General features: G+C 40.6%; 1 protein-coding gene across 1 annotated transcript; it reads right to left on the bottom strand.

The window, feature by feature from the left end:
• Positions 1-3601: 3601 nt before the first annotated feature.
• Positions 3602-103805, bottom strand: LCLAT1 (lysocardiolipin acyltransferase 1). The gene is made up of 6 exons (XM_088520561.1): positions 103650-103805; positions 71079-71247; positions 68241-68439; positions 57623-57769; positions 51120-51236; positions 3602-4823 (listed from the first exon to the last, which is right to left on the bottom strand). Exons 2-6 carry the CDS (start codon positions 71241-71243, stop codon positions 4315-4317), a joined length of 1137 nt encoding a protein of 378 aa, XP_088376687.1. The 5' UTR covers positions 71244-71247; positions 103650-103805; the 3' UTR covers positions 3602-4314.
• Positions 103806-144179: the final 40374 nt, after the last annotated feature.

Here is a 144179-nt window from a genome sequence, read left to right on the forward strand (position 1 = left end):
ATGCTCCGAGCATACAGAGAAATCCCGAATATCACCTCCCACTGGAAGAATAGCTAGCAGGATCTCTCTCTCGTTATCTTTCCAGGTAAGCGGGTGTTTTGCAATGGTTGCTCAGGTGCGCAGCAGTTACTGCAAGGATTGTACCTGTCACGTAATGAGGACCACACCATCTCCTGAGAGACCCAGCTCTTACTCTTCCCATGCTGAATTAGTTTTCAGGCACTGGATAGATAAATCAATGAGCCTATAAATTGAAGTTACCCTAAAAATGGGTCCTTTAAGAAAGTGAACCTTGCCAAAGACCATTTTTGTGTCAGTAATTACTCTGGTGGGAAGAGGACATGTCTGAAATGGAATCAATACTTAACATGCTCTTTCAGGGGACAGCTTATTCTCAAGAAATAGCTGCCAAAAAGCAAAGCAGAACTGAAATTGAACTGTATTTCTTGTGTGCTCAAAGGTTTCTGCATCTCTTTACAAAAATAGGCCAGAAGAGAGCTTGTAGACAACCACCTCTTTCCAACTTCTTCTGAGCAGAACACGAAGATATCATTCCAACAACCACATACTTTCCATTGAGTGCCTGAACGGACACCAACCTGTTCGAGTAAGTCAGGATGACTGAAGAAAAGGTTTGTTTCTTGTGGACGGATGCAGAGTATTTCACACAATAAAAAGAAAACAGTAAAATGGAGCACAGGTCTTTATGCATCAGGTCTTTATTGTTGCTGTAGGGTAATTGATACATGGTTAAAACATTCTAACATAATCAGAGAACTTTGAAAACTAAGGCTATTTCATAGATTTGTTATATCCTGGTGTTTCTTTTCGTACAACGTACATATAAAATCAAGTTATAAAAACAGGGATCTTGTTCAAATATCTGAGATGATGTAATGCACAGAACGAGGGACTACATGTAGTATGATCAGCACAACACCTTATAACCGGCCTGGGGCCCTGCAGTTCTCAACACAAGAGAGAAATGTCTCGGTCTGATGTTCTGTTCCCCAAACCCATGCTCTTTTAGGACAAACACAGATGATGGGATTTCAGCCTTCTGTTCTGAGCAAAGCAACCCATGATTGTGATAAGGAAACATTTGATTGAGCAAATGAACAGTATACTTAAAGGCAAGAAAAATATGCCATTTATCTCCAATAGCATCAGCTAACTTAACCAACGTGTAGGTCCAGTAGAGCAAGTATTACCACTACTACTAAACATTCATAACTACTAGGACTACAAGAGAGCATGGGCTTTGAGAAGATGTCCTAACGAAGCGAGACATGTCTTGGTGTCAAAATGTTCTCCAGGAAGGATCACTGCGTTTGATTCCTGGAGTACAAGCACCTTTAATCTAACAGCATTTTGAAGTGATTTACCTGACATATCTTAGTGTAGTTTGAATAAGGAAACAGGATAAATGAGAACAAGATAGTCTCCCAAAAATCTGTGTATTAGAATCTTTTGAATAAAAAGTTACACTTTGACCAAAGAGGGGGGGAGGAAATCACAAAAAGATTTTGTTCTAGCTCCTTAATCACTTTTTAAACAAAACAGCTTCCATATTCACTTTTTTTCCTTTGAATTCAGATATTTTTCTGTTTAGCATTTCTAATCGAGCTGCAAAGTGATGCCCATAATCTGAAAAATTACATCTGTCTCGAAAGTCAACACCCTTCCTTGTGAGAGGATTCTTCATTTAACATGTGCTACCCTGCATTATGGAGTCAGTGTAAATGTGACATTTACAGCTGACAAGAGTATTATTTCTGTTCTGTCTAAACATATGAGAGAAGAGGAAGAATTACAAATTTGCAGAATGTTTACCACATTACACTATGTTACATGTTTGGCTCCAGCTGGATAGAAAACCCTTTGTAAGGGTCAATTATTGGCTGTATTTTATTTCATGTTAAGAGCCAACTCTAATAAAACACAGATGTAAAACATATTAGAAATCTTCCATTACTTCATGACCAAGACTCACACTGATGTTCCTGATTTTTTTTTTTTTGATATCACAAAGTTCTTCTAAGGACTGAAAAAAGTAGAGCTGGTATTTATGTAACCGATGTACAAGCTGTCCTCTGCACTTCTCAAGACTGCTTTAAGGCTACACGTGTAGGGTGGCCATGGTTACTCCTGGTCTGAAAGCACAACCATGACTTCGGACAGATGAGAAGCCTTTTAGGGCACTTTCTTGAATTTTTCCCCTTGCTATAAGAGTTACCTGATAAGTGCAGGAAACTGAATCAAAGCAAAGTATCATGCTAAGAAAACCCATGCTATGTACATGTAAGCTGCAACCAGGCCTTTCCTATCACTGGAACTAGGTTTAAAAAAGCCATCCTAGTGCAGAAAGAACCTCCCTCCACTCATGACAACAAAACACCAGTTATCAGTCTTTAGGAACTCAAATACAAACATGAAAAACATTGTTATGAAACATAATCCAAAATATAAACCTATTTTTATTCATCTTTAAGAAAAAAGGGAATTAAAAAAATAGAGTAAAACAGATGGCTTCAAGTACTTTCTGAATAAGAAACAATTATATATTATACGCATAGATTAAAAAATAGCTGTCACCTTACAAGGGACAGGTAAATAATAGGCTGGTGATTCCTTCCAAAAATGGCCTTTAATCCAGACGTATCAAATGACATGCTTAGTGTCCTAACTCAGAAGAAAGCAGAGGTGCCTCAATGCTGGGATGGTACCTGGGAGCTGCAGCATGGCCCCGGGTACAGGGGCCGCCCTCCGCACACTCACGTTTCACCGCAATGCACCCCGAGTTGGGCCCCCGTGAGCGAGCTCAAACAAGCCTCCTGCAATAACCACAGATTCAGCAACTTCAGGGAAGCTCTGTGGCAATACAGTCAACCAAGCAGTCTGACGTTGTCTGAGACTGAACAACAAATCGAAACTGAAGCATCCCCTAAGAGCTGGCAATGTTTATCCCATTTACTATGTGACCGCGAGCATTATTTGCATTACGCATGATAGGGAACACGACTGCCAGGCGTCTTGTCAGAACTGAAACCTCAGACTTTCTGCATGTCATGAAAAGAAGGGAAAGTGATTTAGGAGGAGTCCAAAAGGGAAAACAAATTGCAAGAGGGTGTGGAAAAGAAAGGACGCAATCAGTCGGTCACAGAGAACATTGCGAAGGGAAGAGGTAACTCAATTTGCCTGTGCTGTGCTAGTCTGAAACACATTTCTTCTCGTACCTATGCGGAGACAACCTTTGCATGAGATGCTTTTCAACAGGTCTGGCTGACACTCAGAGAAAGCGGTTTTTGTACTTACAAAATGGGCACCTGAAATGTCTAAGGAAGCATTTTGAAAATGAAAATAAATGCTTCAAATAAAAAGTACCTTGCCATCTTTGACAAATTAAAAAACATTTTCACACAAATAATGTCTACAAGATGACCCTTTAAAATACATTTGCCAGCTAGTCATACACATTTAGACATCTATTTTTGCTTCTATCAGAAAAAAAAAAAAAAAACATACTACTAAAACAAAAGACAGTCCTCCCCCTCACCCCACTCTAAATACTATAGTAGGAACACATCTTCCAAAACTAACAGGAAGACCAGGACAATACAAAACAGTGAGAAATCAATCCAGCTGCACAGGTCTAGTAATACTCAGATAAGACTTAAACAGAGGCAGCGCCAGCACAGTTTTCTGTACTACAGCACAAGACAGCAGGGCTTATAAATTCTTCTAAATTCTGATTTACTGAGCCAAAACAGATTGAATAATAATAAGCTCAGTAGTGTTTGGGAAAGCTTATGAGAAAGTATTTTAAATTACGTTTCCAACATTTGACATAGCAAAAAAAGAAACTTAACAGCTATCATCAAACCATCATTAAATTTCCTAGCTTTTTCAGTCTGGTGCTCACTTTATGACAATGTGATTATACAGAAATCCTGTATCTGTCTCTCATAGCTGGACAGTTTGGATTTTTACATTAAAGTTCAGCACATATCACATTTATTAACATCCTTATGATTGTTCAATAATCCAGCAGTTTGTTTGATAATTACAGCAGAATGCAGGTTACTAGCTGCTTGCAAGAGCAATGTTGAAATTACATTCAGAGATAAAAACTATCATTTTCATGTGTAGCAGTAACTAATGTTTTTCCTTTCCTTTCACAGAATTAAGTGCAAATGTCTAACAAATAATGTCGATAGTAAGAAAAGACAATTCTCATGCAAAAATTCTTCCCCATTTACAAAGTCTGCAGTATGTCTCAAAAACATCCATTCTTACCCTTTCTTTACCCAAGAACTAAGTGCTTTTCACTTTTGTGTCACATATCTGCTCTTGCCCTTTAAAATACTGATGACAAGCAAGTTCAATTAGTTCCAGCCCACCAAATATTTTTTGCTGGACAACAAAAAAGACAATCACGGCCACAAAATACCACCGTGCGAAGCTGCACGTGTACAGTAGCACGAACATACCCAGTGTGAACACTGTCCAGTAGAGGAGCGAGGCGCACTTAACCACTAGGACCCTGAGCTCAGATTTGCACGGTGGGATAACGCTTCGCCCCGTCGCATCGAAGCACCTTGCACCTTCGTAGAACTGCCGGAGTCTCTCCTCCTTCTCTTCCCAACGCTTCTGGCACCAAAGCTGCAGCTCCTCCTTAGCAGTGGGCACCGTCTCTATTGGGTACCTCTGGACGTGAAAGTGAATCTCCTTGGGGAAGTTTCCATTCAAAAGGTGCTTCTCTGTCTGAGGAATGTTCTGGGGGTATGCCACAGTTATGTCATGGATAGCATCGAGATTGTTACCTGGAATAAATATTTTTGAGAAGATCATAAATACAGATGACGAACGGTCAGAAACACCCATTAGCTTCAAGACATGACTGAGAACTGTGGCAAATCTCAAAGGTATGTTAGCTAAGTAGAGTCTACTTTCTCTTCTGAAATCCAAAAGGCTGAGAAGTCAAATATTTCCCTATCATTACCTGTTCTGAATGTAAGCAAAACTTTTTAGAAACAAAATGATATTCATTTATACAAGCTAAAGCAGAACTACAACACAATGAGTAAGAGAATAAAGTTGAATTGGAAGGAGAAAAGATGCACGTCTGGTCTTGGAAAAAGAACGGAGTATGTGAGCCTAATCTTCTATTACAATTTACCAAACATTCATCCCTGTACTGCCAGCTGAAATTACCTTTACTTAGTCCAATACAACTTAGTATATATTCCTGTGAACACTGAAAAAAAATCCAGTGTGAACTCTGATTTGGAGCAAGCAGCATACACAGTCCTAATGGAAAACACACATGAAAAATACCCCAAAATAATTATCAGAAGTTCATTAAATTTAGTGCATCTTATAGAGGATAAGGAATATCTCTGTAGCTCAGCTGCCTTTCCAGAGTACTCTGATTGAAACGATTTCTGTACATCTGACCAGCCAGTCCTCTAATGAAGTAAACTGCTGTATACTGCATGCCAGGGCTGGTAAATTCAAAGCACCCTGTAAATGAGGGAGAAGCCAAGCTTGAAGTGAGCTGAGCATACTGAGCTATTTGGTTCAAGTGAGGATAGTTAGCTACTTTAAAAGCAACCACAGATTGGAAATTAAAGGAAATACTACTGAAAAAATACACTGCCAGTATTGCCAATGTTGCCAATGCCAGTATTGCCAGGCAATTTGCAATTGCCTCTCTATACAGACTAAGTTTACACACATGCGTTTTCTACGCTTCCTCTTTATCCTCCAGCAACATGTCTGACCAGACAACATTCTCTATAAATTTCATAAAGTAAATTCTGCTAGTGTAAAACTGAGCTAAAAATAAGTGCATGATATACTGGATGTTGCATAACTGTTAAGTTCTGCCAGCAGTGATTTATCCTGTGTTGCTGTTTCTATTTTGCTTGCTATCTCAGGGCAAAAGGGAATTGCAGACTAAATGCCGTCTACGGTCGCAGCAACGGAAGACTTTGGCTCTCATGGACAATGTCACTTTTTGCAGAGACAACAACCTGCTCTTCAGTCCTCCCCCTTTTTCATCTGCTCCCCTTCCCAAACTTTTCTGCCTTTCTCACAGATCTAAAAAATGGCAGAAACAGTTTGAAAATGTTACTTTTAAAAGGCCAGTGTTAAAAATGGTATATCTAAAGCTCAAATATCACAAGAGCAGGGAAAAACCTCCTTGGCTCTTTAGATTGCTTTACAAACATAATGGTCTCTCTTGGAGAGTTTTGTGGCAGGTTACTTGTACTTTCAAAGGGCTGTAACTGGCTCCTAGCATCCTTACTAGAACAAAATTCAATACTCCTGCCAAGCTACAGGACCATACGCTACCTGGGCAGAGAACCACTACCTTCTGCATAGATAAAACCTTTCAGGTATTTTTTTTCAAGAGATGCCGAATGCATCTTGGTAACCAGTTTTTACTAAAGGAAGCTACAGCCAGTCTGCTTCACCTTTGTGCAAAGCATGTTCCTTTTTCTTCCAAACAGCTGGAATCTCACTCCTTGCCCTCTCTAAACATTTACACCATCACAAGGATTACCATCTATCTGCAGGATATCCCCCCTGGGTTCCTGGCACAGCTGGGGAAGGGCTGCCTCATGTGATATGCAGCCCTTAAACTCTGTCTTCCTTCTGATTCTCCATAGTTTCACAGGTTCTTATGGCACACAAAAACCTACCCGCTTTTAATTCAAGAGAGAGGACAGGGAAGCTCAGTCTTTGTGAGGTTCTTACATTAAAAAAAGAAACGCACAAAAACACACAAGAGTTTTGGGCTGAACAAGTTTCTCACTCAAGTTGCAGTCCTTAGTCTTTGCAGCTAACAGTCTGCTTGCCATTACTCTAAGGAACATGCACGTGTTCTTGGAAATAAGGCTTTACACATACTGTCCTCACTCACCATGACAACTGTGCTGAGTGCTAAACACCTTAATATGCTATGCTGTGTATTAGATGACTATGATACGAAAGCATTTACTCATGTCCTACCAATGTCCACTCTATTGTTTCTGTCTAGAGGCTGTCAAATAATAACAGAGAACAAGACTTTTTTCCCTGATATTTTTAATATACTTCTAACTGGGGCTACTATGCATGCAAGTTTCCTTTAACATGTTGTCTTTCCTTGCTTGAAAACTCACTTGGCATTGGTCTGAGATATATGGATGCCCCTGGATCAGAAATCCCTAGGACACATACAAAGAGCACTAGCATACAGACCCCAGGCAATACATCAGAAAGCCATTTTTTGGGCACGTGTGAGTTACTACTAAAGGTCTTGCACATAAAATCTCGTTCCCAAACATACTACACACATCTTACGGTGGTGTATCTTGCTAAACGTGGCTACACGATTGCAACCAACTTGGCACACTGAAGATGCCAGGGCTCACCGCACACATGCAGCTGGTTGCATCCCCTCATCAAGCACACATATTTCAGTCTGGGAACTCCTGATCAGAAACAGGAAGTCTCTGCTCCTTTCCTAGACAGGTATGTTCCAGGAAAGCTTCACTCCGGACTGTAAAGGCTTTGAGGAGTTAGGCTTTCTAAATTATCCAGAGATAACTCAAAGAGCTCTGTGTGGTAAGGTGAATGTTTCTGTTTCTGCACCACAAATGGGGAAACTGAGGCAATGGTTGATGAATCACTCAGCATGGCCAGCTTGAACCAGCAGCTCCTAACTCCGAGCTGCAAGGTTTATCCATTAAAGTATATTTTACACAAGAAGAAATTAAAGTTACTTCAAAGGTTTGTTTAGCATATCTAAAAGCACAGAAACATCAGAAAGAGAAAAGACTATAACAACAGATTTCATCTACCAGAGGATTAGAGCTGTTTGCAATAGGTCCCTTGTTTGGGTCATACATATTTAAAAACTCCACACAAATGGCAGCCTGAAGCTTTAATTCCCTGGCAGGGCAAGCATGTGGAAAGGGTCAGCTTCAAACAGTTTTCTACAGCTGCCGAAAGAAGTGTGTCCCTGCTATCATTGTGCAGTAGGCTGCTAGATCAACAATGCAAACTTGTACAGAAAAGGTCTTATGTATTCGCTGCTGATCTGTCAATGGTATCTTTTAATATGAAAAGGGTAAATACATCATTGCTAAACTGCTACAAGGGAACCTGCTTTAAAAGGAAAAAAAAAAACAAGCAACCCCCTCAAAACTTACTGCTGCAGAGGAAACACGAGCACTCCTGAAGGACGAGGGAATACCCCTTAGTCTGAGTGTAATCTGTTTCTCAGGAAAATTTTAACCTGGATCCTTGGCTTGACCAGCATTACTGTCTTTGCCTCCCTCTGAAGGGAGGCACCTGAATCTACATGCCTGCTTAAAGCACTTGCTTTTGCACATTTTAAGGAGAAATTGCTCCAAGGAAAGTCTCATCACTCCACTACTCTAGGGAGTCAATAATCAAGCAGAGTGGGTGCGTTTGCTTGTTGTCCAGAGAAGCTGCCCATGACTTTCTGAAAGCTTTTAGTGACAGCAGCAGGACCTTCTTCATCATACATGGTTCCACAAACCACTGGAAAGGAATGAAGGAAAGAGGAAATCAATTAATGTTCACAATTTGGCATTTGGAATCTAATTAAACTTAGAAAACTCCATTATGGCAAAAAATTCAGACCAGTAGCCCAGGTATTCAGGACAAAAGACACCCACTTCAGTAGCTTTATATTCTCATGACTTTCCTCATGCAGTAGTAGAACTACACCTCCTTCATACCTATGAATAATACTCTGTCCTACACTCCAGAAAAATACCTCGGAAAAAGAACGTTGCACTACAGTGCTGAGGAGGGGTTACAAAGTTTTTCTGCAACTACTGTTACATAGCTTTAAACATGAGCTAGGTGATTAAGAAATGCTGCAGCCTCCATTCCGGGATGGCAATACACCTCAAAGGCACTTTGCTCCATCTAAACTTCCTGCGTTCCAGTCAAAGCTATTTATATTTCAGGATCTGTTATTACATGACATGGCTTCGGGTAATTACAATGCGGAGCTGGTTGCTTTGGACACTGCTCTTGCAGAACAAGCCATCCTCACCAGGCCTTCAGCCGAAATAACAGCGCCAACAGCAAAGGAAGCCTTGGGTGCCCCCCTCCCCTGGCCCTTGGGAATGGGGGCTCCCCTGTGACAGCATCACGAGGGCTCAGGGACAGGCTTTGTCTCTCTGCCTGGGTTAACAGCAGCAGTTTAAGCGCTTAATGCACCTCCAAAGAGAACACTGCAAGCCAGCTGCAAACCTGCAGAAGCAACACGGGCTGAGGGGGCTGTTTCTGCAGGCTCCCCACGTGCCCGTGGCCGCCTGCGGGAGCCGTAGCACTACCCTCCTCCAGGCAGGGCTCAAGCGGGGAGCAAGGACTCCTCCTCGCGCGCCGCTGGGACTGAGCCACGCCGGGCAGCTCGCTGCTGCGCAGGAGGACCCGCACAGGCAGCGCCCGGGGGCCAACGCGATCAGCCCAAGCAGAAGCTTTTCAGGCCAAAATGACCAATGATGAGCCAAAAATGAGGAGAGGCCCCAGGCAAGGTGGCCTAATGGAAGTGCTCAGATCGCCAGCAGCACGGGCGGGCACCCCAGTCCCTCCTCACGCATCAGCAGGACTGCAGCTTTTGCCCGTTTGCCTCCTGGGTGAGAAGCATCGCAGCTCTGATTTGCCCTGCTTTACTTACTGTTGACACTACCTTAAATCACACAAGGATTGTACAGGCTCTTCCCCTGCACGGATCCAGTAGAGAAGGCCCTATGCACAACTGCAGTACACTGCAGAATGGGGAGCTCACAGGGATCAATACTATAGGCACAATAACCTTGAAATAAACAGTTCTGCAAAGAGTGGGACTTACATCTATGGCCCTTGTCCCTTCTACCTGCCACCATGATACAACTGCATCTCCTTCTCTCCATAGAGCACCATGCATTCCCTCCATCATACAGCTCCACATGCTCCATACCTCTCCAGGCTTCCATAAAACACCACTTGTGGCTTCCCTATTCCTGCTACAAATCTTCAACTTTAGGTACACTTCCTTAAGAAACTACATAGAAAATGGCTTAGCCTTTCCTTAAATACACTGATCAGCATCACCGTCAAGCAGAGATGGGAACCACTTTAGCAAAAGTAGTTATGGCTTACAATATCCAATTATTGTATGATAGCTTTGACAGAAAGATACATTTTGGTGCATTAAAAACAAAAGCCATCTAAAACTGGGAAATAATGCTATCGTGGCTCCTGAGAAAAGATTTAAGTCATTTTTCTCTGAGAACAGTATAAGAAGGGAGCAGCATCAAAGATTTACAGCCCCTCCTGGGAAGTATCATCCTTGTGAAGATTTAGAACTTGAGGCAGCCCTCTTCAAAGTGGCAGCATCAGCCAGGGTTAAATCACTCTCGTCTCAGCAGTTATTGGAAATCTTTTTGGGCTAAGTGTAGCAATCAAACAAGCAAATAAACAAACAAAAAAAAAACGGAATGATCATGCCAGCCTTGATTAAGGGCGATCCTGCATTTCGATTCTCTCTCAAGCTAAGTAGCCTTCCGCTGGCACGGTGATACACAGAGACATGACAGCGCTTTACCTGCCGACATGAAGGAGTTAAAGAAATAGTGCTGGAAGCCCTGGGGAGGGAAAGTGCTGGCTCTTTTTTGCTCTGCAGAAGGAAGCGGCTGTGCTCTAGGTGCTACACTTGGGAATACAGGACTACCAGGAATGGCTACGATGGACCTCCAGCCTGGCTGGTGAAAAGAACGAGATATAAGGACTTCCTCATAGCTGTCGGCATATGTTACTTGCGCTTAATTCTTTCACTAAATATCTGCAGCTCTCACAGTTTTTCAGTTTGATGCTACAACTTAATGCGTAAAACAATAGCTCTAACTGAAGTGGGGAGGAAGCGGGATCTGCACCGACTTTGAAATCTACTGTAAATACCTCAATTGCTTTAAGGCTGAGAGGGAACATTAGGTGCCTCTAAGTTTATCTCCTGCATGACACTGGCTACAGGACCTTATGCAGAATGTTATTTATTTTTGCCATGGGATAGTGTAAGACATTGACATCCTGTGTTGTCCTAATACCTTTTAGAAGAGATGGCCATTCTTCTAATTAATAATCCTGAGGGCGGAGGGGAGCAAGGGTAAGAGAAAAGCACTACCTTCTTTCTATACAGGATGTATCTTGCTTTACCTCCCAAACTCTTTTTCCTCTTACAGCTCCGCTAAATTAAAGAGCTGCCTGTGGTCACGTAGATAAGTGCAGGCCTCATCTACCAACCTCTTAACTTGCTCTTTAATAAACCCGACATACTGATCTTCCTAAATCTCAGTATGAAGTGTGCTTTTTAAATGCTCAAATCCCTCTGCCAAGTCTCTGAATCATTTCAAATATTTCAACATACTTTTCGAAGTGTGGGAACTGGAACCAGACAGGCTTCTCCAAAGTGGCCACCTCAGGTCTACAGACCAAGAATTAATATCAACTCCTACTTGTTATTTTTCTCCGTGCACTCAAAAGCAATGTCCTTTCTCATAGCTAAAACTCTGCTTTGGGATCTGATTTTTCACCCTGTTTATTGACCATCAAGTCCTTTGTGTTATCTTAGAGGGAAGTGGAGTCAGCAACCTACCAGAAAGCTGACACCTGACAGGATTTACAGCGAGAAGCAAAAACCATGGGATCCTCCACACGTGCTCCTCTGTGCTCCAACCCTGCAGGGCAGCTGCCTTGTGCGGGCACGAGAAGCAGCTCAAAGGGTAACGGGGACCTCGTGGGTTTCTCCCTGGTTTCTGCGGCATTTCTAGCAGAAAAGAAAAACACAGTCTGGAACACGATCCCTGAAAGCTTGGTGACCCTGGAGTTGAGGCAAGGGCACGCAAACAGGCTACGTCAGAGATTTTCCACTCTCCCCTAGCCCAGGACATGAGCTCCTCACATGCCCATCTGGTGGTTGCTAATCAGCTTTAACGGGTCTCTCCCTCATCCTCACTGTAACTCAAAAGATAAGGAGGACTGCACTTCAGCAAAAGGTAATTTATCCCCATTTCTCACTATTAATTTATTAGCATTATTACACTGAACTTAGAATACCAATAAGGACTAACTGACTACAACTCTCACAGACTTGGTGATGGTTTGTAAAGGCTATTTCTCTTTAAGTGGAAGAGATGTTGTCTTCTTCCATCTGGCAAATTCACTCCTTCAAAACCAAACCTAAACTAACACAAGAAAGAAAACATGATAAAAATCAGCTACAGTGAGAAAACTCAGTCCTATGGGAAGACTAGGGAAATATAAGAGTCGATCAAGAAGTATAATAACCTGGTTTGCAAAAGAAAAGATGTACCAAGCACTAAACTAATTCTAGGTTCAAGGATCAAACCATACAAAAATGCTGAGGCACATGTCAGGCTGAAGTGAAACACAGATTTAGCTCTTTTAGCTGCAGGCACTTTTGCTCAGGTCCCTTTTACCAGAGAAATACAAGGCAGGGTCCTGGTCCTGGATTTCACCTGTTTAACACTTCTCAAACTCTAACATTTTCAAAATTCAACTCCATCCTTCCATCTCCTCAGACCTGGGCCCCTGACTATTACCAAAGTTGGAGGTCGCTTGGCTAAAATGCTGTGCACCGTTTGTGAGTAGTGCTGTCAACACATAATGACTAAAGGCTTCAGGCATCAACCTTGCTACGTGAAACGGCAAACGAGGCAGAGGTGTCCGGCAGGGAAGAGCCAGACCCAGCTGCTGCGACAGGGAACGTGTTGGCGTCGCGGCTGCAGTGACGAGCTGCCAAACGGCAGCTGCCCCTGGGTCTTCTCTCCCATGCTCTGAAGGGTTGTTTTACAAAACTGCAAAGCAAAAGCTGATCGAGCTAAAAATAAAGTACAAAATATGCGGAGAGGAGGGAGTGAAGGGATAAAAGGGTTGAAATAACAAGTTATTTTCAGTCACTAGGGATGACCAGGCATAACTGACTCACCACTCTTTATCATTCCTGAACGATATTTACCAAACCCAGATAATAAAAAATATCATGTTTACTCCTCCCTACGCATAGTTTCTCTCTTCCAGTCTTCCAGACTGCATGGGAATATACATGCAATTTAGTTTTCACAGGCATATCAAGTTAGAAAGGAGAGAACGTGTCATTTTAAAACTTAGAGTACACTACTACTTATCCATACGAAAAGGTATATTTCATATAATAGCTGGTATGCATCTCTTCAACTCTAATATGCTTTAACAGAAATTTTTGGCAAACAGCCAGTAAATTCACAGTTATGCTTCAGAAAAAGATGATTTACCATACTGCAGTGAAAACCTTTTAAAAAGCATCACAGATAGTCTACTTTGCGTTAACAGGGTACATTTATAGAAAGGCAAATGTATATAAATTAGGAAACTGCTGAATTTAAAAAAAGTCATCCAGGTATTTCTGGAAAAGCAAATATGATAACTAAGCAAAAATAAGATACCAGTTCAAATATATGCACTTAATGTATACTAAATATATACACACACATAATGCATGTACAAAGAACCCAAGCTTATTCTTATCTTTTAACATAACAGCTTATTCACCTTATTCTTATGTTATTTGATGGCACTGAGATCTGAAAAAAAAAGAAGTCATCCAGCTATATATATATTTTCCTCTCTACTTGGACCAACAATATCTTGTCTGGATGGAATTAACCATCCAATCTCTAAAACTAAAAAAAAAAAAGAAAAAAAAAAGAAAAAGAAAAAGTAGTTCTTAGAGGTTCCAGTTGCAGCTGAAATTCCCACTCTCAGTTCTGACCAGTCTCATGAGTTAACAGTAAAGCAAGCACCACAACACTTACATATACAACTGCCCTATCAATTACGTTCAGAACTACAGTATGTTCCCACTGGATAATCAAGGCAGCTGTCTTAAAATCTGGAATTCCTGGAAAATAAAAATGCTCCTTTTAAAAGATGCCAGGAGTAGTAGTACATATGAACTGTCATGTTGTAGCACAAAAGCATATGCTAGCTTTCAGCATTCCAGTTAAAATATAAACATTAAATGGACTAGCCTTTCAAATTACCCTGCTCATTCCATTAGATGTTATTTATTTCCCCTAATTCTTCTAAAGCCACTGTTTATACTCATTTCAAATACAGCTATTTTTATAGTTCTAGGTTTCACCAGGATGCAGGGTAGGAATTTTTTGATCATTTTACACTGAGGAACATTATCACACCATCCTGAAGACACCATCCCCAGACAGACCTGCAACTTATTTTGAAATTTGTCTTTTGCGAAGGCACCACAAAACCAGAGTGAGACAGAGACTAAGGAGGAGAGCCAAATAATTCACCACAGATATTCAGAAGAAAACAGTCATGGCAGTTGTTTCTCAGTGATCTACATTAACCAATGAATATCTGAATATTTTCAGAAAGGTGATAGAGTTTTAACTTTTTATCAGGTCCTTGGTTAATGTCAATGTAAGGATGCTGGTAAGAGTAGCACAGCGCCATTCAACACTATACTGCAATAGTAGGAGTAAGCAAGTAAATACTGACTATAAAATAACTTAAAAAAATTTTTTTGGCTTCTACATCCATTCTCATCTGAAACTCTGATAAGAAGTACAACTGACTTTCTTTATCTTACTCTATTTTGCACTTTTCCTTCTTTTCTTTGGGGGAAAGGGGGGTTCTGGTTCCAGTCAAGCAACCTTCTGTTAGTTCAGTGCAGTTTGCTATTTATTTTTATCACTACTCAAAGTCAACCACTAGAGAGTACTCTTTAGCTGCTAGTGACCTTACACGGTTTTTTAACCCTACCCTCCGAACTGTCCCACACATCACTCATGGGTAACACAGCCTTCGGAAGCAAGCCAGAATTAGTAGCAACCTCCCCTGCCCCACAGGGCAATAGTATTATTGACGGGCTAGATGATATACCCGGTACCATAATCTTTTGGACACATAACAAAAGAGAAAATACATTCAGACTTCGAAATACAGTATTAAAAATATTGCCCATACCACACCAAAATACTAGATGAAAATGTACCCTGAAACAAAAATAGAATATAAACCAGATGTTGAAAGAGCACCTGCTAGCAGCCACCTCAAATATTTGGACTGAGTGCTTCCACATGCATCCGGAGCCAATCTCTTATATTTCATGCCTCGCTGATTTGTTCTATTGCCATTCTTGGTCACAGCGGTTTGTTTTCCTTTCGGGGTACAAAGCAAGAGGAATGCAGAACAGCACCAGCAGTCTGACAAGAAGGCATAATTTCAGCAGGCAGACAACTGTTAGGTTTTAACTTCTCTCAGATTAATATATATACTAAAGTCACATTATCCTCTTGTTCCAACTTTTTTTTTTTTTAAATCTAGGACAAGGATTTGGTTTCTGAAAACATTTCATACTCTACTGTTAGAAGAGACTCTGGGCAGAAATGTCTTGTTTATTATGTGAACTCACAGCTGAGGTATATTTACACACAAGCAAATTCATCTATATGTTTCAGTGAGCAAAATCACTTTGGGGAAGAGAAGTGCTTGAGTTTCAATTAAGCAGCAAAGCCCTAGTCCTGAATTAGCCAAAAATCAGGGCTACTAACATTCTTTAATATTCAATATTTAATCTTTCTCTCTAGATGTAATGTAATTCTTTAATTTTTTTACATATTTTTCTTCACCTGACTGGCTATGTAAATCATACAGCTAACTGATACAAGAGCACAGAGCACTGCAAATAACAGGCATTCTGAGCCATGGTTAGATGCACCGAGATATGAACTTATTGTTCCCAGTCTCCTAGTGCTAAAACGGTTTCCACCAGACCATGATACACAAGTGGACAAATCTTATTAAATTTAATCAGCCCAGTACTTGGGGGAGCCATATTAATCAGAAAGGGATTTAATGAAAAGCTTCAACACCAATGAATACTCTTTAATTACGGCTGACTAATATTTACCCACAAAGAAGAATTTGTTTCAGGATTAGTGGGAGACCTGGAAGAAGCCAAAGACATCAATTTAATAATGCAATGCCTAATTAAAGTATAATGGAATCCTAATTGTGATATAGGGCTCTCTAGCACACATGATTTATTCAGAACAATTGCTTTTCATTGGGCTCATTAGGGAAAGTTAAACAAAACACAATAGTAAAAAAGAGAAGGGGAAAATGGGCAGACCGGAACCTCCAAGTTGATAAAAGACAGGGATGTATTTGTCAGCCTGAGCACCGCCATCCCTTCACAGTAAAATCCTGCAGTAAAATCCTTAGCGCTTTTCCTCCTCCTTGACATAGGATCAGCCCCAAGCCATGCACTGCAGCTACTTCATGGAGTTCCAGTAGTAGAAAGGTGCCCAAAGCCGCAAGGTCCGACAGCCTTCGGGCTCTCTCGGGACCCCATATCATGTAACCTCGTGGCAAGAGGGCAGAGGCCACTGGCGGCCCAGTACCATAGCTCTGGCCCACTGCAAGGTCAAGCACTGACACTGGCACCTACCCTGAGAAGAGTTGCTGGAAGGGGGCACCTCTTTACTGAGCACACGTGCTGAAATCCCTGTGTGCACACCCTTCTGCTCAGAGCCTGCTGCAGCTCTTTGCTACGTCTCGTTCTTCTCTGCACAACAAGCAAACACCTACAAAAGCTGCTGGTTTCACTTCTAGGCAGTAGTTAGACATTTTAATGAAAATGTAAATTAAAAGTCAAGCGTCACCTCAATTTCACCATTTTCACTGGGCTTAAAAAAACAATATGTTTCCCTTGTTGCCTGGCAGCAGAGTCTGGAACGCGGACTTTTCCTGTCTTGTGATAACGCTTATGAAGAAAAGGCTTTCATGCAATGTGCTGGTAATTAGCAGAATCTGCACAACTACAGATTTGAGGGAGCATATCTATTTATTCGTATAACTCATTGCATTTGACCAGGAGGCATTTCTTTAAGAGTGCATGGCCCCACAGGTTAGCCATGGCATGTCCCCAAGTAGCTCAATAGCTCCTTTTTTTTTTTTTTTCACTCCCTTCAAAAAGCTGTTAAAATAATTCTTATTGCAAAACCAAACACCTTCTCCTGATGGCACCCTGATGAGACCGGTTCTCTGGCCCCCTTGTTCTCTCTCATTCATTCGAACCCAGGTGAGGCACATGCACATTTTGTCTTGTGTCAAACTTCTACAAAGCATCAATGCAAAGAGCACTGAGCTGACCCTGCACACTTTTCTTCCATTCACTGGCAAAGCACCAGGAAACAAGAAGAATAGAGAGAGCTGTTCCTGCTGCTTCTCTGCTCTGCACTGTCCTGTGGATAGAAAACAGACACAGGGAGCTCTAGTAGGAAATTATCTTCAACTAGAACTGCAGATCAGCGCTTCAGCTGGGGCTCCGTGATGGTTAATGAGCGATGCAGGAACTAGCTGCTCCAACAGAAAATGCCCTGAGATTGCCATGGAAAAGAAAGAAGGGATGCTGAAGCCTGTGAAATCCATTAATACACAGCATCATGGCCTCATAGGCATTTAGGCCATTGCAGACATTTTAAATGGCCAACAGCAGAAAAATCTGTTTTTATAGAAATAAGCAGATCTACTAATGATTTTGTTCTAACTAGTGCTGTTCATAAGGATGCTTAGAGAAAGTTACAGGCAAAGCAGTTCTTTGAATGAAAACGAGCAAAAACTGCCGAGTGTCTGAGCATGTAATTCCCGTGCCCAGATGGGAACTAAACTCTGAGCATTCACCTTCTCACTTGGGCAACACTGCCATCCTGCCAACCTCAAACGCAAAGCCTGAGCCTCGTCCCAGGGACAGCAAAAGAGGAGGAGCCTGTGTGCTACTGCTTCATCCTCAGCCCTGGTCTCAGGATCACCAGAGAACTACTTATCCCAGGTGAGAATGGCATAGCCTTGAGCCCAGTGGGTCACTTCGCTCCAGGCAGGGCAGCTAGGAAAAGCAGGCTGATGTTCCTGATCTGCATATGGTGTTAAAGATGTGGGTTGCAATGGTCTGCTGCTTTTTTATACACATCAGAAGACAATCCCACGCTGGCAACTGAAGTCAGGAAAATTACAAATCTCTGTGCTACAGGCCCCTTTCAACAGAAGGCTAAAAAGGCTGATTTCCTGAAAATACCTGCTGTAAACTTACATCTCTGAACTCGGATGTATCAACATCTGAACTCACATATTAACATTGCCCTCGCATAGCAATGCACATCTATAGTCATACATTTAAGTGACTAACACAAAAGTAACTATACGGTCTTATTGTAGAAACAGCCTTCCAAACATTAAGACTGACAACAAAATTGATTCAGCAGACTAACAACTTGCGCTAACACATGTGTAAGTGGACTACACACCCAAGTGACAAATTCTTTGATTAGTTTCTAAGATATATTGTATGTCAAATCAAAATACAGTGTTAGAAGAATGAATATGCCGCTACTATAGCAAATGTCTCAAAGAGATTACATAATGGGATATTTTTCTAGCATAGCAATCTATGATCTGAGAAGTCTTCAGAGTATCGCTTTCACCAACTGTAGACATGAATGAGTAATTCTATCCATAAAGTAAAACCCTGGCACACTTTGGCGTTTTAAACTGACAAGTACATTGAGTTACGGTGCTGCCTCTGATGAAATAACTTTGTAGGCAATAAACCCAAAATAGAAGTGAATTGGCAAGTGTCCATTTATCTGCACTAACTTTCAAAAAAAAAAAAAAAAAAGACAAAGAAATACAGCTTCTTCCTTGATACTAAGAGCACCAAACTAGGTTCTGAGGTTTTTTAAACTCATCTATTCCAAAATGGAAAACTGTTGGAGGTTGGAAAGGTTGTCTAATTTTACCATACTCAAGTCTTGTTTAAGGTCATGTTGACAACTTTGCAGAGTTACAATGACAAGACACATCTCCACTTCGCTCCCTGAGCCACGCTCTCTCAAGGGAACTAGCAGAGATGCACATGGCAGTAGACGGTACTGCTCCCCCAACAGGCCGAGACCAGGTTTGAGGCTAAGGAAACTACCTCTTCATGGTTACTTACCTGTACGATCATCTTTGTAGGACTAGTTGTGGGAAATCTTTGCTGGGATTGCCAGGGGGAAAACTTCAGTTGTGTCTAGCATGCAAAAAAAAAAAAAAGCAAACCTCTTCTTTGCTGCACTGGCACTTGGTGGTCCTCGTCACCTTCAGTAATGCTAACATCATGCAGGACTCCTGATCTTCCAGGATCCTCCATAGAACAACCTTGATGCCACCTCAAAGTGCCTCTTTAGAAGGGCATGGGAGGCTTCATATAAAGCCTGTAGTGACATTACCTGCTGGCGCAGCGTGGAGAGCCCAGCACTGAGCCCTGCCAGCAGCCTGGAAGTGAGCGCGTTGCCAGAGCCACGCGGCCAAGCACGGCCAGCCTGACTCAGGCCACTGAACCACTGATGGCCTCTGAGAAGTTAAGACCCTACATCTTGTTTTGCCATCTCTAATAGGTGTATAATTATATCTACCTACATTACCGACTATTGACATCCATTAAAATGGATTTACAGTTTATAAAGCACTTCAAAGAATATGTAATAGTACTCAACATCTTCTAAAAAAGGGAATATGCTGAAAGCGCAAAAGAATAAATGGACAATTTCCTTCTTTTGTTCTCTACTACCAAAGATACACTTCTATTACAAATAATCAAGCTGGACCTATGAGGTATAATATTGAAATATGCTATAAAAACAGAAGTCCATGCCCTAAACCAAAAAGAAGATGGAGATTAAATGCTGACAAAATACATATTATCAAGGAGAGACACAAAACTGATGAAAAGTCCATCACTCTGTCCTGAAATCAACAGGACCTGAGAACCAAGAACATCAATGCTATGGCCCATCTATATAGCTGCTTCTGATTTACTATATAATGTTCTTCTCCCTTCATGGTCTGGAACTGTTGGCCACTACCAATACCTGTCTCATTTCTGCATACTGAAAAAGGGAATAGCACAACTAAGTATCACTAAATGCATGATGCTCTGAATTCTTGATTCTTAAGTCTACATTCTCAAAGTATACTGTTTTAAGAAAATATTTACTTTTTTGGTTGTTATGGTGATCATCTTTTCACAGTGGTATGTAAAAATAGGAAAGGCTAAAAATAAAAACCCAAGGAAACCTAAGGGACTAAAAAAGGAATATGTCATGCAGATTTGTCTGTCTTGGAATAAATCTGCATATAGTGTCCTGCAACAGCACGTTTTACAAAGGGAATTAAAGCCATGAAATTAACATTTTAATGAAGTAGAGAGACCATTGACGTCAGGACTACTCACTGATTGCTGCTTCCAGGTGGCCTAATGAGATGAAAATGAAGTTTATATCTTTAGCTAGTCTAAGCCAGGCTTGTTTTGTGACTGTGATTGAATTTAAATGAGAAGATACTGCTGTGTGCAAACATGTCTAGGCTGGTAAGTAGCCTTATCAAATCTAGGCATAATAAATGGTTGATTTTTAAATATTTTATGTTAAGAGAAGGGATTTCAGCCTTCCTTTCATGATTCAATAGAAGTGCAAAGCCAAAGTTTTATATTTAATTCTACAGTATGTCACAGCATTTGTACTGGTTGCTCCAGGAATCCCCATAGAAAATTTTTACTTCCATTTGCTCATTTATCTACCATCATACAGAAAACCTTCTGGATTACAAAGGCGAAGTAGAAAATCATAAATCGAGTGTAGCCTGTGGATAACTCATGCTGCGAGTTTTTGGCACTAAAGGCATGTGAGACATTAAGGTCAACTGATGGAAATGCAAGACCATCACACACTGCAAAACACATAACTTCAAAGGAACTACAGCACATCATAAATTCCATGTTTCTAAATGCCACTTCAGGAGTCGCATTTCACTATTAACTATAAACAGTGAACAGACATGTATAGATATTCTTCATTATTCCCTATTAGAAAAATAAATCAACAGTAGTTTTGTTTTAAATACTGCACTTCAAATTACAGAATGAGACAACCATGGAGGTAGGGATATATCCTCAGAATGCCAGAAAACTCAGAATTCAGGGAATAAATTTCATATTATTTGACTTTTTATCCTTGTTACAATCTTAAAACAAACTAAGCTCTTCACTTCCAAAAATCAGACTTAGTTACTAAAAGTTACTTCACTGTACCTATTATTTAAGCATATTTCTCATTCTACTCCTGGATTCACACATCTGTTAAGTAGTCTTTGACAGGCCTAATTTTTCACTTCATAAGATGTCCTGAAATGCAATCTGCTACTGATGTTACCAAGTCAGTACTAGAGAATGACACAGGGCAGGAGAAATATATACATAACAAAAAAAAAAAATGCCTGACTCCCCAATTCAGCTCTTCTCCTGAATCCATAAAAGACATTGAAGAACAGCAATGAGACCCCTAATAGAAGAGTTTCTATTTTGTCCATTGAACCATATCTGGTTCTATATTCATAACATGAACAAAGGTAATCAAAAATGAGTCTTTGTCCTTTGTCCTTTGTCCAGGAAAACACTTTGCACATTACCACCACTGCTCTGCAAGTTAGGATTACTATCATTTACTGTTGTTATCAGACTGCTTGGAAACCTTTTATAGACACCAGCCTTCCAAACAAAATACATCCCTAGATACAGTATGTATGTAAGTATTGCCCACCCCCCCCCTTTTTTTTTGGTCCCTGTGAAACAAGGGCTATCTCATAAGGACAGTATTTCAGAATTCAGTTACTAGGTTTAAAAGATGTCTCCAGATGATAATGAAATATCCATACCACAATTGAAGCTACTTCTGGGTCCTCTGCCGCAGATCAGGGCAATCTTCCCGTCTGTAGAGGTGGAGATTTCCAGAAATCTCTTTGTTTGAGATCTTATTAGACTGAAGCAGACTGAAAATGCTTGGAAGGACTTCATGAAATTCATGCTATGCCCTGACCTGGGGACTTAAGAAGCCAGGAGAGTGACTGAAGCAAGTTTGCCAAGAGAAAAAAATGTCAGAAATGCATCTGTGATGTTCTTGTATCATCAGAACTACCAGCGTTCCCACAGGCAAATAAAAGTGTATCTGAGCTCAGGACCAGGACTTGAATATGGAGACCTCCAATCCAACTTTTCCTCGAGCAGCTGAGCCCAAATTCTGGATAGAGGGTTGGATCTCCATGTGCCTGTTTAGAGTGCTATGAGGATAAAAATGAAGCCTTTTCAGTATGACAGAAGACACATTTCTCTTCAAATAAATATTTTAAACAACTTTTGGGATGCAAATGATACAGCTAAATCAATCCTATATTAAGGTTGCCTACAAAAGGAGCGATCTGGCCCCTTCTGCCCATGAGCAGATGCTCCTTCTGCTCCCCAGTAGCTGGCTCTGGTACCCCAATCCTGCAGGGAGTCCTTTCAGCACAGGCAGCTGGCTGAAGCTAACCTTGCAAAAGAGCTATGTGGGTCCTGGGGCTCCCAAGCATAGCGTATTTTCACATTAGAAGACTCTTCCTTTATCCACCAAGGAGGATTAGCACTGCTCTTCAAGATGTGAGTGCAGGCATATGCTCTTATGGCAGGAGACCCAACCTGCAGCTCACATCTGTTGGGTGGGTAAGATGCAAAACCAAGATTACACAGAACACAGCGTCCTCCTGTAATTCATATCAATTCTGGGCCAAGGGCTGAAACATTTTTTCTTCATTATTCTACTGTTGCCTAAAGTAGCATTTTCCTTTATTAGTTGCTATTGCCTAGAACTGCATCTGGAACAAGTTAGGTAGCCAAAGGAGGGTAACAGACATGAGCTCAGTGTGTTCCTAAGATCTGATTTTCAGAGATAGAGCACACCTGCCGCTTCTGGCATATTCAGTAGATAGGTCAAGCCTTCTGAAAAAAAATCGTGATCTGATGGTGATAAAGCCACTCAGGAAGGATGCCACTGCTTTCCACGCACCACTTCAGTGCTCTGGAGGCTCATGACCATTTACTCCAAGCACAGATCACAGCATTTCAGCCCGGGAGGTGACGAAGACATGAATAACCTCAGCAAGATCCACATCCGAGAAAGATCTTCACAAATTCCTGGCTAGCAACGTATGGAAAAAACAAAGGCACTGAACTACAGCTGTTACTTTTCTGAAATGGCCGAAGACTCAAAGAGAACCTCCATGCTACAAATTCCTGTAGAAGCGAGCAGCACTGCTCCGCTCTCCCGATGGTGCAGGCACTTAGGCCATTCTTCTAGATGAAGGCCCTGTGTCCACTAGTTGGACATGCTGCTGTCGTTCCGATCCAAATCTCTACTGCTGACAAAACACACACAAAAAATAAGAGCCCTACCTGGATCAAAAGCGAAGAACTGTATCACAGCTAAGCAGTGATAAAATTCTGGTATTCACACTTTCCGATCCCTCCACCCAATATCCTTAAACATACATTTATCTTAAGTAGGAACAATCCCAGCACATTCCTATATTTGAAAGCTTCCAGGGCAGACGAAAAGCACCCCATCTGACATCTGCACACACAAAATGCTCCCTGTAGGCTACAGGAGACACTCAAGGAACAGAGTGGGGCCAGGGACAAGAGAGGAAAAACGGGTTACCTGCCTCCTCCAAGCTTGTGGAGCTTATCTTTTGAGAAACAAACAAAAAATATCAGGGGTGGAATAGCCCCTTAGGTTTTTCATTCCTCACTCAGTACGAAAAATATTTGTAATATTTTGAGTTTTGAGTTGTTGCATATTAAAATTACAAAGCTGTACTTCAGTATAGCATCGTCTAATTTCTACAAGAATTTCTACCCATTACCCCATTCTTTATGGATGCTCTTAAGTGATGAAGACCTAACAAAATTCTTCTTACTACAATATAAAATATAAAAAACTACTTGAAAGACATACTAACCAAATCGTGTCTTCAGTAAACAGTACATTTCAGGGTTCCGGTGCTTTTCAGTTTCAAAATAAGAATTTCTTCTGAATGCTAAATACATACATTTGTAAGCTGACAGATCAAGCATTTGATGCAACATTGCTAACAACAAATACTAACATTTGATGCAATGTAATTATATCCATTTACAGAAAATATTGTTGAAAAGCAGCAAACATTTTCTCGAGGAAAACAAAACAACCACAGTACATCAGATATTATACCTAAAAAAAATACACTCTTTTGCCAGGTCTTTCAAGCATTGGCTCCTTGATTTTATACTGCCTTACAAATGGCAAAGTATTTGACCAAAGAATTAGTCACAGTGGTAGAAACAGTGGTTCTGAACGTAGCATTGATCATAATGAACCGTGTGAGGCACATACCTGTTCTGTAATAAAACTCTGAGTAAAGGTGCCTATAAAGAATCTGCTTCAGTCAAAGAGAAAGAAAGTCTCATAATCACCATGGCATGAAAACGACAGCCTTGAACTAGGCACAGGCATTCTCTTCTATGACTTCTGCTACAGCTACGAAGAAGTATTTTTAAATGATAGCTAACTCATTTTATACGTCCAATATCTGGAAGATACAGGTTTTTATTTTGTTGTTTTTTGTATTTTTTTAAAGGAGAAAGAAGAAATATTTTCCCTGTACATAATGAGTGCAAAACACCATGCATGCTTAAACCTGCCTAATTATCTTTTTGCCTTTATGAATGCATCTAGAATTTCCATCCTAAATTACACATAAGATCCTTTACTATAGATGATGTGACTCACCCGTGTAAATGTAAATTGCCAAGAATGGCTCACTGTAGTCAACTGCATGGCGGGCGCATTACTGGCAACCCTGCACATAAATCAGCTCAGGCCTCCTCTCCCACCTCACAGTCCAGTCTCCAAAGTGTGGAAACTAAAAGACATTTTTTTGCTGCATTTTGGGAATATTCCTACCATGAGCAAAATAAGCAAAGTTCAGTGTGGAAACAGATTTCTTCTTGGCAAGATTAGTATCTTTTGGCGTGTTTGCCACGTAGCTACTATATATGGCAGACAGGAATTGAACATCTTAGACCTGGTGGGAACCTGCAGAAGGTTATTAGGATACAAGGCTTTATAACAACTGCCAGTTTTACAGACGGATCCCAAAACAGCACAAACTGATTCCAGGGAGGTTTCTACTAGGACAGATCACATGATTCACTTTTACAAATATCCCAAACTGCTCAGCTCAGATTTGTAAAGAATTTCTCTCATACTTCATTGATTGCTTCTGAAAATTCACTTCCAAGAATAGTGAATCCATTTCTTTTTATGCTTTAGCTGAAGTTACCAACACTTAAAGGTGTCTTATTGCCATCCAGTCAGTTCCTTAATGTGTAGCTCTCGTTTCATCCAAAGAAACACTATCACACAACTAAGAGAGAATTTTGTGTTAGAGAGAAAAGTAGTCAAATACAACATACTCTGCCATTCTGAACATATTTTTTCCATACATCAAAGCCTACTAAATTAGAGCTTAGAAAGGAATGTAACTTGAGTTTAAAGAAAATAACTATTAAAAATACCAGCTTCAGATCTTAATAATTTCACATATATAAATATATACTTAGCTATATATCTTAGAAAGGCAAGCTGAAGATTTTTGTTATCGTTGTTCTAAAATAAAAATTAATTCAAATTAGAACAGCTACTGACAGTATTCTATTAATTGTGCAAAATACAGCTGGTGATGAAATATGATAAAACAAAAATTAAGCATTATTTTTATTTGAGAGAATAGCTAATAAAATATATTGTGTATAAACATGTTTCAATGAAAGAAGATGCTTGCAAAAAATGAATTACATAGCGAATGTTGCTTGGATTTTATATAAATTGCTTTATTTTTGTTTTCAGGAACCTAATGTACTTAACAGTCCTGAAATGAGATGAGCATAGCTGGCTCTGTGTATTGGTGCAATCCCTTGACCACAAATGTAATTTCTAGATGGTGATCTATAATTTAAAGAAACTCTTTTAACCTCTCATACCTGTGTATTTATATGCACAGTCACCAAAGCCTCGATCGGCTTACAAGCCTCCTGTGCACGCTTATTAACTTCCACCGTGCAAGCCGTCTCTCTTGTGTCTCCAGAGTTCCTGCCATCCACAAACCCTACTCCGTGCAAGCAGAGGAAGCCATGAACTTGCCAAATATGATTGTTGAGACGGTAAGTGAATAACAGAAGGGCTACCTTACGCAACACTACATTATAACATTACTCTCTCTTCACAAATAATATTCCATTTGACAGCTGCTGAAGGAAGAACGCGAGCACTGCGGAGCTTTTCACAAGCAGCCGCTGAGGCAGGTGAGTGCGCGCACAAGGTGACATTTTGAAAGCCGCACCTGTGGACACCTGCAGAGTTTGCTATAACCGCATGTATCTTCAGTGCTGTAATTTTTAAAACCAACACTAAAGGTTATTTTGATGGATTTGACTTATCTCATGATTAAAAGCATTACCTCTGACATTTACCAGAAGGAACTCCTAAATCTTTGTTTTTAAAATCCACCAGCAATTGTAGGAGAACCTTAGCTTTTTTACAGTTCTGAAAAGATTTTTTTTTTACAATACTACTTTCAAAGTTGTTTCCTGAAAACTCTTAGTTATCACAAAAATGTTGACATAACATTTCCAAACTATTCTATGTTGATATACAGAGTTTGAATTTTATTAACAGAATTTAATGTGACCAAAACCCCAGTAGGGTATGCTGACATTACCCTCCCTCCAGCTGGTCTTCTCTTTCTGAAGTGTCTTCCAGTCATAAACAGGACTCCATAAACAGGAAAAACTACTGAAAAGCCTACAGGATCATGCACTACAGACACACGCATCCTTGCAAATTTGTAGCTTACATTACCAACAGCTGGATAAAAAACACAAAGGAACATTTCATAACAAGATACAAAAACAAACAAAAAAAACCTTTAGCAATTAAACAGTGTTTGGTTGAGAAACTGAAGCTTATACATCCAGACTTAAAACCAATAGATTGTGCAGTTGCAGACACAAAGATTCTACAGAAAGACAGCTGTCATACTGATAATCATGTTGCATATAAAAATAATAAAGAAACAATCATTTTCATGTCTCCTGAAACACAGCTGAGCCTGTGGAGGAGGAGGTAGAATACTTTTGCCAAATGGACAGAGGAAAAAAAATTTCAGCATGGGATGCGTCCAGAGATAGAGGTCAGAGAGAAGAGAAAGGAGAAAAGGTCACATTCAAGCTTTTAATAGGCAATAACATTTTCTGGAGAATATAATTCCAAAACTATTTGGCAAAACTTCTAGACATCCATCAGCATGAGCAAAATGAGGGTCAGTTGGCTATTCTGTGAAATATTGAGCATTTTATGAGTCATAAATCTAATAAAATGTGGATGTGCTGAATTTACCCCACTCCCAAGTCACACCCTTTTTTGGTAACCTCAGTCCATGATATTCTTCAATGCATCAATAATGGGAACCCTCCAAAAAACTAAACTCACAGGAATTAAGACTGAATGAAAACAGACAATACATGAATACCAAGTCCCATTTAAGGTAACAAAAGAATAGAGCAAAAACGGCAGACAAAAGGAAAAAGCAGATATGTAATTTTTGCTGCAGGGTTGTAAATAGTGATGGGAGAACCAACTTTACGAGGCTCCCACAGCTAAAGGATCAATTTAGCAGCTGTTTTCCTGAATATCTCTGTTGTGAAGCTGAGCTGATTCCCCCCCAGTCCCCACATAACACTATGGCTTGGCAGAGCAGCCCGCGTCCCTCCAGCCGTCTGCCCGTGACATGGCTGCCAGCACCTACCAGCCATCTGGCTACAGTGAAAGCAGGGAAGATCTACAGGTTTCTTGTATGCAAGACCTGAACAGGCTACTGTGATTATCTAGTCTGCATATGGCAGATCGTAAGCGTCCTCTGAATTACATTCGAGGTGTAAGATGACATCTCACAAAGACTTACAGCACTTACTTATTTGGGAGATCCCTAGTTGGGCTTCCTAGTTGCTATTTCTTTTTTTAAAACATCTTTGTCTAAAGCAGATGGTTAAAGACCATATTAGGAGTCTGAACAGTGGATCCACACTGAATTTGTTGCATACTTTGCCTTAGCAGTTACAAAGCACTTTCCTGTAAGAGGCCCTCAGCTACTACCCTCACACACCTTCTTCTTTGGAGGATTCACTCCTTTGCTAAGATTTCCAAACACACTTGCAACCACAATTTTAGCAGCTATTGCTCTGTTTCCTGAAGCCTTCAGACAGAGAACACTGCCACACCTACACAGACAGACACACACACAGACAGACAGACAGACAGACACACACACACACACACACACAAACACACAAAATCCTGAAAGAAGGAGTCGGACTTTTTGTGAGCTGGTAAGATGTGGAGTGGGAAGATCTTACCACAACTCAGAAACAGCTTTGCAGATACTTTCCATTACATTTTTAAGCCAGACCTGGAAGAATCTGCAGATTATACTTTTACTATTTAAAAGTTAGAATGAGTCACAAAAATAAAAGTTGGGTGGGGCTTTAGGAGAGAAGGGGAAGCAAGACCTAATTCCGCAAACCACCAAATATAAGCTTTAAATAGGTTCCCTTTTCAGGAAAATAAGGCAGAGAAAAGAGGAAGGGAGACTGAGCAGAACCAACACTGGCAAAATGTTGGTTTCCTAAACAAAAGCTTTACATAAGAAAGCATATAAAAACCTGTGATGGATCAATGGACTTTTAAAGACGTTTTAAGGAAAAAGCTCCCAGACTGAGGCTTTGAATATCAAGTTCCAGACAAGAACAAAAAATAAGGTTATTTTTTGTTTTTTTGGGGTTTTTTTTTTTGAAAATGAGATAAGAAAGGCTATCACTATTTTAGAAGCATGACTTAGCCTCTCTTTTGAGGCCCTTCAAAAACACATTTGTTTTTATATTTACTTATTACAACAGCCTTTTGTGTCTTATTTTCTCAAGGGTTTTCATTCATCAGATGTTCTCAGAGAAGTTACACGGGTCAGCACAAAATAAACTGATTTCTGCAATTCCCAACAATCACCATAAATGATTTGGTATTGTGGGTACAAATAATTAATCTTCAGATCTTCAGGTGAGCTTCCATCATGTCTACGAAGTTTTCTGTGTACAGAGACTCAGCTCTTACAGCCCTGTTTAAAGTGTCCATGTGCTAAATTGCTATTATGTAATCTTGCTCATAAACACTACAGAAAATGCAAGGCTGGTAACTCTACCAAGCAATTTCATTAGAGTATAAGTTATTTCATTTTTCTCTCTGAGGATTTTGTTTGTCTGAGGTAAGGCTGATATTTGATACAAATATCCTGTTTGGCAGTAGATGCAACACAGCATAAACTATGCAATGATTTTATCATTTTTTTTTTATTATGGTCATTCTAACACATGCGCTTTGGCTGACATTTAAAGTTAAGTAGTTTTAAGTACAGGATAGTAGTCACAAAAAGTGGAAACATATGAGCTCTTTTGTGCTTACACCTGATTATTTCTGTTGCTTAATAAATCTCATAAGAATTAAATAATATAAAATCTGTATATATAGAGAACAGCATATATATATTAACATATACATATATATATACACACACATGTGTATATATATAAAACAGCATATATAGTGATGAATCTCTATAACGTATGTATCTTTTAGCATTACCAGCACACATAGCTTCAACAAGATAGGGATACTGGCCCAATGTCCTGCTCCTTGGGTTAAGCTGTAGCACGGCCACTGCAGTACACATTAAATGGCTTCAAGATCTCCCTTGTTCCCTGTTGCTTTAGAGGAAAGATCTGCTCCCTCCCCTCATGACCACTGCTATGACAAGTATTTGCAGGCCAAATGGTTAATCATATCAAAAACGAATTCATTCAAAAAACAGTCTTTTTCAGGTGTTTTTCACTAGTGGCTCTGCTGGTTTAGCTGCACATAAAAAGTGGCATGGGTTACAAATGCTGGAGGTGGAATCATATTCCTTTCTCCCACCCTGAAGGTGTAGGATTTGTTTTAGAAACAAACTTGACTTAGGAACTGCTTCCCCAACTGTTTTGCTAAGCTTCAGCCGGAAAACAAAAATCTGAACTCTGGCAGCGCAAACCTGAACATTCAAGTTAAAAGCAACGTATTTGGACATACTAGGAAATACTTGACCAGTGTAAACCTGCAAAGCTCTATGCATTTCAGCAAAGCTGGACTAAACCTGGAAAGACTGGGCAAGGAGAAAAGCAGCAGAGTTGTCCTGGGGTCAGTGAGAGCCGCCTTCATTCTGGAAAGGAGCAAAGGATCTTTACTCATAAAGGGCAACACATTATTAGTAATTAAATTCTTCGTATTCTTTTCAAGAAAAGAGATTTCATATTGCAGGGCGGTATCCTGACAAACTGGCCTTAGATGGCTGGATCGAGTCTCCACGCTGCAATGGCAACAGATTGCACATTTTTCTATCAAGCAAAAATGGAACTAGGGCAAGATGTACAGGCCAGATTGGCTATTTGATCTGAAATAAAGTTCCTAAAGACCACTGGTATGGTAGTATGAGACAGCTCAGATGTCAAAAGCTCATTTCTTTTCCATAAAGCAGGGCTAGTACCTCCACATTACAACTTTCTCATTCTTTCCTTGCAAGACCTTGCTGCAATTCATTTGCGAGCACCAAGTTCAGATCACTTGGATGAAAATGGTTTAAATCTCCAGGCCTTTTCAGCCTCAGACTATTTTTTCCAAAAGGAATCAGGGGTACCACAATTTCAGCCAAAGCAATTCAGCTATATCAAAGACTTGAGGCTATGGAAAAGTTGTTGTTCTTAAAAAGTCACCAAAAAAAAAATCTGATGGTTTCTTCTTTGGAGAGACCTATCATCTGCAAGCCTTGGAACAGGGACTTGAAGTTTGGCAGGAGACGGTTATTTGTGTAGACTTTTTGCCAACTTCCAAGAAAACATCCCAAATTTGGCCAACAACTATGAGCCTTTGAAGAATCTTAAGTCTGCACATGTTCAGCAAACATTTTATAGAGTTTAGAACTAAGATTTAAGACAAATTCGTCCTTAGAGAGTGTTGCCAGCTGCTGGTGTGCAGCCCGTGCACCATTCCCCGTGCGTAGCCAGTCACACGGCTGCCCTCACCGCTCCTGCACGGGAGCACTCGTGCAGCACGGGGAAGGCAGCAGTCTGCCTCCGATGCAACAGGGACAACTATTTGGTAGTTCTGGAAGGAAATCTGAGAAACAGAGCAGAAACATGGGTAGAGGGGGGGTAGCAGCAGCATCTACTGCATGATGGGACTGTTGATTTAACATTTAAAAAACATTTTAAAATAACATAAAAAAATCAAGGGCAAAGAACATTAGTTAGTAAAGTTAAACACCCTAAAGCAGGAAAATGCCAGATCTAAGGTCATCACTGCCTATGTAACAGATACTGCCTGCAGTTCTGGGATGATGTATTACTTTGCCCCAGGACCTGAACTTGCAGTGAATTGGGGCTATGTCACCAAGGAAGATTGCAGGAGTTCTGCTTCATTTGCTGCAGGAGCAGAAAGGCCTGTGGTGAACAAACTGCAGAAGTGGAGGGGGGACAGGACAAACACAGCTTCAGGGAGTCGAGCCTCACCCCAATCCCAGTGCTAAAGGGAACCCAGGAGAAATTAATGCTCTTTTTGCCTATTGCACCAATAGCCTTTAATTTCCCATCTTCTGGCTTGATTGGCTGGAGCATTCCCAGATGCAGCCAGGGAAGCCGTGCTTTGCTCATAGAAAGTGCCGAAGAATACTGAGAAGTCAGCCCACAGGTGACTAAAAAAAGGAAGCTTCAGTTCCCCACACGTACATGAATGAAGACACAGGGAAAATAAAGCGTGAAACATTACAGCAGCAAGCAGTAGAGATGCTTATAAGGAAATTCTGTTTTAGCAGAAGAGTTTGAAGAGTGCAGGCTACGCCCTGGGGGCCACACACTGAATGATGAGCAGAATATTTCAGAGTGGCTCCTTCAGTGAGCACTCAGTGAGGCAGAGGATGTGTGTGGGGAGAATGGCACGTGATCAGTTAGTTAAAAAACAGATCATCTCAAGCCAAATTAAGGTTCCACAAACAGCCCTGTGTCGTTAGCTGACTTTGCAGTGTCCAGTTTTCCAAGCATTAGAATGTTGTTCATTCCTTTGTTTTTTAAAATTATTTCTTTGATGGTTTGTCTCATTGGAATAAAATTACTATTCCCTCAAGAAATCGAGGGAAAAGAAGTCCTTTAAGATTTAATGATAAAGCCTGCAGAAAGGTGATAAGGAAATGAAATCTGGCTTTATCTTTTAAGGATAGAAATACATTCTTTCATTAGCTTTTAAATTCAAAGCCCAAACCTGGTCTGCGAAGGAAGACTCAAATTTTGTAATGGCAATGTCCCACTCTTAGAGCTTACCTTTTTTTAAGGCAGTGCTCAGTAGCAACTATAAAGTTGATGCACAATATAATTTTTCTGATCTTGTTCCACAGACATTTATAAAAACAAAATTATTCACTCATTCTAGACTTACACTCCATGAGAAAGATGCAGATCTTAAAATAATTACGGTTTGACCATGTGAACTTGCAGCATAAATGTTAAAGCCCCATCTACAACCTTCGTACATGCACACTGCTGGTGACACAAGCAGTCTTACTTGGGGCCTTAGGGTATGCATTCAGTTAATGCTTCTAATTTTTAAGCAGTTGTTTGCACTTAGGCAAATCAAAGAGCCCCAAAGCTTTGCAATGCACAGGCCTGTGCCATGCACAGGAAAGGGCCGTGTCCTGCGCACGGCTGGCATGCACGTCCCACCACGCAGAGGAAGGGGCAGTGGCTCACGGCCAGCTGGGCAGCCGGGAGGACGAGGAGCGCATTTGCGGTGCCAAGCTGAAGCCCCTGTCATGACAAAGAGTTTGACAGGCACCGGGCTAAGTGCTTTGGGATTTGTATTTCAGAATTAAATATCCATATGCTCACCACTGAAACATGGCAAAGGCATCTGTTCTTTATCAGTTTCTGAAGTTTGTTTACTAGTGCATATTAATATACGTTTAATAACTGCTTGAAGACACTCCACCACTCATCAAGAAATAATGGCTCCAGGACTTTTAAAAACTCCATAAATAATCTATGTCTGCAATTTTTTTTAACAATTTTCCTGGGCAATGTTGAAAGAAATACAGAGTACACAAAAAGTACATAAAGAGACCAGACGGTCACTGCCCTCTGTCTAATAGTTAGCAACAGAAAGCCATGGATAAATGCATCTTCGTGAACTTTTCCTTCTCCTTGCTCCTCCTCAGTGTTTTTCTCCTCCATTCAATCATGAGCAATGAGTTTCTTTCGTGCAGGTGACAGGCTGCCCCTTGCCTGAATCCCTGGGGAGCTGCTCCTCGGAGGAACCACTCCATTAACCTTGCATGTACAACAGCGTCACCTCTGCCCGTCCATCCACAGACATGCACAACTATGAGGTAAAGCTCATTTTTCCCTTCTTTCCTAGTGGATGCCAAAACCTTCCTTACTCCCTCCTAGGGAGCACCCGTTTGCCATCTCAGCACACTCTGGCAAACAAACTAGACCCTCTGCAGGCATCATCTGTGGCTGCTGATCACACTGACTCAACACCAGGGCCTTTAATTTTGAAAAGTCATTATGTGGAAATGACACCCACCAAAGAATTAGCTTAGCTTCCAAAAGACTCTCTTGTCTACGCAACACTCTCTAGACCTAGGACTACAGTATTACGGGATATAAAACATGTGTTAAAATATCTATCCAAGAAAAGACAATGGAAGAATACAGGCACTATTTCAAATGTGAATTTGCTGCTTTGTTCTATTCAAATGCAAAAGTTTGTTGTTGCTTATTATATTGCCACTTTAAACCTTGCTTAATTTACATAAAAAATAACTAGACCGTTCTTTTGCATGTACCAAGTACTAATGGTTAGCTATCTATGTATATTTAATATATTTCCATGTCACCATCCATTGCTAGATAATTAGTCCCTGGAACTCTTACTGTGTTTCAAATAGTGACACATAAGAAGATACATCCAGTTTCCATTCAGCAGACGAGTAGCAATTTCCCACCCATCTTCACCTCTTCTCTGTCTTGATATATATATATATTTTTTTTTTTCTGAAGTCTTATATCTACAGGGGATGTGCAACAAGTTGCGTCTCATTTGCTGAAGGGAGGCCTCATCTGCATCTAATCTAATCAAGGGAAATGAGTATTTTGCACAGGCAACTAAATGCTGCCCTTCACTCACCAGGTCATCCTACCTGTCCCAATATACATGACTGTTACACAGAGTGAGCCTCACTAACATTTAGAATAAATACTCAATGCTATTTTGGAACATCAGGATTTTAAACTTTATAATGTATAAACTTTATACAAATGTTTGTATTGCACAATAACACATCCAGTTACCTTATCCAGTACAATCAGTATGAAATTTTCCATTAACTTCAGCATGTGAGGGATTCTCAGAGATCTGAAGGCTAAGATGGGCACTTAAAATAATCTTAACGTAACTCTGTACCAAAGGCAACAAGAATTCCTTCAAAGGGCTCCTACATCTCCTTGTGGTAAGATATAACTGCTGTTTTTAGATGAAACTGTAGATGTTTCCACTAAGCTGAAGTGGTAATAGCTGAGGCACAGATTCTACAGCAACGACTTTGCCATCTCCCATGTTGTTAAAGGTACTTCAGACAATGTACAGCTTTGGCCTTATGTTCCATTCACAACTGCTAATCTTGGGCTAGACATCAAACAGACCAAATCTTGGCTCAGGAGGAAGACCCCCTCTTTATTTGTTCTTCCTTTACAGAGCTGAGCGGGTGTTACAGTCACTTTGAAGCCCAGGGGAGGAGGAAAAAAAAAAAAAAAGGCTACAGTTAACTGCACAGTTAGGATAAATACTAGTTTTCTGTAAACTGCCAAGTGCCCCATGCATTGCTCTAATAGGGACCTGCCTATCCCTCACTAAGAAGCACTCACACATCCTCCAGCAGCTTTAATGCAATATGGATCTTGCCTTCAAATCAAATAGATAGGACCATTCAAGCACATAACCCATTCCAAGCGAATCGCTTTGAGAGCCACCAGTGGGCCAGCTGTCACCCAGAATGAGAGTTTGGCAGGGGGGACCTTACTATTCATATCTGTTTATAAAATGGAGTAGAGCAACCCAGAGTGGCCCCTACTGAAGAATCCCAGCCCATCTCTATCTGTTAGTAAATAATGGAAAACAACTGAACTGAACCTCACTTGTATTCCTATAAATTCCATTTCACTCAACATATCAGTCGCACTTTAAATATGGTAGTGAGTTCTACTGACAAATGAAAGGACAAAAGGCTGCATCAAATACACCTGGTACAACAGTAAACTACAGCACAAACAGCTGGGTAAGAAGGCAGGCAAAAATGTTGAGATGGAAATGATAGTCCTATCACAAGTGTCCACCATGTGGCAAGAAATCTTGTCCATGCTGGACAACTTCCAGGCACCAGGACAGCAAAGACCACTTGAGGAGGAACTTAACACAGCAAAAACCTCACAGTGGCTCCATAAGGGACTTTTTGACCCTTTTTTTGATGTGGAGTGACTTTATCAGGGAAGTTAGCAAAACATCACATTCTTTATACTTATGAGGGACCCAAGCAAATTTTGGCTTCTTTTAAGAGGAAGAAGCAAGCTGAATGCAGTGCTGCCAAAGGATTAGTAACTGCAATGGCACCACAACAATTCAAGGCTCTATGAGAGCTTGCCAGAGCAAGACTGTGGTTGAGAGCACACAGAAAACTGAAGAAGAAATATCCAAAAGGACAAAGGCACCAAAAGCCTGAGCTTCCTCACCTCTCAAACTTTAGAATTGTTCCTCTCCTCCTTCTGCTCTCTAAAAAAGAAATAAGGATGTAGCGGCAAAAATAGAGAAGGAAACTTAAGGAATTAACTCTCTCATGGAGAAGTGGTGAAGACATCAATGACACTTTCAGGCCCACTTCAGGCACAGACATCAGGGTATGCAGTGGACAAAAAGATAGTGAAGAAGGATTAGAAGGATTACCTGGAAGGCTATTGACTGAGTGTTGACCCAGCAGGGAGGCGCACCAGGAGATCCTTCAAAAAATCCTAACAGTGTCTTAATCAAATTTGTGGAGAAGACTAAGAATTTACATGGTCTTTTACATGCTGTAGTAGCATGCATAGTAACTCACCTAGAAGGTACTTTTAGCTGATAAAGATATAGCTAGGTATCAAGTTGAAATTTAAGCACATGACTAAGGGTGGGGTACAAGAATAAAGGCATCAAATTCCAAAATTGCTCTAGGCTGCCAGATGGTCATCTCCACTCAGCAGAACTGAGCACTCCGTCTTGAAATTTGCACTAATTTGACTGTTCTGACATCAGAAATGCTCTCTTGCCTGTAGTGACAACAACTGTAAAAAGGCAAACTGCTTCCTAGTCTACCCATTAATTGTCATCAACTTGCATGGGATGAATCCAATTAATCTCTCTTAGTTGATGAGCATCAGCTCTTCCAGACCACCTTGTCTTCGTCTCATTTTACCTTCGATGATAAATCAGAAAGCCTGTGATCTTCATCTGAATTTGCCCACAAATGTAAAAATATTTTACATTTGTTATTGCTCTTTGTTTTTGACTGAAGTAGACTATTATGGAAAAACAACTGAAAGAATAATTTATCTCATCTATGTCAGCATTTTGTTTCTCTTGTAACTTTAAGCAATTCCTTTGGTTTATTTCTATTTAACCAGGCTCCCTAGTGTATTTATCTGGGTCTGAACATTCTTTTGTATAAAAAACATTGCTGAAAATAACATCTTATGAATTGCAATAACAGCCTGAGATAGATGCTTTAACCCTACATTGTACATAAAAAGTCCCTCATAACAGTCACATTTAGATACTCACTGAAATCAACCAAACACTTTCAAACATCAGAACTACCTCTCCAAACACTTTTCTAATGATCAGGAAAAGTTAGTTCTCAGAATTCATTGTAATGCTAATGAAAACCTTTTTTTCATACTGCCTTAGTTGAAGGATATCCTCTCCTTCTGTTGCATTATTAATACCATCAAACCACTGGAAAACTAAACGCAAATGCCAATTCACTTAGTGCTATCATTCAGCTCTGCAGAATTTTCCATTTTAGCTACAGTATGTGCTGAATAACAGACAAAATATATTTTACATGCACTCTTCAATAGCATTTGTTTACCTTGTGACAAAAGCCTGACCAGCAAATTGCTCACGTTCTTACTTGCTTACAATTGGTATCTCAGAGTGTTTATTATTTTTAAGAGAATTTTTTTTTGCGAAAAGTCATACTTTTGGGATTCAAACTATGCTTGTGTTCCTTTTTAAGATAACTGTTCTTGATATTTGTCTACAGCAGACACACATAGCAAATTCCATGGAGGAAAAAGCAGCATGACATTTCTGCTCCATAAAGTAGAAACACAATTTTGTGACGAAAGTCAGCAAAGAAATATATACCACTTGAGAATTAGAACTTTTTTAAAAAAGAGAATGAAATCTGAGAGACAGAAGATGCTTATTCAATAGCCCAAATAGCCCATTTGATATAGAAGTGTTCTCTCTGGATATTCTCTGGATTACTCATAGATGTAAACCACATCATTGTATTTATAACCTATGATTAAAGAATTGGATTTGTAAATCTATTATCACAGTATACACTTTCAAGCTCCTCATTTCTTTCAGCCATCCCCAGTATTTCCGTCCTTTTGCATTCAACACAATTCTTCTACTAAAATACAGAAAATATTTTAGGAATGTGTTTCTGGATAGCAAAATATCCTGGGAAAACAGCTAAAAGATACAGCTAAAGTGGAGCTTCTATAGAATTCCTGAAAATGAAAGCAACATTTCTAGAGTTATAATCAAATACTCTCAAACTCCATCTTTCTCAAAGCCATGCAGTTAAAAGCTCACTCTTGTTAAAACTTTTCTTACGTTTAAAATGAAAAGGCAGAAAATATATTGTTAAATGTTAAATATATTGTTAAATGTCCCAAGATAACATCAGACTGGCAGGTCCATCATTCGTTCTCTCACCCAAATGCATACACCACAAGAAGGCTACATTCAATCTTTTTGAATTTCCTACTTCTGAACATCTAGTCACCCAATCTGGACGTTTTTCTTATACTTCAGTTTTGAAAAAAAATATAGTACTTTTGGAGGCCACTTATCTTGTAGGGCAAGACGGAGCTCCCAGAGTGGTGGTCCTGGTTATTTCTGTGCACATACCTACCTACTCCGTGGCCCTTCCTTCAGCTAGGACTGGGAATATTCTCCAACCAAGAAGCCCACAATACTCTGAATAACAGTACTGCTACCCTGGCCTAGGCTGCCCTAGGATATTTGCAGGCTGAGTGAACTCACTTTGCTCCTATTCTGGACTAGCTGAAATCCACATTGGCTTCATTATCACAAATGCATTGACCTGGGTGTAAAGCTGTCTTAATGTTTCCATAGCATCGCCAGCCCAGAGGGAGTAAAATCATTTTGCTTCCAAAAAAACACATGGGATGTATCCTTACTCCATAAACTCAAAAAGGCTAAGTAAGATTTGTTTTCTCTAACTGTACTATCAAAGTTTAAAATATGATCCTTCTCCTAGACAGCTTGCCAAGAATGACGGAAATAGGCCACCAAACCCCCATCTGTATAGATAGCTCTATACATACACAATATACTGTACCTTGAAGGAATCACATGAGTCATAGGCTCATTGCATTACATTCTTTCAGCATTTGGCTGTTTGCTTCTAATGAAGTCTGTGCTGTCCACTGCTATCCAAACAAGACGACATGAAAAAGAATACGCTGCCGACTGAATACAATACATGTCAGATAATACTGAAAAGCACGAGACAAAGTCAAGAGAACAAGAGAATTTATCCCTTCAAGGAGGAAAACAATCATCTGGAAGTGTTCTTTACTAATGGACAACTTTGTTATTACAACTCAGAAATTATGTATGCTTTTTAAAATGAAGCGCATGCTTAGTGTGCATCTGAGTGTAATGTCAACTGAGTTCATTAGCACCACAGGTAGCATAAAAGCTGATGGATCACCACAGCTTCTCAGTATGGTTTTCAATGTATTATTAACAGGTTATTAAATATTTGCAGTGCTGTGGACCTGCAGAGCTCACTGTTTGAGACACATCCAGCCTAACTGCTACCTGCTTCAGCAATACCAGTGTGCCTGTGGGAGGGTTGTTTTAGACATTCAATAATAAAATCCATGCCTCAAAAATGCACACTCCTAACAGGGACTATGTGAAGAATGGGAAGATGATCCTCATCGCTGCTGAGCATATGTTTCATTTAATGCTCTGATCCATGATAAAAGAAGAGCAAAGCAACGAATTGATTCAGGAAGCCAGGGAGCTTTCAGGTCTTTTGCAAGCAATGCTTTTTAGGATAAGTGAAGACAGAAATAGGGCTGGTTAAATCACAGTGGTGCTGCTGACACGAAGAAGCTGGAGAACACTTAGGCAAAGCATCCTTTTGAGGGAACATTTTCCAAAAGGATCCAAGTAGACTTAAAGAGTATTAATTCTTATAGGATCTTAAATGGGACTTATGTCCCTTCAGTCTGCCCTCTCTGTGTGTTTGGCTTTTCAACATCAGTACCCATGGCAACTTCCAGGCAACACAAACGTGCCATTGCTCACAAATTCCAAAGTCTCCGAAGTGTCTTCGAAAATGTCTCTCTCCTTTTTGTTTTGCATGTTATGCTTTTCTCCTAATAGATATCCTTATTGTGTGTGCAATGCCAGAAACCATCAGGATGAGCTGGCTCCTTTTCCCAAGAGCACAGTGAAGGACCACTTACTAGAATAAGCCAAGCAGAAGGCTTCTCAGGTCCCTGATTCTGGAACCCTTTTAGAATCACTGAAAGCACTCACTTCAATTGTCATACTGCAGGTCAACAATGATCAGCAACACAAATAACAACAGTTTTACAGATGTCTAAACATAGACAATATACGTTTCACAAATGCCTATTTTAAAATATGAGCATTAGTTTTTAACATTATGAAATGGGACCAGGGAAGAGATACTACAATAGAGAATGTGCATCAAATGCAGTTCTCCAGTTCTTAGCTGGTAGCTATTCTACAGAAAAACAAAGTTATGTGAAAATATTTTCAAAGCTTCTACCCGTAACCTGTGATATACTCTGTTATAATAGTTAATTTATATTGCACAGCACGTCAGGTAACAGTCATAGCACAGGTGCTTATAAACCATTGTCCTATCTACCAACGTTTAGTGAGAATATTGAGAACAAAGACCTTATTTCCTTCCCTCCAAAATCCGCAGTTCAGGAAAAGGTTGACAAAGTCAATCTTAAAGACAGAGGTATTTCAGATGACATATAAGGTGATGAATGAGGTGAAGAGTTGAATTTATGCTGAAGTTTGTGTTTTGATAAAAATCTATTTTAAAAAGCGTTTATATTCCACTACAATTTTTCCCAAGCTCCTCTGCCCTCTATGTTTTTTGGTTTTCAGTATCAGTACCATAGCAACACCCAGGACTTATGAATGTGGCATTACTCTCAGCATCTCTGGAGCAGAGCTTTGCAAGGGATTGCCAAACTCCAGGATCTTAGTCAGCCTGGAAAAGAATGACGCTGGGCTAATTTTTGTATGCTCTGGAAATAAAAGCAGGGGAGGGAGAGGAGGAAATGGAGAGAAGAGCTGAAGCAGCAACAGCAGTAAAGAATGAAAGAAATGATCTGCTTAAGACTTAATGATATATAAAGAGCAAATTTTGTCAAGGATTTTGAAAGCTTTTTTGAAAGTTGAGGATTTTGAAAGTTTTATTACTGTCTTACAGATTTGGGGACCGATATCTACAGTTCGAGGGTTCCAACATTTTCAGTAATTGAAATAATACTCCACGGACCTTCTTCCCCTGCCAGCCATTACTCAAATAGAAAAGCGTTATCAGAAATACATAAAATACTTTTGCAGCAACTTTAATGCAGCTGGAAATGAAAACAGCTAGCATCTGCAAAATGTAAGAGAGTGGGGAATCCATCAAAAACGATTGAGAATTTCTTCCATAACGGAACTCTGATTTGGGATTAGGCTATTCAGCCTCTAGATGCTGCGATTTTTCTAATAGAATACATCAGGAAACGCTATATCCTAACTAAATCTAAAGCAGTGCTTTGTCCTGGAAAAGTATGTTGCAACTTCTCTCTATTCAGGACTGCTTGAAGCAAATGCCTACGTTTCTAATAAGCAGAGCTCAGAAACGAATATATTGTAGCCAGCACTGATAATGTCGTGTGAAATTAATAGATATCAATATGCTACTATCCCTGTCTTTAAAGGAATGAATTTCAACTTCAGCAGTAATTAAATATGCTACCAGCATCATCTGGAAAACATGGATTCCCAGTTCACCAGAAAGAGCAGTAATTAATAAAATGGGACTTCACCTGAGGCTCACCTATTATCTGTCCTGCAGCTGTAAGACTTTAAAAGCAAACACAAAGCTTAACGCCTTGATGTAAAAATGAAAAACAGAATCCCTTTTCTTACTCTATTCCAAATATATTAGTGACATGACCAGCTTGGCCATGGAGGTGTTTTGAAAAAAGCATACAAATGAGATTGCTGTTTTGTGAAGGTTCAGTGGACCCTCAGAAATCTTGCAAGACACTGTGCTGAGCTTACTGTACAGCTGTGAGGGATTCCGCAGGAAGAAACAAATGACTAAAGCAAAAGGTCAGATACCATGGCCAAACTTTCGCAATGATTATCCACAGAGATGGTGACCAAGCTTGGACAAGCAGAGATACTCATTACAGGTTCTTGACCCACCAAATAGCATTAACAACCAGAGTAACTTTAAAAAACTCTTTTGAAAAGAAGACGGCATTAACAAAAAAGGCCGCAACAGCTTTTCAGTTCTGAAGAGAGTGATTTTAGTTTTTATTGAACAAGCATTTTCCTCAGCTCCTCTGCAGCTAATCAAGAGCTTCACTTCCACGAATGAGATGTGATGAGGTAACACTGCTCCACACCTCCAGCTGAAGCAATTAAGAAGCCCACATTCGCCAAACATTACCCCATAGTTACACAGATATTGTGTATTCTGAGCTAAGGGAAAACGGCCGAAATCTCTAATACCACTGTGGGGTAACTGCTGGCAAATGATAACTTTTTAATGTGGTTACCACAGTGACTATTAATCATCTGTAAGAAGGTAAATGGAAAATGATCCACCACATACTCTATCTGCTTGCCACAAGCTATGACTCATACATAAGACTGTGCAAGAGGATTACACTTCAGTAGGTGGATCTTGAGAGGCTCAAGAACATAAACCTGAATATTTCCGATGAGTATCAGGGAAGTGTGGGTGACAAAAACAAAAATGCGTCAATCTGAAAATACTACAGGCAGCAAGTCCAACATGAATCAAAGTGGAATACTCAAATAGTCTGCTGCACTCTGGTCTCAAGAGCAAGGGAGGAGGAACAAGGGATAGGCAGGGAGCACAGAGCAGAGAATGGCCTGGAGAACAACACATCTTCCTAGGTCACTGAAATGACATACTGCTTGCCACAGAGATGAGGCTGATAGAAGGGAATACTTCTTTAATAGTATAAGAAAGAAGAGACAGCAAAGTAACTTCGATTTGTATCAAAGGAACAAAAATCTCCAAGACGAGAGAAGCAAGGCCAACTGAACGCAGGCCGATGCTTGCAAGATGCGGTAATCATCAACAATTAACAGAATTCTGGAAAAAGTCAAGCTGCCCTTTCCCAGACTGCAGATAACAGAGGAGACTGTCCATGTTTGTAATAAAGTCCAACAGCCTGCATGGTATTTTCTGCATTACTGAACTTCATGGATATGCTTAGTGATAAAAATGTGTTTTTGAACAAGGTCTTCAATTTTTATGAACTAATTTGTTATGAGTTTTCTACGAAAACAGAGAAGACATAAAAAGCATGCAAGCTTCAATTTATATGCAGATATTTCTATATCAAAGGCAATGCTATTTACTGCAAGATCCAATTCTCATAAAAGTATCAGTTCAATTATAATAGCAAACAGTAAAGCTCTAAAACTGCATTTTCTGCTAAAATTTGTTCAAAGCTTTTTCCACAATAGCTCTATAATTTCTAAGTATTAGTCTTCCCAGTGAGAGGTCTCTTGGAGGCACACATACATAGAACAAAACAACTCCAGGGAAAGAATTTTCTTGCCTTGAGGAAAGATCCTTGAGAGGAACTGCTTCATTTTTGTAAATACAATGGACAGAGGGGTGAAATTACTTGACTGGTAATGCTCATATGGTCACTTATACTTTCCTATTTTCAGAAATAGTTTCAGTTAGCACATGAGCTGAGAAAAAACCAAGTAGGTTGGGACTATTCTGAGACTACCAGCAGATTGTGCAGGTCAGGGTGCAAATTTAGGGCTGACAGAAACCAGCGGAAGCTTTGGCCTCAGTCCAGGACATTATTTTAGGAGTCAGAAATATGTTCAGTCATAAAAAGTGAAGCCAGCTTTCATTAAAACAACAGATCTAACCCTTGCTGTGATTTGATGTGGGGCCTTTTTACTTCCTGTACCTCTGTTATACAGAAAGCAAGTGGGCACAAACCTAGAAACTGGTCAACTCCTGCTTATTTTGTTCAATCTGAGTCCTTAAATCCTCAGAATATCATTTAGCAGACACTTTCCTTGCTGTGATCTACACGCCTCCATAGTATCTGTTTGAAAAAGGAATAAACTTTGTGCATATAAGTGCAATGCAGTGTATTTAGTATGTTCCTCCATTTATCCATATCCACATACGTACAATCAAGAAAACTATTAATACTACATGAATTTTCCCTTCAAAAACAAATATAATGCATGTTGAAATTAGTATTACTTTGAGCTATATTTGAAGGAATTAAGACATCCATCTTGTAAGCTGTAGATGATCTAGACATAATGATATAGAGTAGAAACATCATCTACCCAGAAAGGAAGCCTTTGGCAGTAACCCGCTTCCTCATTAAGATTTCATCCACTCATGTTTCTCATGTCTCTCTCCCTTTTAAAGGCAGAGAAAGAAGAAAGTTGTGGAAGCTCCTCCAGGCCAGGTATCCTCTGGCTACGTCAGGGTGGAAGGTAACGCTAATGAATCACTAAACTGAGAGGCTCAACTTCGTACACCCCTTACACGAATGCATCAAACCTAAGCGCCTTGGCTCACGTGACAATTGTACAGCTTAAGACAAAACCACTTCCTAAAGACAGGCTATTTAGGGCTTACGCTATAGTTTAAGCTATAGCCACAGCTTAAGGGCTTTAGGGTATGGGAGCTTAGAGTATGCTTTGTGCAGAGCCAGGACAGACTCTGCTTTCAAGGGCCTGCTGTGCAACTGTTTAATTACTTCATGTCCTGATGAAGATGGACAGACGTATATGCGTCAGCTCTCAGGAACAGTTGATAATCTTTCCTATAAATTTTCTTAGATATAAAGGTGTTATATAAACACATAGCACCATAATCTAATGGCTTGCATTAACTGTTCGGTACATAAATATGCAGAACACAATAGGTCCCAGAAAAGCATACAGAATCTACAGAAAAAGGCTGTAAGCATTATAGGATTCTAGTATTTGCACAGAGAGATATGTGCTGGGCTGAACCTCTAAATACAAATTTCTTGGCCTGGCAATGAAACAGACTGGGACATACAAGGACTGAGATGTGGTATCATACTCAGGTGTGGCTGACTTCTGGTTGTTTGTACATGAGCATTTATTTTGGAAAAAGAAAGTATGAATTTTAAATAAGTAAATAGAAAACAAAAAGATAAGATTCACTGCTTCTTTCTCTTAATAATGACGTGGAACAAAAGGACAGCCATGTTAAATTCTACTTTTTTTTTATTTTTGGATGCTGTAGTTGGCATTGTTATTTGCAATATTTTTTGTTGCTTGCTTACAAACTAGAATTAAATGTGAAGTTGAAATACTACACCGCTAATAGCTGATTCCTCATCATACTGTAAATCCAGTAAAATGTAAACCTCATGATAAAAATGTATATCCAGGTATCCTGGCACCAACATAACCAGGTGTCACTGTTGATGGATATACAGAGAGAAACTATCAACAAGAGGTTCATCAAAATGTAATGATGACAGAAAAGATTGGTTCCAAAAGTATGAATGACATTCTAAAGACGATTTAAAACCTTAACTTTATTTTAACACTTCCACTTATTTGGTCCTGCAAAAGTATTTAAAAGGGACAAAGTAATTTTAAGAAACATTTGTAAACAACTATTTTCTCTTGACAGACTATTTTACTACAATTACAGATATTATGTCAGGATAATATATGTAATTCAATGAATCCAGACAATATTGAATCAAATCAACTATTATTATTTTCCATCTCTTTGAAACTGAACATTCAAGCCATGTGAACTGTCAATGTCAGGTGGCACTTCCAAAATACTTCATAAAATACAGCCAGTCTTGCAAACCTATACTCAAGTTCTGTATAACTTCCTAACTTTTCAGAAAAGGATCTTGCAAACCAGATCTTCAAAAGAATTATATAAATCAGAGATGTTTTAATTAACTCTGTTAAAGACATGCTAAAAAAAAAAAAAAAAAGACTTAAAATTCCTGCATATTCCTCTCATTCTCAAAATCCTACATTTTGGGAAGTAAGGTGACTTGCCTTAACCCAAATTCTGCCAAAAATGTGTCAATGAATGACATCCATTCAAAGTTTCAGGCTTATAAAATGATACAAGATGAATTTAGGAGATGAATAGAGGGAAGTACATAATGATAAATCAAAAGATATCTAGATCAATCTTTGTTTTGATGTCTAGAGTTCATTACTTATTGCTCATTCATATCAAAACATACCTGGCCCTGTCCTTTCAAAAATGTTCTCCATTGTTTTAATTTTGTCCCCAAATAAATACAGTATAAAGCTCTAAATATTTTTCAACAGGTGCCAACTCAGAGCAGGACTCATAACAACTGAGGCAAATCAAATAATCTGCTTGACCAAATGACCAGACCTAGACAGAAGTAAATCAACTATTTTATTTCTTTGCGTTCTGCCTACAGCCTGTGACAGAAGCGCTACTATTCTGAATACAGCACATGGGATTGCAATGGTCACTCTGGTCAAGAAATGTCTGGTCTCCCATGGCATCATCTCTCTGGCTTCCATCAGTGATCAAAGCAACCCAGTTTGCTTCAGCAGAGTGTACATATAATTAATTGAGCTTATTCACAAGTATTTTGACAGGTTAAGACCAGCATGTTTGCTGCAGCAAATCTTAAAGCATGATGGCGAAAAAAGTCTATTGCTATTCCCAGTAACACTCATCAGGAAAGACTAATGGAGATTCTAACAAACATGCTTTTTCTGTCGCAGAGAATATCATAACTGACTAGAAATTCAATATTCATTCCAGGAAGAATGAACTTTTTGCAGGGTTGAAAAATGCATATATTTTGTTAATCCATATTTAGACTATCTATATTTAATGCTGTTTGATCTCCATTACTCCTCACCGACATGTTTGCTGCACTCTTACATCCTACAGGTTGAGGTACAGTAGTACAGAGTACACACTGCACTGCCTATCGGGTAGCAAAGTAATTTTGCCATCCAACTGACACGTGATCTTCCATTCTTTGTGTACTTATGTCTATACTATATTTTCTCTTACTGTGCACAAACAATAATATGATATTATATCATTCTATTTAATATTATTATTGAACTAAAGGAACACACTTCTCCGGAAATCAATTCTGAATCAAGTTTATGTCTTCTTCATGCTTAGAAAATGACAACAGCAGTCCTTTTTCTATGGGATGTATGATTAATTATGCATGTAAAGCATGTCCATAGTCTCTGCTTACTCTTGGATGAATCTAATGCTGAAACGAATAAGAAAACCATAATGTAACCCGCTACACGGAAAACTATTTTCATCCTCTTGGCACCTAAGTCAGCTTTTACCTGGATATCTGCTTAAAAGAGTTGCCTTGGCGGCAACAGCCATCGCTGCTGAAGAGCTGCAACATGAACCAGAGACGCACTAAATAAACATTCGCTGCCTGGGTTTCGTGGATGGAAGATATCTAGATTTTTCTTATTAGCTCCCATACTTCTAGCGATGACTTAGAAATCACCATAATCTGCATCTGAATATTAGTCATCACTGGCAAAAATCTATTCATATGGCCCCGAAATGTTTGCTGCTTGCAGAAAGTGGAGAACTGACACCTTCTAGGACTGTGTTGTCAGGGCACAGACAGAGCTTCCCCTAGGAAGAAACGGTCATGCACAGATGCAAGGAACATTTTTCTGAAGGTTATTTTTTCCCCAGATTCCTCATTTCCGATTCAAAAGGGTCACTCAGTTATTTTTATGTCATAACAGGTAATTCTTCCATACTACAGCTTGCAATGCATATTAATCAAGGTTCTTGCCAAATGCAATTAATTTTTCCAGTCTTAGAAAGGCAGTTAAACTCCTAATGACATTTCTCCCCCTCTCTTCATCAACCTATTTTCTGAGCAAAATAATGTACTCAGGCCTGAAGTAAAAGCTCTTCAGCCTCAGGAACAGAAAACAGCCACAAGCCAAAATGTATTCACAGGAGAGCTATAGGGCAAAAAGGTCGTCATCTATGATCAAAAATACTTTCAAAGGCACAAACATGATGTTAAATTCTCTACCACTCCCTCCTCCAAGTTAAAGTCACACACACTTCTTTGTGTTTGTGGTTACAAGTACTAAAAGGAAGCAAGTTTATTTTTATTATTATTGTTACTAGTGCGGCATTACGATAGTCCAGAAATAGAGACTCAATTTTAGCACCCAATCCTCAAGAAAACAGGTTCCTTTTATTAACACTAATATCTGGCATTCGTATATAATTGTGTGGAACTGCAATAGGATCGTACAAAAAGCATTTTAGTAATAGGAATAATGAGTCTAACCGAGATGCATGACAAATCTACATATCAACTGTATTATCTGGATATCTATATTTTATGGATGAAAAAGTATACACTGCAGTGTTTACAGTCAAGCAATCACAGGCATTACACATTACAAAATGGTTGATCACAAACCGTCAGTATTTGGAAAACTTACAAACAACAGAAAACTAAGCCTTAAGCTTAAACAATTGATATTTTAAATTTAGACAATTTAGTATTTTTAAATGGTTGAGCTACCTTCTCACCCCTAATGTCCTACATAATAGCATATAGACATAATATTTTGTGCTCACAGTACCTATTGATGTATCAAATGCCCAGTGAATTCGATGTTCAAAAGAGACATTTCACTTTTAAAAAGGACAATGTGGAAAGGGACATAATGCACTTCGCTTAAAATTTATTTATTTATTTATTTATTTATTCATCAATGACCTGGATGAAGGCACAGAGTGCTCCCTCAGCAAGTTTGCTGATGATACCAAACTGGGAGGAGTAGCCGATACCCCAGAGGGCTGTGCTGCCATCCAGGGGGACCTGGACAGACTGGACAACTGGGCGGTGAAAAACCTCATGCATTTCAACAAGGCCAAGTGCAAGGTCCTACACCTGGGGAGGAATAACCCCAGACACCAGTACAGGCTGGGGACCAACCTCCTGCAGAGCAGCTCTGCGGAGAAAGACCTGGGTGTCATGGTGGATGATAAGTTGACCATGAGGCAGCAGTGTGCCCTCGTGGCCAAGAAGGCCAATGGAATCCTGGGGTGCATTAAGAAGAGCGTCTCCAGCAGGTCGAGGGAGGTGATCCTGCCCCTCTACTCAGCCCTGGTGAGGCCACATCTGGAGTATTGTGTCCAGTTCTGGGCTCCACAGTACAAGAGGGATGTGGAGCTGCTGGAGAGAGTCCAGCGCAGGGCTACAAGGATGATCAGGGGCCTGGAACATCTGCCCTATGAGGAGAGGCTGAGGGAGCTGGGCCTGTTCAGCCTGGAGAAGAGAAGGCTGAGAAGAGACCTGATCAGTGTCTATAAGTACCTCAAGGGAGGGAGTGCAGAGGACAGTGCTGGTCTCTTTTCAGTGGTGGCCACCAACAGAACTAGAGGTAATGGCCACAAACTGAAGCACCAAAAGTTCCACAGGAACTTAAGGAAAAATTTTTTAACAGTGAGAGTGACAGAGCGCTGGAACAGGCTGCCCAGAGAGGTTGTGGAGTTTCCTTTTCTGGAGATCTTCAAAACCCGCTTGGATGCAGTCCTGTGCCATGTGCTCTAGGTGACCCTGCATGTGCAGGGGGGTTGGACTAGATGACCTCTAGAGGTCCCACCTTAAGCATTCTATGATTCTATGATATATATATAGGAATGCTTGTGCTTTTCTCCCCTGGTTCTGCGCTGCATAAAATCAGTTAATCTGTTGCAAGTATTTTCCTTTTTAAAATCCAATGTCCTAATTTGCATGGGTCTCTCATACAGCAATGCAACAGAGAAGAATTTTTATATAATTAGAAATTGACTATATAAACACAAAGCTTGCTTCTGAAGCAAATCCAGAGTCTACTTTTAAAGCTGATAATATTTCAAATTGAAAACATTTCTTTAACTGAAAATTTATATTCTAGGCCAGAAACATGATTACAGCACAGATTAATCTAGCGCTGAAAAGCTTTAAGCGAAACAAGATTTTGACATTTTATGTGATAAATCGCTTGCTGCAGCAAACCAAGTAATAAACACTCAAAATACATGAAAACCCAAGATACCTACTGTGAGATTTCAGATAAAATAGGGTCAGTTAGATGCATCATCCTTTACTAGGTTTGTCCAGCTGGACAAAATATTAATGCATTTAATGGGACTTTTGTACATCTGCTCAGTAGGAATTAGGAAAAATGTTAGTTGGCTCTACTTTTAAAATCCAAGTAAGGTTTCTAGCAAGGGAAAAAAAAGAAAAAAAACCCTACCATCAGGCTTTTATCCTTTTTAATAATCTCAGACTGCTCCCTTTGGCAGACAGTATCTAAGATGTGTCAAAGCTCTAGTATTGCTTTTCCCAGAAGAACTAGCCTATAAATAAGTCACTTTATATCTACTGTACATGTTTATTTTCTTCAAACATATATTCACTTATCCTGCATTTCACTGGCTAAACATTTGCTCATCGGCTTTTGAACCACTGCCACGTAAGTACGACTAAAACGTTTACATGGTTGTGGCCCAAAGCATGGGAGAAATCTCCCCTCGTCAAAACAGCCCTCAGGCGCTTCAGTCCCACCGGCAGTCGTGTCTTTATACATGTGCCCCTGCTAATAGGGTTGGTCTCTACCCCCAGATTAATACAGAGGTAGATGACTATTTCAATGTAAAAACCAAGCGAGATGGGTCCTCTTGTCCACCACTCTCCCGAGCCCACAGCTCTTCTTTACAGACCTTCTCTGCACCAGCATCACTCAAAAAAAGCTGGCCATGAAAAGGCAGCCGACTTGCTGCACCTGCATGTTGCTCTGCATCACCCTGGCCGCTTCACCATGGCCATCTGGCTCTGCTCTTACACGGAAAATCAGAAGCTCTTCAGAGTGGGCAGTCTTGCATGCGCATCGGTGCGGGTTCGCTGTCAACCACCCACGGGGCTTATGCACTTGGAGGGACAATAAAGGTAAACTTCGCTGGGATGAAGCTTTAAACCATTTAAATATTTTTAAAATATGCAAGAATGTAATGGCTTGCTCCATATATTTGCTTTCTGATGATATTATATATCATGTATCAACTCACCTCTCAATAGAAATGTTACAATCACTTTAAGTATGGTTTCAAACAAGCTTTTTTGTGATCAGGACATAAAACGTTTCTAAAATTGCTTCAAGCAGCTTTGTGAACATCAGCTTTCACTTTGAAGAGATTAGTTATCTTAAAAGCAAAAATTATATGCAGATACAAAGAAGGATTACCTTCCCTCAGACGTTCCACCACAAAAGTGAATCCAGTAGTTCGCGGATGCAAGACGTACTCATATTTTCGAAGTCCATTCCTTTCAGCAAATTCATTACTGCGGGCTTTGGTATTGGCTAAAGATAAAGGAGAAAATAAAAGCCACCATTTTCTAGCAGTGTGCATGCAGGCCAAGAATAAAATTTAATTATTACACAACAGGAAGGGTATAACAGCAGTTCACATGGTACCAATGTGCAAAAGCTTCTCAGATGGAAGCAGACCACAAGAGTGCTTTTGGTTAGATATGTTATGGTATGAGGAAAAGCAACATGTGGACTGCAAAAAAGGCCCTTTTCCTCTCATTTCGTCTCAGAAAATAATAGGTTAATCTTTCTCATTTATCAAATGTAATCTGAAACCTACAAATTAAAAAATTTTAATAGTTCTTTGTACACCTCAAAATTAATTTAATAGTAAATCTGTTGATGGGCACTTTTTATTTTTTTTTAGCTGAAAAGACAAACGTGCTGAAAAGACAAAACAAAAGGTGTTTGATATTATTTATAGAAATATCTCGAGTTTGATATTTAACCAAATAAAACTCATTACGGGAAAAAAATGGGGGCAAATAGGTAATCAAATATATTAAAGTAGTAATTTACTTCTTCATTCTGAACTTGATGACACATTTTATTCAAACTCAGCTGCACATATACATACATACACACATATATATATGTGTGTGTGTGTGTGTATATCCTGTTTTAACTTTTTCAATCAACCATGCTGCACAGCAACATGCTTGCTGCTGCAGGCTGCGTATCTGGAAAGCGCTCTGGCTGAGTGCAGCAAGGCACAGACCTCAGCTGAGTGGCAAAAGAAATTCTCTCTAGAGAAAACTGAACCAAGGTTTTAAGAACCAGTTGCTAACAGAGTCCACTAACCAAGACATCAACACTAAAATGAAAACTTCTGGACTCGGGTGGAGGGGAAACACTTTGTTCCTTAGCATGTGCAGGATGTTTCCAACGCAGCTGAAGTTAACAGGCAAATGGACCTTGTGGGCTACGTTTACTCCTTCCCTGTGGGTACCACTGCATCTCATCAAGGGCAAAAGGCAAATAGACACATACCGTGTTCCCATTGCAACACGAAACCAATTAACTTATTAAATATGTTAATAATGGCTCCTACAGGCTTTTAAAAGAGGAAATCCCAGCAAAAAATCTATGGAAGAGATCACTGCTTTGGCAACATGTAACCCCTTTCACAAGGGGTTCTTTATCGAAACAGCCCCAGTCAGCCCATTAACAGGTATGGGAGATGAACTAATGAAAAATACATTGCTGTTTCATAATTTAATGGAATTGATTATTTAATGTTAAATCCTTTCCCTTACAATCATTTTAATTTTTTTCTGTGAAGAATGGATAGCACAAGTGGGCAAACCAACAACAGCATTGTGCATTTTGCACCACTGCAACTTTTTGTACTTTATCCCTACGACATGAACTCTGTTTTATCAGAAAATGTGCATGTCTCTCAAAGGACCATCTACCTACTAGCAAATATCATAGTGTATCAGTGTACCAAGTATTTTTTCATAGTAAATAATTGTGACCTGCATAGAAGAACAATCTTCCATACATGTAACGCTTAAAATTCAGTGCAGTTTTCCCAACCATGTTATTTGGAGAAAAGAAAAAAAAAAAAAAAAAGAGAGAGAAATAGTCAGGCAATGATCCAGCAAAGGAATATAAAAATGTTACATAAAATTTCCATAATTTCCATAATCCAATCTTGATAATGATTTTATAACATTACATTTTCAAAAGAGATCTTAAAATTACAGAATTAGCAGAATTCTAAAATTGCAGTTGGCAATATTTAACACATTATGTTATGTACATAACATTTAGTTGTGTACATAAAACTTACATAACTAAAATTACCTTCTGTTTAACATATACATTATGTAGTTCTTTAATCCCGTGACCAGAATATATATGTTTTTTGTTTTCTTTTCTGTCAGACTACTACTCTATTCAATGCAGAAGATGGCTTACTCTTATCAGGGAAGGAAACTTACCTTCAGGACCATTATTTCTGTTATGGCAGAACTGAAAAGTGAGTCATGAGCAAGATATGGAAGAACTTAAAAAGAAAGAGGACTCCAGTAATTATTACATGCTTCTCTGAAAAGCTGGATTCTACCTCTGAGACATAATTCTGTTGTACTATTAAACTTAAATCCTCCTTTCTGAAAATCTCCTTTCTAAAGGGACAACATCGACTCCTAAGAGTGTTCCCATAAAAGGTGGAGAACTCAAGAACTCCTTTCCAAATTCTGTGGTGGTTCAACTAACGGGCTTTTAAATTTGCTGTGCAATCTTTTAATCTGTTGTTCTTTCCAAAAGCATAGAAATACCTCCCAAATTAGGGTTTCAAGTTGGAATATGTACAGCCTGCAAATCAAGTCAATCAAAACTCTGAGACATGAGTGCCATATAAGTCTACATAATGCTAAGCAGTCTAAAAGAGCTAAGCCTTAAGCATCTCAAACTGCACACACTAAATGTGCACTCAAAACCAATTTCTGTGCATGTCTGCTCACTATGATCTTATTTCAGAAGGGCAACCTGAAAGGAAATCCCTTGGTGTTTGTAAAACACTCCTATTCGCACCACAGAAGAGACAAAGGTTAACTGAGTAGTTCATGGAACAAAATAGGTTTGTTCAGCATTTCCTCCAAAACTAGGCATCTTCAAACACTCTCTTACTATACCTCCTTGGACTTGTAAACATCTCACTATAAACATCTTTGAAGCATCCACCAAATTTCCTTTCATTGCAATGCCTTGTTAAAAAAAAAGAAAGTGTGAACAGCTGGACACTGGCACGCTGGCCAGTGCTATTAATTCCTTCCTGATATTTCATTTGTTTGCATCCTTCCTTATACTTTGAACCATAAATTTTATGTATCAGAGATTGTTCCCTCCCCCTTTTGTTGCGACCCTAGTCAAACAAGATTTAAGAGCAAGAAAAATGCTCCCAGCTAATCCAATGATCACTGTCATCTCCTGGAGGAATCATCTCCCTAATTCCAGCTATTAAACCACAGTTCTTTGTGCAACAAACTATAGTTATTCTAGGAAGTCAGGAAGGCTGATGGGTTTTTGCTGCTGTCCCAAAAGCAAGACCAGGATATGCTTTCACTGCACATAAATGTAAGCAATGATGCTCTTCCTCCTACTATACTCAAAATTTGCAGAAAAGAGTGTATCGTTCTGCTATTCCCTATAAGCAAACTCATTGCCCTCTTATCCTACCTAAGCACCTCTGTACCTAAACGCTGCTTGGGATCCCTGTGTGAAAGAACATCTGTGCCTAAGCCTTTCAGGGAAAATTCAGAGCAGGTCTCCTGCGGAGCACAGGGTTCAGCAAAGCTCAAGAAATGTAGTGATTCATGTTACGCCAACCTAGAGACAACTGCTCCAGGAGAGAAGAAACCCTTTTTTATATCTTCTCCAGCCTGAAGGAATTTGCACAGCAAACACCTCTGAAAATGCCTTAATCAGCAAACCAGGCTACACTGCTAGTGTTGCAAAACTCAGGGAGGTGTCTCATCAGTCTGTGCAATCAAGACTATAATATTCTTAGGTGAAAGAATTAAAAAAAAAAAAAAAAGAGCAAAAGATAGCTTTGTAAGCCTGGTAATGAAAACACTTCCTTAAAAAGAGGAAACATATGTTCTGCTTTTTGCTTCCAACCAATTGTAATGGACATTGCAGAAAGCAGTTCTTGAAGCAGTGCTGGTCTCCCCACAGCCAAAAGGCTGTTTGCATCATTTGGCTAAGGCTAATGCTCCCTTTTGTTCACTCTCCCCAAGAAAGATAATGAAACATTGTTTTCTAGAAGTATTTTCTTTTCTTTCCACTGTAACTAAGCCAAAGTAAATCTACCACACTGACTTTGACTCATTATTTCAACTAGGTATACTATGCATTTTATTTTAACTTCTTGGTTCTGTTTTCTCCTATAATAAGAGGGAATAAGAAGAGTAAACTATTTTTATGAAAAGAAAAAATCAGATTCAAAAGTAAATTGGAAAGAAATATCCAATAAGATTTCAAATGCTAACACGTACAGTGTCACTAAGAGTACCTGTTACCTTCTCCTCTCAAGCTGCTTCCCCCTCCCTTAGCTCTATACATAAAGCAGATGAACACAAAAAGAAACTCAAGTTAAAATGTAGATATGTGTGTGTGTGTCTCGGTAAGAGTCACTGAACTGGTACTAGACTAAACACTCTTGCCAAAAGAACATCACAGGATGCAGCACAGTTACTAACAAATTTGGCTTTCACATGGAAGTCCTACAACTACCAGACATGAACTATATCAAAATAGCTAAACACAGAAAAGTATAAAATCGTCAAAATTACACTCACTATATATTCTTGTCTAGTCTTATTGTTCAGTTTAACACTTATCTGACAATGATACTTATTTATCTATATGTGTGCAGTAAATTGTTCTACTCCAAAATTAAAAGTGTGGCTATTTCAGATTTTAGGGGATCTTTATAAAGATACTCCTAAGAAACATACGCTAAAAGAAGAAGAAAAAAAAGTATTCAAGCACTTAAAATTTATGCTGATGTATTGAAAGAGACACATTAAAATCCATTTAAAATCCCACTGCTGTCATCTGTTCACTGCACCTTTACTGCTGCAGCATCTTGCAGCTCAAAATGACTTCTTCAGCATGGAGTAATTTAACGCATATACTGTGATAGAAAATGATGAACATTCACAAATACACACATGATGTAAAATGTCTAAATATAATTTATTAGAAAGGGAGAACAGTCTCTTTATCAGATACAGAGCCTTGACCATAAATGCTTTAACAGCAGCCAGGTAACTACCAAGGGAGAACTGCTTGGTTCTCTGGCTCCACTGGCCGTGCTTGGACTTGCCTCTCCTCCCTTGGCCTCGCTTGACTTAAATCCACTGTGTCAGGGCAGCAACAAGCACAAGAGGATAAATGTCAAATCACACAGAAGAACAATGTAAAGAGTTACCGCTGTGTCCTCTTCCATTTGCTTCCATTTTTTTTTGATCTAGGAAATCACATGGTCACATCCCTTCCCAGCTATTTCAAAGTTTGTGTAAGGAAACACCATTTAATCACATTCTAAGTTATCTGAGAAGCTCAGAAAGTCTTTTTTCTTGAAGCACCACATTTTAGAATTGCTTATGTAGTGCACAGGAAGAAACTATGCTAATAACTGCACTTCCTGTATTTCAGAGTTACAGATTTGGGGGAAGTTGATTTGCTTTTACCTCTGAAAATGAGAAGATAGAATGAGCACTTTTTAAAAATATATATATTCCAATTTAAATTTCTGATTTAGCGTGAACTAAAATGAAAATCTCAGAGTATGACTTTAAAGAAAGTCTTGAAAAACATAGTGCAATTGCATGACATGAGTCTGAAGAGTATTTTGAACCGTAATTCCAAGACCTGTACCCAAAAAGAAGTTGAGTCTGTGTTCTTCACCAAATGTGTGCAGTATTAACTCCACTCCAAAGAACAACTTACATGCTTTTTCCAAATTCAGCATTGTCCAGAACCAATCTGCTTTGCTGGGCTGGGCTCAAAAGAACTATAAATTTCCCTCATCATCCTATTGGAATGCTAACTGGAATGCTTCATTGGAATGACAACTTAAATACAACTATCCATGATCAAAGCCTGGAGCAAAACAATCCTTCATGAACCCTGAGAATACTCTGACAGCTCCTTTTTTCGCTACCACCAGTGCACCAAAGTGTGAATATTACGTATCGCCTCTTTGTTTATCCTGAATATCCTGTAAAGAGCAGGCACGTAACTCCGAAGTCCTACGGTAATGATGTTCAGTCAGACGGGTGAAGGGCAAAACGAGCACTCCAGAAATCTCTCTTTAATAAAACAACCTAATTTATCCATCTATCAGAGATTTGCACAGACAGCTATCTTGGTTCAACACTCCTGCTGAAATACAGGCCTTACCAGGATTTCCTATTCGGTGTTTTTTGGCTGTTCCTTACAGAAAAAAAAAAGGTCTTTGTAATCACATCATCCACCTGCCCCCTTTAACTTCTGAACCAATGGCACCTGCGAACAAATTTTGTCCAAGAGAGGAGATTCAAGCATAATTAAGCCCTGCAGGAGTTTCAGAAAAACTAATGGCTAAAGGCAGGGCCTCCAATAGAAGAAATCATAATTCAGGGAAAAGCTGGCAGATTCCACAGGTATTTGGCCTGTTGGATCTTTCAGCACAGCATGTTGCCTCTTGCCCAGTCGGCAGCAATAAAGCTTTGGAGAGGAAGAATCACGCGAGCGGGAAGCAGGAGAAACTAGAGTGAGACTGTGCATAGGGATGCAGATGCAAATCTGTAGGCAGTGAGACTTTACCAGTCCCCGAGGAACAGACCCCTTGATGACCGTGAGTGAGGACAAGTGCAACCTACCTGTGAGATCAGTTCCTTCAGGAAAGATGAGGAGCTGTAGTGGTTCACGAATGTCGCAGAAATAATCCAGCATTTTTTCAAAATGACTCTTGTCATCTTCCCATTTTCTCTGAATAAAAACAAAGGCAGCAACCTGCATCGCCCAGCCTAAAATTAAAAATACACCTTTAGTAACATTTCATTCTGCTACTTACACATCAACTGTCATTTCAAAATGTTGTATAAATTGTGCTGGACAGAACACTTTATTTACTGCTCAACTGTCCTCACCTCTGATTTAAGAGCATTTAGTAACTTTGTAAAAGGATTTTTGGACAGGAAGCAAAGAATGCAGAATCTAAATAAACTTGAAATGGCTACATTTTTGCAAAACTCAAGTTACCAGAATTAGTAAAGCTTTCCAGAGAGCACGAGTAGGGCCAGTACTTTCATGAAATGATCTGAAGTATTTAAAACCATGGACTTCAGAATAATATTCTTAATCATGGCAAACCTGATTCACTCAAGGGACAAGCCTGCCCTTATGGATACATATCTCAAAATGCACTGTGGGATATAAAATGCTGCATTATACATGGATAGTTGTCCTCAGAAGTACATGTAAACAACATGATGTGAGGAAAAGATGCACTGCTTCAAGGGCTATATTATTTATAACTTCTTATAATTTTCATGAAGGTTTTTTTTGTTTTTGTTTGTTTTTTGCACATGATTATAGAAAAGTTTAAGTACACCCTTTTGTTCATCTACAAATTCCAGGACAATTGCAAAGATTTACAGCTTCACTACTTCGCTTTACACAAACAACATAATGCATTTATATAAATGTGACTGACGCAGCAATGCTTAAATTCTACAGCACAGGGGTCACACGCCAAAACTTTTTAATGAACATTCCTGTCTTTTTTGGCACAATCACCTACACTATCTCATATGATGGTGGATGTTCTGCCCTCTAGTTCAGATGGCAAAAGGAACGAGGGCTCTGGCTTCAGCAGATGCCCACGACGCTCCCTTCTCAAACTAGGCTCAGAGATGGGTGAGACATTCACTTATCACTGTACTCGGCTGGTTTGCATCTCATCAGAAAACCTGCAGTTAAATTTTCCATATCACCAAGAAAACATCACAGTTTCCCACTGTCTTCATCACTCATCGTGGTTCTCAAAGTCTGTTTTTTCTTGGCTGGTGATTTAATTGATGCTATCCTGGCACTTTATTTCAGTTCATCTTTATGGGGATTCCTGTTTTGTTCTCGGTACAAGGAGTATATGCTAGAAAAGCACTTATAAATGTCACCAATTTTTATAGCAACTCCATAAGCAAGTCAGCCCAGACAACACATTAACCAAACTGCATAACCTCTGCTATGTTTTAAAGAAACACTGATTATATGGTTAAAGTTTTGCCAACTATATTGTGGGCTGGATACTTTTTCTTTTTAAATATAGCCAGCAAATGGAGCAAGCATAACTAACATGCTTTCAGTGATCTGGACTTAAACGAGTCTCAGATATTCAGATAACTGAATGATAAAATCAGTCATATGATTTACGAAAGAAATACGCAAAATGCAGTCTCAACAAATCTTGCACATTGTTAAAAATTCTGCAAACTAAACAAAACTTTGACCACAAAGATTTTATGTGCATCCACGCACACATGCATCCCTATCTGCAGTGTCAAGAAGCATCAGTACAGCTTTATTAGTAGAAGCTATTGGTCAACTGATACAATTGTTTAAGCAAGTCATTTGGAGGTAAAATTGTAAAAATGACAATTTTAAAGGAACAAAAAACAGTTCACGTAATTTAACCATGTTCTGTTCTGGCATTTAACCACATTCTTTAATACTTCCAATACCTTTAATACTTCAACTGTGCAAAGCTCGCACGTTCACACTTGTCCTTCTGTTAGTACAAAAATAACACCTCTTCATATCCAGATAGTTCTAAAGCTACTCCATTTGGTTGTTCTAGAAGATACTTCATCTGAAATCAAACTCTTAAAAACGGCAAAGCAAAAAAAGCAGAAACAGAAATCCCTATAAATCAAGGACAATGGACAATTCTGAGCACACAGCAAACACAATGGAGAATGGAGTGGAAAAATACCTCTGTATGAGCAAAGTTCTCCTGTGGTTCTGGTGTTTTTCAGCCACTCTTATCTCACAGCCTAAGCTTTTGTATGTTTTAAGCACTCTAAATTAGTTTATTAATTATTACTATTAATTATTAGCATCTATTAGTACCCCTAAATTAGTTTAGGCAAAAACTGATCCGTGCCAAACCATTTTATTAGTTTGCATCACATTGAGTTTTGAAATGAGTTCCCTCATAATAAACTCTTTCTAGTAATCTCTCTCTGATTATGCTGCAAACAGCAAGTTACAAACCACCCTCACCTACTAAGCTGTTGTTTTAGTCATCATTATTTTATCTACCTAAATTACCTTGAGGATATACACACAGTTTCCCACTCCTGGCCTAAACAGCAACACTACCTATAGGCCACGCAAAAAATCCCACAGTGGCAGTAATGTAAGGACAGCCGGGTGTTGGGAGGAGGAAGAATAGAAAAGAGAGGGAAGGGAGTTGGGCAGTATTTGTTTTTTAAATAAACAGTAGGTTTGATTTCATAACCTTGCTAAGTCATAACATGCAGTGTCCAGGAAAAACTTTTCTATTTTGAAGTGTGCCTGAAGAGATAATAGTCCTGACTGCTCAAAGGAGAAGAGATGACCTGACCGTCAGTGGCTACCAGTTTGGAGCCCAGGCTTCCTTCCTCCGTACCCCAAGCAATTTGATCATCAGTGAAACTGGAAGAATCTTCCACATTTGCTCGGCTTTAAGGTTTCCAGTGGAAGGCAACACCAATGAGATTACCACCTCCAGCCAAGAGGCTGGTCTGTACCTGGACAGCAGGGAGGACCTGCTCTTCCCAGGTCTCGCCACTCCAGCAGGGTTCAGACAAGAGAGGAAGCCCGGCACAGGGTTTGCAGACACGACCTGAAAGCAGGCGCTGAGTTCCACGCTGCAGCCTTTAGCAGGTCTGAGGCGGCGGGACGGACAGCACTGACGTGGGGGCCCAGCGGCAACGGAGAGAGAAATCGGAGGGATTAACTAAAGCACCGGGCAAAGAGAAAGCTGCTCATCAACAGCACTTACAAATAAGCAGGAGGAGGAAGTACCGTCTCATTTGCAGCCTGCAGTGAGACAGGCTAGTCAGTTCATTATCATTAACTTTAGGTCAACACACTGTCCAACCAGATTAATTACATTTTGCTCGTTTGAACAGCGTCTTTGGTTTCCTGATAGCTGCTGGGCTGTTTTCGCTATCTTTTTTATTTCATTTTTGTTATTTTTTTTAAAGACAGCATTTACTTGCCTGAGAAAAAAAGCTGCCTTGATTTGATGATTCTTGAGAAACCAGTAATTAGGAATAGATGGATTTCTTTAGAAATCATATCAATGCAATACCATTTCTGTCCTGAAGGAGTTTTTTGCAAGACCTGACACTTCTGATGCCTAAAATTACTTGAAATAGTATACTACAGCATCAGACTGCACAGTGCTTGGTCAGATTTTGAAAATGGTTATCAGTACAAACTTTCCGGAGAGCATAGCTACCCACGCTGACCTTCCACTTGACTTTTTAGAGCTGAAAAGATCAATAAGGCAATTTCATATCCCAAGTAACACATACGCATCATGGGTAGGCATTCCACCCTTCAATAAGGTTTTATCAGGACAAAACTGTACACAGAGAATACAGCACTAGCACAAAATGGGAAAGCCTGTTATTGAATTAGAGAAATGTGATGTACATAAAAATTTCCTTGCTGCTTTGGGGATAAAGCAAATTATAGCCTCTGCAGTTTGAGTATTTGCAGCACTGTATTAAAAACGTCATCTGCAAGCATAGGGCTTTTTAAACTCTGAAACTTTGCACTGCTATTTTTCCAACCCAAAATACTTAAAAAGAAAATGATAGTTCAAGCTGAAATTTCTTTAGCTTGTTTTCACTGCAAAAATAATTTGGGAGTAAGCAGATAGTAAGGATGGAGGTGGCACTGAAGGGAGATAGAGACGAATTATGCAAAAGCCTTCGTTTGGTTTTGTATCATAGTTTTATACACATTTCTGTATGTGTCTCAGAATAAAATATAATTGCTTTCTCAAAAAATGTCTATCTCTACTATAGAAACATTATGACTGATATTGAGAGCAAGCATGCACATATCAAAAATATCATCTTTGCATTTGGTATAGCAAAGTACCAGAACAGCTAATAGTACTAAACCACAAAAAAAAAAATCTGATAAATTATTCAGAACTACAAAAACAATCAGCAAACTTAAAGGCCTAAGTATATGATCTCTTTATTATACTCATTCATTCTCCCTCTTTTCTTCTACTTTTTTAGTCACTGTTTTTTCATACCAAAAATTCACAGGGCCAAAAATAAAGGTGCTGTTTTGTGTGCTTGTACTCAGCAAGGCCCTAGTCCAGATCAGGGCTCTTTACACAAGAGTGATCGAGACGTCTAGACTTCACAGAGGAAATCACCTGGAAGCACCTGATCCCTCCGCACACAACATGATCGTGTCCATTAACAGCTTGTTATCCGAAACATCTCACTGCATAAAATATTTACAAGGCAACTATCAAGCAATGCTGAATAGGCTTTATTTTAAAGATTTGTAGATAATGAAATGATGTTAGCACATGACAGGAGGTAAAGTGACCGTGAACACAGTGAGATTTGATCAGCAGGGAGTGCTAAAGGGATGCTTGAAAATTCAAATTAGTCATTTTACTGCTTTTTCTGGGTAGAGTTATGTCTAATTACCCAAATCAACTAAAAAATATTTATAATATTTTTAAAATGTAATGCAACAGTTTAAGCACTTAAATTAGGAATATAACTAAAGAAATACTCCTTGAAATAAACTTGCAAGACAGCCTTTGCGCCCAGCTAATGCCTTTTTAAAAAAAAAAAAAAAAAAAGTGCTCATCTTTAGTAGTGCAGTTAATAGGGATATAATGAACCAAACTGTTACCATCTAATCTGTTCCATTCCTTCAGCAGATTAACACTACACAACTAGTTGAGAAATAAGACCGCATATATGCAGATTCACCCAGCAGTACCCCTAGGTTTTACAGTGAAGCAGCTGATTTGATCTTGCAAGGTGTCTGTTGGACACCAGTATGCATCACTATTTCCTTGCCCTATCAGATTCAGAACACCAATTTAACCAGTACCTGCTTTTTAAATCATTTTTATAGTCACCTAAACATTGAGCTGTTTGGCCTACACGTGTATATACAGCATAGTCTACTTTTTACCTGGACAGAGTACTCATCTTTTCCCATTTATGTGAAACTTGAACTGTATTAGTAACAAAACAGTTTGTGAGAACAAGCAGTCCTTAAAATTGCTGCTTGTTCTCTTAAACCGTTTTGTTACTAATACAGTTTAAGAACACTGATTTTTCAGGGGGCTTAAGAAAAAATTATTCCTCTTCAGGTGCACCATTTCCTTACCAGAGACTTTGAAAGCAGAGTAAACTTGCTATATGAAGCTGTCCCCTTCTCAACTATCATTTTTAAAGCAGGAGAACAGCTGACATTTGATCTTGCGCTTTCGATGAGTCTTTTGAATAGGTGAGGAGGACAGAGAGAGTCCTAATACAGGAAGGATAAGCAACCTTTCACGAAGGTAGGTGGGTATCTGTTCTTTTGGTGTTTCTGTTTGGACAGTTTGGAGAATTCCAGTGACGTACACCTGAAAGTCTCCCTGTGTCTCTTCTGAAGAATCCAACAAAATGGGCCAAGCTGGAAAACAGTCTCCTTTTCCATTAAAGACACACACACACACACACACACTTAAAACTAGCTGAAGTTCTTTTTCAAGAGTCTGACACTCCTGCATTCCCCACCAAGTGCTACACGAACAGTGCTTGCCACTACCTACGGAGTCTGTTTTTCAATTTCCCTTTTAAAAATCACCCAGGATAACAACTCTGCAGTAATTAAGCCTGGCAGCTCATAACTGAATTCCTAGAAGACAAAATGTCACAGCTCCTCAAAACTCTCCTTTCAGCCTCTTTTATCATAACGAAGATCCTTGAGATGTACACTATCCTAGAAAGTTCAGCAGGTTACGCTTTTAATTTTTAAGCCAATATATTCTATTGATGGGAATTTTAATGTAGATCCGAGTCTAACCTGAGCACAGGCTCTTCCTGTGGCATCACTCCCTTGCTGCCTGTGGAGGTGGCTGCGGCAGAGCCCCCAGGGCCCTGCAAGAGCGCGTGGATACCCTGCAGCGTGTGGATAGCCTCTACCCACGTGTCAGTGGCGTGAAGGGGCAATTTTCCCAGGCTTAGCCACAGCTACACGTTACCTCCAGGTAGCTGATCCATGACAAGCGGCAGCGCACCTGCTCTTAGCCCATGGCAAACACGGGATCCCTAGAGTTGTTTTGCCCGGCTTCCTGGAAAATGAAGATAACTCAAGCAGCTAATCAGCTCCTGCATCACACTGTCTTTAAGAGCGATACAATAACTTGAAGGCAAAGATGAAGATTTGCAGACTTTGCTCAATTGGCTCCCTCTGCCTCTGCTCGCTTTGCTTGCTCTCCTCTTTCGCCTGTTAGCGCTTTCCCCTTTCCTCTCCGGCTCCCACCCCACTGTCCCCCTTCCCAGTCATCTCCAATCCTAATTCCGGGGCTTCAGCAGACTCAGAGAGATTTCTTCAAAATGGCCGGTCTTCCAGGACATGTCCATCAACAGAGCTTGCAACAGAGCACCTGCCTCCTTTGTGTCTGTAAACCGAACTGCTGTGCTATTTATCTTTGCCATTTGCATTAGGCAAACCTAGTGTGAACATTTTCTCATGTTGCAGCCATACACTGACACTAACCCCTCTGGTCACCCTCCCTCATCTTCCTCCTCTTTCTTCTGAGAAATCTCAAATTAAATCCACATTTTAATTGTCTTTAATTTTGGGGGCGAATAGGTGTTAAGAAACTTTCAACCACTTCCCCAAAATCCTGGTATTACTACAAGCCCATCAGTTATTAGTATCCTGTTTAAAACAATAAACACACATAAATTGCCAATTATTAAGACACATTGCTCTTTCCAGTAAGGAAAAGACTGTAACAAATGAAACCTTCAAGAGAAAAATAAAAAAGATGCAACTAACTTCTAGGCATTAGATGACTGGGCATCAGACACTGCTGGGGATTTCCCTTGCTGCCTAACACAGCAGTTTGCATTCTACAGCATATGCCAAATGCAATTGCATATTAATCTGTCTTGCTTCCTATGCTGTTCATGTTTAATTGAGAACAGGTGAGAGTATAAACTGCACACCTCTATTACAAGTGCTTTAGAAAAGCCCTATCTGGTCCAACTACACAGGAAGCTGTCACTGATATGAGAAATTCTCCTGAAATCTGACCCTGCTGAAGGGCTCCGGGCGAGCTGCTGATGGCATGTGAGAAACTGCAGCAACAGCCAAGGAGCAGAGCGGGGCTCCCCTGGGACTCTGACTTTGGCAAATTGCACTGAAATGCTGCAAGATTATTTCTGAAATTGAGATTAGTGAAATTTAATACTGCTTTTTGAAAACTCTCCTGCACACAATTCATCATGCCGAAGCTATGATTCCAGGAAGAAAGGACCATCTGTTTTGTTTTTTCTTTTCTTTTCAAGGCTCTTCCTTAATCAATGTAAAGTTTTTTGATATGTTGGAATGCTAAGAATTAATAACTTAAGAACTGGGTAAGTGATTCAATGCTTCTCATTGAGGCACTGTCTCCTGTGATTTTCTCTATTCCTACGTTGAAAATAAATGTCTATTTGCAATACACAGTCTTAAACCTTTACTCTTTCCACCTGTAAAGGAGGCAACAGGGACTCTGAGCTATTTCCAATCCAAGCTTAGCCCTTCCCCTACCATACCACATGGATCAATATAATCTCTCACAGACCTATTTTTACAAAACCGGGATAGCACTTAGGACAACGGAGGCAGAACGCTTAATAACTGCAAGGTTTGCAGAAACACAGACATGAAAGGGTTGCATTCTAAAGCTTTTACTATACATCATTTAAAATTAATGCTTAAAAGACAACCTTTAAAAGATCTGAGAAATTAAAGCTGTAAATTCATCTGTTCCCAAACTCAAAGAAATATTAACCATTATGTAGAGGTTTATTAGAAGTTCTGTTTAGCCAGTATGTCAATCCTTCCGTAGTCCCATGCATTTGATCAGCCACCAGTGATTCAGAGAAATATATGCAAGTATGAAACTGAAAGACATGATGAAAGTAGTTGTTCTAATAACTATGTTTTGGCCTCTAAATGTTTATAAAATGGGCAAAGCTTCAGTAAAAAGTCCTCGGATCTTTACCTAAAACCACAACAAAATCCTGCAAAGATCTGCTAAAGGTCCATCACATAACACAGGAGGGCCATCAGAGACAACTAGGAGGGATTCTACTCTTCCTGGAAGGACTACCCTCTTTGGACGCTATTTCCTACCATGTTACTGTCCCACCAAATTTCGCAGAATCATAATGGTTGGAAAAGATCTCTAAGAGCACTGAGTCCAACCATAAACCCTTCTCCACTGTGCTTGCTAAACCATGTTCCTAAGTGTCTCATCTACATGTTTCTTGGACACTGCCAGGGATGGATTCGTAATTTTCCTCTGTCCACCTCAACTTAAACCAAGAGCCTTGCTTTCCAACTGTCCCCTAATTACGAGGCTATAGGGAATACTTTATTTTTGCTAGGATCTGGCACTCAGATGCAGGCTGGCTAAAAAAGGAGGCTTGCGTTTCTGAAGCCTCTTTTTGGACACTCTGTGGTTGAACAGAAGCTGATCATTCACAATTTTAAGACCACTAAATGATGGCCTACCTTAAGGACATGATTAGCCAAAATCCTTTCCTGAAATTAGTAAATTGCTAATCTCATGCTATTAAAAATAAACCATAACACATGACATTGTGATCTAGGCAGCCAGATCCCATATAATTTGAAAGATATTTTGGTATCTATCATATGTAACTACAGCTGTTTATAATGTTCTAGATTCAGGAACCCACTCTGCTTCACTGCCCAAAATTGCCATCCTGTAAAAGAAACAAGAGAAACAAGTACCTGTCTCCCATGCCTCTCTACCACCACAGGCCATGTTCCAGAGCGAGCACTGAATTTCATTAGTGGCTTGAGCCACCATTTTAGACCATAAGCAAAAATGTCATTAGAAGCCAGTGACATTAACCTGCCCACCCAAATCTATGATATGTGTTAAGTTTAGGCACCAAAGCATGGATTGAAAAAAATCAGCTTCTAAGAACACCTCGACTCCTCCGTAGGAGCAAAATTTTGCCGAGCACATATATCATCCAAACTTCTGAAGCAAATACTAGCCAAGCATACACGAGAGTGTTTTGTTATAAAAACACATGCTGCTTAAGAGATTAACCTATGAATCCTCCTGAATGTACTCGTACGATTTCATCTCCCAATGCTTCTTTAAAAATTGCACATGCAGCTGATTTTGAGGATTCCAAAACATCTTTGCTACACTATGAAGATAAAACATTTATCTAAATACATCTTTTCTGATCTTGTACAACTCTAGAAGAGAAGTCTTCGTTCGAGTAAAACTGACCACAAGGTTTGAATGTGAGCAAAAAAAAAATACCTTACCTAGTTGCAATTCTTATTTAGAGAAATAAGACCCCAAGGAAGTGAATGCAATAAGAGCAGAACAATCTGAATGTTCCTCCTTATGGAATCCTGCCAACATTATCTGTTTAGATAAATGGCCTGACGAAAGAGAACCATAAAAAAGGTTACTCTTTCAGCATCATAAAGTTGACGCAGATCCTGCCCAAGCTAGTTTTGTATGAAACAGCAAATAAATCTAAGAGATAAACAAAATGCAAAGAGATGCTTTTATATCAAATGAGTTTGCCTATTTATTTAGAAACTATTTGTGTGACAATTTTTAGGCTTTCTCTGAGTATGTGCAACTCAGATCTGTTCTCAGCCTACATCACTATAAATACTGATTATTTCATATCCTGTACAGCATAGTTCTGGCAACCAAGTTCAGTTTAAAACTACAATTATTAAAACGAACTATCATCTTTGAATTGTTTACAGGGCTTTTTTAAAATTCTTTTCTGCCCCCAATATTCTCAATAGTATGAAAAGGATAATGAAGAAAAAAGTCTGATGAGAGCATTTGCAACAAGGGGTTAAAAAGCACTAAAACCAGTGTTCAAAAAGATTTCAAAAAAACTTTTAAAATTATCTTTCACAATTTGGAAAAATACTTTCAGTAACTAAAGAAGATATATGGCTTTATAATGAACAGCGTCATGTGCTTAAACATGCAGTCCAGCTGTCCTCTGGGAGATTTATGGGAGATATATTCAACATGCTATATGTATTTTAGGTAAGATTTTTTTTCTAAATAATTAAAAGAGTATTTAAACCTTCGCCATTTAACAGGATACAAACAGCGCTGGGCAAGAGAACTCTTTAACATGTTTTCTTTTCCAGTCGAAGAGTTTAGTGACCTACCAAATCCTGGAATGCTTTTGAGACTGGATTTGAGACAGATTTTTTCAAGTCTGAGGTAGCTGTATCGCAGCAGGCAGTTCCACAGGAACATCCAGTCCATTCGGGTGCGATGGTTCATGATAATGACACTCCTTTCTCCAGGAACAAATCCATCACCAGTGACAACCACCTTGGCACCAAATACCATCTCCAGCAAGGCCTAGAGTAATATTTAAGTATAATGACTTTACTCCCAGAAGAGAAGCAATAGCCCATTAGCAATAAAAAATAATTTCAATGCTATCATTTCATTTGTTCACACACAAATGTCACTGGTAAACAAATTTCTCATTGTTTTCTAATAGAAAATGCCACCTTTTACACAGTAACAGTCAGCTGTTTCCTTTAATGAGAGGGGAAACAACAATTAAATGGTACTTCTTAAATCTTTTTTATGACCAAAGTATCCAGCATGAAACTTACCTTGCCCCATTTTTTCCAGAACATTAGTACATACAAATAAACATACAATCATCAGGATGGACTGTAACTAGCTGGGTTAAAACTATGGAAACAAAAACTGGCTACACAAATCCTCTATTGCTCAGGATCGTTAGTGCTGGGAAGATATCTGAAGTTGCTCTGCTGCCTGCGTCCAAACAGTCAACACACTTGTGCTTAACTTCTACCTGCAAGAAGGGCTAGAATACAGAAAGAGCAGCTGAGAGGGGGGAAGAAGCCCAAGCCGTTAGCACAGAAGAATATAGCTGTTATGCCCAAGCCAATATAGCAGAAGAAAAAGCTGTTATGCCCAAGCCGTTAGCACAGAATATAGGACCAAAATGCAATTGGACTGAAACATCTAGAGGGGTAAACTTAATATTTGACCCTGGAACAAGAAATGCAACCATTTAGCATTTCCCCATTAACTTCTCTTTCCCCTTTTCCCCCTAGGAAAGTACAGAAAAAAAACCCACAAAGTCTAGTCATTTAGAAAGAGCCCCAGGAAGCAGAAGAATTTTCTGTTCTGCTGATCATTCTGCCACCTCTGTGCCACAGAAGCTTAAAAAACACAAATTTCTCAGTTTAAGCTAAATCACCTATAAAATTGGAATGACAGTTCCATAACTGCATATTATTTGAGATCTCAGAATGAAAGCAGTATATTAATGTCATTAATAATCCAGTTCATTCTAATTCTGGCAAAAGTGTTGCTCATCAAGAATAGCTATGAACCACTGCAAAACCAGAACAGGTCGTGTATCTCAAAAGGAAAAAGATTTTTCTTCACTCCAGAAAAGAGAGAAGCAGCTGAGTTTTGGATGGTTACTAAGAACCTTAATGCATCTTTAATATCAACTTGAACATATCAGTGAACAGATCTGCTGTCCCGCATACCCCGAATGATAAAACAAGACTATAAACTGAAACAGTTAAGGAACCAGTTACTAACCCCATCCTCCTGACTCTGATAAACAGGAAGTAACATGTGTGAGAGGAGTGAGAAAGATGGAAGTTTCTTAAATCTACAGAGGCACAGCTCCCTTGCTGGAAGTCCTACTGGTGCACATTGGTTTGTCCGTTGGAGACACAAGTCCTTGCTTTTTCTGACCAAGAATTGAGTTGTTAGAATGGAAAATCGACGCAGAAAAAGTCTAAGACTGAGAAAGGTTGGGCAAAAAAACACACAGATGCAATTTTTTTAACATAAAAAGCTGAGTTTAAGATGGACTTCTTTTCAGAAAAAAATATTCAGATTATTTTGGTTCAGTCCCACTGTAGACTGAAATCAAACTTCTGGACTGCAAAGGTACAAAAAGTAGTTGTAATAATCCAAAGTTATAAAGCCAGGCAGCTAATCACATAAATGGCCAGTACCCCATTTTCAGGGGTTAGCAATTTTAGAAAAAAAACAGAAGACAAACAGAGGAAAGGTCAATCTTCTGACACTGTCAGTACCCAGCTAAATTACATCATGGCAAGAAATAATGATCCCTATATTCTCTTCGTGGGTAATTATTTATTCCCTCTTAATTTCATTGCATTTAACAATCGTGAAAAAGACAAAAAAAATAAAGCGAAACAGCTCAGATCTTTTTAAAACAGAGAAAAACAAAACTTTTTGATATATCAGAAGGTACATATTACTGAGCATCAATATAGCATTTTACTAGAGAAAAAAAAATCTTTAAAAGACCGACAGGAAGAAAGTCTCTTGATTTTTAGAGATGAAGAGACAAGTAGATTCTATTCATAACAACTTTCCTCAGGAACAGCTCAGGGAAAAGCTTCACCTCTACAGGAAGCTCTTCTTGCCCTGAAATCATGTCTCTAATTCAACTACGAGGACTAAATTCTAAGAGGGTTAAGCAAGAGAACAGTGAAGGTCAGCAGCAACATAGCAGACAGTAAATAATTTGCTTAATTAGACGGATGGAGCACAGTAAAAAGGAGTTTCTAAGACAACTCATTTAGGAAAGTCTGCTATTAAAAAAAAAAAAAAAGAAGAGAAAACTTCAAAAAACTCAACCGTTATTTACTAGCACTTCACCCACACTCATCTGATCAGCATTCAACTGACGCTGGAGGAAGTTGTCATAGAAAGGCCTTAGAAATGCCAATTAAGATGTGGCGTTAGCTAACACATAAATTACATTGTGGGAGAAAAAAAGGACTGCAGATAGGCATACAAGCATCCAGCAACACTGAACCAAAGCTCAAAGTCGCCACTGAAAGTAAGAATGCTAGAGACTACTCGAAAAGCATACAGACATATATTTTTAATCCTAAGTGTTTGTAAGCAAACTAAGGCCTAGGTTAACTAAGGGTTGCCATAACTTGGCTCAGACGGCAACTTACCACTGGGAGTGTGAGCCAAGTGGCCACAATGCAGTCGGTGACCCAGCGATACCAGGCTGGAGAGATAACCATCAAAGGCAGAAAAGGACTGAGCATGAAGATACTTCCAAAAAAGCTTCCCAAGAATAGTGCAAGTAGAAAGTATATCCCTTTCCATGACACCATGGCTCTGAAAAAGAAAGTTGGCCTTATGTTAGATAGAGATAAGTCACAAGTAATTACAGAAATCTTCAAATCCACAGGTTCAGTTGGAAGTAATATTTTCCTTTTCCAACATGGTTACCAATGCATGAATACAGTAAAAAAAATAACCAGAATATTCCACCTTCCCGAGCAGCAGTTAGAGAACAGCTACATAAACACATTTGTAAGGCACACCGAGACATTTAAGGGGTCATAAAAGTACCCGTTACATCATAATTTCCGCCACTTGTTACACTATGCAGTTCCATTCTAAAACCTTCAATAAGCTATTTTTATAACACAAAGCTACAGAGAGCTGTAAGAGAATGCTTCCAACACTAAACTCTTCATCCATAACCTCTGACTTCGCTAAAGTGCTAATGGTGGCATTTTCTGATGGTAAGAAACTTTGCTTCACAAACTTCCTCGCTCACTTTGGCTTGGAGAATTTGAGACTTTTTGAACCCTGTTATACTTCAAATGCCCTTATCAGTTATTTTCCAGTGGATTCCATCAAAACGCAGCCTTTCTTTTTTAAGACGGTAGTCTAGACTTGAAATATTTCAGTGTCTGTAGTATCAGCTACACTTCCTTATTATAAATTAAAATGTACAAAGCATAGAGCTTCTTAATGCATTGCTTCTTACGGCAGAACACTCATAGCAATCCTCCAAGCATCTGTAATGGCTACAAGCTTTTACAATTTAGCAACTACTACCAGCTGTGACAAAGCAAATATGGAAATACCAATTCTCTAAATTAGAGACTGAAAATAGACTGCTTCCTGCTATTTAGGTCTCAACCAACTGTTTATAAAATCAAATGTTAAGTAGAAGTCACTTCTCAGTCACTTTACTGAATTCCTCTTTGACAGGCTATTTTAGAAATTAGAAGAGCTCAGATGGACAGGACTTGAGGACAAGAAAAACAGGAAGCTGGTGTTTTTAATTTTAAAATGAGCAATGGAAAAGTAATCCATTAAGTCTTCTGTACTGTAACATACATGATTTATCTCAAGTGTGTTTTTGTGTCACAGTCCATAGAAATAAAAGGTCACAAGAAAGTAGTTAGATTTTGATTTTTTTCCTCTTTGATGTAAGGATACAGAGAACCCTATCTAGCCTGTACTCTCCAGCACAGCGAAAAAATCACACTAACTGCAAAAGCCTGCTGATAATTATACCAGAAAGATTTTAATGCTACCAAGTTTGAACCAAACAAATACACATTATTTACATCTTTACATCCTGCAGTGAAGTGTCCTCTCTTTCTGGCCGGCAGCAGGAGCTAAGTAACCAACTGGCCACATACACGCACACACACACCACATAGGCTCCAAGGATCCTTGAGGGGAATCTTAAAGGTAGCAGAATAAAAGTGTAAAATGTCAGAGAGAGACAGAAGCAAAAGGAGGAGAAAAAAAAAATCTGTATTATTCTATGGGAGATTGTCTTGGAAAGGTCTTTTCCTCTCCCACCTCAGTGGAGGTAGCTGAGCTATAGCAAAGACCTTAGGAAGTTCAGAAGTTTCTCTTTTTCAGCCTGCACTCCAGAAGAGTTTTGTTTAAGATTACCATATATACATATGTAAGTCATACTACATTCTGATGAGTTAAATGCCTCAGCATTTATATTGAGACACCAATGATACTCAGGCTGCTTTTTAAGCGATGCCATCTATCCTCACAGGCTCAACTTTAAAGTGTGACACATGCCGTAGATTTTGCTTACTGCTTTCTGTATAAACATATATGTATGCACATCTCCACAACGTGTATCCAGAAGAACAGATACTGTGGTCATTTGGAGCACTACCTCCATCACAATAAAGTGCATCCCATGCAAACTGGTGGGAGAATCAGGAAAACTGTTCCCTCTCCCAAGTGCCACCAAAGCTACAAAGCCGGCAGGTCCAGCAGCAAAGCAGCACTCCGGAGGCCTCCCAGCGGAGCGATCCCGCGGAGCACCCCAGCTACAGGGTGAAACTGCCCACACACTCAAGCCATTTATTTTTGTGTGCGGCTTCAGGTGACAAAATTACAGGCTGGTATGTGATTTAAAATACACCTGCCTACACCTGCAGGCTGGGAAGCCTATGCACCCCTTCTTTTCGTGCCGGTCGGTGCCGGATGGGCATCCATCCCACCAGGTCCTGCGTGCGCTGGCATGTGCCCAGAGCCGCAAGCAGGTCAGCGAGAGCACCGCTCTGCCTGCACTTTCACATATAAAAATCAGCTATTCCTAATGTGAAAGCTACAAAGCACTGCAAAAAATCTATGCGTGGAACTTCAAAGCATGATAAGAAACAGCTAAATAGCCCTGGTGGGAAAGGTGTAGTTAATAGGAACTTACAAAATGAACTAAAACAAACGTGAAAAACCTGAAAACAGAGAGAACCCAGAGCCGATTCATCTGAAATATGAGATGCATATGAAATGAATTAAAGGATTGGAGAGGGAGCAACAGAACCTAAGTGTTTTCCAAGTTCAACACTATTCCTTTATTGCTGTTGACAGCCACCTCTTCCTATTGCAGCAATCACTCAGCACTGGATTTAGCATCTATAAAGGCTGTCATGCGTTTTTAAAGCCTCCTTCCACCCGCTGGGTAGGCCAGTGCTGTGAGGAGACGGCCAAAATTTTATGACTCAGGTTCAGAGCTGCAAATTGTTAGAAAAAGGGCACCCTCAGACCAGGCTTGTAGTTCTTCATCTATTTTGTGGCAGAACTCCAAGTTATTGGGGTGCTGTACGTTCACATGTTCTGGTTGCCACAGCAGAAGGAAAACATTTTCTGTCTCCAGGTAACAGGAAACAGTAATTCTTAAAATATAATTTTTGTTTTACATTTCAGTTAATTTTAAAAATTCTTGGCTACGATGGGACAAGTTACTTTCCAAAACAGTTGCATTTTTGTAAACTTCATCTTTATTAGAATCTTTTCTTGAAATTGTTTCAATATTTAAGCGAACACGTTTCTTTTGCTTAGTTTTGCAGAGGTATGCTGTGATCAGATGAGATAGTCCTGTGATCATATTTTGGCTTATTTTGCTGATCATCTACATGCTTTCTTTCAAGGTAGAGCTGGAATGACAGACAAACCGCGACTTGTTATGATGATAGTTTGAAAACTTTTAAACAGTGCCTATTAGAAGCCCATTTTCTACAACAAAACTAGTTTTTCATCATGACTTTTTCTGCATCTTGGAAGTGTGAAAAAGATTCAAAATAAATCTGATTAAAAAGGGTCTTCTAGCTCTAAAACTAAAGGTCTAGAAGTTTCACAGAGAAGACTCACCAAACATTTCACATTTCCTTGAGAGCTCTTGATATTTCAGAGATCTTACACAAACATATTCAGGGTAACTTTCTTTCCTAGAGCATTGTAAAACAAGATTTAAGCTCTGAAATTAAGCAATATTATCTGACAAGCAGAGTCAGCTGCATGACAACTAGAGACTTAAGTATTATGCAGCTACCAAATCAGTTTTTAATCACTGCAAAAAAAAAAAGAAATATTCTTTAGTGCCAACAGAACAACATAGTATTATTACTGGTCTGTACATTTCCATTCAATAGCCACAGGCAAGAAAACTGCATGTTCATTAGTCTTCATAAACTGAATAGGGAATACTAGGGATTTGGACTAATTCTGTTTTAGTCAGTGGAAAGGGTAAATGTTATTTTCAACTAAAATGGAGCAGAAAATCACACAGAGAACCAATTATGCCTTTTCTCTAATGTTTTTCCAAAGAAAGCCAGCAGTTAGGTGCAAACTGACTTAGCAATTTAGTTCTTCATTTGCTCTAAGCACAAGGAATTACAGGCAAACTGGAAATTCCAATCCCCAGGCAACTTTGCATTCGAGATACCATTTCCAGGAGCAAGGATACAATTTGCACATCAGTTTTTCAAAACCTTTGCTCTGGGTGAACTGAACTGGACTTCTTCAAGCAGGTGATCAAGATGGGAACAAAGACTGCCAATTTCCCACGTGCCCAGGAAACACTACCATGCCTAAGTTACTCAATATCACTGGTTTTTAAGGCTTGCAAAAAAAAAAAATAGTAAGTAAAAAAGTAAAAAAGCATTGTCCAGACAGAGCAACTGGCAGCTGGACAGTCCTTAATGCCTTGGAAGGCAACAACACAGGGGTCTCAGCAGACAGCAATCCGATGAGCAGAGTGACAAAACGGCTGACCAAGATCAAGAGTCAGTGCTATGACACATCCCAGCAGATTGTCTCAAGTACAACAAATCACTGGGCCCTGCTGTTTGTTTGTATGTATTTTTTTTTTTAATTTGGGTGGTGGCAGTGGTGATGTTTTAAGAAAAACCCCAAAGGCGAGTTTTACCAACACCAATGCTCGAAGTATGAAGTTGGTTTATATATACCAGCATATTTTAAAAAGAAAATTGCTTGCACCAAACTAATAGATTACGCTATTGTTTTTCCAAGATCTATAGCTCACCTCATCTCTTTGACCACACAGTTTCTCACTTGTCTTTCAGTTAGAGAAGAGCAGAACTTGCACAGGAGGCTCTGAGAAGCAGCTGAATTATTGATCATACAGATGCCCCCTCTAACCAGTTGCCCATAAAAAACAGGCAAGAAACACTGGCGGTTTCCAGTTACCACTTAATAAACTATATTTTACTTTGGATCCTTCTCTTGGGTGCTTCAGTATTTCAAGAAGCATACAACTATAGCACAGATCACCATCACAGAAAATACATGTGAAGGAACAAGCAATTAACCATTACAACTATTTCCCTTTTATTCAGTTCCTGCATTTAAAAAACAGCAGATTTAATGCATGTTTCATGAAAAGACTAGAGAAGGACAATAAAAGATAATTATCTCCATGAACATCAACCCTGACCTCCCCAACAGTACAACGGATATTAGCTTACACATGCACAAAATAAAGAGTACAATACTTAATGAGTAATTTCCGCAAATAATACCAATAAAATATGATTATTGCTGCATCTTACAATTTATTATATCTTGGATTTGCCAAGACTTAATCTGACTATTATTATTATAATTCAATCAAAGATTTAATAGAATATTTAATTTGCTTTACCAAGTAATTGCATCTTTCCAAATGCAAAAATCTGGCTGAAATTCCTTGCAGTACAGCCATTACATATTGCAAGCAGATAACTCAGGGTACAGACACCTAATTGATCTGATAGTTTTTCACTCTTGTTTACCTTTATTCTTTCCACTGCTGCTCCAGCCAACCATTAGACCAATAAACCTTGAATAAGAACATCAGGTAAGGTATTTAAAATCATTTGGAAAATGATATGGAAGATTTGGAAGATACCAAACATTTTGTATGTATGAAGCAGCTACAGTTGCTTGCTGAAACAAAATGATTTATGACAAGTAGCTTGTTTTTATTCTTTATTGTATTCAGAAAATCTAGTATAATTGACAAATTGAGCTGCTGCAGCAAGAACTGTGCAAGGACAGAGCTTTTTCTACCAAAAGCTACCTCATTTTTGATTACGTATGTTACATACACAAATAATTTTCCGATAGCTGCTTCAAGGCTTTCCATACTTATAGTTGATACCATGCTTCCAGTTACTGCGGCCCCACAAGCCTGCATTAAAGAGCACACAGTAAACTGCATGCCCTGGCTAAGAGGGCTTCAGAAAACAGGTTTAGCAGATGAAGAACAGCTCTCGTACTCCCCTCATCTTCTCCACCCCTTACCAAAGGAAAATTTTGAACATATCAAAATAATTTATTCTCACTCAGCACTCGATAAGGAAGCCACCTACTATCATCTTCCAACAAACAGAGAAGAGAGGTCAGCTACGTATATATTTTACTATACAAATAAGGCAAAATTTGCATGTAAAAACTGTAAGTTAGCTCTAGGCCAGGGCTACAGCACAAAAAAAGCTACTTGTGGTTGGCAGCTGTCAGCCCTAAGTCCTCAAGTTTTAAAAGCCAGTAGGGGACCAAAAAAGCTGACCAGCTTTGATAAAAAACAAATCCAAGTGAAAAAGACTAAAAGCAGAAAATGAAACACTGATGTTTTATCTAATTGGAGATATTACAAACAAACCAATGAATCAAAGATTTTTATTTCCTGCATCAAAGCATGTAAACAAATTAGTTCACAGTTATTCTTGCAGGGGACACTTACGGTTTCAGAATCTTTTATTTAAGAATAAAATTCTCAGCTGGGGAAGAGAAACTGGGTATTTTGTGCTAAGCAACAGTAAGTCAAACACAAAACAAGTGTTCAGTATAGTATTTTGAACATTCAGTATTAAGAAGCAAACCAAAAATGACTCCCTGGGAACAGTAAAATCATCTCAAGTTATTCATACACATTGTGACAGATCCTGAATGCATTATTAAAGAAAATGTTGAATTTCCAAGCTCCTAAAACCCTTCCTATATTCACCATCTCCAAGATAAGCTTCTTGCTTACAGAACAGTAACACAAAGCTCCCTTCTATGTGCTGACATATTAATGGGATTTTTAATGGCTCTTTTACCATCAAGATGCATTTTTCTCATTGGGTTAACATCACAGAAGGGACAGGGAAGAGAAGCACAAACCAGTTCAAACAGCCTGTTCAACAAACAATTAAAATCACCAACCATCACTAGGGTAACAACAGTGTGACAGAGAACTAGCCTAATTTTCTAAGGAGTACAATTATAAAAACAAAAAGGGGAATGCGAGTAACCTGAAAGCAGATTTTCAGAGGCACAAATGGCAGGCACCCAACTTGGGTAAGATTTCAGCAGATTTGTGCCTGTGACACTCCTTTAGAAATTCTCCCTCAGTTTTAAAACAGAGTAAGTTAACCCAAATAATCCCTCCTTTTCTGCTTCTAATACACGCAACAAAATCAGGGGCAATAGCAGCATTTCATTCTGGATGGGTAACATTACTGTATACCTTTGTACAGAATGCGCAAAGATATTTTATTATTTCAAATCATCTTTTACGCTATGAGAGTCACCACCTGTATAACTGTAACTGCGGCAATCGGCGCGATCTTTCACATTACTAGACTGTTCCCTGTTCTTAGGAGCTGGTTACATGCTACATAGTACTTCAGCAGGCCCCATCTTAAATTCCCAACAAGAAACTCACAAAAGGCAGCGAGGAGCCACCTGGAATAAATGGCAAAATCACATTGCGGATTTTATCTAATTCTGAAATTGTTAAAGGACTGAAAAGAAAACCTAGAAACTTATCTTCATTTCTCTACCCAGTAAGTCATCCTGGCTAAACAGTACTTACCTAAGAGCTGGAGAACACTGCCCACAGACAAATTTATGTCACTATTTTTATAATAAAGACAAACTGTTACTATCAATTGCATATAACTCTGCCAAAGCTTTGAGTCTGTGTAATTGCTTCATTTTTTAAATATATTCCCACGACAAATATCAAAGAAAAAAGTTATAAACAACCTAAAAATGTTCTAGCCATTTAATTGGAAAATTCCACACTTTGGAGAACTTGAAATTTTGCAGGGCTGCCTTTCTATCAGGGATACACAGTACTTTGAAGCATACTTTGGCAAATATTACATGTTTATAATAAATTAAAAGCCACATAAATTGTCATTTTTGAGTGGGCTATGCTTACAAGCTGGCTGCTTTCCAAGGTAAGCATAGTAGAAACAACAGGCCGGTTACCTGGCAGACTTGGAAGCAAAGGAGGAAAAATGCAGCGTGTCTACAGAGAACGCACCAACATTGCATCCCCACTAGAAGCAGCGGAAACATTTGATCCACTACTGGGCATGAAATCCTGCCCTCCGTCTCCTACGCTAGGGTGAAGATGGAACATCCCCACATGAAAAGGCCAGAAAGGAGGTACTGACAAGATGCTGCCACACTGCTGCTACCTATCAATAATTTTGCCTCAACTCCTGGCAATGCGAAGTGACCTGTTGTGCTTTTCAGAAACTACTTGGAGAATGCATTTCAAATTCAGCTCGCACAGCTCACCCACAGGATTAGTTAACAGCATATCTAGCTATTTTTAAGATACCTACACTGCAAACCAGTGTTACAAACCACAGCTTCGACTCAGTCGTCAGCTCTGTAATTCTTCCCTTCCACTGGCCACGCACAGAGGGAAGCCCCTCTGCTGACACGGCTCCAAAAGGGAGTCCTCGGGACTTCGGGTCGGCACAGGTCTTCAAACCCACTTCTAACAGAGGGCTGCTGCTGTTCCCAGCGTTGACAGCAGCCTGGCCCCTTCGCACGGTGCAGCGCCCGAACGCTGCCTTGGCCCATGCTGGCGCAGAGCTCGGGCAGCGCTCGGCACTCGTGCTGATACGGCGCCCATCTCAGCAGGGATCCCAGGTGGGTGCAGCAGCAGCCTCACAGCACACACCTCAAATCCGCTCCCAGGGCTCCCAGGTCCGATTCTACAACACACGTGCTTTTCTGCACACTTTAAACATTCCCGAAGCCAGCAAATGCTTCACCAGTGTTATATAATTAAGCGACTCATGTTCCATGTTCCTTGTTACAGCTGAAAGGCTTTGGTCCCTCAGACATATCAAAGGATGTGAACTACCATTTGATACCTGTTTGTAAATTTTTTTGCATTTAGATGCAAACTGCTCAGTGGCATTGTCGAATGAATAAAGAGTTGTTTTGCATGCACATTTAGCAACGTCATTTTATCCCATAACAAGCTACCAGGATAAGAAGCTGTGGAAAGTAATTGAATGCTGAAGAGACAGGGAAAGTTATGTGCCAGTTCTTACGCAATCCTTCACAAAGCCTCCAAAACACAAATGGAAAAAAGCAACATCTAAGACTAAGACTTTTAGCTTTACATTATGTAAAATAATAGCTCATTTGGAACAGAAGCTCAGTTTTTAATTAACTTTGCCAGCACTGAAAGGAGCTCATAAAAAAATTAAAAGTGTGTTAATAGGAATTATATTTCCCATCAGAAAAAACAAGACAATGTAACTATGAAAATCCATCTTTAATCAGCTGCAAAAACATCAAGAAGTCACAAATCCATTTGACAGAAACACTGTGGCAGATATACATGCTAAGCAATCCAAGAATAAAGAATTCATGAAATTATGACAGAACAATAAATCAGGGAAATAGCCCACTATTGGGGGACTACTAGATTTTCCACATGGACACATTATTCTAGCTTAACAAGAGCTATCAAGAAAGAGAGGACAGCAAGAAAGCTGCACAAGAGCCTCAGATAAAAAACTACCAACACGTGTTCAGGATACAGTGATAGAGCAACTGACATCTCCCAGTCTCCCATTCAGTAGCAGTTATTCCTGCTAAGGTTGGGAGCTCATAAGCAAAGAGCATAACCATGTATAAGTGGCCCAAAGGCTGCAAAGTTGTATGGAGAAGGGTCAAAAGGATAGAACAGCTTTTAAAAGGCAACAATCCACACATCAAAATACTGGCTGGATAGTTGAGGGAACTATGCCAATCATATCTTAAAGAATCATATCTTCTGGGGGGCCAGAAGATACAAAATACCCAGGGCTACACCACAATCTTCATGTGGAAGACTAGCCTAAGTCTACCTTGTCACGTCTCTCTCCTTAGAAAAAGGGAAGAAACAGAAGAAATGCAATGACTTAATCTTTTCACTAGATAAATCATATCCAAAAAAGGAAGATATTTGTGGAGATCAGGCAGTGCAGATCATGCTACCAGAAATATCTAAATCAGAAATCTCTTTTCATAGCAGTTTCTCTAGCCACGGAACATGTTTAGCATCAGCTGTATTTAGCATTTTCTTTTGAGCTAGACATGAGCTGGACTGACTTGGAGCTAATGACCCAAAAATTCATTATGATGGCTTACTTTTTTCTGCAGGACTTTCACTTACAGGAAGATCTATCATCTCTCAGTTACTTCCAAGTGGGAACATATCCTGGCCCCATGTTTCTCCTCTTCACTAAATGTTCTAACCTTTCTTTGGAAAGATCATATAAAAAAGTGGAATTTCTGGAAAGGATCTGCTATTTTTGATTACCATACTAATATCACAGAAAGAGAAGCTAGAAGAGTTTACATTCAAGTTGTATAATAAGCTCATTAATAACTGAAGAAACCTGAGCAGCTGGTAAACGATACACATGAGAGAGCCTGTGCATGTTTCCTGTTGAGTTTGCAGAGGAATTTACAAATGCAATCACAATTGTTTTTAACAGCTGTTGAAATGCTTTTAAAGAGCTCATTGCAATGGGCACAGAGATTATATTTTTTATCGGGGAAATTAAGAATTATGGACTTGTCAAAAACAGACTTTGATGATGTTTTCTGCTTCCCCTTCTTCCTCCCTGTTCCTTCCCCTGCCTATGCTGCTGAAACTCTCAATACTCACAAATGACCAGGTATCTTTATATAATGAGACAATTTCCACCCAAACAATATGACCCAAGACAGATGATGCAGAGACTGGTCCTCCTCTGGTTATACAGAAAGGCCTGTTGAGGATAAGAAAAAAGTCACAAGCACAGTCAAATAGTGAGCCCAGAAACCGCAGCATTAAAAAAAATAACAGAATCAAGCAAGAAACATTCTTATGTTAAAAGATATTTTTTCCTGTGAGCATGGAACAGATAGCTAAGCTAGAAGCCGGCTTAGAACAGATAGCTAAGCTGAGAAGATCAGTACTGAAAATTTCTTTGCTATCACTACAGCCCATCCTCTTTGGTAGTCAGGAGTATTCATGCAACACAAGAATAAGAGACCTGGTAATACACAGTATCATTAGGAAACTATTAAAGATTCTCATTAATGTCAACATAAGCAAATACTAGCAAGTGTGAAAACTATTATGAGAAACTGTAGTTAGAACATTTACAAACAAGGGACAGTGAAATTGTTCCAACTTTCTGCTAAAATGTCATGAAGTAATTAAGTGGCACATGGGCTGACTTGTTCTCTTTCCCGGAAGCATAAAACCAAAAAGCTCCCCAGAATGCTGTTTCTCAATCTCCTGGGCACAAGGAAGAGGATGTGAATGTGCGCATGGCTGCACCTGGGACTAGCTGAGGAAATAACGGTCCCAGTAAAACTCACCTCATATTGCGCCCGGTTGGGAACCTATTTCTCCACAATGGCACTACAATGAGAGCTTCTCTCTTCCTCATTTAAACCACCGTTTTCTTCACTCTTCCTGTTGAGCACCAAGCAAGGCAAGGACCTCGCCCTGCTGTGTTCCACCTTCTCCTCTCAACAGGTCTATTCTGAGCAATGAATATGTGACAGTTTTCACCTCTTCCCACCATTGTCACCGAGTAACAGCCCGAGAAGGAAGACAGAAGGAAACAACAGACACAGCAGCAGCACTAAAGGCACATGCTGTGTCTTAGTGAAAAGTGAGCGCAATTGCAAAGCAGTGGATCACAGCTAAGAAGGCAAAACAACAGCCTTCTAACAAGGGCAGTTTGAAGATGACTGCAACCCTGAAGATGTAGTGACTCAGATATACATGAGCACAGGTTTTCCTTGAACCATCTTTCCCCAAAACCCTTTCCCAACACATTGAAGGAAGGGTAAAACTGGCTGGAAAAAGTTTAAGTGCTGCAAGGAGAAAATTTGAAAAAAAAATAAAAATAAAAAAGTCAGGAAATGTGAATTCGGTTTTATGCCATAGAGGATGGACAAAGGGGTAGAGGAACTAAAATAAGCAACGTCTTTATTACTTTCTGTTCTGGATGGTAAGCTAATAATGTAAGCTAAAAAGTAAGTTATCTTCACAGTTCTCTCATATAACCATTTAAATGCTTTCAAAGAGTTCACTGCAATAACTCTGCCGTATCAAGTCTCTTCAGAAGCAGCTGACCGGCCAAGGAGCACGGAGGGCAGCCCCGAGTTAGTCCCAGCATGTGCTGATTTCTCGACATTGCCACTAGGAAAAGAATGGGGCGGGGGGGTAAAGCTGCACTTAGCACTTTGAAGGGACTGTTAATAGCCGATAAGGACGGGAACCCAAAAGAGCAAGGTTTCATTAAAGAACAAGCTATTTTGTGAGTAAGTTTCTGCTAGTGTCAGATGAACCCTCCCACCAAATTTCTTGCAAAAGGCAAGCATAAGTTTTGCATCTCTATTGCCATATTTGCATAGTCTTTGCTCTTGAAATCATTTTAAAAGCTCTCCTTCCTGTAAGTCATATCTGAGATTTTATTACTATTATTGTTTTTTAAACTTTGCTCCATGGAACTATTAGCAATTGCGCTTAGCAGTACGGGTAAGATGTTCATATAAAAAGCACTCACTGAAAAGGCAGTGATGACAAGGTTGGTTAAATATGCATTTTCTCACCTTAAAGGTATCTCACTGGAGCAGTCTGCACTCAAGAGGAAAAAGTAATGCACTCTTGGCAGTACATGGAAGCTGCCTTTATTGTGAGGAAACATTAAACCAGAAGCAGCTTCCAGATCAAGACATGCTTATGTAAAAGAGCACAGTTCTTCTGGCAGTGTTTTAGCTTAAAGAGAGACAAAAATCAAAAGAACTGAAACAATTTTTAAAATTACCTTCTAAGTCAGTTTTCACCTTTTCTGTATGACTATGAAAATAGCATTACTAGGTTTGCATTTCTGGAGGAGGGTTTGAGTCTCCAAGTCAGATTTTTTTTTTTTTTTATTGTCTTTTGCTTTATATTAGGGAAGTAGTAAATGCTTTTCCAAATCCTGGATCAAAACTACCTTTTGCTGTTTCAAATTTGCCAATTTGGGGCATTAAGAGCAAACATCTAAAGTTGGGTCATTGGACTTATTTCCCTTCATTCCCCATTCTAACCCTGTCCATTCGTTAGGCCCTAAAAACACCTTCACTTTTTCTACCTGCAAAGCAGAAAACACATATGCTGCTAGTATTCATGAAGCCCTGATCTACAGGGCTTTGACATTGTAGGATTTCTGAGAAATCACAATAGGAAAGCTTAAAGAGACCTTTAACCTCAGGGATTCCCCACTCTTCTCTTTTATGACATGGGAGCATTTAAAATGCACAAATACCATGCGGGCAATAGTTGACTGGTTTCCCTTCTGATAAAAGGGAAGGAAGGAATGGGCTACTGAGGCCAGGATGCCCTAGAAGGGCTTCCTGTTATTGAATAACAGGGTTCCTACAAGAATGTGCACTACTTCTGCACACCCACACAGCGTAGAGCTTTGAATAGTTTCAGAAAACAAGGTTTAGCCCTTTCAAGTTGCTGAGATCAATTCAAGACCCAAATTATCAGAATCACTGACATTTACAGATGAAAAGGGTTTAGAAAAAATGACATAATTGACAAAGCTTTTGTTTACATGTAAGAAGTGACTAAACACACTTAAGAGTCAAAATAAACTTCTGCAACTAAGTTAACAACAAAGTGCCTTTGCAAAACAGCTCCCTCTTCAGTTTTCATCCAGTTTATTCCTGCAGACTTATTCATATTTGCAAAATAATTTTCTTCTCAACTCTACCAGCAAACTTTTGAAAATAATGTGTGCAAAATCTTCCAGAAAGTTGCCCAGACCTGTTTGAAAATACCAAAATCTGCATCTTTAACACTTACTCATAATTGCTTTCAATATTAAATCATTCTCTTTATTAAAAATTAGGGACAAAATTGTTACTTGTAGCCACAAGCCTTCTCTCTATTAACTAACCCCCCTACTTTTATCCAGGAATTTTGTTCCCATAAAGATATTTTACACTGAGACACCCCAGTCTTCATTTAGATAAACCAGGCAAATACAACATTGTATCACGGACAGCCAGGTTCAAACACATTACAAACACTATTAAATTTGAGCAACTCAACAGGGCTCCCCTTAAAACTTACTTTCCATATAATCATATGCAATAAAATATGGCCCTAGGCTCTCTACAACTGTCAACCAGGCACACACACAGAGCAAGCATTACCTTGACCATTAGAAACTCCCTTTAGCCAATTCTATTTTCTAAAGTAACACTAAGTTTGAGAAATTAACCTGAAGATTAAAAAATTTATTCCCCAAATTATCTTCCTTTTGTCATGACAACTATATTCACAAATTTACTTTTTCCCCAATTTAGAAACAACAGCATTTGTCTCCAGTCAAATTATTTGCAATTCTAAAGAGTAAACAGTGACCAAGCTGGGAAATTTAGTCTAGGGAATTTCCAAGTATACATCTAATTTAAATTATAAGTTACAATTATTTGTACATTCACAGACATAAACATGAAAATAGGATCATGGAAAAAAAAATAAAACAGAGCAGTAAGGTATCGGTCAAGACTCCTATCTAACTGAGTGAGCGGCCAAACAACATATATTCAGAACATTTAAATATGCTTACCTATTCCTAGATGGAAAACACAATTTAAAAGGGAGAAGTCAACCAACATTGCCACAGTCTAGGAAACTGCCACTTCCTCTCAGTAGCTGTAAGTGATGTAGTAGCTGTAAGTTAACATAGCAAACAATTCTCTAGCTTTAGTAGTTTCTTTTTTATATTAAGTTTCACCATTGTTTGTTCTTAAGGCAATTTCTTTTTCAAATATCCCAAACTAGTTTCAGATCTAGTAACGTACCCAACCAGAAGCAGCACATTTGTGCTATTAGTCATGAGGAGATTGCCCGTGTCAGTATAATTTTTCTACGAGCTTACTGCGACTTCTACAGCAAAGAAATTTAACCATGAGATTTTCAACATTTTCAACATGAGATTTTCAACAGGACAGTACGTTTCTACTTAGAAGTGACATATTTCATTCAAGACTTTCCATTCGGTTGCTTATAACTTGAGAAAGGAAACAGAAAAAAAAAGGTGTGGGCTCATGTAAATCACAGGTGCTGTCCATGTACATATGGAGATCAGAGCCGAAGTAATGTCGTGGGGAACTTGACTTCTAGGACTTCAACTTGTTATTTCTTTTTAATATATCAATGTATCACTGTTCTTTTAGGCTGGCTCATATGTATGATTACACATTCATACCACCTGATGATACAGAAGTCACTGTTCTTCAGTGTCCAACAAATGATTCGCTTAATTTAAAGCATTTCATTAGGGATTAGGGAGATCTCATGCTTTTTCAAAAGACTCAGCTCTTGTAACTAACTTGGCTTATGTGGGCCAAGGGCAGGAGGGACAGGGAGAGAAGGGGATAACAGGTCTGAATTTACTGCAACAAACACTCATATGGCTCCATGATCAAAAACACACAGACCTTAAAGGAACAGGATATTCTGGGAAACACTGCTGAAATCTTTAAGAGCCTACTATGCTTTACATGTTAGGAATAGTTATTCTAAACTTTAATTGCCCTTGAATAACATTTTTTGTGAATATTTCTAAAAATCAAGCAAGTTCTCCATGTGTTGTCTTACAGGGACTACGACAATTCTGAGGCTTTGGATTTTTTTTTCCTGTCTAGGAAGAGTTAGATTGTAGAGCTTTATGCATGTCCAAGAGTTTGGTCAGAACAGATGTGCTCAGAGTAAATAATGTGTTTATGGATATCACAGACTTTTTTTTAGGAGTAGAAATGCCTAGGTGTAGTAAAGGACTGGGGCATTCCACCAGCCTTTCCTATCTCTTAGACTGGGCAATACTTCTCTTTCTCCACTAAAAAGTAGTATAATTTTCAATCCAGAAAACAGTTGTTCACACAAAAAGACACCAGGTGACTTCATGAAGTGTATTCTACAGAAGTCCACAAAAAGAATAAAATTCAGCTAAAATAAAACATTCCTCCCCCAACACCTCCTTCCTAAAACAACACCTCTCCATGGAAGTGCAGTTTTCAATGGAAGCGAATTACTTCCAGTCTTTTCCCACAGGCCAAAAAACAAAAGTCAGAGAAAAGGGGCATCTGACCCTATAGAGAAGAGAAAGCCATATCTAATCACTGAGGAAGCAGACAAAATCAAAACTAAAGATTCACCTTTGCAAAACCCAAGTCATTCTGGGCAGGAAAAAGCTACCTACTTGTCTAAAAACAGCCTCAAGTATGGAGTTGAAAAGGAATCAAGAAGGAAATGAGTCAGTGGGAAATTTTCAGGGAAATTTCACATGAAAAGAAAACCCATGAGCAATTTCATAAAATTTTCCATGTTCAGTCCCCCACCTTTTTTTTTTCCCCCTTCTCAAAGGCTTGACTGAAAAAGAGAGGCTTCAAAGTACTTTCATTTACTCTGTTATTACAGAGAATGAAACAGGGAATAGACCACCTCTAACATCCTGAAGATTTTTCTGTTACTACTTTTTATTCTGTAGCTGCAGATAACATCCAGATTGCTGTTCTTAAGGCTTGTTTCCTGTCAATAAAGTCCTAGTTTCTGATCCTGCTTCTCATCCCTGACTTCTGGCCCTTTAGTTGTATTAATTCCTTCTGCCAGCACAGTTTTGGTTCCAGCTCTCACCTCTAGTCTGCACAACCCTGACCTTTGGAGACCATCAGCTGCTGTACCCTCAAACCCTAGTTCCCAGTTCTGATCATGTTACTTCAGTTCGAGACATAAGCAGGGTCACAGGACCTCAAGCTTAGCATCCCATTCTCTGGAGTCTGTATCCCTCGGTCTTCCAGTTTCTCATCACAGCTCTCCCTCCTGTCTGTCCTAAGCTATAGGATCCAACCACTCAAGTCCCAGTTAAAAATCCTCACAATCAAGTAAAAGAGGAGCTACAACACCTATTCCATCAATCTCCTAGAAATAAGTGCAATAGCTGAGCATAACCAAGAACCAAGCATATAGTCAAGATGAAGAATAGTAAAACCTTAGTAGTCAGATAAAGAGTATAACCTTCACATGTATTGTTCCCTAGCATTTCTGTTAATCTGTTCAGGCATTAAAAGGCTGAAAGAAGGTCTACTTTAATTGGAGGATTTTGGGGGAAAGGTTCGTTATTTTTAAGGGACAAGGGAGAAGAGGAACATTTATATAAAACCTAGCAAGAAGTAGCAACAATCACTTTTCCTTTGCTATTTTACCCCCCACTGCTGGTATTTTTGGATTTTCATTCTGGAAAAAGTAGAAAGATGAGGAATTGCCTGAAGGAGTATTTGCTGGGCTGCCTGCCCTCAAAAAACTGGAAAGCTGCCCAGGCTGCTGGGAAAAAAAAAAAAAAAAAAAAAGACAGATCTGCAAACTCAGATCTGAGGTATGTTTAACAGAATAACTGTTTATGGAGAGTGATTATTTATGGTGTCTTGATCTGAGAGACCTGTTGTCTTATATGGTGCTGAAGGAAGAAATAATCTGTGGAAGGAACACAGAAACTGCTAAAACTGAATCAGTAGTAGTCCACCCAGTTATCTCATCTGACAACAGCTTGAACCATACACTTCATGACAAGGTGTTGGAAAGTCTGTAGTAGGCAGTGATGGCAAGTTTACTCTTACTCTGTTAGTCAACATTTATTTTAAGCCATAAAATACACAGGCTTATATTCTTCTCAAAATTCCTCATTCATTATAAGGTTGATCTCATTCTCCATATATGATCCCTTTATTCTACCAGCATCCTTTAAGGTCTTCTTCACTGTTGCTGAGTATCCAAATCCATAAAGGAAAAGGACTGATTCAGCCAGACAGCTTGCCCATTAAAGTAACTAGGATACAAATCTCACCCTCAGCTCCACTTAATTCTTAGGATACAGTCAGTCAAAAATGATGTGAAGACAATTGAAAGCCTGTAACTTTCCTATAGCAAATGACCAGTTATTCTCACCACTACTCTCCATCTCTTCCTCAAATCTTTCAAAAGTCTCAAGTGTCTGTAACTTCTAAGGAAAGGGTTTCATTTTCTGGAGTGTACTTCTATAGGTGTTTATTAGGAGGGCACAGTACCTCAGATATTGTAAAGCAATTTAAAGGCTGCAGGCAACAAAAGTATTAGAGGAAAGTAGTAATGAGAAAATTAGATCTTACTTCTGGGATTGATATACAACACAGGCTCTTGAGAATCTCTCTCCGAGCCAGGAAGATCTTGTTGAGCTATCCAGCATTCCAAGGTGTCAACTACTAGGATTTAATTTAGCCTTTAGTGATTGGAAGAATTTCCCATCCTGCTGCAACAACAGCAGGATAGGAACGGGGGAAAGGAAGGACAGAGCATATTAACAGGCATTGCTGATATGTTAAAAAACAGCTGGAAGCTGTTAAATCGTAAATCTTAAATCATAGAACCAGCCTGAATAGTCATGCAAAAATATCAACTCTGCAATGACTACCTATCAAAATATTATTTGCAATCTTATATAGTCTATACTGCTAACACCACATGGTGGGCAAGGAAAGGGAAACAAAGGAAGACAACTGGAAAGGGCTGCTGTAACAGTAAAGCATGTATTCCTGTTGCCTGCATAATTTAAAGCATTTACGCGCCCTTCTTCATCACCATCTCAAACAGGAAAATGTCCCAGTACAACCCTTGAGAGTGCAGAGCAGAGAGGTCTCTTCTCTTCCTACAGATATGAAAAGATGACTGAAGCACAAGCATCAATCACTATTTTTATACAGTAACAATGCATATATAATGCATATATTACAATTCAATTGCATTAATTCAGAGTAAATACATCTATATTTAAGTAGAAAAAGCAGCTAATAATTTCAAAAATAAAGCCAGAAAGATATCTATGATATCTTAATAATATTAATTACACTTATCTTTCAAGTGTTTTTTTTTGTAGGTGCTTATCTTTACTGCTACTTTGTTTTTTTGACTCATTTGCTGGTTCTTCTTTTGCTTACCAAGATGGTATGTGTGTCTCCTTACAGAATTGCATTTCTAGAATGTTATAGAAGAAAGGGCTTTATCTCTACTCTAGTACAGTGACCAAGCAGATACAGAACACAGATGCTGCTGTACCTGAAGAAAATCAAATGACAATGATGACAATGAAATATATGGAAGCAAATAGGCAAATAAAACCTTTTATAATGAAAGGAAGTAATACTAAAAATCTTCTAAAAATGTCAACTAGGGGAGCTCAATAAAGGTCAAAATACTTTGAAAACAAAAAGCTAATCAAAGATTTTCTGTATTTACATTCCTTGGTTCCATAATTCAGTGCAATGTACTCTAAGTTACTTTAAAGTTAGGAGGCGACCTTTATGGCAAATAGTCACTATTCATTACTCAAGAAGTCACAGGTTTTGCTTGAAGAAGCCAAACCTCCTGATGTGTAAATTGTCCACATCTGCACCACACAGGATACACAGGCTAACATCACGATGTTGGCCATCTTTCCAAGATAGTATGTCTACTTACAGAAGCACAGTAAATCCCCACTTAAACGGTGCAACTCTGCGAACGTGATTATTTTTTCATTCTTGAATAAATCAAAATAAGCAACAGGTGGGGAATGACCCTAGAAGTCCATATATTTTAAACAGCTTTTAATGTTACTGTTCCCACCATTAGTAGACAAAAACAGGTGGGGTAAAATACTTTCCTGCCAATGAAAATGTTTCATTTGACAATAAAAGTGTGTCAAGGAGGCCAGTTGTACAAGCACATTTTGAAGTTACTGAATTTAAAGGCATTATAAAATTCTGAAAATATACAAGTATTTTAAATACACAAACATTTCATCATAAAACTGCACAACAGACTTCCTTCAACTAGGAAAAGAGTCACTTTTTGATCTTTTCTTTTTTAAACTGTCAATATCAAAACAGAAGCAAAAAGCAAAATGAAAGAGGGACCTTTGGATAGTATGTATGCACCTAAATCTTCATTTTTAGTGATTTAACAACCACATTTTCCTGTGTTTAAACTGCTGAAACCCTTCTTACAACGCAAGACCATTACCCAAACATGAGGAGAAATGTAGCTTATGGGGAAAATGCATACATAGCAAGTGTTGCTCCTTCCTTCCTCTCTCAGGAAAGAAAATAATTTTCCTATTGTGGTTCAGTTACAAGTTAGGTTTAAATTGCTGTAACATCAGCAGGTTTAAAAATACCAATTCAGTTTTTAAATTACACCTTCCCTAAGAATTAAGAGATATACTTCAGAAAGAATTAATTTATTTTAAGGTAAATTTATTTTAAGGTAGGTAGCTAACTTTTCCATAGCTGATGAAAGCCTTGAAGGAATAAATAAGGCATCTTGTATTTTAAGAAGAATCATCACCAAACCTTGCATCACATTTGCACAAGTAGCACATCAGCATGAGGAATTTCAGTTCTTCACCACAATGGTATTACTCAAACCAGAGTAGTTCAGTTCATCTCTGAGGAAACTCTAAATTATGCCACAGTTTTCAAAAATACCTCCCTGCTAGCTCAAAAAATAAGAGTAAGTTATTTAACAATTCATTTTTCAAGCAGTTTAAACTTCATGAAGCAGCTAATTTAGCCCATAATGTTCCTTTGCCATGTTACAAGATTGAGAGAAAATAACTATAACAGAAACTAAAAAGGAAAATACAAAAACTAAGCAAATAAAGATGGTATTTTCATACCAATCACTGCCAGAAGTAAACAAAGAGGAGGGAAATAAGTACAGTTGCTTCTAATTTAAGAGCTTTTCAGAACGGGTATGAGGTCTCTGCAGTTCTATGTCATGTTACAGCCTAATAAAATAATTCAGATTAATTTAGCTAAAGGTAAATACATTCCAAACAAAGAAGGTCAATGCGCTACCAATGTTTTCCCCTCTACACTCCATCTTCTAGTAGGAGGACCTAACACCAACTGCCTAGATAGGCTCAAAGACAAGAGCAATGACTGAATGGACCTTTTCACTTACTGATACTGCACTGTTCTGTTCTCACAGTGCTTTCCAGAGGTTTACAATCCTCTGCACTATGGATAGGACAAAACAGAGCAAAGAGAAGGAGAAGTTATTTGACGAGCATTTTTGACAATGTCAAAATTGTCAGTAACTAACACTTTGGAAAAGAGGAAAATGATTAATGATGACAGATGAAGAAATTAAGCAGAGAGATACATTCTAGTAAACTCAGTATCCTGGAATCGCTTCAGGCTTCAGCTTGGCAACAGCTACAGAGACATCCCATCTTCAACACATATACTGCAAAGACACCAAGAAAAAACATATTCTGCATCTCAAAAAAATTACTAGTTGTTTTGTTGATAAAATGGGAGTTTCAAAAGGTTTTGGAAATAGATGAAGCTTTAAGGGAAAAGTAAAAAACGGATCTAAAAACCTACAAAACTAGCTTTGCGCATAACAAAGCATGTTCGGAAGATCTTGCAAATACAGTTAAGGCATACAGATGAATAGCTTAGATTTATATTGATGAGATTTTTTTTAACGTATTATGTGCGAAGAAATTTATTTCAAGCTATCTAAAATCTCGGATAGTCTTTTGCACCGTAACACTTTCCATGTTTCAAATCATGATTGACTGCATGAGAAAAAACATAATTGCCTCCTGATATTTGACTGAAATTCCTGGGTTCAACTACAACAAAAATAAATAGTAATCCCTTTCAGAAAGGATAGCAAAAAAGGATTCTCCAGCAGTTGTTCAGGAACACTAGAGATTTAAAATATTTCAAAATGGTTGGCTGCATGCATGGCTAATGGGACCCATCCCTCAATCGTCCCATAGCACAATGTCGGGAAATAGTTTTTCTTTGTCATTTCCCATCTTTGCAACTTGCAAATTCTCAGATAAAAATACCAACCATATAGATGAAAAAAATACACTATATGATAACTGACACTTTTAAACTGAAAGCATCTTTTGCTATACATTAAGAAAAAATCTAAATAAGTTCAAGTCAACTGTAGGATATCTACAACCTGCAACTCTGGTTAAGCTGTTACACATTTTGATAACTTCAGTTATCTTCTACTAGGCCAGACAGATAACAGCAATATAATTTGTAGTGATAGTATATTTTTCCCCAAGTCCTTATTTTTTAAAAAGAGTGCATAAAGACATGCACTGCCGGACACTGGCAGGAAATTCAGGAGATTTACTGGAATTAGTAATCAGATACATTGTAGAAATGATTCATGGCCAAGAGCTGAGCAAAAGCTTTATTATCAAATAAGGTAAGCCAGGATAAAAATAAAGAAAGCTCCAGCCTTCACACTTCATTCAAAATGCATCCCTCTTCATTCTACCCAACCGTAAAGATGTCTGTCAGGTCACCAAATACGTTTTGCCTTTCTCTAAATATATTTAGATGAACTCCATGTGTGTTTTTAGGCCTATCGTCACTGTGAAGGCCAGTAAGGATGTGGCAAACCTGTATAAAACTAATTTGACAGTAAAAGTCAGTCAATGAATGATGGAAATGATGGATTCTCTGGAAAAGAGCCTTCATCTTGATTATAGAAGTATCAGACTGGAATTGAAATAAGTTGTCCTAAGTGACTAGTACAATTTTCACAAGAGTGACTATACAGAAAATTTCAAAATGGGAATCAAGAGATAGAAGGAGGTTATTTACCCTTTCCATCCCCTTGGAACATTAACCACAAGTCCAAACATGCACATGCAAATCCTCACTGAACTATTTCTCTGTAGACAAAAGCAAGATTTAAATGAGGACCTACCTACGTCAGTGAAACCACAGGATCATTTAGGAATGTTAAATGCTCTGTAGAAATAAATTGGAATATTAACTGATTTTTTCCTAGTCCTGACATAATTAGTAGGCTAGATACTATATTCAGGAACTCAGTCTAGTTATCTCTCTTGAGAGTCAGCACGGGTCTCAGAAAGCACAGTCTCAGACTAGAAAGAAACTCTTTCCGTGGAGAAGCCATAAGTCTAAGTCTAACATATAGCTGTTAGTTTCAGATTGAAAAGTATTCAACGTTAAATATTGCCCCAGTTGGACTTCCACGAGGGACACTGTCATTCCCGCAGCACCACAACAATTTGCCGAGCCACAGTGAAAAAGTCATCGGGTCTCAGCCTCACTCAACACACTGCTAGTGCACTGCTACCTTCTTGTTACACTTAAAAATATTTAAAATGTGCATGCTAAAACATACATAAATTATTAAATACCTGAAATAAATCTGTTTCTTTCTGGTTTGCCTTTTTTTTTTTTTCTCCCTCTTTCCTTTCTTCAAACAGGAACTCTACTTCATTCAACACACATGCTCAAGAATGGTCAACAAGGAAAAAAATGTATTTCTTTTTCTTCTCCTTAATTTACTATGTACCATCATAGTAAAGGTAGCCCACACTATCAAAAATCTTAGGACAAAAAAAAGTTAAATCTTTTTCTCTGCATCATGCTCATATAGGTATTATCTGAAATTGTCACTTGTCAGTAATTTATTTTTGCAAGAATTATTGTTTTCACAATTCAAGATGCAAGACACGAAGCATACAAACTGTGCATACCTAATCTGGGATGTTTATAGCCCAATTTTCCGGAGCATTTGTCATTGTGCATTACTTCATCAGCACAACTTACAGTTTCTATTAGCTTCAGTTGCACCTTTGGAAGGTTCACATTCAAATTTTATAGGTGTCTAACCTGAAACCTTAGCTAATAATGATTCTTACATCAAATGCTATTGGTAATGAAAAGGATTAGGTCTCTTGCTTATCCAGTAGAAGGCAAAAACCTATGGCATTTAACTAAGGAAACCTTCAGGTGATCCTTTCTTCAATCCCTATTCAATTCACTGAGTACGCACAAGTATGTGTTCTACTGAACATATCTTTCCCAAGATCCTTAAGGCGTTCAGGAATACTGAATGAAGGAAGTTTTAAGGGGTGGGGGGAAAAGGAAATGTGCTAACAGAATTACAGTTACAGTATTTGTGTTTTTTGGAAATCAAATACTCAGCATTTAATTAGGCCACATAACATCCTCTTCAACCTCTTTATGCTCATGTAGGAGCGTACCTGAATTAAAGCTTAAAAAAAAAAAAGGAAGGAAGGGAGGAGAAAAGAAGGAGAAAGAAAGACTGGAGTACTACCTAGAAAGTTAACGGGCATAATTGTTTCTACATTTACTACATGTGAACGATCTACTAGCATCAACAGATTAATGCGACAAAAAAAGAAAGCAGTAATTAAAGTAAAACCTTAGGCTTCAAACCATTCTCAGTGCTCAGCTCCATAAAACCAGCACGGTAGAATGGATTAAAAAGAGTAAATCTCATCATATTTAATATTTCACAAGTCTGGTTCTTTTTTCTTTTTGTCTGCAATTCACTGTTTTCCTCCTCAGAAGCAACATAATACCTCCTACTGCTATTAATTACTCTTAAAAGAACAGACATGGAATTGAAAATACTGTGATAAACCTAAAATATAACCAGTTTTAATACAAATTCTGCCTTTATATCAAAAAGAATCAGTTTAAAAAAGTTTATAGAACTTGAAAATAATAAAGATGAAGCTTAATGATTCCAAACCTTTATTTCTTTTTTCTCCTGTCTTTATTGTTACAAATTTGTGCCCTTTAATAATGGCTGGGAGGAGAAGACACTTATGTGGAATTTGCCTAACTTTATTCCAGGGAAAAAATAATTAAAATGTTCTAATTAATCCATGTTCCCCTGACAAATCGTTCTTTTAAATATAACTCAACATTGGCTGCATCTTTGACAGCTGGTATTTCCTTAACAGACAATGTCTCAAATGGCTTATGCATAACATTCTTTCTAAAATTCATTTCCTTTCTATGTAAGGAGTTAATACAGCAGGAGAAAAAAAAAAGCAGGAATGTTTCAAGCCATACGGAATAGAAGAATCTGAGAGCTTTGCTTTAGATTAGCCCAGTAGTGCTTTGTAGAAATACTATAAACGTGTCTATAGTTTAACATTTGGAATAAGGAAAAGTACTTGCCAATAATTTTCATTCTCTCCAGATCATTCTAACATGAGTTTTTGTTCTAGCTCTTCAGCACACGCCTGGTGGAAATCTGACTGCCCTTAGTAAGGTTCAGCTTCAGTAAGCCGCAGTAATAGGAGAGAGATGTTAAGAAGCAGCAATCACCTCAACAAGAAATGAGATCAATGGTTCCATGTTGAATAACTTCCCAACCAGAAACAAAAGTTCTTGATAATTTTACTCTGAATGTTAAAACCATTCAAGATGCTGAAAGTGGCAGAATCAATAGCAAAACCCTTCTCAAGGCATATCAGTATTTAAGCCTTAAAAAAAACTGATTCCACTCTTTAGCGGGTCCACTTCTCCATATTAACACTGCATCCCAACTTCTTAAGAGCTGTGGAATTACATCTGTCACGTGGAAAAGAACTACTGCCCCACTAGCAAAAAGTTCTGAGACACTGCATCTCTACAAGATACTGAGGCAAAACAAAGTTACTTGCTCTAAAGACAGCCTATAAAGGTTGCAAACACTTAGCTAAATGTCTGAAAAGCTACAACAGTAATAGCAATCTTCAAATGAAGAACAAACAGCTGATGAACATTTCTCCTCCCTGTGTTATTCTATAAGAACTCATTAAAATATTATACTTCTCCAGGTTAGATCAGTTTTCAGTACCTCTGAAAATCTTTAAAATATTCTGCAGTATATGTAACTAAATAAAAGCGAATTCCTGAACAAAAATATTTCATAGCATATCTTTCAGTGCTGGGCACTTCATCATGCATGTTGCATTGTGTGACACTTCTGGTAAACATGATCGTGTGTGCTAATACTGTATCTACAGAATATCTAACACTGAAATACAAAAAAGTGTTTTGAAATGTAAACACATGCTTATTGTACATGTGTGAATCACTGCTGTGTTTCTACAGTTCAAGAAAAGCCTCTCCTAAAAGTGTGTTCCTCAGCCAACCCTGCAATCCAAGTTTCAGGGAGATGATGGACATGGAAACCTTGTGTAACATGATTTTTGTTTCCTCTTCCAACACCTTGAACATCTGTGTGATGAGCATGGAGAAGAAAAGGGAGGACAAATGGCACTGGCAGGCAACTCATTTTCACACTCTGCTCACCAATACAAACTCGAGTTCTGAAAGCAAGCTTAATTCCATCCTCTCTGTTCCTTAAGATATCAAAGTTATTGGCAAAATCTGCAATGCTAGTTTGCTTAATAGGCTTTTATGGATGCCCAAGGATCTTCACCAAAGATATGGATGCCTGAAATAAATCTGCAGAAAAGTCAGATTTACCACCTCTATTTATCACTGCCTACATGAAAGAACAGGTATCTGAATGTCCTTGGACTGCATGCAACAAGTAAAACTTTAGACAGCTTGAAGCTTTCCTAATATTACCTTTCATGTAGGTTTTTCTTCAGGGATATAATGCTGCTGTACAAGGAAGTGATAGTCTGCCAAGCTGCAAAGACAGAGAGAAGGAAAACCATAAGATGACCTCATTAAAACGTGACTAACATTGAAAGCTTACCAAATATACATTTTTCATAATGCTAATGTTCTTTTATTAATTGAAAATAACTGGTATTAGTGTATTTTCAAATATATTTTATTGCACAAGGGTGCTGTGCGTGCTACTGTGATTATTTTAGGGGAAAAAAAACGATTTTTGCTATTCTCCATTTAGACCAAAGATAATACATAATCCTGTATTATCAACAACTATTTTAGCAACATCCCTGTTGTGACTACTCAAGCCACATTTGTTCCTGTCTACATTTAATTTCTGCTATCATACCCAGAGATCTCTTGTCTTGATTTTTGAGAGCAGTCATCTCTCAAGGTCCTTCAATGACCTACTGTAACAAGAACACATAAAAAATAGCTCTGACATTTTTGCATGTATTTGCCACTCAAGAACTATTAGGCTGGCAGACAAGATAAACACATAGTTCTTTTCTTCACTGACAGAATCTAAACTGGATGTGTGATTGGGCTACAGCATCTAGCAGAGGTTCAAAACCAACTGTTTGTCAATGTTGAGGAAAGCAGGATGCTTTCTCGGAGCAGGATGCTTCCTTCGGAGCAGAATTGACATACAGTGAGTACAATGCCTACCTTGAATACAACATAAGCAGGAAAACTTTCAGTTGAGAATGTTCTTGCATAAATGACTATTTTAAGTAAATTTGGAAAATTGGCATCTAATGATAAAACCATTCATGACAAAATAATGAAGTGACCGTTTTGCAATGAATACTGTACCAGTGCAAGCACTGGAAACAGTGGATAATTTTGAGGGTTTTATTAAAAACTTGATATCCAAGTGGAAAATTTAAACTTGATGTTCCTAATAAAACAGCAGTCTTCTCTAGCAAAGCCGTAATTTTGAGAGACACTCCTTTTGTCACTTTCAATAGTTAGAAATAGATGAGTCTGCAAAACACTTCTTATAAATCAGACTGACAAACAAGTATTTTTCTTAGGAAACCATGGTGTAAAATCTATCCATCTCCTGGAGACAGCCCATAATGCAGTCAGACTGATCCTTTCTTGAAGCAGTCTACCCCAAACTTTAGAGAGATCAAACACATCCAGAACATTACATTCCATCTTCCTAGACAGCCTGCATTCATTTAAGAGATTAAACCAGGCCAACTCCGGCTCCCTTTCCACATGTGAAACGCATGCCCATACCCAGAACATTAATGGTTTCTCCTATCTGATGATGAACTGCACACTAGCAGCTCACTGGCAATGCATCACTTTTACTTGTCATAACGACAAGTCTAGTGAACTGGACGTGCAACACTGCAGGAGATGGCTAATACTGTTTTCTTTTTAAGGAAATTCCATGATTAATTTGACATATTTAGCAGTGTTTTCAAACTCCAGAGGAAAAAACGAAAGCTGCTCTCTATGCAGGAGGCCAAAAGGAAATGATTAGCCTTACCACACTCTACAGAATGCTCAGTAACTTGGTCATCAGTCTGTCACCTCACCTCACTTTCTGAAATGTTGTATTCAAGAGAAAAAAGGTTTCCACTAAAGAGAAGTTGGAAAAAAGTTTGTTTTTTTGTTTTTTTTTTTTTTTTAAAAAAAAAAGGACTTACTCAGAGAGACCTGAGAGGAAATATTTCTTTTACTTATTTTGAGAAAGCTTTTGTAGTTTTCCTCGGTTTGGTAAGAGGATACGGTGATGGCTTTCCTGGAGCACATGGCCCCAGACTCCAGCTGATACAAAAACAGTTCCAAAAATCTGCATGGCAGAACAAGGAATAAGTTCCAAGTTCTTGCCAAAGTCAGAGAAGGAGACAGTTTGATATGTGACCCATTACGAAAAGTGTTAACCTCTATACATCAGCCTGTAGTCAACATGGTTTACTGGCTTTAATTCACCAGGAAAGCAACTTTCTCATTAACGTACACAAAATGCCTAACAGTGATACAGCAAGCTGGATGCTTGAAAAGCACAACACAAACTTGGAGTAAGAATTAGCTCTGCTAAGGAGAAAAATCAAGTGAGTGAAATCCAGAGCAATTTGCTCAAGTTTAGCCAAATGATTCACTGTAATAATACAAGCTATAGCAATAAAAGTCGTAAGCTTTACCGTTGATAATAGTACAGCAATAGTAGGCAATAGTGAATGTATTAGCTTTGCCAAAACAATATTTATTCCAGTAGTTAAGACTGCAAAAATACAGTCACAACCTTGTAATCGTGATAGCAAATGGAAAACACACCTAAATAGTGACATGATTTCTTTAAGACTGATAACTAAAACTCAAAGGACACCGAGGCCTCACAAAATAATGCATTTGAAAAAATATGTCAGACTTCTCACATTTCCATGACTGACCCTTCTACATCACTTTCACTAAAGAGACAGTGGGTCAAAGTTAACCAGCACATCTCATGTAAAAATATACTGCATTCCCCATAACAGAGATTTATACTACTCATCCAATTTTTCGCTGAAGGGTCTTGCTAACAGATTGACTTCCTTGATTTCTGAACACTGTGCCAACTTGTTAAGCTTTTGGGTACAGCGAAGACCTTTTCTCTTGCATTTGGGTAAGAACAAGAAAATAGTAATGCTAGTAACAGGCTTTTTTAATAGCTTTTTAAAAAGGGTCAGAACAACCAAACTTTCAGCAGTAATTCTGGGAGTTGTAATAACCACTTGATACATTAATTTTAGCATCAGATTCTTTCCTATCTCTACTTCTGTATATACATAACTGAATATTCTTTTACACAAAGTTTAATGCTTACTATACATTTGTTTATGACTTCAGACTTCCAACAGCAAAAAAGTAAACATGTCCTGCCTAAAGACACATAAGATGAGCAATGCAAACATAAGTGATCTCCAGCAAGATGCTTGCATTGAAATTTGGAACAACAGCAGGGGGTTTTTTGATGTTGAAGTCACTTAGCTGTTTTGTGAGTGCAATTTATAGCTTCTTTTTTAAAAGCTACTTTTCAAATTCCAGAAGCACAGCATGAATTGTTACTACTGGCATTTCTTACAAAAAGAATACTAGCATTAAGTCATATCTGAGTCACTCAAAACTTTTCTTTTTGCAAACAAATTGTAAAAACAATTTAAAAGCATTAAGCAACCCCCAAAATTCTTAATTTATGCACACATTATTTTCTACATAAGTCAGATCATACTAGGAGAACATATATTTTTAAATATGGCTTGAGCTAATTTTAAACATGGTTGGAAAAGTTTGGCCTACACTGATTAAAATCTATATTTATAAATGAAAGGAAAATTTAACCACAGAAACTCTGCTTAGTTTAGAAAAACAAACATATCACTGCCAAAGTGCTGTCCTAAGTTTAGACTGCTCTCTCAAACATTATAATTACAAGAAACTAAAATGGATTTCTAAATGTTTCAAGATGAAACAGCCATTGGACAATTTGCAAGATATGCAAATATCTTCTGAATTCAAACATGCCATGTTAATAGGTTATCAGTTCATTGTTTGTGTGGATAATGCGGAAAAACAATGTTAAAATCAATACTAATACTAGATATGAGTAACCATAGTGAAATCTAAGAGCAAAACTACCAAGCAATGTGGAATTAATAGCTATAAATAAGTAAACTATTGGAGGGAAAAGTTTTTAAATCTCTCATCCACTAATCTTGTCTCTCCAAAAACAAATCAAGTTGAATTATCCACATTTTATTGCTGCTCTAAAAGTGCATCACTGGCCACAGGAGGTGTTTCAGCTGACTCTCATATGCAGCAAGACAGTTACACTTTTACCTTCAAAAAGCAGACAGCATTCCTAATAGATATGAAGAGTCACAAGTCATACTTTTTCTGTTAGGTCCCAATTAATGTTTTTATCTGGACAGAATTATGACCAAAGTGACTATGCAAAAAAAGGAAACAAACAAACAAACAAACACACAGACAAGCCCCAGATGTGTATGTGTATAATTTCATATATATCACCACCAAAAAAAAATCCAGTTACTTTGAACAGCAAGTCAAATTTTGATCAGTTACAACCATTCCCAATTTAACACGGTCAGAAAGAGACTAGAGGAGAAAAGCGCCCAAGAAGAAAGTTACTCTGTCATTTACCAATTAAGCTTCCTTTGACAACTGGCCAACTCAATCAGAAGCAAACATTTATCTTTACAGGAAAAACGGACTTCAAACTCAAACATCACTGGAAAACTGCCCTAACTACAGAGAACTTACGAAAGAACCATTTCACCACTGCTAATCCAATGCTAGATAACAGCAATGCAGCCCCTGAGCATTTAAGACATTTGTTCTCATACACCAGAAAAATACAGATTCTGACCAAGCAAAATCAATTATCCCTACATTTAAACAAACAGGAACAACCAGTATGCGAGAAGAGAGTAATTTACTGAGAACACTTCCATGATTCAAGCACTAATTTTTAGAAAAGACATAAGTAGTCTTTAAGTAAACTTAGTTCTCTTCTACAAGCAATGTGTGGTGAGCCACACAAGTGCTTAATCAAGTCCCATCGGGCAGTCTATTCATTTAGACTCTGTGGCACCTCTAATGCCACCATCAGGAGAGAAGAGCAAATAGAAGGAGATTTTCTTGTAACCATAAAGTTACGAGTGCCTGGTGCCTTCAAAACACCAAAAAAAAAAATCAATTAGAAAGTAGTCAAGGGATTAAGCAGCATCTTTGAGATACACCAGAATGAAAGTTATATCTGCTCCCTCAACATCTAAAATAACACAAATACCAGGCTTCTAACAAGACATAACCAAAAATCCCTTAAGAGTATTAGCACTCTTTAATATCACTTAAAGAATACTCTTGGAAAAAACACATTTAAAAGCAACAAAGGTGGGGAGTATTGTTTCAAGAAATCTCAGAGGGGAAGGGAAGGGGCAGGAGAAGGGTGGGGAAAAAACATCCACTGGATTAAAGGCAAACAAATTTTCACAAACTCAAGAAAGGACCCAGAGAGGTTGTGGAGTCTCCTTCTCTGGAGATCTTCAAAACCCATCTGGATGCCACCCTGTGCCACACATTCTAGGTGTCCCTACTTGAGCAGGGTGAGTTGGACTAGATCATCTCTAGAGGTCTCTTTCAACATTAACCATTCTGCGTAATTCTCTGATTCTGTGACCGCAAGTGTCCTTTCAATATCAACCCAATGACTCCCACAGTTTTCAAAATGCAAGACCTCTTAATAATAATTTTTAAAAAGTAAACCAAGTTTATTATAGCAAAACAATGAATAGTGTTAAAACAGCTTTAGCTGAGCCACAGTAACTTAGTTCCAAACTTACCATGGCTTTTAATTAAACGGCATTGAAAACAGTGTAACTATGTATAGAATACCTTTTATTATTAACATACCTCTTTTCTATTTATTCAAAATTGAGACAAATCCTTGAATCAGAAATTTAAGTATAAAAGAATACGTCAGACTTTAAAGATTTCTCATGTATACAGAGCAATGTTTAATTAATTTCTGTATGAAGATATGTTCTTAAAATATATTGCCTTGCCTATGAATTTCAACCTAGTTTTAGTATCAAGAAAATAGCTCTGTCCTTGATAAAATTAAAACTGGCAATGTTATGACAATCCTATTGTAAAAAGCCTATCCCAGGCACCATTTATTTTATATGGTGTTCATAATACCTAAACAAAGACCAAAACAAAATCTTCGCCTAAACAAAGATCAGGAAGTAGAAACTTTACAGGGAGCTCACAGGGATAAGTCCAAGACAGAATCATAGGAAGCCAGCAGAAGGGAAAGCAGACTTGCACCTGAATTAAGGTGAGAAAGAATATAGTTCGGTAAGATTAGAAATAGCGGCTGAAGAACAGACACTCTGCCGGAAAAGATTAAACATATGAGTCTTCCACTTGAGCTAGTGGAAAAAGGATCTGACAAATCCAGGAACTTCAACACTGCTAAAAACCCACAAGGATGTAAAGTTAGTGTCTCGTAGCAACACTATTTTCTAATACTAATTTTCTTTTCAGATTGCTTTATGAGCAAGAAACATCATGAAAGCAATACTCATTGTAATGACTAAAAGGGTAGAACATACCAGAATCAAAGTTTGTGTGCAACTTCAGCTTGGCCTTGTCTTACTTCCACTCCAGATGGGAATCTCACCACGGATCCAGGGTGGACCAGCCTCTTTGCAATAAGTTTCCCTTCTGCAGCAGCACTTTAAGCAAGGAATAAATGTTGAAACAAGTCTCTGGAAAGATAGGAAAATCCTCCTGAGATTTTAAATCACTTTTACCACAAATTCCATTCATATGGCTGCCTATTTTGTTTCATTTTTAATGCAAACTTTTCAGAAGTTTCAAGCACAGTACTCATTTTCTGAATTATCAGTTTGAAGTTTAGGTTCTTGGTTTACAGTTTCACATGACACTTAATCCACAGCTGCCTTAAATTAGCACAGAAGGAAAAGCAGATTTCCTTCATATTAGATCAAACACTAGTTAGAATAGCTTCCATGTGACAGAAAACCATCCCCCCAAAACTGCTTTGCAATCACAGTCCATGCACAGGCAAACTACGTATATGTACTGCTGAACTGCACCCCAATTTGCTGAAGAGCACTAGATAGCTCAGCTGCCAGGCAAGCTTTAGATTCAGAGTTTTAGATCACATCATAAAATCTCATTGAGAAGTCAGGCAAGGCAACAAGCTTTGGATCTTTGTGTTCAGTTTAAGACATGGTTCCATTTTCCTCCTTTTATCGCAAGCTTCCCCACGTGTAAAGAAGAACAGGAAAAAAGGACTATCTCTTAATTTCTCAGTGTTACAGCAGAATTAGTTTGTGCTTGAGAAACATCTATGCAATGCAGTATCAAATATGAATGAAGGGTCCAAAGCAGGAAGTGGGTGGTGCCCTCAAAACAAGACACAGCTACTATGGGGACATTTAGCAATTAATAAGCAAAATACTGAGTAGCTGCTCATTATGTGAGTAGGGCTCATTCAGGGTACTAACACAAGCAGTGTTTAAAACAAAACGAAACCACACACAAAGAAAGAATATTATAATCAAGTAGTGTATCATAATGAATACACATAAGTAGCAATGCAAAGTTGCACAGGTAGTTTAATTCTAGCATTTACATTCAGTGCACAGCTTCCCACTAACAAACCGATCCTATTGGCTTGGCCGTGGCAAGTCACGCGCTCTGACACCTCTCCTGGGCTTCTCGTGCAGGAGACCACCCGCTCAGCCCAAAGGTCTCCCGCTGCCAGGCGGCCAACCGAGCAGCGCTGCCAGGCTGCAGGCCCGCTCCCACGGCAGAGGCACCAACCCAGCGTGCCTATGCGAGGCCTGACTCATTTTTGTTCATGTTTGAGTCGTAACAACTGACGCTGCTTTTGGGGTTTTGTGCATCTTCCTTTCCACCCACCTCCCCGCTGCGGGACAGGGAGCCTCGGCGCTCACAAGGCCCCGCCGTGCCTGCCCCTCGCGAGGGGCGCAACACCCGGCGCCGCGCCCGCCCCCGGCGCGCTCAGGCTCTCTCCGCCCGCGCCTCTTCCGCGGGCATCGCCGCGGCTTGCAGCCCTCTGGCAGTTCAGCCTCGCCGCCTGCGGAGCCCCGCGGCGCCGGCGAAGGCCCGCCGTGCAGCAGGCCGCGAAGCCGCGCCAGGGCCAGCGGCGGAAGGAGGGCGGCTACCGGGCCGTCCCTCCGCCGGCGGCGCGGGGCTCCCCGCTGCCCCTCACCTGAGCGCGGGCGCCGCCGCGGCGGGAGCGGCGCCGCCGCCATCTTCAACCGCCGCCACCGACGGCCCCTGACCCCCGCCGATCACTTCCGGTCACGAATGTCAAGCAGTTGCTAGGCTACCGCGGCCTCCTCGCCCCCCGCCCCCTCCACGGCGTCTCTTAAAGGGACCGCGCGGCCTTGGTTGGGGCGGGTGGGGAGTTAAGCGAAAAAGCGAAAATGTCAGAAGTTTTGTCGACAGCCTTTTTCTTTGTGAAGCTTAACGTGGTACGATAATTAACGGAAATTTCAAAATACTTTGAAAAATGTGGTGGGGGGAAAACGCTCCTTCAAATTACCTATAACTTAAGCGGTCTGCCACTCGCGGAGGGAGAGGGGGAGCTAATGGGAGCTTGATACAGGCCTTGGCGGATGATGGGTAAAAACACCCGTGGCCTAAATCTCCTGGCACTGAAGGGAGGTGTGAAAAAAATGAATATATGCAAAAAAAAATGGTGCCAAGATGGGTTCATAAAGCCTGGAGAAAGATGCTGCTGTAAAGCAAGCACCTACGCTGCTAATGAATCCCTCAGGAACGCACCAGCTCCTCACCAGATCCGAAAGAAATGTGCCCAAATTCATGACTCCCAAACCATTTACTCATGGGCCTGCCGAGCGCCTCCTGCCCACATGGCCATTTCCACCTCCCAGATCACATCGGAATCTGCTGAACCCTTTCCTAACATGTACCCTGCAACGTGCGGGCAGTTGCTGATCTAGCCTCAGAGTTGCTAACACGTGGCGGAGTGAGGGCAGAGCGGGAGAAATCACAGAAACATTAAGGAAAAGACCTTCAAGATCATCGAGTCCAACCGTAAACCCATCACCACAATGCCCACGAAACCGTGTCCCTAAGTGCCTCCTCTACACCAGCAATTCCAAACCAGAAAGGCCATGAGAGTATGAAAAGCCTGCACTGATTTCAGTTGGCATAAATAACATTTCTGGTGCCAGTAAGGTGCATGTCCCTGGAGACAGACTAAGCTTGCTCTTAACCATGGTCCCATGAACAGCAAACAGTGAAGGCCACTATTTACTCCATTACAGATATAGCAACTGGCACAGGTGATATAATGAATTTAGCTGGTTTGGGAAACACTGTGAGTTTAAATATTTTTGCTATCAAATTCAAAAGGCATCTGCAGGTATAACCATAAAAGGCAATTCAATAAATTATTGTTGTTTTAACTTTCCAAAGCTTAAGAGAAGATGGATTTACTTCAGAGATGTTTATTTGATTTAGTTGCTGTTTGGTTCACAGGAGTCTCCCAGGAAGAGCTATAAAAACCTAGACTGCATTTTTTATAGCAGAAAGATTTTATACTGCAGCTTTCTCCAGTCTTTTTAAACTTGCACCTCTCTTTTTTCAATACTAAGAAATTCCATCCATTCCATGGCTCAGAAAATTCAGAGATGGAAAAGATCTACTAAGTCCTATGATCCATATCCTGAGTAGTACATAACTGCTCCCTATAGTGCATGTGTATTTTAAACATTTTGTCCATCAAGTTTTTAAGGACACATTATTGAGGTGATTTAAGTCAGATTTCGTATTTGTAAACAAATATATGGTTGTTGCTTGATGCTGTTCCTAACAGATATGCCTGAGAACGGAGGCAAGTAGTAGCCAGAACAAATGGCATTTGCTGATATCAGTGGTATGTGCCAGGTGGCTTGTTTGGTTTTAAATTTGATCTGTGCTGAGCATAGTGGCCTTTCAACTATTCCTCTTTGGAGAACATTCATTATAATGTCAGCCATAAGCAATTTACTGATGGTCACTTGGGAACAGCATGTTTTCTACAAATTGCCACTGTTAGTCACTGTTTCTGATCTAAATAATTGGCTGCGAGAGAGAGAGTCTGGGTGAGACAGGACTTAACAGGATCACATAATGCATGGAGACATTATTTTAAGGCAATTACTTGACACTGTGTATGCCAGAAACAGTGGAATGGGCTCAACTGTCTTCTACACTGGGGTCAGGCTGGAGCTGCACCATTAAAGTCCACTGGAGCCATTTAAAAAAATGTTGCTAATGAGCATGAAATCAGGATCTGGACATGTGGACATATGGACATATGGACATATGTTGCAGGAATGCATTTGCTTGTCACTGAAATGCAGTCACCTCTGGCATAAAACATGGCAGCTGTTTCCCATCAAATGGCCAGGATGCTGACCAATACCAGAATGAGATAGTTCTTCAGAAAATTTAGAGGAACAAGACCGTGGAAGAACCTCAAGCATTTATTCACTTTGGATTACTACCGCCAACCTGTTCAATGGAGATTGCTATTACCACCATGTGCTGTTGCTAGATCAGCTAGCTGCTCTTCTGACAGTGTGCTTTTGTCTCAGTGAAAATAAATGTTTGGGCATGAAAGAAAATAAAAGCTGTAAGAACTTTAAGTGCATATATTGAACAGGAAAATCTTGGGACAGAGAAAACAGGTCACCACCAGCAGCATTTTGGCTAAGTCATCCTAATTTAGAGCTTTAATCTTCCCAACACGTAGACTTCTGTGTGAATAGGTATTACTTTGGTTTTTACTACCTGACCACTCATGTGGTCGTATGAATATGTGGTCATATGGTCATATGTGGCTTGTGAAAATTGAGTCGGAGAAAGCATGGGGATAAAAAGTTACAAATGTCCTCACGCTCAAAGTCATGTCATAGCTATAAGGAAATGTCTAGGTTTATAGAAAACTGCCAAAGCTCTGTTTTTGTTTATGTTTTTTAATCAGGCCCTTCTAAAGATGTTGAGTAAGGCAACTTTTAGACCATAAGAGTCTTTCTGGAGCCTCTGAAAATATATTTTGGGACTCAAATGCAAGAGCATTTCGCTGCAGTGAGCAGCGAAAAAAGCAACAGGACCCCTGGAGTTCAGAGATGATGACTACTGGGCCAAAGTAGGAGGAAAGGAGGAATTTAGTAGTTATTCCCCAAGATCTGGAGAGGAGTCTGGGGAAGATCCCGGGAAGTTGTCTCTGAATTACTTCAGACCCGGGAGGAGACCACAGCAGAGGCTGGGGGTCAGAGTAGGGACAAGGCAGCCTGCCTTACATAAGCCATTTTGCAAAGTTACACAACAGAGAATAGCAATAATATTAATGCACTTTTATGATGCATTCCTACAGAGATTTAGAATGCTTTAAGAAGGTGAGCAAATATTATATCATAAGGAGACAGATGGAGAACCTGGAGAGATGAGGAAATCAGTGACTTCCCTGTAATTGTGCAGGGAGTCAGATGTGTGATAGGGAGCAGCAGCCAGGGCTGTGGAGCCCTCTGAGCACTGGGTCACACTGTCTCGCAAACACCAAGGTCCTTCAGACAAGAGGAAAACTGACAGGGTCGGTTGGAGGAAACTTTCCCTAAGTCAGGAAGCAAATTAGAACAGAGGAGCACATATTTCAAGAAGGGAATAGATGGCTGGTGACAAACAACAGAAGCATTTTGGATTCCCATGACTTTATTACCTTTTCTAATGTGAGCCAAAGGATCCTATCCAAGTTTCCAGAGATTATTCCTCACAGGAAAAGCAAAGCCATAATAAAGGACATAGCAATTGCACGGTAACAACAACAACAATAATAAAAAAGATGTCTTTTGTTTAATCACCTGGACATATCCAGAGTGATGCAAATAAAATGTGGGATAACAAGCTCCAAGAGGCAGGTCACGTAAGCAGAGGTTTGCTGGGCAAAGGCTGTAAAATGAGATAAACAGCGGTGCTGGTGGGGAGCAGCGGCAGGCAGCTCTCCCCATAGAGCACATCTGCTTACAGCCTTCATGGCCAAGCTGCCATCATCAGCACTGGGAGCTTCCTGGAAAATGGTTCCCACTGCTTGCTGTTTTCCCAGTGCTAACAAACCTGCCACCTTCCCTTGCTCCCTCCCTCAAGTGGAGCACAGTCAGCCCCTCTGAGGCCGCACACTGGTGGGCACCTAAAGGTTAATGTGGGAGATCTCACCAGGCTTGACAGACATCCCTGGATGCAGAGGGACTTCCAGCTGTGTCACTCGTGCCTTTCCTCCCATGTGTTGCTGATGGCCAACCCCAAGACGCAAGCACCACTGTGTCTGGATGGGTGGCTGGCGCGTGGCTCTCACACCCATCCCAGCCGCGCTGTCTGGCCACACCATGCAGCTGACCTCCTTCTCAGACAGGGATGTTGGTTTTTCCATGCAAGACATAAACTGAGCCTTCATCAAAAGCTCAGCCCTCACTCCGAGACTGAAAGCAGGGGACAGTCATGGAGCTAGGGGTAACACTACACAGGGCATAGTTTTGTATCTCCTGTGTTAGTTTGTTTAGATGTCAGTGACATAAAGAGAAATACATATTCTGGCATATGAAGCAGAGTAATTAATGATAATGATCTGCATTTCACTGACTACTTTCTGTTCAAAGGCCTTGAAGTGTTTAACATTTGTGGCTGAGGTATCAAGATGTCTCACTGATGGGTTAAGGTGTTACCCTCCTTTCTGGATGGAGAGGCAGGGGAACTGGCAGATTTAAAACATACAAAGTTAAAGACCCAATTTATTTGAGTGTCTTCTTTTTGGGATTCCAGAGGTCTCATATTCAGAGGCAGAAATGACCCAGAGCTTGAGGTCTTGCTGAGAGTAGACAAATCATTACTGATTTTCCTTTTTGTGCATTTACCTACAGAGGAGGAGAGGAGGCTTCAGTGGTGGTTAAAGATATTCAGCTTCCTCAAAAATCAGGCCTTCATTACCTTGAGCTGGGCATTGAAAGACATCAGCTCTGTGCGACCTAATGGATGTGGATCTGATCGATTTTCCCAGGGTTTGCTGAGCAAGTCAGACCAATACACAGGACCGTTTATGTAAGATCAGGGCTTTTTTTCTCAGAGGTAGTAGTGCACATATTTTGGACTCATTTTTCATGTGGATCGTTCTGACCCTCATAACTTTGCTACACCCATAGCATAATGGGGGTGAGAGGGGAGTAGTATGCTATATATATTGTAGTATACTATATGCTGTAGTATAACTGTCAGTAATAAATACACACTCACTTCTCACTTCTCTTTTTGCTTCTTAGAACTCCTCCATTTTATCTCTCTTCTTCCCACCTCTCTTCAGTCCTAAAGACCAGCTCCTAAGATCCTGTCAGGCTGCCATTTGGGCACGGTAGAGGAAAGTTAGCATGCAAGTGCTGAATTCAGGCTTCCCTGCAGCTATGCCTCATCCAATATTCCTGCAGGAAAGAAGCACCATCCGCAGGGGATGTGTGTGGGAGGTGATGCTGGGGTAGGGAGGCGGTGTGGTGGGCACTTGCACAAGGCATGCCCAGATCACCCCTCCTCCCTGGCTCTGCCTTTATCTGTGGGCTTGGAGGGGAGCAACAGCAAGGTAGCACCAGCCCTCTCTGCTAGAAAGGCCATGAATGTGACTGCTAGGAAGAATTTGGCCTGGATTATACAAAACCAGAGTTGTTTGGTCAGCCTCAAGCTGACATTGTCCTGCACTGCATCCCAGGTGCTCTGCTCTGCCTCATCGGAGACAGGATCCGGCATTCTGGCTGTGTGAGAGTGCAGCCGCTGAGGCTGGCACGGCGAGGATGGAGCCGACTTCAGAGAAAAACCACGTGGCTTTCCAAACATCGTGCAGGCCAAAGCAAAACCAGCATTTCTGACACGCTGTGAGCAATAAACAATGAGCTTTGTCAGCATGTCTAGAGGAAGCAATAATTCCTGGAGTGTGAATGATGAAATGTTAACCGAGATGGAGGCTTTGGATAGCGTTGTGGTTAGGAAAGCATATGTGGAACAGTGTGGAAGAGCTGACACTAAGGCAAACATCATTAAGTAAGGCGCTGAAGTATTTCAAGTCTCTTAGTTTAGTCCCCCATGGCATTTTTTCCAGTCATCCACTTGAGGTGCAAAGCACTGCTTGTGTCACAAGGAGCTGACACTGTTGTAACATGCACCTGAATCTGCGCCTCTCCCTCCATGTCCCTTCTTCACCCGCCACAGAGCACTATCTCAGGCCTCTGAGATGCCAAATTCCAGGTTCAAGTCAATTTGGCTATGGAAAGTGCATTACAAGACTAGCCAGTCTTTCCCATGCTGTGCACTAACAAACAGGCTTCTCTGATTTCCCTGGTCTTTTCAGCTGAATATAAAGCTTAAGGAAATCAATGGGAGTCTTTGTACAGGTTTCTGCGACCTTGGTAGAGACTCAGTAACCCCGTGCTTAGATGTTTTGTAAATCTGTCCCATAGCCTTAAGGTCAAAAAGAACCAAGGTTTATGTGTTCCCTTTGTCCAGTGGGCATTAAAGCTATCCATCGCAAATCACGTGAAATGTTTCCAGTTAGCCAGAAGCACATAGTGGAAGAAAACAAGAATAAGAACAACTAGAACAAAAGAAAATACTACAATTATTCATTGTAACAGTACTAGTTTCATGATGTCATCACTGGCGTCCCTTGCATGTAATAACCTAGATAGTTCACTTAGTGTATGTAAGAGGGGATCATGTGTATGTATGCGTGTATGAGATCCAATTACACAGTAACTTTTTCCTGATGTACCCTATGCGGCTTTGATCTCACTCTCTAGCCACTCGTCCTGGAGTTGTTTTAAGATAAATGACATTCAGTCCCATTATTCAGTGCTTGGAAAAAAAAAAAGACTCAGAGTTCTGCCATGGCTAGTGTTACCCTCAGGCATTTCTGGCATGTTTCCATTATAAATTCATTTTATATGTGGCCAGGAAGTATAACATCTTGTTGCATCATGTAACAAAATCCCATATTTATTCCCTGTTGCTCATTTCCAAACTATATAAGCATCTGGTGGAAAAATGTCAGAAAACCTGTCCTTAAAATCATCATCATTTTTTTTTCCTTTTCTTTTCCTTTCCTCTCCTTTTAATGGTGTATTTTTATTGTACTTCTCTCTTTCAAGCATGACAATCATTTTCTTTTCTAACAACAATTACTTTTCCATTTTCACTTCTGGGCAATTTATTTTTGGATGGAGATAAAATCAACCTGACTGCTCTCCAGGAAAATCCCATCACTGTACATTTCTGCAGCAGCCTGGCCCACACCTTAACTTGTCCGTATAGAGGCACCCTTAGTCTCTACAAAATACAAAATACTAAACACAGGGAAGTAATAAAAAGCACTTCAGTTTGCCTAAGCGATACTGCAGGGCTTGAGGTGATGCTTAGGGACCCTGCAGCATTTGCCCTCAGGGCACAGACTTTTTAAATAATATGGACTCCTCTTTAGAATTATAACCATGGTCTTTCTCTCCCCCTCTCTCTTCACCTCATTCCTTTCTTTTCTACTCTTTTCTACCAAGCCAACATCTGTTTCACCTCTCCTCTCTTATGAAGACATCCCAAAACACATCTGCTAAGCGTTAGGAGAAAGGTAGGCAACACTAGCACAGTGTAGCAGACTTTCATTGCTCATACTAAGCCAAGAGTCATGAGCGAAGTCTACAAAGCCCACTCATCAACTCACTGCCCACATGCATGCAGATACATGCAGAGCTCTTCAGTAACAGAAATCTACCCATCAGATCATTTCTGCCATGCTCGTCTCTCATCTCATAAAGCTAGGACCTGCCCATTTCTATCACCATGTTGTATCTCCACTGAGGGTCCCTTTGTCACCTGCTTGGTTGGTCAGTAAGTCATGAATAAGACAGGCAACACTGCCTACTGGTAAAAATAGTTCCCTTACACAAGTATCATACTTGTAAGAAGAAGCAGGAAAATTTGAGAAAGCACATCTGATGTAACTAGTGTAACCTTTCTGCCAGGTGGTAACAGCAGAAAAACATATCTGGATTTAATATACCCATGGGCCTTCCTGATAAAGAACTGAATTCCAATCTCCACTTAGAAACCTGAGAAAACTAAGCATACCCTCCCTGAGCGCTTTTAAAGAGATGAGCTTCCACCACTCACATGCATTCCCAGATCTTTACTAGGCAAAAGGGAGCACCCTCATAAAGCTAGGCAAAACCAGCAATGGCAATTTATATTCAGATAATGAGTAAAATACCTCTCATTTTCAGAGCTGTTGGCGGTGGTCCACTTCCCTCGCTTCTCACCCTCTGCTGAAAACATCCCGCAGAATGAGCCCCATGACTCCATCACCTCGTCCAGGGTCTGCAGCAGGGAGCAGTCATCACTCGAGGCATCAGGGAAGGGCCAGGCCCCTCTCTAATGCCCCAGATGGCTCAGCTTGGTGATCCTGCTCTTCCTTCATCCTGGATAGATAAAGTTTCAGCAGTCCACTTAGGCTGAGGATTACTGAAGTCCCTGGTGACAACTATGCCATCAAGGGACCAATCTGAGGCATCTTTCCCTAAGGAGATCCCCATATCATCTTGCAGAAAAGCTCCTACCATTATGGAATAAAGACGAAAGAGAGCACTTGAACAGGCCACCAGTTCCCTGCTACACGCTAGGAACTTCTCTCCTTCTCTCTACCGACATTAACAGATCAACTTTGCAATTAAGGTCTCTGAGGTACCAGCTATCCCTTATTCTTATATGGGGAGTAGAAAACTTATTATTTCTTGTAATTTATAGATACAGTACTTAAATATTTCATCCCAGCTTTTGTGCCAGTGTTACAGATAAAAGACCATTCACTTACCTTTACAACCAACCAAAGACTTTATAATAACACACACATAGATGCTCCAAACCACTCATGCTGGATGGGAATTCAGGCAGCAGAGCATCCTGAACTGTATTCATCATTCAACTTAGCAAAAAAGTAGATTTGATGACTCTTTTTACTTCATTGTGAAATTCATAACACACAGTATTCCAGCCCACTTTATGTCTCTAATGCAGCCAGAGTGTATGAAATACAAACCAGTTTCCTTTCCTATGTGACTGTGATGCTGCTTCCTCCAGGATAATATCATGAAAGTCAGGATGTGGTGTCCACATCATCATGTCTTGGGCGCCAGTGTCACTGAGGCTTCTGGTTCTCAGATGTCTGGAAAGGAATAGCTGCAGTTTCCAAAAATGTTCTATTTCCTCCCTTGTGCTTGACTGCAAGTTTGCATCATCCCATTTCATGGCTGGGAACCTCACCTCTCCTGTCACTTGCTTTGCTCTAATCTGCTCTGCCCAGTAATATAATTTCAAACCATTTGGAGGCTGCTGCTTCTTGTCGAATAGTTGCTGCCCAAGGCAGTATTTACTTTGAGAGGTGCCTTCTGCATGTGTTATAACATTTGCAACTGTTTTTAAATGATTTGGGACTGAAGATCAAAGCCTTTCCCAACATGATGTCGTATATTCAGAGTTTACAGAAATACATGAGATTTGGGTGTTAACTCAGGGAGCTCTAGGCTAGATTCATAGCCACATTCAGCAAAGCTTAAAGTTAAGCATTACTCTTAAGGACAAAATCCTTAAGACTCCACTTGAAGGATGTGGAGTTAGAAGTGGTTGGGAAGGTGTTAGTGAAAAAGGCTGAGTCTGAAGGATTTGGATGTTTTCCAGGTTTTACATACTACAGCCTTTTACCTGACTTTTTCTGTACTTTGTGGCTAACTTAAACCTGGAAACAAATTCAATAAATCTAAAGGAATCTTTGTGAGACCCTATATAAGTCCTATTCCTGAAAAAAAAAAAAAAAACGGAGTTGCTTTTTCCTTCTTTTAAATCCCCCATTAAAAAAATACAACTGAAGATGACACTGACTTTGACACCGCAGTAAGAAGCAGGACAGGGATAGGATTGAGAGGATGGAGAGCAGAGGGAAAAGACAGAGTGAGCAACCTTGAGAAATAGTCCAAACAGTAGCAAAGAGGCAACGAGTTATCCATAGGCAGTTATCCCGGCAGATTCGCTCATCTCTCTCTCCATCCTCATGACGCTGGTGCCTGAGGCAAGCTGCGTTGCCTGCTCTGTGTTACAGCCCAATGGTGACGAGCATTACTCAGTGTTTGGGTAATTGGCCTGCCACTCTCCTCGCTGCCTGGACATATTTTGGGATGGGGACAGAGGTATAGCATCTATCTGAACAATTTCAGTGGGAAATGGGACTCATCTCTCCCATCCATATAAAATCATTTCTTTTTATTTCTGCTTGTTGAAGAAAACGTTATTTTTTCCTCTCTCTCTCCTTCTCTTTTCTTCTTTTTGCTTTTCGGCACCCATCCAAATGGCCCTGCAAGCCTTCTGGTTAGTGTAGCTGTTTCCCGCTAAGCAGCAGGCAGTGGCAGGAGTATGGCATAATGCTCTGGGAACGTCTGGAACGAACAGGAATGATGTAAATAGAAGATATTCGTAGGTTCATTATGCACCAACGGAAGATCCTGGATCACAGGCATTCATCTCTGCTGAAGTCAACAGTCCAAAGCAATTTTAAACCCTTGGATCATACAGAATATATAAATACTTGCATTCTGGCTTGCTGTAACAATTCCATGACTCCAGGACTCTCTGGTAAATGACTGGGATAGTATGGACTTGTTTTATATTCCTATTGTGTCAGAATTTAACCTTTTTCTGAACTTCCGCATTCATTTTCTCTTAATAAATTATAGAAAAAAGGCTCTTATTAAGATCACAGTGGAAACATCTCCAGATTTTCCACAGGAGATTTAAAACAAATTTGTTATAAACTGCAATTTGATTCAACTTTCTCATGAACACCTTCACATGTGGATATAGATAAAATATAAGCTTATTTGCTCAACCTGTGTTCTACATGTATAGATTCGATAATCTTGAGTCAATACATATCCTACTGCCTACTTTGAGGGGAACTAAGATTAATTAACCTTCATTGGCAATAATGCCTTTCTATGGTATCCCTATTTGTGTATAAAACATCTGAACAATGGAAGTTGTACCCCAGGCTTCAGATATATATATTCAATAATGAAATTAGCCTTGTTAGAGATGATAAATAATGACTATGGCATTTTACCCAAAGAAGGTTTTGTTTTTTCAAAAATGTTTCAATTCCAGAATTGTCAGACATTTAATAGCCATTTACAAATGTTGAAAAGACTATCTAGCTTGACAACTGGCTAAAGAACTTGGAAAATACTGAAGTGAGCTCAAAAGTCAGATTATTTTGATTAGTGTATTTCTCTAATACGTGAAAACAAGCCAGTGGAAGAAAGCAAATTCTCTTCTCAGTATTAGACTTGTAAGCAAAGTACAGTAAGTATTGTGTGCCCCAGTGCATTTTAGTCTTTGTATTCAATATACAAAGTACACACATACATACTTAACGCCTATATATATATGTGTGCATGCGCAATCTCCACTTTTGTTTACTTGTACATTCAATTGACCTTGTCTGATTCAGACTTAGACATGCATTCAAGGACGTATAAACATATATGCACACATATAAATCCACCCTAAATCCAGCTTACACACACAATAGATGCATAGGTAGTGCTTATGTTGTAGTTGACACCATGCTTAACTCAGATTCCAAGATCTCAAAACATTTTTGAGTCATCTAAGAAACAGATGTCCAACGTTGAGGTCATGAGCTAAGAGTGCACCTTTTCCCCTTATCAAGCATTTTCCTGGCAGTGTGCTCAGTTCATCACATCTCTGCACCCACACTACAGCCTGGCTGTCCCCACTGCAAACCAGTTATATGTGTAAGACTCCTAGTGAAGAGAGCTGATCCTCCCAAGACTTTGCTAGATAGCAAGACTAGGAGCAAAACTTGGGAGCATTGTTTTACAAAATCTTGCACTCATCATCTCTCCAACAGTTACATTTTGCAACACATTGCTTATCTAGATTTTCATGCCGTAATCATCATCCTGATACATAAGGAGAGAAACCTGATGCATCCTAAGCTCCAAAAGGGTTGCTCAGCACCTCACAGGATTAGGCCTGGTTTTGTCAGCAGAGACACAACTGCAGTGGATGTCAACTGAGTGAATCTCAATTAAGGACTGCAAGATTCCCATTAAACACTTTGATGAGTCCAGCACAAAAATATCATCATTCTAAGTCCGTTCTGAACATCTCAAAAAAGAAAACAAACTTTTAAATTAAAAAAAATAAATCCCAGCAAGGTTAATCTTTCAAAAGCTGTAGTCCAGCTGGATGGCCTCTACTTTGGTATTAATTATGAAGGCTTGTCCTGTAATCTGCAAGAGAAATATAAGTGGGATATAAGCAGTTGTGTTTAATATTTTGCATGTTATCAGGGTATCTCATACACTGTGAGGACATGAAGCATCAGGGAATGCCTAAAACACACAGTTTCTCTAGATGAGCGATGATCTCCTCCATGCAATCCTTAATCTCATGAACTAATAATTGATGCTAAATGCTCCTTTGCTTTGGGACCTACCAATGGTGGATGGATTGACATTGAATCCAGCTCCCAGCATAGCAGCAAGTGTAATTGAGAGGTGAGTGCATGTAAAAAAAAAAAGCAGATTCTAGTCTTTTCTAATTTGTGGCAGAGAGCACTTTTCCTTGGCACTGAGGCATTTCTGCTGAAGTTTTTGAGCAATATGATCATTTAAATGAAAAAAAAAATCTTGCTGATGGTCCTAAGAAGTGAGATCAATAATGATTTCCACAAACTGTGCTCTTTTACATAACGCCTCCCTCCCAGCTCCCTGTGGGATAAACAGTTGGACACCACGGTGACATTTTGCAGATGTGAGGCAGTTCCGGGAGCAGCGGTGGCGAAGGGAGGAGATATAGAGGCAGGCGCTGGGGAGCCACAGAGACAACTGAAATTCATTACTTGAGGAGGTCGTGGGGTCAGTGACAGTGGCGCTGAATGGATTTTTCCAGCCGTTTTGAGCTGAGATTTGCACTCTGTAATCTGAATGCTTTTATCTATTTCTGAAAATAGACAGGAATTTTTTCCACAGGCTGCTCCAATCTGGCCATAGAGATGCAGAGAAGGATTACAGGGATAAATTCAGGTTTTGTTAAGCAAGCATAGCATTTCCAAACCAAACATAGACAGCTTTCTCGTGGCATAAACACGTGTGCAAGAGTGATCTTGCAGGAAGGACGCATCCCCTCATGAAACAAATGCAAATGCTTGGTGCTGCGAGCAGCTCTCCGAGACCTCACCTCCTGTTCTGCATGTTCCTTGTGTCTCTGGACCAGCTGTGCGGGAGCCAGGGAAATCTCTCCAAGGCTGCCGAGAGAACGATCTACATCCATTTCCCCTGCTGAACGGACAAGGACTGGTTTACTCAGTGATTATTTTCTGTCTTCTTCCCCTTTAGCTGCCGTTAAGCTTCCTCTCATGCTCAGTCATGTCCTCTTCTGGCAGAAGTTTCTTTGAAAAGGGAGTAGATTCTAGAAATTTGACAGGAGAGAACCTCTCAAGGGGTGATTACGGTCGTTTCAGAGACCGAGATTTGATAAGAAGTCCCGTGAGTTTCTAATGTTTCTCTGTCTGGGGCAGGGAACACAATGTTGGGATTAGGTTTGGGCTTTCCCCAGGAATACTGAACTGGAAACTAAAGCATGTCTTTAGGTGGGTGCATGCAATGTCTTGGGATAAAACACCGTGAGATAGTGGAATCTGCAATTGCCGGGCATCAGCTACTCTCAAGAGATTTCGCCATTTCCTGGCGTCCCTCAGGCCCCACGAGTGCTGTCTCTGAGACCCTCACATGGCCACACTCGGCGCAAGCTGCACAGACACCCTTGTGCTCAACTCCTTCAAAGACCTAGTCATGAATCATGTTCAGCACTTCCTCGCGCATTAGCACAATGCCCTTATGCACTGATCAGTTTGTGCAAAGTATGGGTGGAAAGAGCTAACTACTGAAGTATAACCCTGCTATCACAACCTGCAAACTCATAAAACTCCGTTCTTGCTGGATACATCTCTGTTTTGAGGTAGGTTAAGTACTGGGCCAGAAGCAGGAGATTTGCTTGCCATCCTGCCAGGAGGTGGCTCTGCGTAGCTGTGCCCAGGTGACAACAGCACCCTAGAAAGCTCAGCACACTAAATCAGGAATTTAGGGGAGAATTATAGAAGAAAAAGGTTATTTGTTTGACTATTGCAGTTATTAATGGCAGTAAACCTTTGTGATAGGGAGATATGAATCTGGCAGGAAAACAGTATAGAGGGGTGGACTCATACCTAGATGAGGAGCTGCATCAGGTCAAACTTAAAGAGCTGCTGAAGCCTCCTAACAACTCTGGAAGAGAATGCTCAAGAGTGATCATCCCACGGGAGTCCCCTTATTTGGAGAGCCAGAGGGGGAAATGGTCTTTTAGGAGAACAGAGTGGCTGGTGAGGCAGCAGCAGACGCTATGTGGTTGGCAGAGCAAACCACCACTGAAAGCTGAGGAATCTGCTACAAATTCAGCTTCTTCCAGCATGGAGAAGGAGGAGCACCTGCCAAAGGTTCATTTGTGGGAGCTAACTGGTGCCTCAAGCAGGTGGCAGCAGCAATGCAGTCCCAAGGAAGGGCAAGTGCTGGGGATTTCAGTACTGCTCAGATCCTCCCAGAGAGCTCAAGAGGGCCACAGGACTTCCACAGAACCCCCAGCCACCAATGCTGAGGGCAAAATCCCTCATTTGGAAATTAAGTTTCTCTGATGACCAAACTGGTCAGACTAGAGCTCTAGCCATAAGGTTCTCCTGGGTAAGAAAAGAGTCTGGGAACAATCCCTAAGGAAATGCTCCAAGGATTTTGCTGGTGGGGCAGGAAGCCTGTGCAGGAGGCAGCCCAGCACAGAGGATTTGAGATGGTGCCAGGGCTAAGAGCCTCTCAGCCCTTACCCCTACCAGTCCCAGGAGGTAACTCTGGCCTCTGGCTTTCTCCCACTCATGGCAAGTGTGCTATATGGTATTAGACCTTCAGCAGGCTCCTCTGCCTCTATGCCCCTTTCCTCCTGTAAACAAATAATGTCAGGGTCTTGCTCATCCTTGTCTATTTTGGGATCTCTAGCAGTCCTACTGATAATCACTGCTATATATGTTTACAGTGATAGCAGTCTGGCCCATATTGTACAGCGATAATAACAGTACAATTTGATGCTCATGAGGTGCTGATGATCTCTAAATATAGAAACAGAGTAATTATCGCTGCCACTACAGCCTGGAATTCAAAAAGCAGATAACTGGAGAAATGGATATGCTATTTATTGCAGCCTCATCAGTAACAACAGAAACACTGTCTTGCTTGATTAGGCGAAGACCAGACTGCAGGAGGCAGAGCTCATAGTGGAGGAGTGAAAGGCTGCAATGCCCTCTCAGTGGAAAGGAAAAGCACAGCAGCAAAAGAAAAATCTGACAAGGCACCGGATGCCAAGCTCATCCTGGTGCACATGGCTGTGACGAACGAGGTTGTTCATACCAGGAAAGCTGGTTGTGCAACTGACTGGAAAAAACACTGTGGACATTTCTACCAAACTTCCCAAGGAAAGACAAAACCTTTGGCCACGACAGTCAGTGCACACCTGCAACTGGAGATGTCTGCCAGGCTGCTGAAGAGTGGGCTGTGCAGATATCCCGGCAGGGCGCTTCTACAGGCTTTGGACTCTCTCCAACTGTACTGGCTGCACGGTCACCTAGTGCCTCCACACTGGCCTGTACGATGGCTCTACACCCATCAGACCCTTGCTCTCTGCCACCTGGCCACCCATACACACTTTCCGTCTTTTCTGCAGAAAATGACACAAAGCCCTTCACTCCACAAGCTGTCCTTCATAAATGCCTTGGGATCCTATCCATGGCATGAGACAAAGGGAACTTATATCACTAAATTATTGCATCATGAACCAGCCATGTCATCTCCACTAACAAAAGGTCAGCGTTCCAGAGACAATCAGGATAGATAATGTCAGGAAAAAAATCTGTTTGCCCCCGTTTGTCTTCCTTAATTGCTTTTAGGGATACTTAGCTCTTACTAAAGACAATAAAACCAGCAGGTACTCAATACTTCTGATAAACCAGTTGCTGTTTTAACTATAGAGTCCTTAAATACACACAAAGGCATTCAACTTCAGAATTGCAATTGGATTTTTTTTTTTTGTGGTAGAATGTCTCCTTTTTAAAACTGTTTGTTTATGTATGTGTGGGCTATGACCTTCTCCCAACCTCAGAAGGGTGCTAGCAAGATTAGCTACCTAATGATTTGAAAGATATTTCATGATGAATCTATGTAGCAGTGAGTACTTTGTAGTCTCCATGCAGCAGTGATACCCACAGAGTATCACTATAATATAACCCTGTGTTTTTTGGACTGCCAGAGTCACCCAGGATCTGAAACTCTTTTGTGCAGTCTTTCCCTCACGCCTCTTTGAAGAACTTTACCCTCACCTGTGCTTCCACAGCAGCCAAAGCCAAGATTTGCTTTGACTTTGACCTTCACCACCACCGTGTTGAACAAAGCGCTCACCAGTTTCTCTTTACGTAGGAAAACACACAGACCAGTCTGCTGTTCCAGAGCAGCATCAAAAGAAGTGGAGATTCATGAGTTTGGTTGTTGTTATGATTTTTGACACTATATTACTTTAGGGACAGTGTCATTTGCCATGCTTGGCTCTGTGTCAGTGTATTGGAGAGAGCCAAGTGGCTGCAACTGGCCCAGGGTCCCTGCCTAGAGGTCGCAGAGGCAAGGGGACCCGATGTCTCAGACCATTTCCAGGCTCGTCTACATCAAGTCAGCTTGACACCAATAGATTCATTAGGAGTTTTGCATAAATAACTGTCAGGGCCTGCTCCCTTTATGGAACATGTGTTTCAGTTGGATAGAAACTGTACAGCCTGTGGGGAGTCTGTGCTGTGGCAAAGACAGATCAGAATGGTATTTTTTAATTTAGAGAGAGAGAGAGAGAGAGAGAGAGGGAGGCATTCTGGGCATATACCCTGCTCTGGGAGGAGCTCTCTGCCCACAGGGAGTTTTCAGGATGCTGAGCTGTGAAGGCAGCTTCTGCTTCTCTCCTTTGCTGCTCTTAAGCAATATATTGCTCTCCTAAGCAGGTGACGATGGAGTTGGGGTAACACCTTCTACAATTAAGTCTGAAGCCCAATATGGAATACAAAGTTTACAAAGTAACCCCAAATAGGGATGCTGCTTCAGAATAGTAGGACAGAGATACTCCTCCTGTGAAGATCACAGACCCCCACGGGTCCCAGAGGAGCTCCACGGGGTCCAGCACAGGACACGAAGGAACATGGTTATGCTGGCAGGAGGCCTGGATTCACAACAAGGGTACGCTTCTGATGGGAATTGTGTGCGCTCTAGGAATTGAAGAAGGTTAAAAACTGCTCAGAGGCCTGCTGCCATAAGCTTTGTGAAGTGAAAACAAATCACCAGCCTCCAGAGACACAAAACTGAGTTTTGTCTAAGGGAAAATGTGACATTCATTGGTAACTTCCAGGTTTTTCCAATTCCCATTTGGTCACAGTTCAAGGCTGTGCATCCCAATTGTAGCTTTTTATCGTTTTTTTTTTTTTTTTCCTCCCCACAAAAATATGAATTTTGTCCTGATTATGTCAATGATTTTTTTTTCTCCCCCCCAAGAAGGGCTGCTTTTCAGTTGCAGATGGCTGTAGGCCTAGCAACTATGCAACTCTAAAGGTCACCAAAGTCCTATAATGACAGTTACCATTTCTCACCAAAATCAGTTCTTTGTCCTGGTCCACACCCTCAGCAATCCAGTTACATGAAATCAAGGAAGTAAAACAGAAGCAAAATAGCAACGATATGGCAGCTCAACATGTTCCAAGAGCTACTCTAGTAGTGTTTTACTTGATGTATTTCCTGTACCACAGTTCTTGTTTTTTATAGTCGGGGTTAAGACATGTCAACTCCTGGAGCTTGGAGCAGCTCATCCTCTTTGAAGCACAGTGCAAAGGAGTCAAGTCACATGCTGGGGATGAGAAGGGAGTTAAGAGAACAGGAGAGGGAAAGTGTGGAATACTTTCACCTTCCACACTTGGAAAAGGGAGGGAAGCCACATCTTCCATTCACACTCACCTCATCTTATATACATCATTGAGAAAAAGTATGTCAAGACATGTCTTCACACGGAATTGAAGGTCACTTTGTTGTTTGGGACAATGAGGGTGGAAAGTGAGTGGAAATAATTATTGTTTTTAGCTCAGATGAACATGTCCAAACCAAACCTTCACAGCTATCTTTTCTCATAACTTTTTCCACTTCCGCTACCTGCGACTCTCACTTTGGAATGAGCAGTGGAAACAAGCCTTCTGGGTCATGAGAAAGGATCAGACCTCTAAACATGTTGTTATTCCTGTTTTCCAGTTCTCAGCTCACAAAAAACAGATGATTAAATAGAGTAGGTAGCAGGCAACTGATCCACCTCTCCTGCCAGGTACAGAGAGTTCTTCACAGAGGAACAAAGCTGCTATAGTAGACATTTCCCTATTGCAAATTGGCTTATTATTCTTTACAATCAAACCAAGGCAGGTGTTGCATAGAGGCATCCTCACGTTATTAGAACAGCCTGTCCCACATTTTTGGTCAGGCTTGTAACTAAACTACACTGTCTGCACTGTCCTTCCAACAAAGCTTATAAGCAAATTATGGTCTCTTACACTTCAGTTTGCTTAGGCAGAATATTTTACCTGTAATTGTACAAATGTTAAGAGAAAGGGCTTTGACTTTGATCTAAGTTTCTTCTTGTGAATAAGAAAACAGTAAATATCAATAGTATAATATCCACATACATGCACACAATCACTATATATAATACTGACATTTCTGGATTTATGATATTGTCTTACCCTTTAAAAGAAACAAACAAAAAAAGAACTGAGAAAGACAGTGAAGTTTGCATCTGGCCTCCCCTGGCCGCAGAGCTATGAAACCTCTCAGATACAAATACCAAAGTTCACTTCCTGCTGATGCAAAACCACCTCTCACAGTAAGACGACCAGCGTTTTACTTCTCCTCAAGCACAGGGGAGAGCCGACACGGCAGGGATGTGACGCAGCAAGGGAGGGCTGGAAGGAGGTACGGGGCAGCTGGCAGGACGACCCTGCCTGGAGCCTGCAGGCCCATCCCAGAGCTTGCTCAGGTGGCTTCAGAAGCCCAGTTATTAGGGGTAACATGGGAAGAAGGAGAAAGATCCCTGGGAAGTTTAGCAGGAAGGGAATTTTGCTGTCCCTGAACAAACAGGGCTTTTGGCTAGCAGGAGGAAAGGGCCCCTTCATTAGCTTTCCCTGCTGCTCTTCATGACTTCATCTGTTCAGTGAATTGTTTCTGCTGGGAGATGAGATGAAGTTACTTATGAGACCAGACAGGGAGAGGACTCAAGGCTTCTCTCAGAGGAACATGCTCTGAAGGAAGGTCTGACAGGCTTGAAGGTGAGAATGTTTCAAAGAAAATCAACACAACGTAAAATTAAATAAGCCCGTCTATGGGAGATTCCTGCCGTGATGGGATCCACTGAGCTCGTTAGGATAGCCTTATGGTATTTCCCCCTGAAACAATCCCATGGAAATAGCCTGGATGTCACCACAATCTTTGCACTGTCTGAATCAAGTTTGGCGGCCCTGAGTGATAAGCTCTCAGTCAGTTGCTGCTTTCTTGATCTTAGACAGCTCCACAGATAAAACAGCTAGGTGAGGCACCTCTAAGAGCCCTAGAAATCATCCTGGGAAGGAGAGGAGAGCACACTGCTGCTGGCAAAGCTAGTGACCACACTGCTCATGTGCCTGCATGTGCCTGGGAGTCATCCTGCTCTAAAGGGAGAGTTTTTAAAAAAAGCCAGACGTTTTTTCCTTTGTTCTGTATATTTCTGTAATGACACGATACAAAGAGCAATGTTATACAGATGGTCAACAATGAAGCTGCAGAACAAAAGAGAAAAGTGGTTGGCCTAAACTATTTGACAGGGATCCATCACTGTGAATCAAGGGCCAGAAATAACAATGACCCTCACAGCTCTGGTAGGGTGAGCTGGTAACCAGCTCTCTAGGGTGACTTGCATACTATATCAGCAGGATACCTGAAAATCCCTCACTGGAGTCAGCCAAATTATTTAGAATTATTCAGAGACTTTGGCCAGCTCAAGTGTCTTCTGGTTTGTGTGCCCTGCGGACCCTAAGGCATGTGCACTGCTGCTATTCAGTGCAATGGATTCAGACTGGCTTTCTGCTATCTGTATTTATCACGATCCCCTCAGGAAGTGCTTTGGCAGGATTTTGTAATGAAAACCCTGCCCAGAGCACTCTTTGGCATGCAGCGAGTAGCCTTAAAATAGCACAGTGACATACTGCAATAATTATTCGTATTAACACTCTTCGTTGTGCTGTGTGACACTTTGTCCATGTCGCCCGACTCATTCTATCGCCCTGTGCATGGTGGGAATGCAGGGGGAAACTAGCCTTTCCAAAAAGGCAAAGTTCAGCTTTAGACTCAGATCCAACCGCCAACCCCCCAGGCACGAGCATGACTGTAGTTGAGCCGTTACACAGAGAGCCAATGCCAGGGCTTGGATTTGCTTCTAGATCCACAGTTTGCAGGTGTTCAGACAGGATATTTTGGCTCCTCTCTAGCCCATAGGTTGCCATCTGAGGAGCCTACCAAAATGAACATGTTTAAAAGGCCAACCAGAGAGTAACTTCAAATCCGTGTTATAGGAGGAGGCTGATTTCCTGCTGGTTACACGCTGGCTTCTAATTTAGCCTACATTTTTAATTTCCATACCTTTCTGGGTAAACCTTCCTGCATTCTGTTAATTGCACATCTTGTTTTATCTTCCAATATTAGGGAAAAAAGTAATTTTCAGAGAGAGAAGGGAAAGTGGAGGCAGCTTTGCTAGGAGTTCAAAGAACCCTGGACATTTAGGTATTTCTGCAGAAAATTGCTTTCAAAAGAAAATAGTTTCATTTTGAATTAGCAGAATTGCTTGAATTTTTCATCTTGGATGTCTGGAGTGGATTTCTCCTATTTTCAACAAAAGGAGCTTTTTAGAAAATACTTTTTATTTATGCCTGTTTACCTAACCTCACTTAACCTGGATATTATGAACTTGATTTAAAACTCATGCAAATTAGTAGAAAAAAAAAAAACCTAAAATCTGCAATGGGTTTTGATTAAAACCTCAAGCCCCTCTCCTGTACAACTGCTCTGAGTTTCCCAAAGTCATGCTCCAAATGTTTCAAGGAAACAAAGTCATACCATTCCAGAGGCCAGAGTTGCTGAGCAGATATCAGTAACTGCTTAAATAGCATTTCATAAGAAAATAGCCATCCCTCCAGTACACTGTGCACAGAGAGGAAGGTGAGTTATGGCATGAGAGTAGCTGCTGCTTTCAGTCCTTGTTATCCATGAGCACGCTGTCACAGTGGGGAAGGTTAGCACCTGATAATGCCGATGCAGAGACACAGAGGGAACACAGAGGTGTCCAGCATCTCTGCAAGCCAGTGGAAGTGGCTGAAGTTTGCAGGCAGATGTGAAACCTTCCTTACATTTGGGCGATCTTTCCAATCTCTAGAAGGAATGTCAGGAAATCAACAGCAACAGGATAGGAAGAGTATGGGAAGGAAAGTTACCCTGTGCAGTATGGTTAAATGACTCAGGCACACAAACCTGAGACAGCGTATTTTGTATAGGGCAGATTAAACCTCAACCTTGAAGTGAGCTAGTCAGTGAACTTCAAATTTGTTCTTGTAATAATTGTACTATATGCAAATATGTTCAGGCTTGGATAATATCCACTAATAGTCAAGCTATGGGTTACCCAGGCTTTGTCAGCATCCATTTCTTTGGTTCCATACCAAGGATCACAGTTCTGCTTCCTGGTGGGGCAATGAAAACTTCTGAGGAGAGATGACTAGCAAATGCCCCCCAGCGACCAAAGCACTCAGCAGAGGGGGCAAGGAATCATTCTCTTCCTGAATGGTTTCCAAATAGTTTCTCCTTTGTCAGCATCGTTCAGTGTATTTGCAAACAGCATGGTATGACCAAAGGAACAACAGCAAACTACATTAACACACAGATCTCTCTTTTCATTAAGAAAATTGGGTCATGTGAATTAGTGAATGTGCACAGGACCACTTCTGTAATCATGAGGATATGGGAAAAAAATGCAATTCCAAGAAAGCATCCAACTAAAAACAAGACTTGCATTAAGTTATCCTACATGTTTGTCAAGTTGAAAAAAAAATCTTTTAAAATATATCAAAGCACATTTTCCAAAGCTGCTTTTCTTCAGCATGTCAACTCTATCCTGAAAGCACAGAATCTGCAATGAACTCAGCCTCTGAATTTGTAACAGGATAGGTGTCTGCCAAATGTATCGTCACCAGTGAACAATGCACTGGTCATATGGATTTTTTCTTCATGCACCAGCCTTTATTAAAACATTTTCAATTAATTCCTTGGTCTCCAAGACCTTCTGCCAAGGTCACTACTCATGACTGAAAGGGTTCCTCACTGAGTAATGAACACTAACTTCTCAGGAGACTTTTCTGTAAGTCATAATCAAACACAATCTTCTGTTAATAGCTTACACATACTTGGTGCATTAACAGCAAGAGCTTTTAATAAATATATAACTAAATACAACTGAGGCAGGCAAGGATTAGATATTAGCACCATACGAGGATTCTGCTGATGATTTCTCTGTCAAAGCCTAATTTGATTAGTGACTTGGGGAAAAAATGTTTTATTTGGAATAAAGCCTTACTCCAGAGGGTTGTGTCTCAAAGGCAGTGCTCAATGGCTACTTCCCTTGTTCTAGGATAAACTCGTGCTAGTGAGAAGACATTAACAATAGACTTCTGCTCTAATTACTGGTCTAGAAGTACCTGTCAGCTGAAAATTCACTCCTAAATGTCTGGATTTGAGCCACAAAGCAGGAGAGAAGTGATCAGGGGAAAGGAATCTGCCCTGAGCTGATGACTGCCCAAATTACGTGAGGAAGCTTCTACATCTGCCTGCATGTCTCTGAGCTTTCCTTGGTGCTGTCAGTGCTCCATTCTTAAGCAGACATCATTATTTGTGAGAGAACAACTTCTAGAGACAGTATATTTTGGTCTTCAAACATGCTTCCCTAGCTCAGCTCAGGCTGCAGGCTACCCTTCTTGCACCGTGTCTTGGTATGTTGCTTCTTATCAAGCATGCAGAGAGGCAGCCTCCAGTCCCTGGGAGGAAAAGCAGAAAATGTGGTGATGCAGAGCTAGCAGAGGCTACTTGAGAGAGTCACACATTTCCCTCTTTTTCACTTTTTTCCTTTGGGACACTGGTACATGAATACTTCAGACTCCTGGGCTGCCCAAAGAGTCATTTCAACAGATACTACAGCTTGGAAAGAGTGTTGAATCAAGGTCCTGGAGAAGAATAAACAAATTCTTTTTCTCCTTTTTTATGCCTTAAAATCCTTGTATTAGTTAACAGGATTTTCTAGGAATGCTGCAATCCGTATTACATTGTTTTTCCATTGCTAGTTTCAAGTTATACTGCTTCTCCCTCAAAGCTCATAAATTCCTTTTTAAAAGCTTGTAAAGTTTCACCTGTGTATGTTTATGGCTCTCAGGATATGAACTAAACTCAATTGATTTAGCTATATTTACCACTGCTGAACTTCACTCTATATTTCACTGAACTACTCTGTAGAAAGAAAATCACTTCCCTTTCAATGAATTCCTCCAGCATGGCAGCTGAATCCAGAAATCCAATCCATTTTCCCTTTTGTTGGAAACACACTGATACAATTATGTCTTAAAATGTAAATGCATGTGCCCACACTGACATCTTCATTTCCTCCTTCTCACCTAGCCGCTAAGTCAATGATCACTGATATCACATATTCCCTGGTTTGCTCCAACTATTGCCTTCCAAAAGGAATCACAAGCACAGCTAACAGCAGTGTTACTTCAGCTTTCACAGTAAGCAGGCAGCATAAGCGTGGAAGAGTCCAATTTTGGATCCTTCTCCTGGGACAGTCCTTCACAGTCCCTGTGAGGACTAATCTAGAGAAGTTCCTCCCAGTATTCTCACACTATTACCTAGAGCAAACAGCAATTACCATTAGTATCATGTTATACAAGAACAAACCTCTCTAATTGCCATACTGTCCCCATACTTCTTCAAGCATTTTGAGCTAAGAAAAAAGAAAAACACACACACAAAAAAAAACTACAACAATGATATGTCAAGGCCACTACTTGTGGCCCCAGAAAGACCCAAGCCAAGCGTTATGTGATGCAGATGCTGTCAGCTTGCACTAGAGAGATTTGGCTTTTAGTAGGATAGGCACTTTTTCTCCACTGATGTGAAGAAAAAGGATTGCTCTTAAGAGTGGATGCTTTTAACAGAACAGATATAGCCAATGAGAAACCCATAACTTCAAACCCCAGCTCCAGCAAACACCAAAGCCCATAGCAGCCTATTAGAGAGCTGAGCTCCAAAAGGCCTGCAAGGTTTCTCTGGTCTGGCAAACCTGCATCAGCACTCTTTCATCTTGTCAAGGCTGAGCAAAGAGGCCTGAGCTAGCAGAAGACAAACTGCAACTTTGCCTTGAATGTTGAGAGAAATCAACATCTGTAAAGTAACATGGTAGCCAGACATACATCCTAAACAGGAAGCACAGTTATAGATAAATACATCTGAGTTGCCATGACTTCTTTTCCCACTGTAGACTAGATTCATGGAAACAGTTTTGGTCTCTAGCCCTTTGTTTCCTTTACGGCTAGAACACGAAGTGAATCAACATTTCAGAGCCTCTGAAATATTTTCATTTGCTTTTGGCTTTTGCTAATAAAAATGACTGGACCTTGTCAAAGGGAGTAGAAGAACTGGGTTATTTTTTGCTGCTTGGGGAAAGAAGGAGTTTGCAGGCATTTTTCCTCACCTTTTCCTCACCTTTCTGCATCTATGCTTAAACCACTTTCTGCTGTCTAGCAAATTGTTGTGCTGGGCTAGAACGATCGCCATGACCTCTTTCACAGGGCTTTGAGCTAACAGACAAAAAGCAACACACATGTCCTGTCTAGGGGAGCCCAGTGCTGCAACAGGCTGGACTGGAAGCAAGACCTCCTGCCTAGGAAGATCCCTGAAGTTTAGGAGATTATGCGCAGACCATCATTACAACAACTGTTTCCCTAATAGCCAAAACAGAGTCCCAGCAACTAAATTGAAATGAATGTGGGAATAATATATCCACACACAGATCTGAATGTAGTGATTTTTTTGTATGGGAAATCACTGGTGTGGCAAATCACACTTCAAAATTCACTGTTTTTCTTCAACTTAACAAGCACTGAGACACCTTGATAAGACAAGCCTTTCCCAGGATATTTTAAAGTGAGAAGACATAAAACCAAATGTAGGACTTTCACCTTGTTTTGTTTTACACAACAGACACCCTGCGTGTGAAAAACAGCAAACGGCTCCCATTAACAGCCTCACAGCCTTGCTTCCAGGAGGTAGCTGAGTCACTAAAAAACTCTGCTTGTTTGTGCTATTGTTTTAAAGGTCGTTTAGGAAACGAATTGAATTCTTTCATTAAGGAGCCCATGGGAAGATATAGCACCCACTCGCATGGTGTCATGGCTCAGGGCACGGCAGTCAGCAGTGTGGGCACAGAGGAGCATGGTACCCTCTGAAATCTTATGTCTTATCTTCTCAAAGCTCATAAGATTACTACATACCCTTACATTTCAATTCCTCCCATAAGTTATGATTTTGATTCACGGAGAGGGACCTTCTTAAGCATGCATGCTGCAAAATTAATCAGCTCCCCTTGCATGCTGCAGCACGGCAGTCTGGTGGTGCAAACGGGCTAGTAACTCCCTAGATCGACACAATAGTGCCTGCTGCCTGCCCTGCACAGTACAGACATTCTATGGAGTCTCCAGGCAGAAGCTCCTAGAGTGTCTGGATTTGCTGCCGTGCTGAGAGTGCAACAGCCAACCCAGTCCATGTTGCAGACCTCATGCAGATGGATAAGGAGCCTTCACAGCCTCGTCCCTGGGGGTTACCCTCCCCTCAGATCTAAGCAATTGAGCTATTCATGTGAGCACTCCCAAATCACAGCCAAGTGAAGCCCTGCTAGCAAAAACCTAGAATTTGACCATTTGTGTAACTGTGGCTCAGTTTGCTTGGGATCGTTGGCAGACAACCAAACCAGCCACTCCATTAGCAGATCTAAAGGACTCAACACCTTTAGCAGAGGTTGAGGATGGGCAACCAGATGCAGTAGTTCCTTCAGCTGAAAAAAATCACACGTGCGCGCAGATCTGGCACCTGGCAGTGGGTCAGCCCTGTGAACTCCATCTCCTTTGCACAGACGCCCTCCCTCTGGCCAGCCACGATGGTCATGCACCAGAGTGAGCCGTGGCATTTACCTGGCAGTACCAGCTGGCCTCATATCATAGCTCTGCACCACCGCAAGGCAAGAGAGCCTTATCTACGCTGTCACTGCTGGCAGACACATACATGCTCTTCCAGCGCCGGGCCAGCTGGACAGGAGCCAGGACAGCCGCGGCTGCGTGGCTTTTGGGCTGAGCTGGCTCACATCCTGCCTGCCCAGAGCGCGGGCAGCACAGACACATCTGCCTGTAAAGCACCACATGGACACAAAGAGAGGGATAGATGGAGAGAGCTCTGTGAGGGTGTCATGTCTTAGGGAAAAACTTACACTCTTGAGTCTTTTCTCTCTGCTGCCTCAAGCCCTTTTCCCTTACTGCTCCTTTTTACCAAGCTGGGAGGCAGGGGGACAAATAGCTGTATGGATAACCAAAGCTATCTAAATAAGCAAATGAGACTCTCTATCCATTTGAAAACAGTCCAAAGAAACAAACGAACAAAACAAAACAAAAAAAAAAAGAAAAAAAAAGCAGCTCTCTCCTTTTTTCCTTTCTGTGGAAACTTCTTTGACACATTTAGGTTAATACAGCCTTCTTGACAGATCACTCAGCCATCACGTTCCTGTTCCCTAATCAGTTCCTTGCCTCACAACCACCCTGGCTGAAGACTGATGATAGCTGCTAATAGCCACCATGAGCGGGTTGGCAGGGATTCGTGCGGGGCGCTTCCCGGCAAGGCCAGCCATGGGCACCGTGTGCACATGTGCGCTGCTCTGGAGCTCTCTGGCCAGAAACCCAACCGAAAATAGAGCCTGTTCCTGGGAATCAGACAGTGATTATCACCCTGATAATAGCCTCATGCTCATGGTGTCTTGTGGGACAACCCATGCAGACAGGGACCTAGAGGTGGCCACTCACAGGAAAGGACCCCAAGAAGCTTCAGCAATTCTAGGGGCATGACTGCTTTTACTACAGTTCCCTGTCCATCCTGTCCTGTTTGGCTCCAAGAAGGAAAGGGAGACATGACCAAGAACGAAGTCTGAGAGGGGAAGTCCTTCCTTAAACTTCCTCGTAAAAAGGGCAGGCAGAAGAGGGATTTTTCTTGAATGTTACTGACAAATGAGCCTACCAGAAAATACAGCACAGCCCAAAGCATGAAATTGGAGACTCTAAACATAAAATTCAAATCCAAGCCTGACTTCCTCTGCACACCACCCTCACCGCAAACAACTGATGTCTTTTCATTAAGCTGAACCAAGCCCTGAATACCCCTGTGTCAGAGTTTCAAAAATTTGGATCTGGGTTCCAGGGTCTTCAATCATCCCCATTAAGAGAACCAAATCTCTTCCATTTCCATGAGATAATTATAGCACTGAACACCAGAAAGCATGGATCAAGATAGAGATTTCTACAAAATTGGGTTATATTTCAGTTCTTCTCCTATTCCCAACCATTAAGGCTGTCTTCCCATTTCAATTTTTCTACACCATTTCCCCCACACAAGTGTGCATATCGAATGCTTGCTGACAGCTCAGTAAGTGTTCATACTCATAAATACCCCTGGGACCAGAGTAAAGGCACTTTTGCACAGCTGGCTATATGGCTTGCCTATTTTAGACACCCAGACTGAGCTATTTCAAAAGCACCTGCAATAGGCTGATGCTCGGTCCATTTCAAAACAGGCCATGTAATGTAGCTGCAACTGAGACAAAAGAAAATAAGAAACACTGAAAATCGCAGGTTTCCTCTGAAAAATAGAGATTGGCCATTTCCACAGTGAGAATAAGGTCCCAGATACTCAGCTATTTGTTCGGCATGAAAAAACAAGATGCATCCAACAACTTACTGCAAACAACAATTGAAACAGTACCCTTTAAAGAGTAAAGCCACAAGCCAAAACATGGCTCAGTTCTTGAACTTTTCCTATATCACTTTTAATAGAAATTCTTACTTTCTCACCTGAGTGGAAATGCAACAACCCTCCTTCTTTTCCTTACTTTAGCCTTTCCTCCTAAGGAACTCTTCTTTTCCTATCAGCCCAGTGGAAACAGCAGCAGAATTGTGGAGGGGCACTGGAGCCCCATGTGCATCTCGCTGCTACGTGTTTGGTGCTGGCTCAGTGGGTCGGCCTCGCCACGCTGCCGGCATCCCGCTGCTCGCGGTAGTGACAGTGGTTGCCATGGCACCAGGTGATAAATCACTTCTTGAGTCCTGTCTGCAAGTCCCTCCCTGCAAAGCCCGGCCCAGGCATGCAGCCGGGGCTATTTTTAGCATCGTGCTCATAACGCACAAGTCGATCAACATCTGCATGTCTTTGGTGGCAAGCTGCTTCCAGGTGCTCAGAGCTGGCTCTCCTGGGGATAAGTATTAAGCGAGAAGGGAGCAGGACTGGCAGAGATAAAAGAAAGGCTGGGATCAAAAACAGAGTGAGGGTGACCACATGATGCTCCTTTCAAAATCTGAGCTGCTTCTCCTCCTGCAGATGAAGATAATGGAAGAGATCTCCTTGTATTGATTTCTCTGCCACTGTCCGAGTTTCCAGGATCAAGGTCCTGATGTGCAGACCCTGTCCTTCCTCAGTGTATAGAAACACCCTTGGGCAATGGCACTGGTGACCTTTGCAGGGGTTGACTGGGGCACAATGTCCTAGAGTAAAGCCCAGCAGGGTGGATAACGACATCCATGGGTGGGCACCAAGAGGGATGTTGCTGGCCTCCTCTATTTTCTCTCCCTAAACTAGCTTCAAAACTAGCAGTGCATCTGGAACACGTCATGCTGATCCAGTAAGTAATTGCGTGACAGCCTGTACCACTGCAGGTGTCCAAAGCTGTGGTGAAAATGATACTGCTCTAAATGCCATTACAAAGGTGTCGTGCCCAGGCCTCTGAAGAGGTGAAGTGTACTGGAGATCGTTAAATCAGCACAATTGCTGCATGAGTAATACTTAGACTGTTCTGGAGGGGTTAGAAACCTACTGCTCAGCAGCCAAGGCTAAGATATTATGCAGATTGCCAAACTACTGAAGCAGTAAACCTTATTATTAATAGTAACTTGGAATAGCGGGTTCCTTTGCTCATGAGAGGAAAAAAAAAAGTTATGGAATCACAAACAAATCTACTTTCTTTGTGAGGATAAACTTGTTTGTCTCTGAGCTTATTGAGGGCTAAGGGTAAATATGCCTGAAGTAGGATGCTCCTCTCCAGCGCCATGAATCCACGTACAACGGCACATACAGACCAACCCCTGGCAAACCTGATCGTAAATTCAAAGAAACAGATTTTCCCCTAAAAGCTGGGAAACAGGCCACTGGCTAAGGGAGGTTTTCATGCCAGGAGCCAAGCAGAGGGAACAGGAGAGCACAGCAGTGGATGAATGGGTCACCTCATGGCTGCTTAAACAGTCATGGATGCAGCAGCTGGTCAGTGGCGCAGATGGGTGAATTTCTAAGGCAAGGTAGTGTTTGTGGGATACAGTCCCACAGCCCCATCACCTCTGAAAAACATCACCCTGACTTTATCCTCCCAGCTGGCAAGTGACTATCTGAGAGAAAACACCAAGATGGGAGCTGCTCCAGCAGTGCCATTTCTGGTGTGTAACTCCCCTGAAACCAAAGGGGCTGTGCTGATCTACACCAGCTGCATCTCAGATTGCTGAGAAATAATACTGCCTCACTCCGTATTTTTCCTGTTTTATATAATGCCTAGGGGCAAATCAAGGCCATGTGAGACTCTGCACTGAGTCATTCACTGCGATTTTGGAAAATATGTATAGAAACACAGGCCTGTGAGATTACCCTAGAGAATCAGCGTCACCTCTGATCAGAGCCAGCAGGTCTGTACCAAAGATGGTACAAAAATGCAAAACAAACTAACAAAAAAAAATCCACCACAAACAGACAAAAATCTCACACCCTGCAAAGAGTTGTTAGGGAGCAACCCTCCTCTAAGCTTCCTCTAATCCCAAACAGTGGTTTATATACTCCAGGTTCATGCCTCCTACAATAGGCCTTTTTCCTCCATGCTCTCTGCCACTTTGTTTTTTTTTTAAAAAAAGAAAAAGTGTTGTGTTTCCTCCCTGCACTGAGCAAGGAGGAGTTAGAGTAAGTGGGAGAAAGCACTGAGCAGAGTAAATGCTCTGCAGGGATATGGGGAGAAAGAGCTGGATCAGCTCAGACCAGGGCAGGAGCATCCCTCTTGGCACAGCAAACAGGAGCCACGGAGCTTCTCGGGACCACACTAGGCCTGGGTGACGCTCCAGGGTCCTCCGCAGAGTGTGTCCACACTGCAGCAGTGCTGCGCCAGCCTCAGCACACTGTGCTCCAGGTGACATCCTAAAGCGGCTCTTTATGTGCAGTAGCCGTCTTTCCAGGAAAGCCCAGGCTGGGATGATCAAGGCTATTCCCCATGAACTACTCATCTGATGTTGTCAGAGGCATTAATCAAGTCTCCAGTCATTGCTTGCAGGGCCGCGTTCAAATTTACATCCTCCATCAGGAACGAAACTTCCTACCCAGAGTGACTTCCAGCCCCGAGGCCACATGCGAATTGGTGATGGACAAGCCAGTGTTTCTACGAATCATTTCCTCAAGCCCTATGGCCCGCAGCCAAGCCAGCAACCTGAAAAGAGGCAGCTTCCTGGCTTGGGAGACTCACCAAGTGTGCTGAAGGACAGACAGCTGAGGAACCCAGATGTGCCTTCACCAGGGACATCCTCAGTGTCCTATCCCGGACCCCCATTGGAGAAGGAGCTGGCACAGACTCATCCCAGAAACAAAGAGGATCTGCTGGCTGAATCCAGGAAGCTGACAAAGTTGGGCTGCAGCCTTCACTCCTGCACATGGGAACTGCTTGTTTACCTTCTGGCTTCCCCCATGGAGTGGTTCATCCCTGCTGGCTTGTAAGGAAAGGAACAATAGCCAGATATTTTTAGGATCTGTCTGTGAATCCCCGGTGACCAGCTTTTCCCATTTTGTCACTCAGACCACAACTCCTGTAGCCACAGAAGTTGCCTTACTGTCACCTGCCAAAGCGTTTGGACCCAGAAACGCCCAAGTCCTGTCTTGTGTTGTGGAGGGTTTGGTGCTGTTATTTATTTTTAAATAGAAGTTGTCCCCCTCTTATGTAAATGTCAGACAGGTTTTAAGAGCAACTTTTTCCTCCCCTGCAGAGGCATTCTTGAGCACACAATGCAGAGATGCTCAAAGGCTGCCGCAATTGTACAAGAGGTGTGCACTTGGTGCAACAAGTCAGATGCCTCCTCATTAAAAACGGCAAGTTAACAATGCAAATCTATAGCCTAAATATAGCATGAGACAGAAAGTCCCAGCTCAGGCACCTCAGGGGACTGTCAGAGACAGTGAGAGCACAGTCACGCCATGCACGCAGACATGCAAAGGCAAAGGAAACCCGGGCAGCCTATTGCCCAGGCTGCCCACGGTCTGCATACATCACTGGGCAACCTTGGCACAACCCTGAGGTCTCCAGCAAGGTACAACTAGAACAGAAGTACCACAAATATAAACCATTTGTACATTTACCTAATATGGGGCAGAAGAGTTTTACGCCACCCTGGTGCTTTCCTCTGTGCAGCTGCACGGAGTAGAGCAGCCCACGGCGTCACTTAAAGTGGGTATCTTGGCACATCACACATGTCCCCAGGGCTGCTCCCACCAGCACCAAGGGACCTCCTGTCAACAGCATGACCAGGACACAGGGACCACTGGGCCAAAACGTTTGAACCTCCTATTAGTAGAGGAAAACTGTCTTCCATGTCTCATCCAGAATACTGTTCTCTCTTTCTGTTAATGCCTGTCTGTTGCAACATCAGGAAAGAAATTTGGAGGGAATTTCAAAAGCCATTGGTGACTTAGGAGTACAGTTCTGCTGACTGAAAAAATGTTAAATTAGAATCATTTCTCTTTAAGGAAAAGAGGCTCACTAGATCATGCATTTTCTCCTGACTGATTTCTTCCACCAGCTCTCTCCCTCTTCTCCATAACTCCCCCAAAACGTACAGATTTAGCCCCCAGTGCTCCTTTTCAGCAGGAGGCTTTTCTCAGCCTTCACAGATGAGGTAGTGAGGTGCAGAGATTTGTTTCAGCTTGCATGGAGAGAGAAAAAAAAATCACAGAAAATTCTTCCTGCTTGTTCTTAATCATAACTCTATCAGCAATCTTCCCAGCTTCTAACGTGACTTTCTTGTTAGCCCTGGGAACCCTATGCTATGTTTTTCCCAAGTCTATCTCACACTCCTTAGGGCTTCTGAGGTCTTTAATAAAGGTGTTTTATCTTTTCCATGCTTAGGGGCAGGTCTCAGGTACTCATCATGCCCCAGTCCTCTCTTGCTTTGCATAGCACTGATTCATTTAAAACACATGCATATCCCATACTTCGTATGAATCATTCCCTGTTCAGCTCATGCTCCTAATGATAATATTTTTGTGGAACAGTTTGATTCTATTAGCCCACAAAAACCTCCATTACTCAAGCTGTTCCCAGATCATCTAACATGGTCCTCTAAGGAAGTTTTTTCCATAGTGCTGCCTCATAATATATTTCTTTCCTTTCCAAAAAGGCAGGGGTGGAAGGATAAAGGGAAGATGATCCCACCAGCAAAAGGAACAGGGCTTGAAGGGTCATTTCCCATGTCCACATACATGCATGCAAAGGCAGAAGTGACACCAGCCATAACCCTGCCCATGCTTTGCACTGCTCACAAGCTCCCTAGTCTCACAGCATATGCACGGCCAGGCAAACAGGCTGCCCCCAAAAAGGTTTTGGAGCCCTTGATTTGCAAGTAGGACAGACAAGGAGAATCAGCGCAGACTGCACCTCCTCTTACCCAGGGCAGCATCTCTAAGAGGCAATAAGAAAGGGCGCAGAGAAAGGTGCCCTTCCCCCTCCTCTTACTCCAGTTCAGGACCATTTACTTTTTTGAAGTTTTCCATTCCACACCTTGGCAAGGAAATAAGTTTCTTGTGGTTTTGTTCGTTTTTTTGTTGTTGTTTGTTTGTTTGCTTGTTTGATTTTTGGAGGTTTTTTGGGGGAGGTAGAGAGGATGGACAGAGGATCAGACAAATGCTCATGTGTTTGTGGCTGGCTTTAATATCCCTGAAAGGAGCCCTAATTTACCTACACAGTAGAAGACCGTATCTGAAGCACTTGAGTTCCAAGGAGACCTACTGAGACGTGTCTTGCAGAGCAAAGCCCAGAAGAGGAACAGCAGAACCAGCGAGTTGGCACCACAACATGTTTTAAAACCCCATCCTCAAATACAGTGTCATCTTTGGGGAGGATGAAGACAAAAGCAAAACACACTTTCGTAAAGAGTAATTCTCCCCTTTTCCAACAGTCCAAAGAGACTCAGGAGTTTCCAGGAGCTGATACCAGATTTTAAGCATGTTCAGGTTTTTTGCTATATACTATCCTGCTATTCCTAGCCTCCAGTATCCTTGTGGAGCTCTGTGCACACATAATAGGACCCTGTGCCCTTACCCCTTCCCCCTTGGCAGGAGAGCAGAGGGGATTTCAGCACAGCTACCAAGCCCCAGAGCCACTGGTGCAGAGAGAAGCCTGAATCCCAGGATTGAGCCAGGGCCCCATAAAGTAACCCTTCCCTCTGGAGCCAGCCTTGTGTTTTCTCATATCCTATGGAGATGCTCACCTTAGGAACCCTCACTCTGCCTGTTAGATTGAGACTTGCCAGTGCCTGTTTTAAGGAGATTTTTTTCCTCCTTTTTTAAAACATTTTTTTTTATGAGTATCTTGTTGATCATAAAATAGTGAGTTGGAGGACTATAAATTCAGAAGGAGAAGTTCTTTGAAGGAAGCATTTTTCTATTAAAAAAAAAAAGAATGAAAGAATGCACCCCTCCTTCTCTTACAAATAACCTCCTATTTTGCAGCACAACAGCTAAGTAAGGATATGGGCCCCTACATGTCCTCTTGCCTCTTAGATCTAAATGGAGCAAGTTTTTGCAGCCTGGGAATTCTAGGTGGCAGCTGTGCCACAGTCAGCCCTGGCTTTATGTCTCGGGCCAGAGGAAAGCAACTTGCTTGCTCCCGAGTTTCACAAGGATAACAGAGTTAGCACCCTCTTTATGCTGGGTCAAACTTCCTGCCATGTTCATGTCAAGAGGCACAGCATATTCAGCTACAGCCACGAGCATCTGGCTTCACCCACAAGGCTTTCATTAGGATGAATGAAAACACTTTACAGAGAGTAACCCTGTAATGTTGCCACAAGGATGCTCCATAGCCCAACTCCTGGCCTCCCTTTTCATGGTTGTAAGGCATCCCTCAGCCCCCCTGGATATGTACAGCTTATCTCCTATAGCATAACAACTATAGCACATTCCCTGGAGTCACCTTCAGGAAAACTAGGCTGATATCACTCCTTTTACAGGTAGGGAAAATGAGGCACAGGAGTCTCACAATTTACCTGGCAAGCAACAAACAGAGGCAAGACTCTCCCTTCCATGCAGTGCTCCAAACTCAGCAGTTCAATAACAGCTTAGTTAGCAGCTCTGATGCTTACATCCCCTGCTTTGCCTGGCTGCTTGCTCCCTGGAAGAGCTGATTCAATTAAATCACATCCCTGACATTGTGGGATGGCCTGAGTGGGCATGACTGACCCTCCAGCTAGGGAAAGCTCCACCTGGGCTTCAGGCATTATTAGGGAGATCTGGAACCCTTTTTTCAGGCAAGCTTCTGTTGGGAGGCATTCCTAGCATGCAGCCTTAATTGGCTTATTTAAGATTAACGAGACCAGCTGCCCTGGCCAGCTGAGTCAGCAAGGGAAGTTTTTTTTTTTTTTTTTTTTTTTTTTTCCCTCCTCCTTGTCTACAGGCAGACTGCAAAGGGAGCAAGTCCTATTTGCTCCCAGAGCCTCACAGGCCTGACTAATCCTGAGTCTGTGTCCCTGCTCCTTGTAAAACGCCTCCTCCTCACTTTGGGCCCTGGGTTGCCTGCCCCGGCACGAGGGAAGGCGAGTGGCATCTGGCTGCTGATCCCGAGCAGGGTCCCGCACTTGTCCTTCGCCCCCATCACTGCTCCCTTCCCTGGGGCCAAGGGAGGGATTTCCAAAGTGTGGGGCTAAGGGTGAGATGTTCACAGAGTAGCTCCTCTGTTCGCCCCCCATTATCGCTGCTTCTTTTAAAAGCAACAATTGTGCAGGAGGAGGTCACATGAAGGATGCCTGAAATTCTTTCCAAACCACAGCCAGTTCTGACCCGTCACAAATTTCCCTGGTTACTCTGGCTTGTGAACTCTAAAAAATGCAATTAAAAGAGCAAAAGCAGAGGCCTGAAACCTCTGATTCAGCTGGTCTCACTGACATTCATTAATGAGGCCAGCCTTACACGCACTGATTCAATAGAGGCAACTGTCTGCTTGTAGCCCCAGCACAGCAGAAGTTCATTAGATCTCTGGTCCAAGAGCACGCGGCTCCAAATTAATGCTGCTTTCCCAGAAGTTAAGGGAGCAGCTTATTTAATGGTTTAATGCCATGGAAATTGCCATTTGCTCGGCTGGCAATGCAGATGAGCAGCACTTCACGCTCATTTTGCCTCTCCATCGGAGAAATTCAGGCCAGGCTCCCTGCTCTGCCAATGGGTGTCACTCTGCAATAGTCGTGGGAACCGAGCCAGCACACGTCAGCCTTATGCAATGGGGTGAGCACATTTTTCAGGTCCTCCCCTTTTGACTACCATGTCTTCCCCATCATGAAGCTTGGGGGCTGCAGAGGAGCTCATACACCCCAGCCCGAGTCTTTCTCTCACACCTTGACTATCCAGAGATGGTCTGGGGTCATAATCCAAGAGAAAACTTCCTTGCTGTAGCATCTTCTTTTTAAAACCACCTAGTCCAAAACTCAGCATGCGCAGGGCCATGGCGAGGCCTGTCTGAGCTGGCATGCTCCCCCCGTGCCACCCCTCGTGTAGGGGCGAGTGCTGGCCGCAGGACCAGCTGCTGCTGTCCCCTCTGAAGTCACTGCCTAGCATGTTTTCCTTCTCCCATCCACTCCATGTCTGCAAACAGGCATTACTCAGCCAATATGTTATTTGATATTCCTTCCCTCCCTCTGGCTTGGGGACATTCGCTCCCAGCAGGATGCCACAGGGGAGGGAAAGCAGAAGAGGAAAACAAAGCAAGAAGCCCTTGTGCTTCTACTCTCAATGAGATTTGCACCTTTGGGCCTGGCCTTTGCAGGACTTTAGGCCCTTCTGCAGCACCTCTCTCCCCTGCCAGTGGGTCCCAGGGTGTCCTGGGCTCCCTCATGCCACATGGGCTGTACCGTGAGCGGTTCCTGCGGGTCATGCAGCTCCCAACCCGATCCCCACCGTAACATTATCATGCTGTACGCAGTGCTGGTAAGCGAAGCTGCCTGCTTTTGGCCACCTGGGTAACCGGAGACTCTTTTGTGGCCACGTTACAGGATATCCTGATGCCCCGGCAGAAGGGAGGGAGGAAAGGAGGTGACAGCAGCCCGCGAAGGAGCTCCATGGCTCTGGGATCCAGGCGGCCGCTTTCTCCAGCCACCAGTGAAGTGGGGCTGAGCCAGACTCTGCCAGCGTCTGCAAACAGCACAAGCCATCTAGCGAGCATCCCTGCAAGCAAACCCAAGCAGCAGCCCGTGACTGGACTGAATCCCCGGACTGATTCCACTTGAAGGAACTGCACTGTTTTTCTCTCAGTTTTAAAGGGCAGAAATCGGCTTAGCTTTCTGAGCAGGTATGCTCTTGCACAGAGGGAGCTGCATTTCACCAATGGATGATATTTCCTCCCCGAAGAGCCTGAAACATATCCTTTCAGAGGAGAGGCATTTTAGAGCTGTCAGTCAAGAAAAATGGAGATAGAAAAGTGAGGGATGACTGAGACAAGACTCTACAGTCAGCACCTACACTTGGTTTGCACAGCTGAGAAAGACCCAAACCTGATGACTCTGATCAGCAGCAGCACTGCTTTCTTTGAGATTTGGCCCAGTGCAAGACAAAAATGTTGCAGGAATAATTTACTTTAAGTTTTCCACAGTTGCAAAATTATATAGCTTTTTAAAACCATAAAATGAAAGAAAGAAAGAAAGAAAGAAAGAAAGAAAGAAAGAAAGAAAGAAAGAAAGAAAGAAAGAAAGAAAGAAAGAAAGAAAGAAAGAAAGAAAGAAAGAAAGAAAGAAAGAAAGAAAGAAAGAAAGAAAGAAAGAAAGAAAGAAAGAAAGAGCATTCCCCTACTTTTCAACATTTTAAAGCACAGAATTAAGAAAAAAAACCTTCACAAATTTGAAAAACACAAAGTCATTCAACTTGTATAGCTTTTGACTTTTAGCCCTCAAAGCACTTTTTAAAGTGGATTAAGCATCAAACTGCATTTTACAGATGGAGGAAACGGAATCTTACCTTGGAAAAACATCTGAAAGTTGGTCAAGCAAAGTCAAGCGGCAGACTTGGAAGAGTCATCCAGGATTACTGACTTCTCTAGCACCCAGGGGGTCATTTGCCACTCAGGGACCAAATGAGCAAAATAGACCTCAAACCTGCCACCACTGAGAAAATCTCTTTGGGGACTATAACGTGATAGCAGCCACATGTCTCCTGGGCAGAGGAATGACTTGAGCCGGGGAAAATGCCAATGAAACACCAACTAAAAAGATGCTAGGTTTCACCCTGCTCAACGTGCAGTTTAAGCAATAAATTCCTTCCATGGACAGCAAAGGCAGTCTTGAGGTCCAATGCTTTGCTGGTAAATTCCTTCTACTTGCTTACATTGAGAAAATCCAGCATCATCTGCTTTCCTCTGCCTGACACAGCAGTCAGAGGGGCACAGCAGTGTGATCGATGGTGCCTGGGGCCGTGGCCCTCTGTGGTGGGCAGGAACTACACACAGGTGGCTGCATAGACCAAAATGCTGCAAGATGGATAGAATTGAGGTGGGCAAAGTTTTGTTCTTAGTTTTTTGTGGGACTTTTTTGGAAAAATGCTACGCTCAGATTCTAGTTGCAACTTTTCTGTTGCAAGAAATTATTTTTGCTTCCATCCCAGCTGAGATGATATTACCTATAGTAATAGGGAATTAGAGAAACCCTGGAAGAAAGTTGTCAGTGGAAATTAGGGCCATGATATTACAGATGCCCCTCAAACTTGGGCCCACTAGATTTCCAAAAATAGGCTGTGACATCTCGACACCATGACTTCACTCCACCTTAGGTTAAGTGTCTTTAAAGAAGAATCCTGTGAATTCCAGGACATATTAATGTGCATGGAAAAACAATTTTATCATTTACCAAATAACCACTGAAGGGCTATTGGGACAGGAAGAATGCCTGGGTACAGTCACAGGGTAGCTAGCCACCAGCATCACTGTGGGGAAATAAAACACAGGCACACAGCACATTCAGATCAAAACGTGGTCCAAATGTATAGAGCTCATACGCTTCCCAGATTTCCACAAAAGTCCTGTCAGCTCGCTTTTGAGTCACAGAATGGTCGAGGATGGAAGCAAGATCCTCTAGTCAGATCATCTAGTCCAACTATCCTGCTCAGGCAGGCTCCCCTAGAGAACACGTTCCA

Source organism: Tinamus guttatus, unplaced genomic scaffold, assembly GCF_059628265.1.
Source record: "Tinamus guttatus ecotype Peru unplaced genomic scaffold, ASM5962826v1 Tinamus_guttatus_pri_ptg000090l, whole genome shotgun sequence".
NCBI lineage: Eukaryota > Metazoa > Chordata > Aves > Tinamiformes > Tinamidae > Tinamus > Tinamus guttatus.

Excerpts from the sequence above, each read along its gene's own strand:
- LCLAT1 (XM_088520561.1), bottom strand. The coding sequence starts at position 71,243 with ATGGTGTCATGGAAAGGGATATACTTTCTACTTGCACTATTCTTGGGA. Across the intron at positions 68,440-71,078 it reads CTTGGCTCACACTCCCAGTG|GCCTTGCTGGAGATGGTATT; the intron begins GTAAGTTGCCGT and ends ATATTACTCTAG. Across the intron at positions 57,770-68,240 it reads CAAAAGCATTCCAGGATTTG|GCTGGGCGATGCAGGTTGCT; the intron begins GTAGGTCACTAA and ends TTTTAATTTTAG.